This window comes from Sorex fumeus, unplaced genomic scaffold (genome assembly GCF_029834395.1).
Source record: "Sorex fumeus unplaced genomic scaffold, SorFum_2.1 ptg000006l, whole genome shotgun sequence".
Lineage (NCBI taxonomy): Eukaryota > Metazoa > Chordata > Mammalia > Eulipotyphla > Soricidae > Sorex > Sorex fumeus.
This window is the reverse complement of record NW_026606063.1, coordinates 58,220,611-58,342,144: the sequence shown is the minus strand read 5'-3', so window position 1 is coordinate 58,342,144 and position 121,534 is coordinate 58,220,611. Positions and strand designations below refer to the sequence as shown.

At 44.5% G+C, this 121,534-nt stretch overlaps 3 protein-coding genes across 4 annotated transcripts; all 3 read left to right on the top strand.

The window, feature by feature from the left end:
• Positions 1-10,977: 10,977 nt before the first annotated feature.
• MTLN (mitoregulin) lies at positions 10,978-12,825 on the top strand. The gene is made up of 2 exons (XM_056128002.1): positions 10,978-11,276; positions 12,712-12,825. The coding sequence occupies exon 1, from the start codon at positions 10,996-10,998 to the stop codon at positions 11,164-11,166; it is 171 nt and encodes a 56-aa protein (XP_055983977.1). The 5' UTR covers positions 10,978-10,995; the 3' UTR covers positions 11,167-11,276; positions 12,712-12,825.
• Positions 12,826-16,919: 4,094 nt separating this feature from the next.
• NPHP1 (nephrocystin 1) lies at positions 16,920-74,447 on the top strand. 2 transcript variants are annotated; one of them, XM_056124383.1, is made up of 20 exons: positions 16,920-17,032; positions 19,025-19,098; positions 21,617-21,677; positions 24,400-24,524; positions 25,045-25,318; positions 26,350-26,451; positions 28,600-28,700; positions 29,012-29,054; positions 29,717-29,801; positions 31,400-31,494; positions 34,299-34,427; positions 44,650-44,724; positions 46,573-46,683; positions 48,228-48,310; positions 50,246-50,322; positions 52,361-52,460; positions 66,385-66,497; positions 68,344-68,417; positions 72,295-72,339; positions 74,154-74,447. In XM_056124383.1, exons 1-20 carry the CDS (start codon positions 16,964-16,966, stop codon positions 74,424-74,426), a joined length of 2,109 nt encoding a protein of 702 aa, XP_055980358.1. In that variant the 5' UTR covers positions 16,920-16,963; the 3' UTR covers positions 74,427-74,447. The 2 variants fall into 2 exon arrangements, with proteins under 2 accessions (XP_055980358.1, XP_055980349.1); XM_056124374.1 differs by having other exon boundaries at positions 29,714-29,801.
• An 11,784-nt stretch (positions 74,448-86,231) lies between these two features.
• On the top strand, positions 86,232-116,345 carry MALL (mal, T cell differentiation protein like). The gene is made up of 4 exons (XM_056128667.1): positions 86,232-86,350; positions 111,421-111,588; positions 113,990-114,112; positions 116,203-116,345. The coding sequence occupies exons 1-4, from the start codon at positions 86,246-86,248 to the stop codon at positions 116,263-116,265; spliced, it is 459 nt and encodes a 152-aa protein (XP_055984642.1). The 5' UTR covers positions 86,232-86,245; the 3' UTR covers positions 116,266-116,345.
• The last annotated feature ends 5,189 nt before the right edge of the window (positions 116,346-121,534 follow it).

Sequence of the window (121,534 nt, the reverse complement as noted above, 5' to 3'; positions counted from 1 at the left end):
CTTGTGTTCCATCCCCGGTGCCACAGGGGTGAAGCTGAGCACCTGTGAGAGCATAGGCTCCAGTGCCTCAATCCCCACCCCAGAGCACCCCGGGTGTGGCTTTTACCAAGGTTACAATAAAAAAAGGAGGAACCACAGAAGATCGAATGCTTGGATGCCTAGTGAGGACCAATTGTGACTTGCTCCTTCCTTAAAGGTCTCAGGAATTTACAAGGAACTAAACACACCCTTACCCAAACTGGGATGATCCTGGAGGAGAATGTGCCCCAATGGAGTCTTTGGAAAGAGACAGACTTGCCAAGGCCCGAGTTTCCTCTGTAGGAAACTCAGAACTTAGAATCTCACTGTGTCTTCCTGGTCATCTTACCTGTACATTGTGAGACAATAAATGGATGTTGTTTGAAGGCCCCATTATTGTAGTCTTTTGTTACACATAGAAAATAAATATAGACCACAGATCTGCATTTCAGTCTGAGAGTCTTGTTCTCTGGTTCACCAGACCATGAGCCCTGGTGCTTAGGAGGATGCGGGATGCTGTTTTTGCTTTGGCGCCTGTGCTCTGACAGATCCCATCAATTCAACATGGCATCTCCTGGCCTGTGTATTGCTTCCTTTCAAGCTCCCACACTCTTCATGAAAACACTACAAGGGGGCTCCAGTTCTTGTATTTGTAAAGTGTACCACACACACACATACACACACACACACACACACACACACACATACACACACACACTATGAGGTCACGTGTACCTGTTGGGGGAAGGAACAGGAGACCTTCGTCTTTGACCTGCACCAAATAGGCATCTGGTAGGGAAGTAAAACCATCAAGTGGAACCCAAGGGCCCATGACCACAGCATGTCTGAAATCATTATTTTTATCATATCAGCATGTGTGTCACAAAAAAGCAAAACAAAGTTATTTGTTCTTCAGAAAAGACTATTGAGGAGCATGGTGACAGACACTGGTGCAGATAAGACCTGACCTTGCAAAGTAGCCCAGAAGCAAAGACTCGCAAAAGGGATTATCTGGGCAAAGTTGGCAAGAACAGGGTGTCAGCCTTGAGCCTCACTTGACCTCCTAGTCACATAAGCCCTAGACACAGAAACTGTCACATATGTCACAAGTCATCCTAAACTGCAGCATCTAGCCTTGATTGGGATTGGACCAAGGCAAAGCAGAGTTGGAGAGGTGATAGGCCAATAATGCTAAACTTTCTGTGACTGGACCATCCTCCTAAGTCAAGACCCCCTATAAAATATGTGTGTATTAGACAATATAGTGAACAGCCATCAGCTGCTCCTGGAGGGTGTTTCTCCGCGCACCTGTTTTCCTTCGCCCCACATCTGCTTGGACCCAGTGTGCAACATGTCCAGGCACCATTGGGGTGGGGGGAACTGTTCCCCAACAGACTATTCTTATTTTTATCCTAATTGGTGACTTATGGAGTAGTCACTTTCATCCACATCTCTCTTCCCATGCACATTCTTAAGCACACACATGTGTGGCTGTATGTTGATGAAATTCCAATGAATTTTGCAGACACTCTGCCTCTTCCCTCCCGCCCACCCACACTCCATCCATCCAGAACTCCTCAGGTCTCCACTGCATCTCTCACAGATGCATCTCACACAGATGAGGATCCTGCTGAATTTGAGCCAGTCTGTACAGGGTGCTTTCCTAGCAACAGTGAGGGAAAAGTGTGATTTAAATGAGTTCAGTCTTATAAAAAAAATTTAAAAGAAGCTATGGGCTTGTTGGGGACCGGGAATCTCTCTCTCTCTCTCTCTCTCTCTCTCTCTCTCTCTCTCTCTCTCTCTCTCTCCTTCTCCTATGAATGTCAATGAGAACAAAAACTAAAGGAAACCAGGCCCTTTTCAGCCAGCCAGATGAGGATGCCATCCAGTTGCCAAAAAGAGATCTGCCTTTTGCACACGGTCATGGTCACGGTCCTCCTGTTATCCATAGATTTGCTTGAGTGGGTCCAGTAATGTCTCCATCGTGAGACTTGCTGTTACTGTGTTGGCCAGATACTCTCGGTAGCTTGCTGGGCTGTCCAAGAGGAGCGGAGGAATCAAACCCGGCTTGGCCCGGCCAGTTGCACGCAAGGCAAATGCCCTACCGCTGTGCTATCGCTCCAGCCCAGCCTTTCGTACATCCCTCTTTAAAACCATAGGGAGACTAACACCCAAGGATAATAGAGATAAAGACCAAGAGGATCACGCCATGGCCTGGAAGTCGGTCTCACATGCTGGGGGGAAAGGCAGCTGGAATAGAGAAGGGACCACTAAGTAAGTGATGCTTGGAGGTCTTGTTCAGGATTGGAGATGCGTGCTGAAAGTAGACTATAGAACAAACATAATGGCCATTTACTACCTGTATTGCAAACCATAACACCCAAAAGGAGAGAGAGAGAGTAAAAGGGAATGTGCCTGCTACAAAGGCGGGGGAGGGGGATGGGATCCGGGTACTGGGTGGGAGGGATACTGGGAACATTGGTGGTGGAGAATGGGCACTAGTGGAGGGATTGGTACTAGATCATTGTATGACTGAAACATAATCACAAAATTTTGTAAGTCTGTAACTGTATCTCACTGTGATTCATTTAAATATATCACTGTATCACTGTTGTCCCGCCTTTGAATTACTCGAGTGGGCACCAGTAATGTCTCTATTCCTCCCAGTCCTGAGATTTTAGCAGCCTCTTCTTACTCGTCTTTTCCCAACGATTGGAGGCTCTGTCAGGGTCAGGGTAATGAGACCTATTGTCGTAACTGTATTTGGCATATTGAATATGCCACGGGGAGCTTGCCAGTCTCTGCCCATGCATACGGGATACTCTTGGTAGCTTGCCGGGCTCTCTGAGAGGCATATATTTATCTATTTCTCTCTATGATTTGTTGCCTAACTGTCTGAACCCCATCAGATATGGTGTGATAGTTGTGGAAAATGGGTAGGAAATGTCTTATAATGTGTCGAACGGTCGCTTTGCGGCCGCGCAGTCTTGAGTGTGGCAGTGGTTCGGTAGTGGAGATTGGCTTCTGGGGCTGGATCCCTTGGGGTAAGGAGGGTTCTCGCCCACCCCACAGCCTGGCACGGAGTCCAGTAGCATATTTAAATATATATATAAAATAATAATTCCCTTTACACTGAGAATTATCTGAGCTCTATAACAGTATCTGAGAATAAATGAGGTAGATCATTATACCTGATAAATATATAAAATGGGGGGGGGGAGTCAGTAGTTATTCTGCACTGACTTTTATGCCTTTTACAGAAATTCCTAAAGGATGCTTATACCTGTATTTTCTGATAAATGAATGAAAGGCTTTTCTAGAAAGACATTCTGAAGTCAAGTGTGATCAATAGTTCTTTTTGATCACATAGCAGCAGGCAGAAACGAGAAAAAACTTTTCCTCTCATAGGTTTCATTTTAAACTGTATTTCCATTGTATTTTTTATATATTTGCTTATAGTGACAATACAGGGGCATGATATAGAGTCAAAAATAAGCCCTGAGCACCATGGGGTGTGGTCCCAAAACAAAACAAAAACCAAGAACAGGGAATATTACTTTTGTGAAGACATTATTTGGAGGGTAGATTTGGGCCATCCTAACCCTCAGGGAGTAATTTTTCCATAGCCTATTCTACCAAAAGAATGGAGAAACAAAAAATTTCAGAAAGGGGAGGAAACATGCAAACAGATTTGGAACATCTGATATCAGAAAGCAAGACTCTCTGGGACTACTCAAAGGATGTCAAAAGAACTTAGGTACCAAACTGGAAATGTTTTTAAGGTGGGGCATTTTCAGCATCAATCAGGATAGTAAAAGGATGGTTCATGCTAAAATTTGTGAATTCTGATATTTTTAAATATAGCTAAAGAATACTAAGAAACCAAATGATTCTGTGAGAAACTAGTGAAAAAAGGGGATAAATTAAACACATTTTCCACCTTTCTTAGTAATATCTACTCAGGGTAACTAAGAGTGGGACAAGAGTGATAGCAAAGAGTGTAGGGTGCTTGCCTTACACTTTATGGCAGCGGACCCAAATTTGATCTCCAGCACCCCATGTGGTCCCCCAAACCTGCTAGGTGTGATTCCTGGATATAGAACAAGGAGAAAGTACTGAATACTACCAGATGTGGTCCCAAAACCAAAAAAAAAAAAAAAGTGAATGGTGGTGAAGTAGGTGGGCCCCCATGGATGGCTTATGTGAGGCAAAGAGAGAGATAGTCACTTTCTCCCAATCCAATTCTGCCACCCTGGGATGGGTTGGAAAGGCTAGGACTGATAAAGTCTGTGAATGATCCCCTGTGGAGCACGGGTCAGAGCCCTGCCAACTTTACCAGGTGAATATCAAGCCACACCTGAGGTCTGCTTGGTTGGTCTTCTCAGCAAGGGTCCTCACCACCCAGTCCCTCTTGGGGAGCTGCAGACTCAAGCTGGAGTCAGGAACTGCTCTTTGCAGGAAAGAAAAGTCAGATTAGACCTTACTCAGGGTTTTCAGGTTTTTGTCCTATTTCACAGAAAGGAATTACAGGAGCAGGCAAGGAGTTAAGTAAAAATGGATTTTATTTGGAGGCTTTTAGGAGGGAGGAGGAAGGAAAGAAGAGAGAGAGAGAAAGAGAGAGAGAGTAATGCACTTAAGAGAATGCGGGCTCCTCCAGAGAGGAAGAGAGTCCCCGTACACATCTGAAGAGGGGAGATGTGGGCAACACATGTGCTCGGTACCATATGTCATCTGACATGTGGGCACAAGCAGCACATAGACTCAGGCAGCATATACCCATGCTTCCTTTGTTTAAGGTGGCTTTTTATAGGTTTGTGCCCCAAGATTCCCCACTCTAGGACTTCTAGCTATGTAAGAGTCCGCTACTGGGGTGATTGCCAAGGGGGTAAGTTGGGAGTGGTTAATGGCCCTCTTTGAAATTCCTTTCCTTGGCCTTTGTTCCTGCTGGAGCTTCTCTCAGGGTGGGGTCAGCCTTCTTTGGGTCTGTTGGTGCAGGTGAAGTTCTATCAGGCCTTGGTTCCTGTGTCTGCAAGGTGGACTTTTGCAGTCTCAGACTATTGGTTTTATTACTTCCTAGGAATTCCATTACCAGGGACACTTCCCTGTCTTTGCTGCTTACATAAGCATAAAATATTACTACTGAGAAATAAAGAAGGAATGCAGAACCAAAATGTAACCACTTATAATTTGTAATTAGTTAGTATATATAGCTAATTTATTTATGGCTGCTAACAATCAAATAGAGAGAAAGGAGAGAGTGAGAGGAAAAGAGAAAGAGAAAGAGAAACCCTTGCCCCTTTAAGGAAGAATATGTCACTATCATTGCCCATTGGAATACTTGCCCCAAACTGGACACTAAATGTGATCAAATCTCTAGATAAAATTATCAGGTTTCAGAGATACAAGGAACTAAAGAATGTGTCAAGTACCATTTGAGACTTGTAATTAATTACTCCAGTAATGAAAAACTCTACAGGAAAAAAAAATCATCTGATTTATTTTACAAATGAATCAAAGAGACAAAAATACCCTTGAACTTATTAAATATTTGATAATATCAAGGAATTATTAAAATCTTATATGTGATTAATAGTGATGTGATAATGACTTTAAAATAAGCAATTGTTTTATGGATAAAAATAACAGGACTGGGATTTTTATTCAGTGAATCCAGCAGAACAAGAAGCAAATAGACTATGGGTCGAGCAAAGTTGGCCATGAGTTGGTAAATGTTGACATGTGTAATGGGGCTCTTGCTTCTCTTTCAGCTTTTGTACAGCTGATTTTATAATGAAATGGTGCTACTGACTGGCAGTGGAAAGGGCCACCACAGTGCTCTAGGCACATCCTACCCATCATCCTGGCTCCACTCAGCAATCTTTGCCCTAGGTGGAGGGGAAGCTGGAGAGGAGGCGGGATACCAGGTCAGAAGCAGGTAGGTAAACCCATTTCAGTTAGCAGACACTGCAGCTCATTAAAGTCTCCAAGACAGTTGGTTGCTCTAATATCTCAGCAGACTTGATTCACCAGACCCAGATCCAAACACTGTTGGGATTTTCAAGATACTGGACATATATAGCTCAGCAATGGAGTGCAGGACATGCAGCTTTGGGTTCATCCCAAACCCATGTTTCAAGAGATCAACCAGATGCTATAAAAGCCCAAGTCTAGGGCACTTCTGAAAGCAGGATCCTGTTTGACTACCTGGTCCTGAACCCAGAAGAACACTTGGAGAAGAGAGGGTACAGACAGTGATGGCTCCATGGAAAGGATTCAGAAATAACAACCCCAGTCTCCACCTTTCCTCATTGCCTGATGGCTGTCCTTGCCAGCTAGACCCATGGAAGTCTAAGAGGAGAGTGTATGGAATATGATCACATAGATTTGCTATAATGGGGTTGATCAAAAGATGCAAAGACCTGATGGACCTATACCAGCACAATTTGCCTCAGCATCTACTTTTGTTTTTGCTAGGGTGTAAAAATAATTAATTCACTTTTGGGTCTTGATTATGCTTCTATTTGAAACTTGGAAAGCTGCTCACCCCCAGGTACCAGGGCAGAGACCCTCACATCGCTGCTGCAATTCCTGCTCTGTAGCTGGTGCTGAGGTTTTAGGGGTAATGACATTCACTTGGCCTTGGATGAACAGGGTCTTTTAGTCAGTAAGCTGACCCAGTCATTCTGTTCCATATTGTATTAGTATGTGTCTTGTTGCATCATCAAGGTCCAGTTCCACTCTTGCCTGAGAAGTTGATCCATCTAAGCACAGGATGATAGGTAAAGGGGCAGGAGAAATAGTATAGGAAGTAAGGACCTTGCACACAACTAACGTGGTTCGATCCCCAGCACCTTATATGATACACCAGCACTACCAGGAGTGACCCATGAACAGAGTCAGAAGTAAGCCATGAGCAAAACTGAACCAAAAAACAACACAGAATATAAGATGAGGAGAGAGAGAGAGCAAGCGTTATTGACAATAAACAGTTTCCTTACTTCCTAGCAAGCCATTTTGTCTGCACAGTCCCAATAAGCAGTTTACATATGAAAGGATTAGAGAAATGTATTTTTAGAAGGGGCCTGTAGCAGACTAGTGGGGACCCAAGTGGTCAGCCAATTCCCTGAGGATTTCTATCTCTAAATCTAAACAGACCTTTCAGGGGAAGGGTTCAGCCTGCATGTTGTTTTCCTGGTGAAAGGCTTTGAGGGAAGGATAAGCTAAAAAGAAAAACATTCCATTCATTCTCAACAACTTCTAACCAGAAGTGCTTGATGTGTTTTGAATTTTTGAATCAAGTTCTTATTTTGTTTTGGGCCAATTTCACTCTCTTCATTGGGTTGTTGTAGTTTTCCATAAACTTTTACCACAGAACATGGAAATATACTAAAAGGTATCCTCATGAACCCCCCAAGTTCCAGACATAGTTTTGCCTGATCATTCAGACCTCTCCCTCCATCCATGTAGCCATCGTGCTTTTTGCATGTTGGTGCAGTATATGAGAACAACCTATTCAGCTGGAATGGGAATGGTGTATAGCCGGGTGAAGGCGCAATTCCACTTACAGTTCACAGAAATCTAGTTATGAAATGATGTAGAATTTTCCTCTAAGCATCAGTACTTCTAGAACCAGAGATCAAGACTGTGTAGACATACAAAGTAAAAGTTACTCTTGTGGGGGCTGGAGTGATAGCACAGCGGGTAGGACGTTTGCCTTGCACGCGGCTGACCAGGGTTCAATTCTCAGCATCCCATATGGTCCCCCGAGCACCGCCAGGAGTAATTCCTGAGTGCAAAGTCAGGAGTAACCCCTGTGCATTGTCAGGTGTGACCCAAAAAACAACAAAAAAAAGTTACTCTTGTGAAGCACTGGACAGGATAGCGATGGGGCCACTCTTCTTGTTCCTGATCTATGCATTCGTGTAGTGCAAGAGTTGGCATGTTGGTTCAGCATATGAGAATATTGGCTATGGTTCCAGGCCTCTGTTATAATCTGTCAGCCTCACAGTCTTCCACCTGGCACTGTGACTGAGCTTTCAAAAGAGCACTTCACGGGGCTGGAGAGATAGCACAGCGGGTAGGGTGTTTGCCTTGCACGCGGCCGACCCGGGTTCGATTCCCAGCATCCCATATGGTCCCCTGAGCACCGCCAGGAGTAACTCCTGAGTGCAGAGCCAGGAGTAACCCCTGTGCATCGCCAGGTGTGACCCAAAAAGCAAAAAAATAAAAAAAGGCACTTCACTGTCCAGCAAGTATTTGTTTGGCAAAACCAGTAGCTTCCCAGGGGCTTGAGGTTCCTGTTCCAAACATCCTTTGTCAAACATAGTGTCACATGTATATTGTGAAGCTGTGGGTCGTGCTTTCCATGAATCTGCGAGTGGACATGCTGTAAGATGTGTTGTGGGATGCAAATCCACAGCCAGGTTCAATATTTTCATTATGATAGCATAGGTTACTGTTCTCTTCAAGATTGAAAGGATTGATGCAGTCCAGCTGTCAGCCTTCCCCACCTCAGCCCCAACCACCACAGGTGCTGTTCTAACAGCTCATTACTGATTTCTGCTGTAAGCACCCAATCATGGTAGTAGACATATTACTCTTGGTGAGGGAAGAGACATGTATGAAATCTATGCATAGCTTCTATCCACATCTACATGACCATGTCATATGGTTCTATTGAACAAATTAGAGGGAGGTAGAATTGGATGCCTAGATCCATATGATTGTTTGGTTGGATGCTTCCATTATCATTGCTGTCTGTATTGGGCTTTCCATGGCGGTCAATCCATGAACCAGATCTGTGATTTTTCCTTTTTTGCAAACCAGTTATAGGGAATTTACAGATTCCTATGAGCACTTAGGCATGGATGGAAAGAGATGCAGCAAATCAGGGAGAAAAATTTCAAAGGAAGTTTAAGCCATGAATGTATACATAAGTCTAAGTCTATGTGTGTCTTTCAGCCATGCCTGGGTCCTGTCTCTCATATACTTGTTAATTGATTAATTAATTAATTTTGGTTTTAGCCCATACCTGGAAATGATCAGGACTTCCTCCTGATTCAGAACTCAGGAATTACTTCTAGAAGTGCCAGATATTAAACCTGGGTCATTTGCATGCAAGACAAGCACCTTTTCCCCCTATATCTCAGGGAACCCCGTTTTTCATTCATTGCTTCATTTTATAATGGAAGGCAGTCACATGCTCTCTGCTTTCATTCACCAGAAAATGCTTATTTTTGCAATGAACAGTGCTTGGGGGGGGGGGGATCACATGGGTTGTTAGGGACTGAACCCAGGCAAGCACAGTATGGTGGGGAAGCCCTGTACTATCTCTCCTCCAACTGATGCAGCCCCCTTTCCTGCCCAACGCCCATTTTCAAAGTCTTGATATGCCATACTCGGGTGCTTAGATTCTATCAGGCACAAATAATAAGACAAAAACTGCTTTACAAATGGAGAATAATTGCACCAGAGGGAAGGAGAGATCATGCTCTAAATTCTGAGTTCACCAGAGGCTCTCTTTGACATCATCACAGGGACACAAACACTTTCCACACATTGGTTGGACTTGATGAAAAGCCCAAGTGCAGGACAGCTCACCACACAATTGACTACAAGTCTGGGTTATTTGATTGCAGCACACCCAAATGTTGCAAATCCAAAGAAATCTACTGTTCAAAGCAGTGTGAGGTATAGCAGCTTACTTCTCTCTTTAGGAGGGCTTTCCAGATATGTGTGAGACCACTGAACTAGTAGAAACTCACCATGCACCAGGAGTCACAACTTTCTCAGATAAGATTATCCAAGAGTTTATTATTATTGCTATTATTATTATTTGTTTGGGGGCCCCACCAAGTGGTGCTCAGGGCTTATTCCTTGTTCTGTACTCAGGGATCACTTTTGGCAGTGCTCAGAGAACCACATGGGATGCTGAGGATCAAATTCAGGTTGGCCACATGCAAGGCAAGTGTTCTATCCACTGTACTATTACTCTGGTCCCTATATGAGGAATTATAAGCCAGAGGATTCTCTATCACCTTCTAGTTTTTAGATGTCTTTGCATCTGCAGCTTTTACCATATCCTGCTTTGAACTGTCGAGAATTAACTACTATATTGGTTTATGGGTTATTAATACTGTCGAGTTTCCTCTGGATTATATCATTAGAAGAGAACTGGCATAGGCCACGGCAAGACAGGAAGGTATATTGTGCTGCCATACACATGCAAATTATTTTCTATTCCTTGCTGTTAGGAAATGAAAAAAGAAAACTTTTACTAAGTTAACAGACCAGGTGTGAGCAGAGTTCCACTGCATTTTGCAATAATCATACCACAATTGGAACCATAGTCATGACTGATATCACTCCCGTTTTAGTTTGTGATCATCCTCTATGATTCCACATAATCCACAAGGTTTTTGTGCTTGTCACACAAATAAGGTCTGTTTCAAATTCTGGAGACAAGCATAGCAGAATTCATGTGCCGATAATCCTCTGAGAAATATCAGGAAAATTCTTTTAAATAAGACAAACCACTCATCATTATCCCGAAGTAAGTGGTACTCAACCTGATTCATTTATTACACCACTAAGCGAGCATCTGCTGTGGCTTGCATTCCAAGGCTGAAAGTTTCTTTTTTTCCCTTTTTATTTATTTATTTATTTATTTAATAATGTAGGAGAACTGCTATTTATTCAAGCCTGACAGTTCCTAAGGCGCTTCCACTGAATTGACAAGGAAAGACGCGTCAACCAAAGTTAGCTTAAAATGCCAGGCAATATTTGATCAATGTCAAACAACTGACTGTTGTAGGGGCTCAGAGAAAGGAGCAGATGGGCATGTGTGACATGTCTTTTGGAAGGCCATCGGCAGGAAAATAAACCAGACAAATCTGTACTTGGCGGCCTCCGTAAACGCGCTGCGCGTTTTGACCCCGCCGCCGCGCCGTAGGTCGCGCTGCACGCCCGGAGGTCGCGATGGCGGATGTGTCCGAGAGGACGTTGCAGCTGACGGTGCTGGTGGCTTTCGCCTCCGGCGTGCTAGTGGGCTGGCAGGCGAACCGGCTGCGAAGGCGCTACCTGGACTGGAGGAAGCGGAGGCTGCAGGACAAGCTGGCGGTGATGCAGAAGAAGCTGGACCTGGCCTGAGCCCGCGCTGCCGGCTCTGCGCGTCCCCGGGCGGCCGCGTCCCCTCCCCGCCGCGGCGACTGGGGCCGGGTGTGCCCGCCGCGCCCCGCCCCGCCGCGCTCGCAGTGTCGGTGAGCGGAACCCGGACTGCGGGTCGGGCGGAGGTGTTGGGGCGGAGGGGCGTTTGGATTGCCCCCTGCTGGAGCCCAGTGGCTCCGGACCTCGGAGAAGAGGAAGTTCTGATCCCCAAATAAATTGCTCTTTGGAAATGGGGAATACTGGAAAGAACGAAAGGGGAACAAAACAGGCCGCAGAGACCCTCCAGCCACCCCTTCCACACCTTATACTTTTCATTAATATCCTTGGTGTCGCCGGTACAGGGCTTCTTCAACTTTTTCCATTCACTGCCTTCTTTTGTCCCAGAAGAACTGTTTTTTTCTTTTTGGGTCACACCCGGCAAAGCACAGGGGTTATTCCTGGCTCTGCACTCGGGAATTACTCCTGACGGTGCTCAGGGGACCATATGCGATGCTGGGAATCGAACCGGGTTGGCCGCATGCAAGACAAAGACCCTACCCACTGTACTGTTGCTCCACCTCCTGTCCCAGAAGTTTTTAACTAGATCCTAGGCATATAAAATAAGTGTACAAATCAAACACCCGCAAACAAATCATGTTTATTTTATTTGGGGGTGGGGTGGGGGTTATTTTCTTCATGTGTGTTCAGGAGTGACTCTAGGAGGTACTAGGGGACAGTATGCAATGCCGGGGATGGGACCTGAGTCCACAGCTTGCAAGGCTAGAGGCTTAAGCCATAGCTATGTCTCTGTTCCTAATCAATGCTAATTTAAATCTCTCTGTCCTCCTGTTGTTCATCGATTTGCTCGAGCGGGCCCAGTAACATCTCCATTGTGAGACTTCTTGTTACTGTGTTTGGCATATTGAATATTCTGACTCTAGGAGGTACTAGGGGACAGTATGCAATGCGGGGATGGGACCTGAGTCCACAGCTTGCAAGGCTAGCGGCTTAAGCCATAGCTATGTCTCTGTTCCTAATCAATGCTAATTTAAATCTCTCTGTCCTCCTGTTGTTCATTGATTTGCTCGAGCGGGCCCAGTAACATCTCCATTGTGAGACTTCTTGTTACTGTGTTTGGCATATTGAATATTCTCGGTAGCTTGCCAGGCCCTCTGAGAGGGGCGGAGGAATTGAACCCAGCTTGGCCAGCCTGGCTGCAGCAAGACAAACGCCCTACAGCTGTGCTATCACTCCAGCCCAGCTTATTTAAAAACATACTCAATTATGCAACCCTTTATGGGGTCCCACCTCAGTATATGAAACTATGCTCCACCAGGCAAAATTCTTAGGTTCCTGGCAACTTGGTTATGTAGAGTGATCAGAGACTTGGAAAAAGCCTTGCTTTTACATAAGTCTTGGATACATCATCAGAGCTGTGTGTCACAGATTTTCTATGTAACACCAGGTGCTTTAGTTCATAGTTTAAAGCCACACCGTTGAAGTTAATGATGTATTTCTAATTTTATTTTTCTTCTCTGTTTCCAACAGTGTTGAAGATGGATCTAGAGCCCTGAATGGAACTAATCTCTTCTTGTAAATTATGAGTAAATTTTATTTTTAAATAAAATATCGACATCTTTGAATCTTTCGTCAAAGGGAAAAAATGGTGCTTGCCTACCATTTTACTGCATCAAGAAACCTGGGCGTCTGAAAATTTGTTTTGAGTAGATATAATCTTTTTAAAGGGGTTTTTCCAAGCAGTGTTCAAGAGAAGTGGGGCCCTTCCCATTTTGGCTGAAGCGGTGGTTCAGTGCAAGGGCGAGAGGATGTACTTGGGGGACCACGTAGCATGGGTCTGGGGTCCCTACATGTGCCTTAATCCCAAACTTTCTGGCCCCAGATACGTTCTCTTTTCAGGAATCTATGCCAGTTCTTTGTACCAATTTCAAGACAGTTGGCCTATGCATCCCTTTGGTTAACTTTTTTTGAGGGGATCTGCTTAGGGAGGCAAACAACTGAAAATAACTGGTAAGAATGATATAAAAGATTAAAGACTTTGCCTTCTAAGAGTGACTATATCCCTTCAAGTATAGAGTATAAGTGATTTTTCTGTTTTTTGGCAAAGCCTTCATTTATGTGTCTTGGGATGTACATGTGAAGGAGAGACCTCCTGAATAGCACTTAGTGATCATTTCCAACTATGAGAATCAGTGGATGACCAAGTCTCCAGTTAGTATGCTTTTGCAAGACTGTTCGAGAACATGACCTCTGCTCATTCCTCTAAAGATTTATGGCTCATCAAATTTAATAGCTTCATAAAAATGAGAAAATTCAGAGATGTTTCTCTAGGAAGCTTTATTTCCCCATCTTTACTGGGGCTGCTGTGTTACCTTACTTTCAGCTTAATTTTTATTCTAAGATGATATTACTCAGGGACTAAAACTAGTTCTTAGAGCTCTGTTTCAACTGGGCTGCCTTTTGCTCAAGTATGCCAGTCACCATTCTTCATAGAGACTTAGAATTGAGGTGCTGTGAGAGATCAGTTTCCTAAGCCCGCTCCCCCAGTGGCTAGAATCTGCTTCTGTAAGCAGGTGAACTACTTCTGTGTCTGTTCCTGGTAACCCTGGTCTCTCCAATGTTGGTTCCTTTCTGATTGCTTATTTGCAGCGCCTGACACACTCATCTACTTCCCTGTCTGTCATCCCTGTCCCGCTGGGCATTTGCAACTTATTCCTGAGTGCTCTCTAGGTTTTTAGGTAGTATTTGCCAACACACAGCACTCATGATATTCCCCTAGCTTTTGGCCTGATGCCTTTTTCCACTCTGCCCATGTGTTCTTGGCTCTATCATGCGCAGTTCCTTTCATAATTGCCTTTCACATTCTCCTAGCTCATTACCCTTGTCCTCCTTCAACAGTTTTGGTTTTATTATCCCTGAAACCTTTGACTCACAGGGAGATGTTACTTTTTGTATCAGCAAAAACTTACAGCTGAGGTTGGGAGTCCTGGTCACATGGTTAACCTGGAAATGATACCAGGGGTTCAGCATCCCTCTCCTGTTTGTCCCTGTTGTTGTCATCACAACAGTTACCTGTGTAGGAACACTTTTACTTCCTTATCATGCCTTTCTCCCCCTATGTTCCATCTCTCAGATGCCTTTGATCTTGTCACAGGCTTGGATCTCATCACATTGTGCTAGGTTTCCCTTCTTTCTTTTCAACTGGTAAACCTCCCTTGTAGGAAACTGCATCCTCCACACCTCATCTCTGCACATTGTCCACTCCAGAACATTGGTTTCCCACAATGAAACTGATTTCATCACTCATCTCAGACTTCCCTGGTTGGCTTGGTTTCCATGTCCACTTATGCCTTCTCTGAGTCACCAAATTGATGAGAAAGACCCTTAACCTTCTTCACTTGGCTAGATCAGATAAGTTCTAACAGCAGCTGAACCCATCTGGGTTCTGTAAAGTGTGTAGCGTTCCTGCACACACCTTCACCTCCCAGTCTACATCTCTTATCCCTAGTTTGTAGATCTTTCTCAACCAGAAAAACTGCCAGATGGAAATTCTCTCATTTCTCAGCACCGGAGAGAGTGAAGGTTTTCCACGGAGCTGCATGTTATAATCATCTGAAGGCTGTGGGGGAGGGCTTTATAAATACTGATCCTTGCAGCTGACCAGAAATTCTTGATTTTTGTAGATTGGGGTGTAGGCAGTGATCTTGATGTTCTCTAAAAATGGAATATAAAGAAATGGAATATAAAGAAACAATAACAAATGGTCAAACTCATTGAAATTGAAGATTTATTTATAGAACTGAGTTGATGTGGTAGTGGGGTAGGAGGCTGTTGCTTGCAGGGCCCTTGGGACACTGGTGGAGTGAAGTGGGATCTGGTGATGAGTGTGATGTTGGAATGAAGTATGTATGAGAAGCATAATAATATTGTTAATTCCAGCACCTCAATAAAACTATCAGAAACTTGATAGATTTATCAGTGCACTTTTTAGTCTGCTTACCTCTTCAAGGTCATTTTGAAGTAGATTAACCCACTAATATATTTTTGTAGCATTTAGTGCTTATTTGTTACTTTTTTGGGTGGATAAATACCCAGTTGTGCTCAGGTCTTACTCCTGGGTCTGTACTCAAGTATCATTCCTGACAGGATCAGGGGACCTACCAGTATTGAACCCCATAAACTACAAAGCAAGTGCCCTACCTGCTGTGCCTACTCTAGCCCCTACTGTTAATATTTTTTAATGGAAATACTATGATTATTTTAAGTTTCATGAGCCCTAATGGGGAATAATTAATTAAAAACCTTAGCCACAAAATAAACAGTGTACCAAATGCTGCCAAAGATTTGAAGAATAAAGCCCATACATTTCTGTAAGGGTGTAAGTTAGTACAACTTGGGGGAAATAAATAGGTAGCTGAACCTCTTGAGTGAAGAGTTGGCCAAGATGCCAAGACAGTTGCATAGCACTATTTCCAAAGAGGCTAACAAGTTTTGTTCTTAGAGTTTAGGATAGTGCTTACTATGGGGAGTAGGGTGGGGGGGTAGGGACTAGAAAGAAAGGCTCTTGCCTTTTCTAGATAAATTAAATTTATTAATCCATTAATACATTTCATAAGCACTTAATATTCATTTGTTACTGGGTGAGGAGAGACGCAGCTGTGCTCAGGGCTTGTTCCTGACTCTGCTCAGGAATCACTCCTGGCTGGTTTAGGGGACGGTATGTGGTGCTGGAATCAAACCCTGTAGGCTGCGTGCTGGGCAAGCTGATCAGGTTCGCTGACCATCTATATCTTGATAAGGGTGAGGTGATGATATGGTGTTTTCAGTGAGGAGTTGGGGACGCTAGTCACTTTCCCCTCTGTGTTGTTTTACCTTGAAGGGAAAATACCATCAGTCATTGAGACCGTGCAATCAGAATAATGTGTTTGACTTTAGCATGGTTCATCATTTGAAAAGTGAGCTCAGGTCCTCATTCATACTTGGTGGAAAGAGGTTTGGGAAGTTAGATTTATAGGATGCAGTCCTGCTTAGGGAAAACCTGACCCAACATCCCTGAGAGTAGTTGCCAGATATGGATCTGTTCAGTCAAGCTGTAGAACAGACAGAATTACCGTCCTCATAGAATTTAGGAAGGCAGGGGTTGGAGCAATAGCATAGCGGGTAGGGCGTTTGCCTTGCACGCTGCGGACTCGGGTACGATTCCCAGCATCCCATATGGTCCCCCGAGCACTGCCAGGATTAATTTCTGAGTGCAGAGCCAGGAGTGATTCCTGTGCATCGCGGGATGTGACCCAAAAAAAATTTAGGAAGGGAGCGTGCAAGAAGGAAAGGAATCAGCTAAACGCTGGCAGAGCATTTTAAACGCCTTCTGAAACGGCTTATGTAATAAACATTTGTATTTGTATCTAGGAGCTCATTCAAGAGTTTAAGGGAGTTTCAAGGGAGTTTACTGTATTACGAATCCTTGCTTAATCCATTCTTGGGTTGGGAGAAAGCGCGCAGTTCAAGGCCCAGAAACCAACAACACTCTATAGTTTCAGACGCCAGGGCCGTGTCCCCGGTCCCACTACTCCTCGGGAACTGGCCGGGTAAAGACGCCTAGACGGGTTCGCCCAGGCGGGGCCGAGGGTCCAAGAACCGCGGAGACAGCAGGGTCCACCACTCGCCCGCACCCACCCGCCAGAGCCGGGCTGGGCGACGGCGCGCGGCGATGACGTCACGTTCAGGAGCCACGGCTTTGGTTTCCCCGGCAACCGGCTGCCTCTGCGCGGGGAAGCGGGAGATGCTGACCAGGCGGCCCCGAGATCCCCTCCGAGCTGTGCAGCGCCGCACCCAGGAACTGAAGCAACAGGTATGGTCTGGCTGTTGAGTGGTGGGGTCTGAGCTATTTGAAGCGCCCAGGGCCCTGGCGGCGGGCAAGATCGGGGCGCATTTTAATCACGGGACCCGACTCCTAACCCACTTTCTAGAGGCTTAATCCACCCCCAGCCTCAGTAATCCAGCAGCCAAGCAGGGTTTGAACCTCCCAAACTCTTACTCCAACCCTGGTAATCCAGCCCCAAACAGGATTTGAACCCCTCAAACTCCTACTCCAGCTGCTAACCACATGCAAGGCAAGTACCCTACTCGCTGTACCATCATTCCAGCCCGTTAAAGAGATTTTATTAGGGAACACAGCTGTGATAAGACATCAAGTAATAAAAATAATATAACAATGAATATATAGTATGTTGATAAACGTTGTACTCTATATGTGTACAGAAAACATAGATGGACATACTGAGATGATTATTTTCTCTTCATGCTACCGGTGACTTATTGGATATGCCAAAGACAGTAAGAACAAGTCTCACAATGTTACTGTGCCCGCTCGAGCAAATCGATGAACAAAGGGGGACAGTGCTACAGTGCAGTGCAGTTATATTTTCATCGTTGTGAGCATCAAATATATACCACCTTAAAAATAAGAAAAAAGGAAAAGTATGCCTTGTCTCTTTTCTGATATTCAGAGTTCACATTGTTATTTTCTTGCAATCTGTTTCGTTTTTTGTCACACTTGGCAGTGCTCAGGGCTTACTCTTTGCCCTGTGCTCAGGGATCACTCCTGGAGGTGCTGAGGGTAGGGAGGAGAAGGGGAACCTGGACCAGCTGCACATATGTCATGCGGCTTACCCGCTGTACCTGCTCTCTGGCCTTTTCTTGCAATTTTTAAGTTTTCATTAACTGTGTTACCAAGTATTATTTTCTGTAAATAAAATTATTTTGCGATCTTTAAAAAAAATTTTTGGAACCACGTCCATAAGGGCTTAGGCTTATATCCTGACTTTACATTCAGGAATCACTCATGGCAGGCTCAGGGGACCATTATAAGAGGCCAGGATCAAGCCCAAGTCAGCCACCTGCAAAGCAAGCACCCTACCCACTATACTGTCACTCTGGTTTCCAAAAATAATTTTTTTTTTTTTTGCTTTTTAGGTCACAACCGGCAATGCACAGGGGTTACTCTTGGCTCTGCACTCAGGAATTACCCTTGGCAGTGCTCAGGGGACCATATGGGATGCTAGGAATTGAACCCGGGTTCCCGGGTTGGCCACATGCAAGGCAAACGCCCTACCCGCTATGCTATCGCTCCAGCCCCCCAAAATAATTTTAAAGATTGTAAAACTTGGAACAGTCAGATAGTTTCTGAATGGTCAATCCGTTTGAGACTTATTTAAAAGCAAAATATTTGATGGCTATATATATATGAATATATACACGTATATACATACACATATGCTTATTAAGTGACAAATATTAAACTAGGCATACCATGGATGCTTTATTTAGAGGGAAATATATTAATAATTACAGTTTATTTTAAAATACATAAAATGATTGAGGGATAGATTGACATGTTTAATAAGGGTGGTGGTCACTGTCACTGTCCTCCCATTGTTCATCGATTTGCTCGAGCGGGCCCAGTAACGTCTCCATTGTGACAATTGTTACTGTGTTTGGCATATCGAGTATGTCACGGGTAGCTTGCCAGGCTTTGCCATGAGGGCAAGATACTCTCAGTAGCTTGCCAGGCTCTCCAAGAGGGGCGGAGGAATCGAACTCGGGTCAGCCATGTTGGCTGTTTGCAAGGCAAATGCCCTACCGCTGTGCTATCACTCCAGCCCACGGGTGGTGGTAAAATGTAGAATTGTGGTGGTAGATAAATGAGCTTCCCTGTACAATTCAACTTCATTGTACTCTGGAAAGCATATTATAAAATATTGTAAAAAATAACCAAAACTTTCTTTCCTGAAGTTATGATATTTTGCAATAAGATCATTTAAACTTTCTCTATTTGTTGTAGGTTGAGAGTTTGCTTTCTGAGAGCCAAGTGACAGAAATTACAGAAACCAGTAAAAAGCGAGATATTTACCAAAGGTAAAGTATATTTACTTATTTGAACTTTTTAGAAATTGTGCCAACTTTAATGAGTATTATTTACAGCATAGAAATTATTTTAGGATTTCTTTTTTTTCATATTAGTACAGTTTACAAAAAGATAAGATAATGGCTGGTTCTAGAGAGACAGTACAGTGAGTAAGGTTTGCCTTGCACATGGCTGAGCTGGAATAACAAACACCTGAGTGTCACTGGGTATGGCCCCCAAACCAAAAAAGAATCCCCCTAAGCCCAAAGACATAAATATGGAGAGGTAAATCAAATTACACTATTGATATTTTTGATTAGGATTAAGATATTATATTTCAGGTGTTTTAAAGATAGCATTCAGAAGACCATGAAATTCACATTTTAAAAAAATATTTATAATAATTTAGAAAATATTATTTCTCATTATCCTTGTTTCTTTGTTTGGGGGACGTTCTGAACAGTGCTTAGTAATAGCACAGCAGGTAGGGCATTTGCCTTGCACACGGCTGACCTGGATTCGATTCCTTCATCCCTTTCGGAGAGCCTGGCACGCTACCGGGAGTATCCCGCCAGCATGGTAGAGCCTAGCAAGCTCCCCGTGGCATATCTGATATGCCAAAAACAGTAACAACAAGACTTACAATGGAGACATTTCTGGTGCCCACTTGAGCAAATTGATGAACAACGGGAGGACAGTGTGACAGTGCTGCAGTGCTACATATGGTCCCTGAGTCCCACCAGGAATGATTTCTGAGCTCAGAGCTCAGAGCCAGAAGAAAGCACTAAGCACTGTTCGGAATGCCTCTCAAACAAACAAGGATAATGAGAAATAATATAGCGGTAACAGCAAATAAGATAATTCAAAATGTAGGGCAAAGAGATACAGGTAAGTATAGCATGTACCTTGTATGTGACTCTGATTTGCCCTTGGCACTACATGCAGTCCTTGAGTATCAACAGGAGCATTTCCTGAGTTTAGAGCCAGGAATAAGTCCTAAGCACCATTGGTTGTGGTCCAAACTCCTTACCTCAAAAAATCACATAGATGGGCCCAGAGAGATAGAATAGCAGGTTGGGAGCTTGCCTAGTATGAGGCTGACCCGGGTTCGAGTCCCAGAACCCTACATGGCCCCCTGAGTACTACTAGGAGTGATTCCTGAGCACAGAGCCAGGAATAACACCTGAGTGTCACTGAGTATGGCCCCCAAACCAAAAAGAACCCCCCTAAACCCAAAGACATAGATATGAAGAAGTAAATCAAATTATACTATTAATATTTTTGTATTAGGATTAAGATATTGTATTTCAGGTATTTTAAAGATAAAGCATTCAAAAGACCATGAAATTCACATTATTTATTAAAAAATATTTAGAATAATTTAGAAATGTCTTAAGTCAGGCATTCAAAACTACTTAAAACTAAAGTAAAAATGTAAATGAATTGTAAAATGTCAAAAAGGGTTTTATTAATTTGTTATTAGGATTGATTGGTTAAGGGGTTTGTTCAAAGTAGATAAATTGATAATAATATGAAAGTGAAGGTGATATACTTGCTTAATTATTTCTAATAGTTAACATTAATAGGTTGAATTTAAAGTTTCAAAAAAGGCTACATTTAAAATTTTAATTTTAGTAAATTAACAATCATTTTAAAACCCAAGTAACTATAATGTTCTCTGTGTATAAAAGATCATCCATCCCCATATAGCATTTTATTTATTTAGTTATTTTGGTTTAGTGGGCTATACTCAAGTGCTCAGGGCTTATTCCTGGTTCTGCGCTCAAGAATCAGTCCTAGTGCGGCTTGGAACCCCAGTGATCATGTATAAAATAACGCCTTCTATGCTGTTCTTCCCTGCTGTCCTATCTTTCTTGCTCCTCATTTTTGCACTTTTCATTTAAGTGTCTAAGACTTGAGCTAAATTATTTGAGCCGTGTATGGAATGATGAACACTGTGCCCAGTTGGAAAGGACAAGTTCACATGGGGACGGTGATGTGGTAGAAAGGGAGCTCGGAACCCCAGCTGCCTTTTGCTCTTCACCGTCACTGAAGTGCTACCTGCGCCTTGCAGAACTTTGCTGTCTTGAGCTGAAGTGGGGATTGTTAGGTGGCTCAAAAGAGGGCATGCATGTAAGTGCCTGAGTATTGTGTGTGATGCACAGTGACTTAGCTGTTAACTACCGTTATCAGTTGTATCATGACTAAATTCTAATTTTCTGGGATTTTAAAGCAGGAGAAACATTTCTACCTTGGTGTTCTTCCTATTTCAGAGCTAGGAAACTGAAGCCCCAAGACACCCCAGCCTTTTGAGCGTTTTGATTATTCTGTCTGGGTACCTTAGAATTGGTTGTAAAGATCACACCTAAGCTGGTGTGGAAAGTGTTTGCATGTGAATATTCACCATCATCTATGTAGTTCCTAATCCTCTTGCCTACTTACAGAATGAGATATAAACTTATAAGGTAACATTCTGCTTCTGACAATAGGGAAAAAAATTAACATTTTTCTTTTTCTTTTAAAATTTAGATGTATCCAGTTAAAGCAAGCAATAGATGAAAATAAAAATACTCTCCAAAAATTAAGCAAAGTAAGTGCCACAGTTAATCATATAACAGAAGACCTGTCTTTCTTTTTTTTTCTTTTTTTTTCTTTTTTTATTAGTGAAACACCATGAGGTACAGTTATAGGCTTACAAATTTTGTGCTTGGGTTTCAGTTATACAATGATCAAGTGCCCATCCCTCCACCAGTGCCCATCATCCATCACCACGGGTCCCAGCATCCGCCCCCCACCCCCCATCCCCCCGTCCCATCCTGCCTCTGTGGCAGGGTATTCCCCCTTGTTCTCTCTCTCTTCTTTTGGGTACTGTGTTTTGCAAGAGAGGCTTTGAGTGGCAATCATGTTTGGTCTATAGACTACTTTTAGCATGCTTCTCCCACCCTGGGAGGGTCCTCACAACACCCTTCATTTGGTACTCTCTTCTCTATCTGAGCTTCCTTTTCACCTAGAACGTGGGGCTGGCCTTCCATTCATGGAGCAAAATTCCTGGTACTAATCTCAGCCATTCCTGGGTGTTAATCTCCCTTTTTGTTGCTTTATGTTCCCCAGATGAATGCAATCTTTCTGTGTCTATCCCGCTCTTTCTGACTCATTTCGCTTAACATGATACTTTCCATGTAGTACCACTTGTATGTAAATTTCATAACTTCATCTTTTCTAACAGCTACATAGTACTCCATTGTGTAAATGTACCAAAGTTTCTTTAACCAGTCATCTGTTCTTGGGCACTCAGGTTTTTTCCAGATTCTGGCTATTGTAAAGAGTGCTGCAATGAACAAACAATTGCTGATGTCACTTCGACTATACCTTTTTGCCTCTCTGGGATATATTCCCAGGAGTGCTATAGCTGGGTCAAATGGCAGATCAAATTCTAATTTTTTGAGAGTCGTCCATACTGTTTTCCAAAAGGGTTGGACCAGCCGGCATTCCCACCAGCAGTGAAGGAGGGTCCCTTTCTCGCCACATCCACGCCAGCACCGGTTGCTTTTGTTCTTGTGGATGTGGGCCAGTCTCTGTGGTGTGAAATGATATCTCATTGTGGTTTTGATCTGCATCTCTCTGATTATTAGTGATGTAGAGCATTTTCTCATGTGCCTTTTTGCCATTCGAATTTCTTCTTTGCGAAAGTTTCTGTTCATTTCCTCACCCCATTTTTTGATGGGGTTGGGTGATTTCTTCTTGTGGAGTTTAACCAGTACCTTGTATATCCTTGATATCAACCCCTTAAGACCTGTCTTTAGACAAGATTTTTCCTTAGGTGGAAATTGGTGGCCGTGGGTGTGTTCTGGGCTGTGCCTCTGTCATGAGTTCTCCCTGGGCCAGAGCTGATCTGGCCAACATGCCCCATGGCTAGGCCTGTGCTTTGGAGCAGAGAAGAGAGGCCTCATATTCAGGTTCAGCTGGGATGAACAGACCCAGAACTGGGAGCTCAGAAAGTCCAAGCAGCAACTATCTTTATTTTTGAATTGTACAGCTTTATGCTTTATAATTTAGAATTGTTTTCTTTGTTGTAAGAAGAAATAATAAAATTCAATCCTTACTGTAAGTTGTGAAGAAAAGCTTCTCATGTCCCCTGACGGTTCAAATCCCAGTGACCTTGCAGAAGTGTCAGGAACCGGATTTCCCCTGGTTGTCTCTTCCCCCCACCCCCACCTTCTTTTCAAATCTGAACTTGAGCTAGGTGTCCAGAGACTCAGAATATTTTCTGTGAAAATATCTTTGTCAGCTTGTCAGACCCCCTGAACACACCTGAATTAAGTGGCCACTGATATCTCTTCTGAGTTTCTGTTTTTGGGGAGAGAGCATGGTAGTTGGGACCACGTCCAGCCTTATTCCTGGCTATGTGCTCAGAGATCACTCCTGGTGGTACTCAAGAACCATCTTTAGTTCCAGGGATCAAACTGAGGTCAACCACATGTGAGGCAAGTACCTTACCCATTGTACAATGTTTCTGGCCCCATCTTTTCTAAATTTCCCCAGTGTCTCAAGTGATACAAAGAAAGCTGCTTTAATTTCTTCCACTTGTGACCCCTTTCTATCAATAAGTTTTTATGTGACATTGTGTATAAATGTGTGTAAAATAAGTATACAAAGAAAACATTAAAATAAATTATACAATTATCTTAAAATCATTTTTTTTCTTTTTGGGTCATACCCAGAAAAGCTCAGGGTTTACTTCTGGCTCTGCACTCAGGAATTACTCCTGGCAGTGCTTGGGGGACCATATGGGATACTGAGGATCAAACCCAGGGTGGACACGTCCAAGGCAAACACTCTACCCGCAGTATTGTTGCTCCAGCCCCTTAAAATAAAATTTTAAAAGGCTATACAACCCTATATGATGTTGTGACCCATAGTTTAAGACAACTTTTGAAATTTGGAGGCAGACTGACCTTCAATTAGAAAACATAATGTCATTGTTCCATAGATGAGGAAACCAAGGTCCCTAAGTGACCTTCTCATGTCTAATAAGTGACACAACCTGGGTGCGATGCCTATCTTTGACACCAATGCCAGCCTTCTCCCTATTGACTAGAGATGGTCTGTAACAACAAGGAAACTAGGAAAAGCAATAATACAATGTAATTTTTCATCGGACTTGCACTCAAGCATAGTAATCTACCGTTCTCTAAACTCCTCTCTAACATAGATATTTGCTTTATCATCTAATACTTCTGGAGGATTACTTCTTAATAAGTAGGACATTGAAATAAATCTTTCCATGAAAACAGCCTTCTCTTCTCTTGTAGGCCGATGAACCTGCACCCGTTGGAAACTATAATCAGAAAAAAGAGGAGGAGCACAGTCTTTTGGATGATCTTACTTGCAAGCTGCAGGAACTTGCTGTGTCCCTAAATACAGAAAACAGAACTGAGTATGTGTCTTTCCTTCTTACTTTCCAGTATTATGTTACCAATAGTTTCAGTGTTTGACTCAATATAGACATGTACCGGTACAGATATAAACAGTTGGCAATAGCAATATAATTAATCCATATTTGCTTATTGTTAGCCCTAGAATATAAAAAGCAGCAGACATATAAAGCAGCAGAAGTTTTGCCCTCTGCCTTTGGTTATTTATAATGCAGTTGGAGAAGCAAAACAGAGATCTAAAAGCCAAATAAACAAATATTAGAAAATAGGGATGATGCCTATAATGGCAGTTTTAATGATATGAGCAGATTATTTCAAATCTTATATGAAATAGTTGATGCAATGATATGAAAATTATATGAGCTATCATGATATTTGGACGATTATATGAAAGAGTGGCTTCAAATGTGGTTTCTGTATATGTAAGCTATGTTCATACTTGATTTGTTCCATACATTCCCAGGAATCCTTATCATAGAGAATAATAAGAATAGTATAATGAAATAGAATTATTATTGTTAGAGTTGAACATACTGAAAAAGAGGAAGATGATGATTCTTCTGAAGATGAAGAAGAAGAAGAAGAAGAGGAGGAAGAAGAGGAAGAAGAAGAAAAAGAAGAGGTTGATGATGATGATGAAGATGATGATGAAGAAGAAGAAAGTGAAGAAAGCAGGGATGAAGAAAAAATAGAAGAGGAAGAGAACGAAGAAAGTAAATCTCACCAGCAGTCAATAAAAGAATACATTGCTATTGGAGATTTTACTGCTCAACAAGCTGAGGATCTTACATTTAAGGTAGGTGGAATAAAGACCTAGGGATGTTTGCATACCTAACAGAGCAATTAAACTCTATTTGTATTATATGTTCCTGGTAGTAAGGTCGAAAGACTAAATCTGTTGACTGGTTAAAGAAACTTTGGTACGTCTACATAATGGAATACTATGCAGCTGTTTAGGAGAGATGAAGTCATGAAATTTGCTTATAAATGGATAGACATGGAGAGTATCATGTTAAGTGAAATGAGTCAGAAAAAGAGGGACAGACATAGAAGGACTGCAGTCATTTGTGGAGTATAAAACAACATAACATGAGGCTGACACCTAAGGATAGTAGATGCATGGGACAGGAAGATTGCTCCATAGCTAGAAGCCTGCCTCTTGAGCAGAGGGGAGAAGGCAGCTGGAATTGAGAAGGGATCACTAAGAAAATGATGGCTTGTGGAACCGATTGGGATGGGAGATGTGTGCTGAAAGTGGATAATGGACCAAACGTGATAACCTTTCAGCATCTGCATTGCAAACCATAATGACCAAAAGTAGAGAGAGAGAGTATGGGGAATAGTGTCTGCCATGGAGGCAGGGGGAGGGTGGGAAAGGGGGGGGTATACTGGGGATATTGGTGTTGGGGAATGTGCACTGGTGGAGGGATGGGTGTTTGATCATTGTGTTATTATGACCCAAACATGAAAGCTTGTAACTATTTCACAGTGATTCAAAAAAATTTTAAGAAAATTAAATAAAATAAAAAAGAAGAAAGACTAAATCCATTGTAAATAGTTGTGATTTTTTAGGCAGAAGTTACATAATCATTTCCATCCATAAGATGATATTGTAGAATTAAGTGTGGGGCCCCTGAAAATGATGGCTGAAGGGTAGCCCTTTTGAATCTATAATTTGGATGAGTGTTAAACTTCCAAATGATACCTTCAGATTCAGGGGGAAAAAATGAACCATTTACCAAGAATCTATTCCAAAGCATTAAGTAATGAAATAACAGGCCTGACTGTTGATTTTCATTAACTTTTTAAACTTGATTTTACATTTAGAAAGGGGAAATTCTCCATATAACTGAAAAACACCCTGATGGTTGGTGGAGAGCCAAGAATGCCAAAGGAAGTATAGGTCTTGTTCCTAGAACCTACTTGAAGGTTAGTCTTTGTTTCCTTTTCTCTTTCAATAATTGTTTTTTTTTCCCTCATAAAATGTTTATCTACATTCTTTGTTCTATTAACTACTGACAGATTTGAGACATGGAATTTAATTTTAGAGGAAGAGGGCATGGAGAAAACCTCACAGAGAATTGTGAAGCATTTTTTCACAGTGAAGATGCTTTCTGGATTAATGCTGCTCATGAAAGTTCAAAGACATTTTTGGTTTGTTGTAAAAAACAGCCGCAGTAACTTTGTGTTGATTTCCACAAATATATGATCACTTATTAAAACGTTAGCATATTATCTATATTTGTTTGTAGTAAATTCTTCATATTTCAAAAATACAGCAAGGTCTTTAGACTAGGTGTCTTTATCAGTGCTGTCCACAGAAGAAATATAAAGTTAATCACAGAATTTAGAAATTTGTAGTATTCACGCTGAGATCTTTTAATTGAATTTAATATTTTATTTTAGGCACCATAATTTATAGTCCTGTTCCAACACCACTGCCTTCATTGGAGATTCTGTTTCTCTCCACATTGTCTTATTTCTCCCTTACTGTTCATACCCCTCCACCCCCAGCCAAGATCTTTTTTTGGACACCACTTTTGGCACCAGTGGGTAGGGCGTTTGACTTGAACGTGGCCGACCCAGCCGACCTGAATTTGATTCCTCCATCTTCGATTCCTCTGCCCCTCTCGGAGAGCCCGACAAGCTACCGAGAGTATCTCACCCGCAGAACAAAGCCTGGCAAGCTACCCGTGAAGTATTCGATATGCCAAAAGCAGTAACAACAAGTCTCACAATGTTGCCAGCTTGAACAAATTGATGAACAACTGGAGAACAGTAACAGTGACTTTTGGCACCAAGTGTATGGTTTTTATCCAACAGATAAATGTTTCTTTCCAATAGCAACTAGATATCTAGACTCTCAAATCAAATCTTACACTAATTTAAAGTTATCCAGACCCCACAAATTAAGTGGTCAGGCCCAAAAGACTGCCCCAGTTCAGATACTGGTCATCAGTCCCTGGGGTCACCTGTGCTACTAAGAGACTGATTTTAAACTTGGAGGATCCCATGTACCCTCCTTAGGTTTGATAATTTTCTAGAAGGCATCATAGAATTCATGAAATAATTTTTGTGTATTAGCTTATAATATCAAGGATGCAAACTAAGAACAGCCAGATTGGAAAGATTTAAAGGGTCAAGGTGATGGATGTGACGGGAGAAGGGCTGAGATCTTTCTTGGCTTCTGTAGTGCTGTCTCAGCACTCTAAAGATGGTCACCAGCCTGGACAATGTCTCAACTGCCTTTTTTTTTGAGTTTATTGTATAGAGGTGTCCTTATGTCTGCACAGCTGATCAGATCAGTGGCCATTGTAGATTAAGTTCAGTCTACAGCGTTTCTCCACACTCTCCAGGTGAGGCTGGGGCCCTGAAAGTTCCAGTCTTTCAGGGGCGGGTTCTGGGTGCCAGCCTTTTCTTGAGGCTATCTGGTACTCTCACTTCATTATCATAAGCTCTTATGAATGGCAGTGACATTACAATCTCTGAGGAAATTCCAAATAGTGTAGTAACTGTGTCCAAAACTATAAAGGCAAAATAAATACTTTTTTTATTCTTCCTCACCCACTAAAAATTAAAATAAAAACATTTTAATAATATATTTCATATTATCCAAATATATAAAATAGGAACATTTTAACATATAATGAATATTAAAAATTCCTTCTTTTCTCATGCTAAGTACTTCAAATTTCAGCGTATATTTTACACTGCAAAGCACAACTCAGTTTGGACAAATTACATTTCATATGTTTGATGAGAGGTACTATCCAGCCCCGGTCCAAATATTCTGTTTCAATAAATGCTATAGTATTCAAGTATTCTATAGAATAGGTATTTAGGTGGTTATTGACCTAAAGAACTATATATATGACAAATATGATAATATGATTATATGGTAGCTAACATAATGACTATGATAATTGTACTATATGTGAAATTGAAATTAGCTTGTACTATGAGTTATAAAAGATCGCTTTAAGTAATGGTTTTAACAAAATTAAGACTTTCTGAGAATATCTTTGTGAGCTTATCTTTGTATCAGGTAGAGCATTTCACATTATAATATTTTTTCAGCCCTATAATGAAGAAGAAGAGCAAGAATCAAGTGAAGAAGGCAGTGAAGAAGACGTCAAGGTGGGGAATGATTCAGCAGAGGGAGCTGAAATGAAACAAAGGTAAACAGATGTGGGGGAAACAAATGTGGGGAAGAATTAGGCTGAGGGGACTTTTTCCTTATTTTTACTGTTATGAACAACTCGGAAATTGCTTGAAATGGGAGCAACTTGCATCTGACATCTGTGCTTCTAATAGTATTTGCTTAAAGAACATTATTTAAGATCATGATTATTTTAGTGCATGTTATTCTATTATAATTTCATCTATTATGTGTTCAGAACTTAAACTTGCATGGATTCTTCCCTTATTAATGAAGTTGCCAAATTGAGGAAATAGACCATGCAGTCTTCTTGCCATTTTGTCTCCCCAGTACTGATTCTCACTGGAGTGCTGTTCGAAAAGCTGTCTCAGAGGTAGGTATTTCTTGTCTTGTTAATGATAGATCATTTTGTTTTTGAATAGTTCTGATCGAATTCTGAAACACTATAAAATGCTGGAGATATTGGAAGTTAACTTTGGGACATGAGGCAGTCATATAGAGATCTTAAAGCATATTTTTCTGGCCTAGTCAATCTCTGTTCTGGGTGACATTAGATCTTTTCTGTAGGAGAAATAAATTTGAGGACTTTGAAATCTCTTGTTGAACTTTCATTTCAGTGAAACTCATTTGGGTAAAATTCAATTTTAGTTACTATTTGAAAAATTCTCAAAAGCTCAAAGAAATAAATTATTTATGGTCTTTATCATTTAAAAATTGTGAAAAAACCATAAAACTCTACTTACCATAAGTAAACATAAACACTTTAGTTGATAAATATTATTCTAGACTTTACTCTGCCTTTAATTTATATGGACCTGCAGAGTGAGTTTGTGTGTGTGTATGTGTGTGTGTGTTTTCACTTGAACATACACCAAAACAACCATGCATTCTATAGTGCACATTGATTTGGATGTTAACTCCTCAGTCACATAACAGTGCATTGTGGGGTAGTGGGACTGGAGCTGGGCTTTGGTGGGGGCGTGTTGAAAGCAGCTGCTCTGTTGTGAGCATTTTTGTGTTCACGTTCCTCAGCAGATACATACCATTGACACGTTAACCACAATGGGAGCCATACCTTCAGGGTTCAGGCCTTCCACACTCTTCCAGCTTCTGGAAGAAGGTAAGTGTTATCAGTCACATTAATTCTTATTTTTTTCTGACAGCCAGAAAAAGCTGTAGAAGATGTTGAATTACACACCTCTCGGGGGTGGGGGTGGGGGTGGGGCGCATCTTTCACTTGGTCCTTCCTATGACCTGGAAGGAAGGCTTGTGAGCATGGGGCGGTCAGTCTGTTTCCCTGTACTATGGGTCCCCTCCTCTCTCCTCTGTGATAGAAGCCCGACTCTCTCGGTGACCACCCCCCCCTTCAGAAACTAACCCTTCCAGCTCTCTTCATTCCAGCTTGTCTTCCTTTCTCTGCTTGTCTTCACAGCAAGCCTTTCCCAAAGAATTATCTGTATTTGCCATGTCTGTTTTTGTTTGATTTTAATTTTACTTATTCTTAGATTTCTCTTCTACTTTCATCCGTAAGCTTGTTTGGTGGTGGTGGTGATGGTGGTGGTGGTGGTGGTGGTGGTGGGGTGCTCTTCTCGTTATCCCAAGTTGTTTAGTTATCTGTGATGCTTTGAGGTTGCCCAGGTTGGAAAAGTGGCAGCCCTCAATGAATGCCCGGCTGGTCCTCCTTCAGGACCTCTGGGCTAATTTCTCCTTCCCAGAGATGCCTTCCTGAGTCCTGGCACTTACCCTGCTGCCTTTCTCCTGAGTATCCTTTATTGGTTTATTTTGCTTGTTCTCATGTCTACTTCTTTCTTTCTCCTTCTCATTTTTTTTTGTGCTGGTTGTAGTGTCTGGGGCAGCGACGGGGTGTGGGGGTGGGGAGGAAGCATTGCACACTTGTCATGTGCCCCTACAACACACTTGATTGCAGTGCGCTGGGGGTTGCTCTTGTGGTGCAACCACGATCACGAGCACACAGTGTTAGGGATCACACCCAGCATGTGGGGATGTTTTGAGAATCTAATTCTGGGCCTCACACCAGCAAGGCTGGGGCTCTGCCACTCAGCCATGTCCCTGCAGCCCCTGTTTATTTCTTATGTAGTTTCCCCCATCCAGCTATTGACTAATGAGAGCAAGAGAACGCATTCTCTGATTCTCATTTCTATTTCCAGCTCCTAGTAGGAGCTGAGTAGGAACACAAAATTATTTCTCAGATGAGTAAATGATGTACTAAATAGTGTACATAAAGCATGTAAAAGCAATATAAATGGTTTTTGTTAAGGAAAAAAAGAATGATTTTATAGTCTCTAAAATCTTCAATAAGTATGCAGCTTTTCTGTTTTATACAAAAAATATTGGACTGAATTATCTTCATTATGGGATATTTGATTGTTCTAAAAGTCTAAGATTTTTACCCTTTTTAAAATGATTTATTAGGGGAGAAAGAAAAAGAGAGGAGGGCATATTCCTGGAAAGAAAGAAACGAGCAGCCTTTAAGATGTTTTCTTTCATAAAGCTTCTTTAAGACCAACTTTTCTGTACTTCTAGCTTTAATTTCCTAGTTATTTTGATGTAAGAAATCTGTCTCTTAGGAAGCAAGTTTCTAGTCTGCAACTAAGTATTTTGTAGGTGTCTGTTACACAAGTTTATAGCATAAAATCATAGATTTTAGTTTTTTATTTGATTTATTTCTTAGAAAGCAAATGAAGAATTATTTTTCAGGGAATCAGTTTCAAGCAAGTTACTTCCTCCAACCAGAGCTCACTCCTTCACAGCTGGCCTTCAAAGATCTTTTGTGGGATGCTAAAACAGGCACTGTAAGTATAGTTACTGTCAGTGAAATGATACCTTTTCCAGATTGTCATGATTATGAGTATATGTAAAGTCTCTACAATGAAATGTTAATTGATTAATGCATTACAAAGTCAAAAAGCCTTTCTATATTATAATTTTGAAATAAATAAATACTTTCATAGTTGGGATAAAACTTGGATTTTTTGTTTGTTTTTTTTTGTCACACCTAGTCAGTGATTAGTCCTGGCTCTGTGCTCAGGAATTATTCCTGGCTGGGCTTGGGAGACCATAGGAATGCTGGAGATTGAATGTGGGTTGGACATGTGCAAGGCAAGTGCCCTCCACTCTGCACTGTTACTTTGGTCTCAAAACTTGAATAGTTTTTACCTTAACTTCATTTTGTTTCTATTCCCCATTGTTCTTTTCTTCTACTGTCTCAAGAAATCACCTAGATATCTATCTTAACCATTCTTTTCCTCATTTCCTAATTGGGAATAATAAGGGATTAGAGAATTATAGTATAGATAGAGATTAAGGCACTTGCCTTGCACGTAGCTGATGTGGCACCATGTATCGCCCCAAGCACTGTCAGAAGTGATCCCTGAACACAGTCAGGAATAAGCTCTGAGCATAGGTGGGTATGGCCCCCAAACCAAAATGAATGAATGAGTGAATTAATGGGAATAATAATAATACTTTCAACATAAAGTGTGAATTACATTCACTATGGAAACAGCTTAGAACGGTTCCTGTGCATGGTAAGAACTTAGTAAACATTAGGCTGTATCATGATTGTTATTGTTAACGATAGAAGTATTTTATTTAAGTAGGTATAAGGAAGTGGACAGTACTTGATGATTACACACTTTGGGGGAGAGCTTCAAATAAAGGATTTCTGTAATAGCCACAATTTAAAGTAGAAGATCCTCTTTATCTTTAATTCCTTGCACATTTATTTTTGCAAATGTAGCTCACATTAGAGCAAATCACTGCCTCTTTGTTTCTCCTCTTCCACTCCCTTCCTGCCCTGTCATAGCTTCAAAGGAAGAATGAGAGAGAATCAAGTGTGTTAAATTTTGTGGGAAGGAGTAGCATAGAATTTTAGTGCCTTTTTACCTGAGCATTGCCTGGAATTCTTTTTTTCTTTTTTTTTTTTAAAGTGTAGCCTGGAGTGATAGCACAGGGATAGGGCCTTTGCCTTGCATGCAGCCAGCCCTGCCGAGCCGGGTTCGATTCCTCCGCCCCTCTCTGAGAGCCTGGCAAGCTACCGAGAGTATTCAATATGCCAGACACAGTAACAAGAAGTCTCACAATGGAGATGTTACTGGGCCCGCTCGAGCAAATTGCTGAACAACGGGAGGACAGTGTTTTAAGTGTAGGAGTACTGCTATTTATTCAGCCACTGATTAAGCTGACTGAAGCAGGTATGAACTCCACATTACTTTTCTTTTTTAATTTTTAAGTTGTATTTTCATAAAGTTGTTCACAATACGGGCTGGAACAATAGCACAGCGGGTAGGGCGTTTGCCTTGCATGCGGCCAAACTGGGTTCAATTCCCAGCATCCCATATGGTCCCCTGAGCACCGCCAGGAGTAATTCCTGAGTGCATGAGCCAGGAGTAACCCCTGTGCATTGCCGGGTGTGACCCAAAAACAAACAAAAAAAGTTGCTCACAATAATTGTTTACATTCAACACTTCAACACCAGTCCCACCACCATTACATTTTCCCAACATCATTATTTTGAATTTTCCCACCACCACCCAAGACTGCTCCATAGGCAGATGCTAAATAATTTATTTTGTATTGCTTATTATGAATAGTAGCAGAAGTACGGCCACAAAAGCAGCCATGCGATCCTGGAATTCTAAAATATTTTAAATATTTGGGGTCCAAAGTCATCTCTGCAGTGTGCTGCTCTTTTCAGAGATTCATTTGTGAATCTCTAGATCATCACCGTTAGTGCAATTAAATGGTGCCTGGAGGCAGTTCTTGAGTATGACTACCAGGAAACCAGAAGGGTAGGAGATGGGGAGGTCACCCGTCCCTGACTCCATGTAGCCTGGAGTTTTCAGTCACTGGTCCTGAGTACCTGGGTTTTTCAGTGAATTCATTATCATGTGTGAGGAGATCAGGACAAGCCTGTGAAGATCAGTGGTGATCATGATGGTGATTGGGTTCTGGAGGTTTGTTGCTGTCAGGGTTCATTTGGGGCAGGTGGAGGGACACACCTCTATCCCTAGAGGTGCCCTGGTGAAATCAGCCTGGCGCAGGGTGGGAGACATCTCTGCAGTGTCCTGCTCTCTTCCAAGATCATTTGCCAGTCTCTGAATCATCACCTTTAACGTGTTTAAATGGTCTGATTTTGATCTCTTTTGAAATTTAATTTATGAGTCTCTGAAGCAAGGCTGATAAATAAGCTTGTATAGCTGAGCCAGAGGTGGTTTGTGGGTGTGCCTCCCACATGCCTAAGTTGCTGGGGTCTGGCCAGAGGCACAGTAGCAATTTTGGGGTATCAGGAAGCCTGAAAGCACTATCAGGCTGCTGTGGCACTTGCCTCACAGGTTTGCTGCTGTGTGGCACTGTACCCCCTGGAAAATTCTTAGTGTGAAATATTTTTGTGGAGTCAGCATGTAGTGTGTGTTGTGCTTGATCTGTTTATGATACTATTACCTGAAGAAATGGTATTATGAACTTATGTATAAAATGTTTCTTTTATTATTTTTATTTTATGTACACTTTCTTACTCTATAAAAGCTGCATCAAAATTGAGTCTGTTTTGCCATTCATAAAAATAGATGTTTTCTAGAACAGATTTTTCTCTCAGATTAGGTCAAGACCAAGTCGTGTTTCATTGATCCTGACCCTGTGGAGCTGTAAAATGATCCCCTTTCCTGGGACGAGCATCCAGGTTCTTAGTCGGCACATTCGCCTCTGTCTGTTTGATGGTACTAAGGTGAGTTGACTGGGGAGTTTATCAGTATACACCTGAATGGAAAAGCATTTTATTTTATTTTTAATTATTTTTTTATTAAGACCCTCTGATTTATAGTTATTCATAATTGAGTTTCAAGCATAAAATAGTCCAACACCAATCCCAACACCAGTGTCAACTATCCTCTACCCATGTACTCAAGATCCCTCCCACCTCCCAGCCTGTCTCCTTGACAGGCACATTTTTAAGTTTAGTGGTTGGTGTTTGGATCACTTGTTCAGTGCTGTTGACTTTGTGGTTTAGATATATAGATGTACCACACCTCGACACCATCAAGGTGCACAAGGCAAAGCCTGGCAAGCTACCCGTGACGTATTCGATATGCCAAACACAGTAACAGCAAGTCTCACAATGGAGATGTTACTGGGCCTGCTGGAGCAAAATCGATGAACTATGGAAGACAGTGCTATAGTGCAGTGCTACCTGTTTAACAATATCCAAATCAAATTATGGAGCCTTACCATCACCTTAGAAAGTTTCCATGTATCCCCTTCAGTTTTTTTCTTCCCTGATCACTGAAGAATATATTTTATTTATTATCAAGGAATTTAGTTATATGTTCAAATATATTTTATTTATTATCAAAGAATTTAAATTTTAAAAATACAAATAAATTCTTTTGCATTTTTAAATACGAAAAAAATTAATGTATTTGTGAGATCCAACTTAAAACATTGCTTAGATTGTGGTAGCTTTAAAAAAATTAGTTTGGGGCCGGAGCGATAGCAGAATGGTTAGGGCATTTGCCTTGCATGCAACTGACCCGGGTTTGATCCCTGGCATCCCATATGGTCCCCCAAGCACCGCCAGGAGTAATTCCTGAGTGCAGAGCCAGGAATAACCCCTGAGCATCGCTGGGTGTGACCCAAAAAGCAAAAAAAATAAAAAAATAAAAATAAAAAATTAGTTTGATCCACACAATTTGGTTGGGTGGAACAGAGTTGGGATGTAGAGGTGTTGGGGCCTGTCAGTGAGGGAGAGAGTTACATAGATGATGGGTGTGGTATTGGAATTACGTACATGAGAAAACAGTATTAATAGGTATTAATAGCACTATAAACTATAGAATCTCAGTAAAAAATTTTTTTAATTTAAAAAGGAAAACAAGAATATAATGTTGTTAGATACCAAGTAGAAAGAGCTCTACCTTTTTAATTTTTTTTAATGAAATACCATGCACTCTGAAATATTAATCATGATTTTATTCTTTTCGTTCTGTATATGAGAAAACTCAATATTAACTTTTATTAATTTCTGACATTATTATAGGCTGGAGCGATAGCACAGCAGGTAGGGCATTTGCTTGCAAGCGGCCAACATGGCCAACCCGAGTTTGATTTCTCTGCCCCTCTTGGAGTGCCTGGCAAGCTACCGAGAGTATCTGGCTGGCACTGCAAAGCCTGGCAAGCTCCCCTTGACATATTCGATATAACAAACATAGTAACAACATGTCTCACAATGGAGACTTTACTGGGCCCTCTCCAGCAAATCATGAACAATGGGAGGACAGTGACAGTAACAGTGACCATGAGATACAGTTGCAGACTTACGCACTTTTGTGATTATGTTTCAATCATCACAATCACAATCATCCTGTTGTTCTTGTTCCTTGATTGCCTCGAGCAGGCACCAGTAACGTCCTAGCCTTGAGATTCTAAAAAGTGCCACATTCAAGGCTCTTTCAGGGTTAGGAGAACGAGACTGGTTACTGGTATTTGGCATATTGGGTACGCCACGGGGAGTTTGCCAGACTCTGCCGTGTGGGCAGGTTTCAATCATACCTAACTTTTTAAAAATTGCTATTCTGTATATAATAGTACATCATATAGGGTGCTTGCTTGCATATGGCCAACCCAAGTTCAACCTCCAGCACCCCATATGGTTCCCTGAGCCCACCAGGAGTGATCCCTGAACACAGAGTTAAGAGTAATCTCTGAAGACCACCAGGTGTGCCTCCCCGAAATTATAGTTTTAATTACATGTGTCAGATAAGAGGTTTAAAATCTGTGGTATAATGTAATATAATTCAAGAGCTTATGAAAGGCAGAATGAGCAAGACTGAAATAAAGAATGGTCATGGTCACAGTCCTCCTGTTGTTCATCGATTTGCTTGAGTGGGCCCAGTAACGTCTCCATTGGAGACTTTGTTGTTACTGTGTTTGGCATATTGAATACGTCACGGGTAGCTTGCCAGGCTCTGCCGTGCAGGCGAGATACTCTCTGTAGCTTGCCGGGCTCTCCGAGAGGGGCGGAGGAATCGAACTTGGGTTGGCCATGTTGGCTGTGTGCAAGGCAAACGCCCTACCCGCTGTGCTAGAATGTAATGAAATTAAAAACATGAACAAAGGAAATAAAAGTTTATTCTTTGAAAAAAATTAGTAAAATTTAGAGATGCCTAGTAATAAGAAATTTTTAGAAGATATAAAACAAATGATTAATATCTGAAATGAATATGGAAATGTCAGCAGAGATCTCACAGACATTAAAAAGTAAAGTAAGTAAAGTAAAGGGCCTCCCGTTGATCATTGATTTGCTCGAGCGGGCCCAGTAACGTCTCCATTGGAGACTTTGTTGTTACTGTGTCTGGCTAGTCCGAAAGTAGTGAGTGGTCGCAAGGTCAACCTAAAGTCAACCTGCAGCAAGACATTAAAAACAGTAAGGGAATATTGTATATATCTTTATTTCAGGAGATTTGGCAATATGAATGAATACATTCCTTAAAAATCATAATTTACTAAAATGAACAGAAGATGAATTAGAAGTCTTGAGTAACCTATACAAGTTAAACTGAATAAAAATTTTTTCTAACAAAGAAAATTCTAGGACCATGTGGGTTCACTGGTTGATTCCTCGAAATACTTAAGGAAGAAATAACACCAATAGTGTATAAACTATTTCAAAGATTAGATAAGAGGAAATGCTTCCCAAGAAAAACATGTAAAATATGACAACATTTTGAGGAAGAATAATTACAGAATCAGTTTCTCTTGTGAATACTAAAATTAAAATCCTAAACAAAACGTTAGCAACTTTAACCTATCAATATTTGAAAAAATGTAGAATATCATGACTAATTATCATTTAGTCTAGGAATTCAAGTATAACTGTATATTGTATAACCAATATTAAACATCTATATGTATATCATTATATTTGTAATCTTTACAGAACTTTTGGAGAAACATTTCAATAGAAAAGTAAAAAGCATGGACACATTTCAACATTTTATTTAACATTTTTTCTCATATGAAGAGAAATATTTGGTCTTCTTTTGTTTTTAAAAAATATTTTATTGAGGTTCTGTGATGTGCAACACCTTTATTGGTGGTTTCCTATGCATGTGATTCCCACATCACACCCATCACCTGTGTGCCTCCTTCCCTACTTTTTGACTTTCCCTGGTTTTATTTTTTTTATTTCCTTTTATTATAGCTATATTAAAAGATAGAACTTAGGAGAACCTATGATGGCAGTTGTTTCACAGTATATCTGAATCAAAGCTTCATGCTATATATCATAAATTTATGTGTTAGTATGAGCTAGCTATTTCTCAGTAAGACTGAGAAAACGACCTTTACAAACTAGAAACATTAGGGAATTTCTCAAATTGGTAAAGGGCAGCAAGGGAAAATTAAAGCTAGTATCATATGTAATGGCAAAATTCTTAACTTTTCCCCTTCCTAAAATCTAGAATGTTTAAGAAATGAAACTATATAGTTCAATATTTTGATGGTCAAAGGTGTTCCTAGGCACTTAATAAAGAAAATCTAAATGAAACCAAGAGGCATATGATACTCAACATATGCTAAATCAGGGCTGGAGTGATAGCACAGCAGGTAGGGCATTTGCCTTGCATGCGGCCTACCCAGGTTCGATTCCCAGCATCCCATATGGTCCCCTGAGCACCGCCAGGGGTAATTCCTGAGTGCAGAGCCAGGAGTAACCCCTGTGCATTGCCAGGTGTTACCCAAAAAGCAAAAACAAAAAACAAAAAAAACCCATGCTGAATCATCTGAGAAATGCACATTAAAATTACAGTGAGATATGCTATGCAGGCCCACCCTAAATATAATAATATAGGCAAGTTTAAAATGAAAGGGTAGAAAAAAGGTGTCATTCACAAAATATTAATATCAGGCAAAGTAAGCTTCCAAAGATGGAAAATTTTGAGAAACAGAGAATTATATTACATAGCAAAAAAATACAGAAATGTCAAATCAGTAACCCGAGCTCTTTTCTGAGGCCGTAATCTGAGGAGTGAACAGGCTCTAGCCAAGCCAGGAGGCAGAATGCAAGTATAGACAGAGGTCCCACTGGATAGCAACATGAGAGTGGAAGAGCACTGTGGCTGGGTGGAGGGAGCCCGTGCAAGTGTGGGATACGAAATCTGAGACACAGGAGTACAGTGGAAGATGTCATGAACCATGATGTAAAGGCGTTTGGTCTCACACACAGGGAAAGCCATGGGAGGAACTGACATAGTTTAGTTTTATATTATGGAACGATAACCCTAAATGGCTTAAATCATTTGAGAGATTTGGCTACAATATGGTGGTCAAAAGGTCAAAAATCTCACTTTCAAAAAAATAAAGCCTGGAGCCAGCTTGCCTAGGTTCAACTCCAGCTCCGTCATTTACCACGTGTAGGAGGCTGATTGACTAGACCTTGCTTTATCTTACCTAACTGGCACATATTCTTAGGTCTGTTGGAAAGATTAAATGAGTTAATATAAATAATCACGTAGAACAATACAGAATTAACAGAAGTTCAGAGCATTATATGAGAAATCATTCTGAAAAGCTAGATTCTAGATGTGGAGTTGGAGATAAAAGCTGTGGCTGACAGGGTATTTCTTTTTTCTTTTCTTTTTTTTAAATTTATTGAATCACCGTGAGAACAGTCACAAAGCCTTTCAGTTCAAGTCTTGGTTGGTCATACAATGATCAAACACCCGTCCCTTCACCAGTGCACATTATCCACCACCAAGAACCCCAGTATATCCCCCTTCCCACCCACCCCCTGCCTGTGTGGCAGATTTCCACTTTACTCTCTCTCTACATTGATCACATTCAATATTATGACAAAAGACCCAACATTTTATTTGGAATTTTCCCCAACATTCAGACCTGCCACAAGACATATTAGAAAATTTGTTTTCTATTGTTAATTATGAAGAGCATATGATATCGTGTGATTGTAATAGTGGTCACGCGATTTTGGATTTCTGATATTTTAGTAATAAACCTAGAGGGATTACTGCCAAAAGCCCCTAGGTTCCGAGATTGGTATGTGTGCCTCTGGGTTCATGGTCAGTCAGAAGCCGGAGAAGGCGTGTGAGGGTGGCAACCCAAAGCATTGTCATGGTGGGGAGCAGGGCCGATTTCACCCCCCATCCCATGAAGCCCCTCATGCCTCGTCAATGCTGTCTCATACCTGGCTGTTCATTAGGCTCTAAAAGATGCAGGCCACCATGTCGCCGCTGCAAAGTGGAACAGGCAGAGGGTCAGACACCGTTCCCCTCCCAGGGCGGCATAGCACCATAATTAAATGGGTATTTCTAAGGTAAATGTGAACACAATTTGGTGATAGATTGGCTGTGGGACAACTGGGTGTCACGTATGATATGAGACTTCTGACTTCCACATCCAGATGGTTGATGGTGACATTTGATGAGTCAGGGAACACTGAAAAGGGATCTAGTTGGGAGGAGTTTGTGGATCTAGTTTTGTTCACGGTGAGTGCGCTTCTAACTTCTGGCTGGAGGAAATAACCTTTCTTTCACCTGATATTTAAATAAATAAACTTGGGCTGGAGCAATAGCACAGCGGGTAGGGCATTTGCCTTGCACGCGGCCAACCAGGCTGACCCAAGTTCAATTCCTCTACCCTTCTGGAGAGCCTGGCAAGCTACCAAGAGTATCTGCCGCATGGTAAAGCCTGGCAAGCTACCCTTGAGGTATTCGATATGCCAAACACAGTAACAACAAGTCTCACACTGGAGACGTTACTGGGCCCGCTTGAGCAAATCGATGAACAATGGGAGGACAGTGCTACAGTGCTACAGAACTTGGGTTAAAATAGTGGTTCCTCCCTTGTACCCTCTGTACAAAAGCAGTGTCATCAATGAGCCACTAGGTGTCATTACTGACCAAGACAATGTTTGCCTGCTTTTCCTCATTTGTGCACATTTTGCTATGCCTCATCCCATTCTCACAGATGAGAATATCAAATAAAGATGGAAACTCTAATTGTAATGATGCATCAGGGCTATCAGAGTTTTCTCATATAAAATATAAGATCTGAACCTAATTTATATCTCATTTCCAAACTGGGAAGTTATAGATCACTTAATGGTCACTAAATAATTCATGTTAGTTACTCATGTTAGAAGCGTTTCAATGTCTCTAAAGATATAAACACTGTTAAACTTCTATGTACAGTAAGAAACACCTCACACAAAATCTTAGTCATTACTTCATTCATCAAATAGAATTTAAAAAACTCGAAAAAATAGATGCCATTTCCCTCCTTTCCACTCTTTTTGTGGTTTGTCCTTTCCTTCTTTTACCCTGGCCTTTTTTTCCTTTTACCAAGAATACTGGTGTATAATCTGTTAGAAGTCATAATTTCAAAAGATAGTAAAACATGAAATCACATTGGTAATAGATGGATGTGTTATTAGTTGAATTTCTAGCCAGCCTTACTTCAAATTTAAAAATAAATTTAATAAGAAATTTAATTTGGTTAATTTTTTGGCGGGGTCACGCCCAGTGGTACTCAGGACCTATTCTTGGCTCTGCACTCAGGGATCACCCCTGATGGAACTCAGGGAACCTTATGGGATGCCAGGGATTGAACCCAGGCCAGTTGCATGCAAGGCAAGCACCCTACTATCACACTAGACCCCTAAAAATGAATTTTTATCATAACATTATTCAGTATAAACAGAAGTAGAGAAAATATGGAATTATCAAGAATTTACTAAGTGAATTGATCTATACCCTGTTTTTCTGAATTTTTCTTTAAATAAGAAAGTGATTAAAATGGACATTTTATTGCAGTCATACATGTCTGCATTTATACTTATATATGTACAAAAATATGCATTTTCTTACATAACCACTTACTTCTCATAGCCATCTTTACAGCCTAGGAAGAATTTTAGCCTTTAGGAGTTCTTTTCTGTTTTCACATAATACCTACCCTATGTTCAGATTTCCCTGTTATTTCAAAATTTTCTCTTTATCATTGGAGTATTTGGATGAAGAGCCATACACTGCCTGTGGTGTGTTTGCTTGGTGTGTACTGTAGTCTCCTGGGCTAGCAGTGCCTCTTTTACTGAGCTGAACTTACAAAAGAATAAAAAGTCTGCACATCTATGTGAGGTTGGAGAAATTGCACAGGGGCTAAGGCATATCCCTGGCAGCCCTGAGCACTGCAAGGATGCTCACAGGTTCCAGATGATTCCCATCCCAGCACACCAGGTGTGGCCCAGTGATGCCCAGTGCTGCAGAGTCTACGCAATATCATCCTTTAACCTTCACATTGAACTACTAGCCGCACTGGTCTAGAATTGCAGGGACTGGATCCTGAGCTCCTGAGTACCACATCAAGTATCTCCCGCATCACCCCCTACCCCGACCACCACCCCCCCCAAGAGAAAGCTCTTGGTAGAAATTGATTCTGTATTCTAAAATTTTATTGAAATCACTTGCTATTTCTAATGCCTTTAAACACTGTAGCACTGTCCTCCTGCTGTTCATTAATTTGCTCTAGCAGGCACCAGTAACGTCTCCATTGTGAGACTTGTTGTTACTGTTTTTGGCATATCAAATATGCCATGGGGAGCTTCTCAGGCTCTGCCATGCGGGCAGGATACTTTCAGTAGCTTGCCGGTCTCTCCAAGAGGGACGAACGAATCGAACCCAGGTGGGCCACGTGCAAGGCAAACACCCTACCTGCTGTGCTATCACTCCAGCCTAGAAAATAAATTTCCAACTAACTAAATTGTATCCTTAACATGCTTCCTTCCCAATCTACCCCACTCTTCCCCACCCCCCCCCCCCACCCCGCCCGAGGCCCATGGAGGGCAGCAATCTTTCTGAATATTGAACTGGGGCCATCACAGTTTTTAAGCTCGTACATCCCATGGACAAAGTGACGGGGCAGTACCAAAGAGATCCCCTGGTGTCAAGGACAGTGGTGGCCTGGCTAAGATGGTGGGGGTATGGTATTAATGCACAGTAAATCAATGCTCCATATTAACATACAGAAAGTTTCCAAGTGGCTCTGATCAGCATCCTAGGTGGCTGGATTCTGGCACTGGCTGATCAAGGCAACGGTTGCCCATCCTCACTTGTACAAAGGCAAGAGAAGGGAAAGGAGAGGAGGAGGAATGATCTGGACATCATCCAGTCCCTTCCACTTACTCTCTTCCCATCCGTTCCCCACTCCCTCAAGTCCTTCCAACTGCGATCCAGCCCCATCTGCTACTTCTGCTCACAACCCTCAATTCAAGTCCGTACCATTGCTCTCTGCAAAAACCATCACAAACTGGCCTTCCTGCCTTTTATTTCTCCTCTAGATCATTCTCCCTAACAGCAGATAGGGAGGTTTTTGTTTGCTTGTTTTATCTCACAGAGAAGAGTGTGACACCCTAGCCCGCCATCCATGGCTCCCCGACAGGGAGGCACTAAGTCAAACCCCTCCCTGAAGACCACGTGCAAGCCAGTCACCCACTCCTCTCCATGTCCAGTGTTCACTGCTCCAGCTGCACTTGCCTCCTGGGAGTTCTGGAACTGCACCTATAACTCCTCTTGTCATGAGGGGCTCCCCCTGTCTGGACCAGTCCTGCCAAGTTCTCACAGTATTTATATTCTTTATGGACTCTCTTTTTTTTTTTTTTTGGCTTTTGGAGGCATACCCAGTGATGCTCAGGAGTTACTCCTGGCTTTATACTCAGGAATTACTCCTGGTGGTGCTCAGGGGACCATATGGGATGCTGAGGAGCGACCCTGGTCCCCCGTGTGCAAGGCAAATGCCTTACCCACTGTACTGTTTATGGTGCCAGGGATTGAATCAGAATTTGCCACTTTTAAGGCAAGTGCCTCACCTGCTTTGTTATCTCTCCAACCCACTGAAATTTTAAGTAGACAAAAGATCAGAACACAAGGGAATCAGAGCAATAGTACCGTGGGTATAACTTACTGTTTGGTATGTTTGTAATACTTACATGTTTTAACTAAGTCTCATGATGGAAACATTACTGGGCCCACTTGAGAAAATCGATGAACAATGGGAGTACAGTGACAGTGACATGTTTTAAAAGTTAAACAAAAATAATATGTTTTTTTATTATGTCTTCTTGATGTCTTCTTGATCATAAACTATTTTGCTTAAAAAAACATTACTGAAATTTTATTCACTAGTATTTGGTAGTTTTGCACTACAGTTTGTAAGTGAATAGACCTGTGGTTTTCTTTTTTGTTTGTTATCTTTATCAGGATTAAGTAATATTAGAATATTGAATAGAATGTTGGAAATTGAAATATTGTTTTCTTCATTCCATTCTACTGTTAGTAAATTTTATATTTCTAAAATTTAAGTGGTTACCTTTAAGATTTTAGCTCACTTGCTTAACTATAAACTGTCACTGTCACTGTCCTCCCATTGTTCATGGATTTGCTCGAGCGGGCCCAGTAACGTCCTCATTGGAGACTTTGTTGTTACTGTGTTTGGCAAATCGGATACTGACTTATGGGCCTAAGCATCTTGAGACACTGGTTCTGTATTTGAACTGTGAGCATTGTCTGTCTTAGGACAGAGTAATAGACTATATATAAATATCTCATATTGGTCACCTTTCTCACATAGATAAAATTTGAACCCAAATTTTCATTTACCTTGCTGATAAATATTTCTCAAATATTAAGTATTTAATTTAATTGAGTTTATTATGAGCACAAAGATCTGGGTCTGAGTTCATTTTAGAAGGTCTTTCATTATTTTGTCAGTAAATTGCTGACATGTTTTTAATTAAATTTATATATATTTGATTTAGAAAGAAAATTACAGAAATGTACAAAATAAAAAGTGAAAAATCTCACCTAGTGTCACCCTGTTGACTATTTGGGATGTAGAGGTTGTATTGGTTCAAGGAGTTCGAGTGGAAAATCTCATTTCAGGTCCTGAGCAACATTCATACGGTCAGAGCCACATGGCAGCCCAAAAAGCCCAAAACGTGGACTTTTTCTCCCCAGGTAAGTCAGTTGTGAGAAAAAAGATTATAAGATGAACTTTTTCCTCCTGTTGAGTACTATGATGAGGTAGTCAGAGTATTCTCTTTAAGTGCCATTCATGTTTAGTGCAGAATGGATGAACTGTATAGGCATCTTTAGAGTCTTGAATGTTCATTGAGAACTTTGATAAAAAGTTATCCATATTTATGACTCACCATAGTTATAATTCCTATGAATCATCCCATTTGGTGTATTTCAGAGTTCAGTCTAGAAAAAGACCTTTGATGAAAGAGAAATTGAAGAATAAAAATAAGGAAGTTGTTCAAACATGAAATATCCAATTATGCTAATGGGAACAATGTTATTTATCAGATCACATCGGACATAGTGCTAGGGGACTGGTTGGTGCATTACGCCCAAGAACTGTTAAGATTCGAACAAAAAAAAGACCAGAATGTGGTTAGGTGGTCCCATGTCACTGAGTCAGTATTCCATAGGTGCCAGTAAAAACAAGGACGTCTTGGTCTTTTCATTATAAAGTTTTAATAGTTGTTGTTCTTGCCTTCTTTCTATGGCTTGCATTTTTAGTATTTACTTCCTGCCCACAATAATTCCTTTGTGTTATTGAAAGCTAAGAACCCATCATTACCCTTCCTTTTACTGCATCAGAAGATATTGCAGCAAGATGGAGGTTGGTGAGAGGGCAGAGTGGGCATTGGAGGCCCAGCCCCTCCCTGTGTGCTAAACGTCTCTGCACTCCTGAAGCCCCCAGGAGCTTCGAGCTGTCTGCTGCTTGTATTTTGACACAACACTTAACAATTCTGATGTAACATCTCTATGTGTGTGAAGGGCTGAGATTCAAATTCCCTAATGTTTTCTTAGACATAAAACAAACTATTTGAAGGACAGATAATTAGCATGTGTTATTTTATTGAATGAAATGAGGCATCTGTTAGGTGCAAGGCATTTTCCCTAAGTAATGTGGGCATTTCAGTGTCGTTAGGGAGGAAACACACACATGTATGACAACATTATCCTCGGCCCATGATACACCATTCATGTACAAATTAAAAGTAAAACTATAGGTTTCCTTAGAAGATGTCAATTTTGGCTGGGCTGTCTAGACTTTGAATCCTATTTTAAAAAGTAGTTTTTACTCCTTTTATATTCTACAGTTTCATGTATATTATGGGATTACTTCTTGAAATAGCATTGTATAAACTTCAGCAGACTGACTTATTGGCCTGAGCATCTTGAGACACTGGTTCTGTATCTGAACTATAGCAGGCCCCTCTAAGTCTGCTCTCAGGGGTTCCTAGAATAGTGCTCTGAGGTGTGTAGTGAGCGTGCCTCTCACACGGGTGGAATGTAATGGTTACAGGACTCCAAGGGCTGTGCGTGCCCCAAGAAGGGAGAAATTGATTCTAGTCCTTAGGCTCCATCAAGAAACTAGACCTTGAAGGTTGGATAAGATTTTATAGGCAAGAAAGAGGGCATAGTGGCCTAGGGAGAGAGAAGGGAGTAAACAAAAAGGAAAGCAAAAGAAATTTGACAAGGCACTCTCAGTAAAATTGAGCAAATGTGTATATAGACTTTCATTTTTGTTCTGTTTATAAATAGTATCTGAGTCCAACACTTGTTTCACATTAAGCTCTATTGTAAGCAAAGAGTAAGTGAAGGTAAAGCTATTTCTCTTCAGCACAAATGTTAAGGTTGAAAATATCAAATAAGTGGTAGGGATGAAGAAAGCTGTCTGCTTTTTGTTTCCTTAAAAGCACATTTATCTAGGAAGCATTGACAGGTAGATACAGCTGAAACTTCCCTCCCATTTGGAATTTTTGGGTGACTTTTGGTTCTCTCTTGTTTCAGGTTACTGGCATTTTGCCCTGTTTGCTTGATGGTGATTGTTTTGTCAGGTCTAATTCTTCATCTCCGGATCTTGGAATATTATTTGAACTCGGAATTTCTTATATTCGTAATGTATGTCATTTGAAAGACAAAAGTTTTCTGACATATCAGTTAAAAGAGAAGTAAAGTACTGAGCACTATTTGCAAGTAAAATAATCAAGCATTTTACATGTAACTGAATTTTAATTCCTTGAAAAATGAGAAGGGCCGTGTTTCTAATTTTCTGTGTAGTGAATGTTTAGAATGAAACATTCATTAGTGTTTAGAATGAAAGTGCATTGATTTTATTTTATAGCTAAAAGAACCATCACTCTTTTATAGAATAAAGATTTTAAAGAGACAGGACTAGCAGAAAGTGATTAAAAAATTAAAAAATCTGTATGGCATCCCATAGAGATGGGATTTACCTCTTTCCCAAAGTGTCAAAATACATTTAACCTTGTAAGCAGGGTTCTAATTAAGAGAAGCTGGAGTGATAATTTTTATAAAGTGAGCATCAGAGAGATGGATTGGTTTTTGTGTATAGGTGATGGAACCAGTGGGTGGCATCTGTGATGGTAATGAAATGTTTCCACATTCTAATAAAACCTTGAGAAAATGTATGCATATTTGGCTGTGAAGAAAGCCAAAGAACCACTTATTATGACAGTAATGGAATTACACTGTGTTATCGTTTCCTTTCTTTCTTTCTTTTTCTTTCTTTTTCTTTTCTGAATGTAGAGAGAGGCTCCAAGCAGTGTTCAGGGAATCTGGGCCCTCACCCCGGTCCCGTCCACTTAGCAGATCATGCCAGGCTGTTGAGTGCTGGGCCTGGCAGCGCAGCACTGCTCAGGGGTAGCTGTGCCAGAGCCCACTGGGGTGAACCCTAAGAGGTCCGTGGGGCATGCAGAACTGGGGGTTGAGCTTGGGGCCCTGTACAGGCAAAACTTATACTGCTGATCACAGTTCCAGGATATATCTTTTTTCTTTTAGCTTTTTTTTTTGCTGGGTGGGGGGTAGGAGATACCCAATGGGGTTCAGGGGCTGCTCCTGGCTCAGTATTAAGATGTCATTCCTGGCAGTGTCCAGGAGACCATGTGGTGCCAGGGGTAGAACCTATGCTCAGCTCTTTGAACCATTTCCCTGGCCCCATTTTCATTTCTTTAAGGAGTGTGACTGTGTAAAACAGATCCAGAAACCTCTGGAAGTTGTTGTGGCAGTAAAGTACTGAGCCAAAAGGCCTCTGAATGTTTTATTTGAACGTGCTATTTCTTGGTGAAACAAAGCCTCATAATTGATATTGATGGACTTGAGATCATTCCACAAGATATTTATATTCAATAAACAATAGTAGTAGTAATAAACATAGCATCAGACGTTAGGGCTATTCAGAAACATTTTAACAGAATTATTTTTATTTTAAGTACTTAAAGACTGTAATTTGTACATTAATTTGATAGCCCCTTCATTTGACCTGTTAGTATAAATGAGTTTCATTTAATTTTCTTGTTACAATGTTGTAGTTCTAAAGGTGAATAAAAACGGACAAGAATTTTGTTCCTTTGGAAAGATTTGGTAACTACTTATAAACTTGACTGGCTCAAGTATTAAGTTTTGTGTACCTTTCTATTTCCTAGTCAACTGGTGAAAGAGGAGAACTGAGTTGTGGCTGGGTGTTTCTTAAACTTTTTGATGACAGTGGAATTCCTATCCCAGCAAAGTAAGTTAGCTGCATATTTCTTCTTAATAAGTGATTGTATAGAAATTGAGTTTTTCAGATTCTTGATACTTCATGTTTGGAGAACATAGGTTCTGTTTGCAGTTCAGTAACTTGAAGACAGAGTTGTTGTGGTTTGTGTTGATTTACTACTTTGGGACAGTGTATAAAAACAGCATGCCATCTTATCCAAAAAAGGAAGAAATGAGACATACTGAATTTATTATTATTATTAAATTTTTTGGTTTTGGAGCCATACCCAACTACTCAGGGGTTACTCTTGTCTCTGTGCTCAGGGATCACTCCTGGTGGTATTCAGGGGATCATGTGTGATGCTGAGGATCAAACCCAGGTTGGCTACACACAAGGCAAGCTCCCTACCTGCCGTGCTCTCACTCCGGCCCCTGCACAATTACTTAAAAAGATATTTATGCTGGCTTGCTGCTAAGAACATCCCTTCAGTAGTTCTTTCTTAAAATTTATTTTTCTGGTATGAGCACATTTCGCAACACCAAAACGGCCTGATTCTCTCCCAAGAATTGGAAAGCCAAGTCCAGTCTTCCACATCTGTGCCTCTGCCTTTATTGTGTAGACAATACATTGAAATTGTAATGGTAGCTCTTGTTAACATCTTTAACTTTTAAGATCAAAGGGCAGACTAATAATAAATATTTGCAGTATATAAATAATAGATTACTACTGCTAATATTAAAAGAGTCCTCAAAAACTAATAAGGAAATTAGCAAACTTTTGGAATAGGTGCACACAAACAATCCAAGTCTGGGAAATATATAAGAATCACAGAGGAGCTGCGAAGGACAGTGAATAACTGGTGATTCATCCCAGGTTCAGTGAAAACCCTCTGGTTCTCATCAGGCTCTGTCCTTGGTACTGTGAGCAGGCTCCATAATGTCACCGAGCTTCCATTTCTCTTGTCTCTTTTGTTGTTGTTGTTGTTGTTGTTTTGGTTTTGGGGGTTCAAAAAATACCCATACCCAAACCAAGCTCAAGGCTTACCCCTATTCCCTGACTCTGTGGAACATATGGGTATGTGGGATCAAACCCTGGTTGGCTGCATGAAAGTCAAGCGCCTTCCCCCCATGCCATTTCCCCGGCCCCTCCCTCATCTTTAGAATGGAGTATTACAGTTACTGCCACAAAGGTTTATGGTGAGATTAGCTCAGTTAATGTTCCATGCCACCTTGGCCTCCTCTGACCCCATGGGCATGGGTGTGGCCTCCTTCCTGGGGCAGAGGTCAAAGTCCTAACTGCGCTCTGCTGGGTGAAGTCACCAGCAGAAGTGGGTGGGTGCTCAGGCGCCACTACCACACAATGGATGGAGTCACCAGGATGCTTATGCTTCTCATTTCTAATAATGTTCTGAATTTTGAGTAGTATTTAAGTGGTAATAAAATATATTTATCTGCTCTTGTCTTTCTAAAAGTAAAATTGCAGCTCCTTTTTAAATGAGGTGTGCCTCTATGTATCGACAGAGAAACATTTCCAAGGTCCATTATATAAAAAAGCAAGTTGTAGGATAGTAGATAGACTGTAACTGCACCTTCTCTTCACAACCAAAGTGGCTCTCTTTTGGGCCCTACTTTCATATTTTAAGGAACAATATCAATTCAATTCATAATAGCCCTATTTAAAATTATTAAGCACTTTTAAAAATACTTGAAATGTATAAAAACATAGCATATTCACATGTGCTTTAACATGTCATTAAGTCAAAACTAAGGTGTGGAAAATCAATTTTTTATAGTTCATAAATAAGAAAAGTTTTATTAACTAGTCTCTTAGCTCACAAAGGAATCAACAGTTTTCATCATAGAAAGCCTCGTTTGTGATTATCTGTGCTAAAGTGTTTATCACTCCTATTCTCGTGTTACCAAATGCCCGTGATATGTCTCATAATGATATTTTGTGCTTTTGTAGAACCTATGAACTCTTCTTGAATGGTGGCACCCCTTATGAAAAAGGTGTAGAAGTTGACCCCTCACTATCCAGAAGAGGTGATGTACTTATGTATTGCTTTTCTTCTTTTCCTTAAAAAGTAAATGGAAGGTCAGAGAAAGAGCTGCTTTGAAGTACATGATTTGCGTACTGGAGCCCTGGCACCACATGGTCCCCTGAGCACCACTGTTAGCACTCCTCGATATGCCCTCCCTCTCCACCCCTCCCCCCCAATAAACAATTAAAGAAGGACTGAGGAGATGGTGCTGCTTGGGGTTACATGCCAGGAATATTCAAGATTCTCAGTTCAGTCTCTGGCACCAAACGTTGCCTAGAGTGGCCCTGTTGCCACACTGGGTGGGACCTCTGTATAAAGGGATTAAACGAGGTTCATCGGAGAAAACAGTACTTTGAAGTACACAGAACACTCTTCTCTTGATGTCTCATTTTAAAAAAAATACATCATTTGGGGGCTGGAGTGATAGTACAGTGGGTAGGGCGTTTGCCTTGCATGCAGCCGACCCGGGTTTGATTCCCAGCATCCCATATGGTCCCCCGAGCACCACCAGGAGTAATTACTGAGTGCAGAGCCAGGAATAACCCCTGAGCATTGTAAGACCCGAAAAGAAAAAAAAATCACTTGATACTAAAAGCCTTTTTTCCTTTGATTTTTGCTATTGTTGTGGGACCACATGTGGGACTACTAGGTGCAGGACCACATCGCAAGTCCATCTTTTGGGGAGGTAAAGGACCTCCCAAGTAGTGTGCAGGAGACCTGGGGTGCCTTTCCTGGTAATATACAGCCAAGCAAGCCGGATGATTCAATGCTGGTGCTGAGGGTATGTTGCTTGCTGGGGCTACCCTGGCAGTGTTTGGGGCCTCCGGGCCTTCACCCATCAATGCTCTAGGGGCCACGTGGTTCTGGTTAATGGAACCAGGGCTGCCTGGCATGCATTCTAGGCTCTGTACTATCACCCCAGCTCCCATTATTAAAATGTAGTCTTTTAAGTCAAGGTGCTATTTTCTTGGTAGCACGTGCTCCTCTTGTATAAAAAAGCAAGAAATGGGAGGTCTCTGCATTGCTTTCCTTCCCGTGAGCAGGAGGCTGATGCTTCTGACTTTCCCAAAAAGAAGAGAAGAAGCTAATTCGGAGAATGCCTGCTGCCGGGTCAAAGGGTGTGGACATCTGAAACACAAATCCATGCCAAATTGCCTTCCAGAAACACAGAGAATCTTTTTTCTTTTCTTTTCTTTCCTTTTCTTTTTTCTGTTTTAGGGCCACACCCTGTGGTGCTCAGGGGTTCTCCTGGCTCTGCACTCAGGAATTACTCCTGGAGGTGCTTGCATGGGGCGGGGGGGGGGGGGGGGCACATATGAAATGCTTGGGATGCAATCTGGGTCAGCTACAAACAAAGCAAGTGCCCTATCCATTCTACTTCACTCTGATCCATGTCTTTTAATATGGCTACCCACCAGGTCCTACACTAGGTAATGGGTAAAGGAGAGAGTACAGTGGTCAGAGTGCCTGCTGGCCTAGAGGACATTCCATCACTCTTGGATGTCCCTCTCCCGTGTTTGATGCTGTAGGAGACATAGCAGTGCTGCTGTACCCGTGATGTCAGTTCCACTCCTCGGGACCGAGGAGTTTGAGGGAAGCCAGACATCCCTTCCTGCTCCCCGGGAGTCCTTGCAATCTGGCCTCAGTGATCTGGCTGAGGCACCTCCTTTGGTGACTGCTTGCAGGACTGCGAAGAGCAGTAAGATCATACTCTCCCAGCAGGTGTGCGAGCGATATGTGCCTTCTTACAGCTCAGCACCCTGGATCCTCAGCACTGCTTTATTGCATACTCCCTGTCCTAAACATGGCAGGTTTTGTTTTGGTTTTGCTTGGGGAGAGAGGGTCACTTCTGGCTGTGCTCAAGGCTTCCTCCTGGCTCTGCACTCAGGGATGACTCCTGGTGGGCTCAGGGGACCATATGGAGTGCTGAGTGTGGAACCCAGGTGGGCTACTTGCAAGACAAGCACCTACCCACTGTACTATTGCCCTAGTTCCTAAGCACAGCAAGTTTTGACATTTATCTTATTTTATATTTAAAGCATATGGGAATGTTTTCCACCAGATGATGACAATGAGAAGACAACCCCAACTACTTGTCAAATTGAGGTCGCTGAACAAAAGATCAAGGAACTTACTAAGGTTGGTGGCTACTGCGTGCTGGGGAGAGCAAGCCCTTCAGCATTGGTGTTTAGCTCTGTCTGCCTCTGCTTGATCATCTGTAACTGGCTGTTCTTTTCACATTAAGCTGTCAGTCAAAAATCAATAAGGAAATTGAATAGCAGTGACTTTTAGCTTAGCATATTCTTCTGTTTACTAGACTTGATCAAAAATCATTTAGAAATAGTTTTGTTTTAAGAACTATACCCACGGCAGTGCTCAGGGTACCCCCAGAGCTAGTCTAGATGGTACTCAGGGGAGGGAACCGAGAGGTACCCAAGATCCACGCTGCGTCTCACGCATGCAGGGTACAGGTGCTCCACCACCGAGCCATATCCTTGCACCTGCTGGAAGTGGCAGAAAACCTTTGGATTAAGTGAGTTTGCTGGTCTATGACCCTGTCTTCAAAGAATTTTTTTAAATGTCAAGCTCTACATACCATAAAATTTACCCCTTTCAATTCATAGTTGTTTGACTTTGGGCAGATCTTTACTACTACCATGGCATCAAGACAGTATTCTCCTCATTGTAAGCAATTATCTCCTGCCCCTTGGTGGTCAGCACTACAGTCTGGTCTTTGGCAACAGCTCAATGGTTTCTTTCTTTGTAGTTTTTGCCTTTTCTGGACTGTCATAGAAATGGCATCATATTGCATATAACTTGTGGAGTCCAGCATCTTAAAATGAATTCAAGATGCCTTTGTTCCATAGTATGCTAGTAATTTGTTCATCTTGTTTGGCTACATTTGGTGGCTATACCATAATGTGAACATATGGATCATATAGACATATGACAGTTATGAGTGAAGTTGCTTTAGATACTTGCATGTGAGTAATTTGGATGTGATACAGATGAGGCAGAAGCAGCAGTGGCAGGTCTCTGTTAGTTCACGATTCTCAGGTGAAGAATGAAAGAAAGAATGAAGAATGAAAACACTGAGTAATAAAGATGCTCAGACTCAGAGTTGGAAAGTAGGAACATTTATTGGAAAGTAGAAGAGGAAAGAAAAGAAGCTCCCCAAGTGGAGAGGACCTTGGAGTTTTGTGTGTGCCCTTTTAAAGGTTCCTTGCTTTCCTTATCAGTTGACAAGGGTTTACAAAAGATGCCAGAAAATTGCAGGGATGTCTAGCTAGTCGATCTGTCTGGACATAATTGCCTATTAACTTTTTTTTTCTTTTTAAGTCACACCCAGCGATGCACAGGGTTCACTCCTGGCTCATGCACTCAGGAATTACTCCTGGTGGTGCTCGGGGGACCATATGGGATGCTGGGAATCGAACCCGGGTCAGCCACGTGCAAGGCAAATGCCCTATCTGCTGTGCTATTGCTCCAGCCCCAATAGCCTATTATCTTAGTTTCCTTATCAGCGGAGACTTCAGGGCAGAATTTTATGTTCCTGGGAAACCCCAGGAATGTCTCCAGGAAGACAGGACCTTGGGGGTGGAATGTGTGTCAAATGGTTAAGGGAGAGATAGAATATCTTGAGAGAGAAAACTAGCTTCCTCTCTCACTGGTAAGGGGAAACTGAGGTTTCCTCTTTCAGATGGGGCATATATCTTTATTTCCTATGGGTATAAATACTTAGATAGGTCAAATGGTGTTTAACTTTATCAGAAACTGCCAAAGTGATTTCTAAAATGACTCTACCAGGTTATTCTCCCATCAAAAGTGTGTGGAAGTTCTAATTATTCTATATTCTTTTCTTAGAATTGTTTAAAACATTTTGGGCCACACCCTATGATGCTCAGGGCTCACTTCTGCCTCTGGACTCAAGGATCACTCCTGGAGGTGCTTGGTTGACCATAACTAGGGATCAAACCCAGATCACCTGTGTGCAAGGCAGTGTACTGTACTATCTTCCAGCCCTTAATTCCATATTCTTGGTATTCTCAACTTTTGCCTCTTGACCATTTTAATAAATAATAATAGTGATAGCACAGCGGGTAGGGCATTCGCCTACAAGCGGCCAACATGGCCGACCCAAGTTCGATTCCTCCGCCCCTCTCGGAGAGCCCGGCAAGCTACCGAGAGTATTCGATATGCCAGACACAGTAACAACAAAGTCTCCAGTGGAGACGTTACTGGGCCCGCTCGAGCAAATCGATGATCAACGTGAGGGCCTTTACCTTTACCTTTACCAATATCACTGTATCACTGTCATCCCATTGTTCATCGATTTGCTTGAGCGGGCGCCAGTAACATCTCCATTCATCCCTGTCTTCATCCCTGTCATGTTCAGGGTCAGGGGAATGAGGACCGTCATTGTTGCTGTTTTTGGCATATCAAGTACACCACAGGTAGCTTGCCAGGCTCTGCCATGCAATAAATAATAGTACCTCATGGTAATTTTAATTTTAATTTTTTTTATGATGCTTTTACACTGGTAGAATCCCAGTTTGGTCAGTTGCTAACTCAGCAATTTCTTGGACAAACCTCATTGAATCATCTCTCTCAGGGTCTTAGTGTTAACATCTTTAAAATGGGCATAATCAGGGACTGAAAAGACAGTACAGTGGGTAAGACATTTGTCTTGCATGTGAACAACCTGGGTTCGTTCTGTAGCAATCCATATGGCCCCTCAAGCCCAGCCAAGCGTGGGCCCTGAGAGCAGAGCCTGGAGTAAGTCCTGAGCACTACCGAGTGTGGCCCCAAAACCAAAATAAGTAAAATGGGAATAATAATATCAGCCCTATAAAGCTACATATAATGAAGTTTAATGCATATAAAAAACAAAAGCTGATGTTTATAATTCATGGAACACAGTAAAATATAATGTTAGCTATTATGTAATGGATCTGTGTAAATATAGTGTCAGGAAGATGGTGTTAGGTGTGACAAAATATATTCAAATAAAGATGTGCTATACAGGGGCCAGAGATAGTATAAGGATTAAGATACTTCCCTTGTATGTAGCTGACCCAGATTTTATTCCCAGCATTACATGGTCCCAGTAGTAAATTCTGAGCACAAAGTTAGGAGTATCTCCTGAACATCACCCAGTATGTCCCCCAAACCCCAATTCCCTTCCCTGCGAAAATGGACTGTGTAATAGCAGTAATACTGGGAGAAGTTGAGATAAATTTTGAAGGACCAGAGAGATGTGCTCACATGAAGATGTAGAGGGAAAGAACTTTCCACAGAAGGTCCTTCATGGTCATGGATGGCAGTGGTGGACCCCAAGCAGGCTTGGGAACAGAGACTGATGCAGCCGGACAGCCCTAAGGGCTCACTCTCTACTCCTACATCATTAAGAAGTGAGGAAGGAAGCAAAATACCTGCACGCTCCACTGAATGGTTGCTTTTCTCACTCTTGGTTGTGCTTTAAGTTAAATATCCTTTTCAAAATCTCCAGTGAAATATATTTCATTAATAGTTGAATCTATCAATAGACATTAGTAAAGTGTTCATGAGCATTTATTCTCTTGGCTTCCCCTTACCCCCATCAGTGTTCATGGAGCTTATAAATTCCCTTTTGCCACTGGTCTTTCCTTGGAAAATAATTTTCAAGATTAAAAAAAAAAGGAGTACAGAAGCAGCCTTTGTAAAAGAAGCATCCTGTTTAGTTTCTCCAGCCTCCCGCTACTCAGTTCCTTGGTGAAGTCTCACGGAGGCCAGTTCTCCATGTCTTTCAAGCACAGCTCTTAACAGTGCTTTGGCCCACACACAGGTTTGCAGGTACATTTTGCGATCTGGGCAGCTGTGCTGAGTGTGCAGAGCTCAGGTAGGCGGGCCCAACACAGATGCAGGAAATCTCCTAGATGAATTCTCTCGTAAAAAAATCTTCCTGTTTATTTTTATTATATTTTGGCATTATGATTACAATCTTGTTATTGTTTATGGTTTTGATGTACAAAGTTATCTCATCACCACCGAAGTACCCGTGACTTTCCACAACTGCCCTTTTGTCACCGCTAGTTGGATCTTCACACCCCTCCGCTCCCCTCGATGGCTCCCCACCACTGTTTGTGAATCAGTTCTATAGCCCAAGGCCAAGGGTTTATCATTATTCATCAGTGTCTATTCCCTTGCTTTGTTTTTCTCTATTGCACAGATAAGTGAGACCCTTTGTTATCAGTCTTTCTCCCTCTGACTTATTTTGCTTAACATGATCTCCAGTTCCATGCACATGACAGCAAGATGTATTTCATCATTTCTTACAACTTATAGCACTCCATTGTGTATGTGTGCCACAGTTTCTCTATCCATTCATATACTTCTGGAAACTTGGGTTGTTTTAAAATCCTGGCGATTATACTAAGCTCTGCTAGAACATAAGTGTACATATATCTTTATGTGTTATTTTATTTTGTTTTAAGGATAGATGTCAAGAAGTGGGTTCATTGATCATATGAGAATCCTATTTTTACTTTTCTTTAAAATTTATTTTGGGGGCACACCCAGTGATGCTTAAGGATTACTTCTGGCTCTGCGTTCAGGAATTCTTCTGGAAGTGCTAAGGGGAACCATATGGGATGCCAGGGATTGAACTCCAGTCAGCCATGTGCAAGGCAAGCACCCTACCCACTGTACCACATCTCTGGCCCCCTGTTCTTACCTTTTTGAAAAATCTCCATATGTTTTGTCACTTCAGTGAGAATGGCATATAACAAGATGACTGGAAACTGTTTTAGTGGGGATGCAGGGAAAGAGGAACCCATTCTCTATGTTGGTAAAAAAACATCTGCTAGAAAAACAGTTTGGAGATTCCTCTACGTGATGAATTCTTTTTTTTTTTTTTAATTTTAATTGAATCACCATGAGATACAGATACAAAGCTTTCATGTTGAGTTTCAGTCTTACAATGATCAGTGTGATGGATTCTTAAAGAATCTTTGTGGCCCAAATCTCAGGGATGAGACTCCTGCTTAATCCCAGAACTTGAGCTACACCCAGAAATGTGTATTTAACCGGAGCAAAGATCTTCCTGCTGTGCACTTCTCTGGAGCTCAGCCTAGCACCTGTCATCCCTGTGCCCCTCCCCACCCCCACTCACCTTGTCATGCTGTGTGCCCTTCTCTCCCCTGAGAATGCCGAGACTTGAGCTCTGACTTGCAGTGCCTGCTCCACTTGGCATGAAGTGTACTCCCTAGGTGATGGTGACTGTGACAGTGTGGTTATGTAGTTCCAGACTCAGGCTGACACTCACAGAAACCAGGCAATGAAGCCAGAAGCCCAGGCTTTGTTGCAGAATCATGAGCCGGCATTTGAGGGCTGTGCCACTGGTTCAAGGTGAAGAGCTAAGCACCAGCATGAGTACCTTTAGCGGCACTGCTCAGAGCCTGTGTGCCCTGCAAGGCAGGCGGGGAATAAAGTAGGGAAGGGAGACTGACCCGTCTCAGTGTCCTGCTCCAGCTCACGTCTCTCCCCTCACCTACCACCTTCCGTGTGTGGAAGAAGCAAAGAATGGTTTTGTGGCCTTTCTGCTCTGCTCCTTCAAAAGTACATCCCATCTCTACACATCCTCACTGGCTCATGCTTAAGAACTTAACCTTTGCTTAGCCACAATTCTCTCCCCAAAAGGAGGAAAGGACAGAGGTTCTTTCTATTATGCCAAGTGGCACACAACAGTGGGGATATAGGGCCTAGGCTTGGAAATCTGGTTAGATATTCTGTCAGTGCCATTTTCACCCAGTTGCTTTGCTACTTGGGTTCATACCACCTTTTCAGCCAACTGGCGGTCTTACATGAGCATGCCCATCAGAGCCAGGGAGACCTGTGAAAATGTACACTATCAGTGTAGACTCATCCTCTTTGCCAAGTGACAGCCCTTTCTGTGCCATAGATATTGTTTCATGCAGTTGGTTGTGGTGATGGTGACTATCAAAAGAGGGAGCAGATAGAGTCCTCCAGCTTCAGGAAGATTTGCCTTTATAACTTTAGAGCTGGGATGGAGTGATAGCACAGCAGGTAGGACGTTTGCCTTGCATGTGGCCGACCCGAGTTCGTTTCCTCCACCCCTCTCAGAAAGCCCTGCAAACTACCAAGAGTATCTTGCCTGTATGGCAGAGCCTGGCAAGCTACCAGTGGTGTATTCGATATTCCAAACACAGTAACAACAAGCCACACGATTTGTTGTGAGACGTTACTGGTGCCTGCTCGAGCAAATTGTTGAACAATGGGAGAACAGTGCTGGGCAGTGCAGTGCTGGAACTTTAGAGCTATTTTCCAAGGACTTAACTTGATGGATTTGGCCAGAGGCATTTAAAAACCCAGCTGATGGAAAGCCCTGAATTTAGAGCCAGATTCCCAGTTCTCGAATTATAGTCATCAAGAAAAACTGGTCTATAGTCATAGTAGGTTGTATATGTATGTTTATAAATTTCCTGGACTGGAGCAATAGCACAGCGGGTAAGGCGTTTGCCTTGCACGCAGCCAACATGGCCGACCCGAGTTCAATTCCTCCACGCCTCTTGGAGAGCCCGGCAAGCTACCGAGAGTATCTTGCCCGCACGGCAGAGCCTGGCAAGCTACCCGTGAGTACTCGATATGCCAAACACAGTAGCAACAAGTCTCATGATAGAGATGTTACTGGGCCCACTCGAGCAAATTGATGAACAACGGGAGGACCGTGACCGTGATAAATTTCCTATAATTTTTTCCCTTCCCCACCCATTTCCTCTGTTACTTCTACTGTACTGTTGCTCCAAATAAGTGTTAGTAGTATTACCTTTCTGTGCTCATTATTATGTTTGTTGCTCTTCTGCCACCAGATGCTGGTCTATCTAGATCAGAAAGAAGTAGATTTTTACTGTTTTGAATCAGCCAAACTTTAGTAGCTCAGAGCTTTTCTGTCATGTTGGGGTTTGGGGAAACTTGGAGGATTTCCCTAAAGAAAACTGATAAAAAGCAAGGAATATTGCTTCCTGTTGTGGAAAAAAGAAAATCAATCATCCAAACTGACAAAGGACCAAAGCCCCTGGTGTAGGCTGGAAGTGATGCCTACTAGACAGAAAAGTAGGTGGATATGTGAGAGAAAGAGAAGGTAAAATGGAAAGGAAGGAAAGTTCCACCCCTTCCTCTCACAAAATCAATAGCTGCTTTTCAGCATGAGATAAGAGGTTGGATATACCACTGAAATGATGTTCATTCTAGGCCACAGACCAAAGGGCAGGATGTAGAACAGTCTTAGGTAAACACAGCATGAACACTAAGAATGCATCAAGATGACTTTAAGACAGCTCTATGATCCCTGTAACCAGTCTGTGAAGTTCAGGACAGATATATCTGAGATCGGAATTTCAGCATAATCGGAGAAAGGTGATAACTGATTTTGTGTGCCAAATACTGTATATGAATATAAGTGTGATAAGAGAATCCACTTTAAAGTTTCTGGAGGTTTCTAGAAATGCAAGGGTTAGGGAGAAATCAAAAATACCTATCTGCAGTCCACGAAACCAGTTACCAGCAAGATTTATTTTCTTGGTTCCATATTGGGACCCCAAGTCTATTCCCTCTCTGGCCGTTTCTTCTAAAATTCTCCTGCAAAGTAAAATGAAGGATTAATTTATAAAAGTTGAAGTCTCTTAACTTTTGGTAGCTTTTCTTAGCGTAATGACAGAGATATTTCTTTCAAGGACTTTGAGTTTTTCCATATGCTCATTCTTCATGCTTGTGACAAAGTTTGTTTCTAAAAATAACATATAAAATGTATAAGTAGATGAATTCAAGAAAATTTATTTTAAGATTAAAAGAAATTTTAATTTATGCTCAATATATTACCAGTTCAATATTTAGTGTATCATGTATCAAGATTTTAATGTACTAATTTATTTAAAGATAATTCACTTGGGCAAGGTGGGGTTTGGGCCATATCTGGTAGTACTCAGGGCTTACTCTTGATGGTTCTCGGGGGACCATATTGGGCGCTGCAGTTGAACTTCGGCTAGCCTTGTGCAAAGCAAATGCCTCCCCACCGCATTCCTTGACTTTAAGATATGCTCTAAAGATATAATAATCAAACCCTAATAGTTGTAGGAAAGATGACACTCAGGCCAATGAAGTAGAATTGAGAGCCCAGAAATAAATCTTCAGATATATTGACAGTTAATCCATGACAAAGAATTAACTGGGTACATGAAGTGGAGTAAGAAAAGCTTCTTTAACAAATGGTGCTGAGAAAACTGGATGTCTACATGCAAAGAACTGAAACAGACTATTTTATACCATACCAAAAAAGCATTAAAAATGATTAAAGACCTTGAGATTCAACCAGAATTCATAAAATACATTGAAAAAAACTTAAGCAGAACTCTCTAGGATATGAACCTCATAGTTGACCTGACTTCATTGGCAAATAAAACAAAACAAAAAAATATACAAATGGGACTATATCAAACTAAAAAAGTTTTGCACGGTGAAAGTAATGGACTTAAATTAAAAAGACACCATAGTTAAAGGGAGGAAATATTTGCACATAGAAAGTATCTCATTTGGATATCAGATAAAGGACTAATAGGTGAGATATAAAAGGGGGATGGGGTGGGAAAGGAACCCTTATTGTCGGTGGGAATGTTTCTGGTTCAACCTCTAGAGAAAACAATGTGGACACTTCTCCAGTAAGAGCTTCCATGTGACCCAGCAGTTCCACTTCTTGGTATCCACTTCTAAAGTATAAAGACATTAACACCTCTGTTCATTGCAGCGCAAAGTACAATAGCCAGAATATAAATAAATGTAGAACAGGATGTAGAACAGTCTTAGGTAAACACAGCACGAACACTGAGAATGCATTAAGATGGCTTTAAGATAGCTCTATGGTCCCTGTAACCAGTCTGTGAAATCCAAAACAGATATATATGAGATCAGAATTTCATCATAATTGGAGAAAGGTGATTCCTGATTTTGCATATACAAAATATCCCACCAAAATGACAGATGAATGAAGAAGTTATGGCTTATATACACACACACAGGAATATGCAGGTGAAAGAAAAGATGAAGTCTTGCAGTTTACTGCAACTTGGATGGAATTATAGGATAACATGTTAAGCAAAATAATCAGAGGGGGGACAAATACCAGAGTTTTTAATAATATGTGGCATATAGAGAAAGAAAACAAGGGAATAGGCAATACAAATGGTTAAATCCTTACCAAGCACTGGGGGGAGAGGGTTGTGGGAAGAAAGACTGGACAAAAAGTAACTTGGTGGTGGAGGGTGGAGGGTACTTTGGTGATGGTCATGTGCAATAACTTTGTGCATCAAAACTGTAAATGTTAGCCCTGAGACTGGAGTGATAGTAGAGTGGGTTGAACATTTGCCTGGTATGCAGCCAACCCGATTTCAATCCCTGGCATCCCGTATGGTCCCCTGAGCACCACCAGGAGTGAATCTTGAGCACAGAGCCAGGAATAACCCTCAAGCATTTGTTTTGTGGCACAAAAACAAAAAAAGATAAATCCATAAACCTTATTTTTTAAAAAGAGAAAAAAAAGCAATTATAAAAGGGAAATACAAACCTGGAGAGCCTGAGAATACTCAAGATTCTTAGCTGGCATGACAGTTTTTTTTTTTAAGTTAATTCTGTTACTGTCATATTAACTAAACTACAATAAATATTAAAATAAGCTTTTAAAGAATATGTGGTTTGGTCACTGTTTCTTTTGAGGTGCAGAATCCTACAGAATGGGAAAGGATATTTGCCAAGTACACATCCGATAAGGGGTTAATATCAGGATATACAAAGTACTGGTTGAACTCCACAAAAAGAAAACATCCAACCCCATCAAAAAATGGTGCAATGAAATGAACAGAAACTTTCTCAAAGAAGAAATCCGAATGGGTAAAAGGCACATGAGAAAATGCTCCACATCATTAATCATCAGGGAGATGCAGATCAAAACCACAATGAGATATCACTTCACACCACAGAGACTGCCCCATATCCACAAGAACAAAAGCAACCGATGCTGGCGCGGATGTGGCGAGAAAGAGACACTCCTTCACTGTTGGTGGGAATGCTGACTGGTTCAGCCCTCTTGGAAAACAGTGTGGATGATTCTCAAAAAATTAGAAATTGAGCTCCCATTTGATCCAGCAATACCACTCCTGGGAATATATCCCAGAGAGGCAAAAAAGTATAGTCGAAGTGACATCTGCTATTGTTTGTTCATTGCAGCACTCTTTACAATAGCCAGAATCTGGAAAAAACCTGAGTGCCTGAGAACAGATGACTGGTTAAAGAAACTTTGGTACATTTACACAATGGAGTACTATGTAGCTGTGAGAAAAGACGAAGTCACGAAATTTACATACAAGTGGTACTACATGGAAAGTATCCTGTTAAGCGAAATGACTCAGAAAGAAAGGGATAGACATAGAAAGATTGCATTCATCTGGGGAACATAAAGTAACAAAATAGGAGACTAACACCCAAGAATGGCCGAGATTAGTACCAGGAATTTTACTCCATGGCTTGGAGGCCAGCCACACATGCTAGGGGAAAAGGCAGCTCAGATAGAGAAGGGAAAACCAAATAAAGGTTTTGGGAGGATCCTCCCAGGATGGGAAAAGCATGCTGAAAGTAGACTATAGACAAAACATGATTGTCACCCATTGCCTCTTTTGCAAACCACAACACCCAATAAGAGAGAGAGAACAAAAGGGAATGCCCTACCACAGAGGCAGGGGGGATGGGGGTGGGAGGGATACTGGGATCCGTGGTGTTGGGAAATGGGCACTGGTGGAGGGATGGGTATTTGATCATTGTATAATTGAAACCCAAGCACAAAAGTGTGTAAGTCTGCAACTGTACCTCATGATGTTCTCACTATTAAAAATTTTTAAAAAAAAAGAATATGTGGTTTTGGGGCTGAAGCCATGCACAGTGGATAGGGCATTTGCTTTGCACACAGCCGACCCAGGTTCAATTCCCAGCATCCCATATGGTCCCCCGAGCACTGCCAGGAGTAATTCCTTAGTGCAGAGCCAGGAGTAACCCCTATGCATCACCATGTGTGACCCCCCCCCCAAAATGTGTTTTCTTCTCCATGTTTGTGAACTTTATTGTTTTTTAGTTTTTCTTCTGATATTGATTTGTAGGTTGTTGGGTTTTTTTTCCATTATGATGAAAAGATATTTTGTAAGATTAGTCTTTCAAACTTATGAAGACTTGTATTGTCACCTAACACCTGATCTATCCTGAAGATGTGCACTTGAGAAAAATGTGTGCTCTCCTATAGCTCGGCAGAGGGTCCTGTGTGTTTTTTATTTAGAACTGTCTGACCACTTTACGGTGTCCTTCAACCCCCCTGTTTCCTTACTAACCTCCCTCTGGTTGTTCTGTTCCTTACTATATCAAAGTCTTCAGTTATTGTACATATCTACTTGTCTTTAGTTTTTTTAGTCAGTGCTTAATATATTTATGAGGTGTAATGTTTAGTACATAGATATTTATAGTTGTTATGTCATCTTTTTAATTGATCCATTGTCACTGTCACTGTCCTCCCGTTGTTCATCGATTTGCTCGAGCGGGCCCAGTAACATTTCCACTTTGAGACTTGTTGTTACTGTGTTTGGCATATTGAATACATCACGGGGAACTTGCCAGGCTCTGCCCTGCGGGCGAGATACTCTCAGTAGCTTGCCGGGCTCTCCGAGAGGGGCGGAGGAATCGAACTCGGGTCGGCCATGTTGGCTGCGTGCAAGGCAAACGCCTTACCCGCTGTGCTATCGCTCCAGCCCAATTGATCCATTATTATATAATATCTTTTTTTCTTAACATATTTTTGTTCAATATTTATTTTTTCTGATGTTAATATAGGAATACATTTATCTATTCTTTTGTTTTCAACATGAGTGCCTTAACTCGAAAGTAAATCGTTTTCAGATATAAAGTAATTGGATCCTGCTTGTTTTTTGGTGGGGGGGAATTTGCGACAAACCTAGCGGTACTCAGGCTTTCTCCTGACTCTGCACTCAAGGATCACTCATGGAGTGCTGGGATTGACCCAGGTCGGCCATGTACAAGGCTAGTGCCTTATTCACTGTACTATCATTCTCATCTCTGTGTCCAGCTTTTTAAGCCATTCATTCTCTCAATGTGTCTTCTGACTGGGGAATTGCATCCATTTACATTTAAAGGGAGTAGCTAGTGAAAGGCTTTCTCTTGTTTATTTCTCTTGTTTTCTCATATTGTTTTCTATGTGTCTAATAACTTTTTGTCCCTCATTTCTTCCTTTACTACATTCCATTATGGGCTGGAGCGATAGCACAGTGGTAGGGCGTTTGCCTTGCACGCAGCCAACATGGCTGACCCGAGTTCGATTCTTCCGCCCCTCTCGGAGAGCCCGGCAAGCTACCGAGAGGATCTTGCCCGCACGGCAGAGCCTGACAAGCTCCCCGTGACGTATTCGATATGCCAAACACAGTAACAACAAAGTCTCCAATGGAGACGTTTCTGGGCCCGCTCGAGCAAATCGACAAACAACGGGAGGGCCTTTACCTTTTTTACCTTTTACTACTTTCCATTGAGTTAAGTTGACCTTTTTCCTTTCTTTACTGCTTTCCATTGTTTACTTGTTTACTTGATTTATTTTCCTTTGGCAACACACTTTGATTCCAGTTTCATTTTCTATTGTATATATCTTGTTTTATTTTTGTAGCATTTTTCTTTGGAGTACAAGCAATATCCTAAATTAATAGCAATGTAATTAAACTGGTGCTAACGTCAATGTTGAATTTTGTGTCTTTTGAGCCTTCACCGGGTCCCAGCCACTTTATTCACTGTATCACTGTCATCCCGTTGTTCATCGATTTACTCGAGCAGGCACCAGTAATGTCTCCATTCGTCCCTGTCACGTGCTAGTGTAGCCTGATGGCATACTGGGGGCTCTTTCAGGGTCAGGGGAATGAGGACCATCATTGTTACTGTTTTTGGCATATTGAGTATGCCACGGGTAGCTTGCCAGGCTCTTTTGAGCCACTATATTAGCAGACCATATTCACCACATTTTTTATCTTTCTAGCAATCGTCCAAAATGTAGGTAACTATCTGCCCTTTACAAATTAGGAGAAAGAACTGCAAAGAGAATAGTTGACCCACAATCACAAAGCTAAGAAAGAAAGTCAGAACACTGTGCCTTTCTGCCACCCCTCCTGGTCTCAGCACCATGAGCAATGTGAACTCCCATCTCCTCTGCATTCAGCACGTCAGATGTGGTGGCCACATCGCTTTGTGAAAACTTGTAGCTGGTTAGTTTCTGTGTTTCCAGAACAGTTAGAAATTGATGGCTTTTTAAAAAAATTTAACAGTTAATGTGAGTATACATGCTAAAATGGAATTACAGGAATGTGAACAAAGAGTTCAGACTTGAAAATATACCCATAGGGAGAAGGCAGCTGGCATAGAAAAGGGATGACTAAGTCAATGATGGTTGGGGGGAATTGCTCGGGATGGGAGGACATGTACTGAAAGTAGATGGCCTCTATTATCTGTATTGCAAACCATAATGCCTTAAGTAGAGAGAGAGTACGAGTAAATCGTCTGCCATAGAGGCAGAGGGAGGGGTGAGGTGAGGGAGAGATACTGGGGACATTGGTGGTGGAAAATGTACACTGGTGGAGGAATGGGTGTTCGATCATTGTATGACTGAAACTCAAACATGGAAGCTTTGTAACTGTAGCTCACGGTGATTAATTTTTTTAAAAAATTAAACATTAAAAAAATTTTAAAGCCTAACTATTTAAAAAAAAAAAGAAGAAAATATACCCATAAAATTATATTATCTGAACTCAAGATCAGATAATGTGACCAACTTGGAATGGAAATTTACCTTAATGTTGTTAAACATTTTATTCCAATTAGCAGAACAAAAGCTTGAACCATTTATTAAAATCATAAGTGTGCATTTTTTAAACATAGTTTGTATTGCAGAGGTAATAATCAGTAATTTTTTCTTCTTTAATAGTCTGCTGCCAGAAACATTAATTGGAAATATGTGCTCCATTCATTTGCTCATATTCTATCGCCAAATTCTTGGAGATGTACTACTGAAAGAAAGGATGAGCATGCAGAATGCTGGTAAGGTCCTTGCAGTTGCCGATGTACAGTGACGCTTCGCTGTTTGCATTAAGTGTAGCCCACGGCAAACTATATCCTCTGAGGTTAAGTTGGGAATAAGATATTAAGCAAAGTAGCAATGGCAGTAATGACTTTAGATTAAAAGCGTTGTGTTGCATATCTATCCTGTGAGAATTCAGCTTCTATTTCGTTTGTACAATATACATATATTCATATTTTTAATTTCTGGAAACTTGCATCTTAACACTCACATACGAAGTTTCCTAATGTTTCTGAAAAGTCTAGTCTTTTTTCCATATGCTTAGTGTACATATCACTTTATCAGGAGGAGACCAAAATCATCCAAAATAACAGGTTCCTAATAGCCAAAGTTTGAATATCAATGGATTAGTTGAAAGTTCTAATTTAGATATGGGGTGCTCAGTATTTCTATATGATATTATTATTTTCGCAAGCTTTTGTAGGCTTGAATATTTTGTCCATTTGTTGACCAGGCTCTGTGTTGCTCAGAGTCTACTCCCAGCTCCTTGCAAGGTGCTGGGGACTGAACCTGTGCATCTTGCAGGTAAAGCATACACTCAGCCCACTGAGCTCTCCCTCCAACCCAGGAAGCTTGATATCTTTTTCAAGTAAAAATTTTAAAATCAGGAAGTGAATGCATAGCTAAAATTGCAGGGAGGTCTATGTTCTTGGAATTAAATTCCCAAAAGTTGTGATTGGGAGGGGTACATTTTTAAAAAATTCATTGTTATGAGTGCTTGCCAGGACTGTGCTAGACCTACGGATGAAGGGATAAGCCTAGTCATCTCCTAGAGAAGCAACCAGCCTCAAAGTAACATGGACAGTTCTTTTCAAGTTCTGAAATAATGTCAGCTGAAGGAAGACACAACAGGAACATACAATGGGAAGAACTAAATTTATGTGTAGAGTATGAAGGAAGAATTCTCTGCCTATTTGTATTATTTATGGTAAGACCTCAAGAGGAGTTACAGAGGGAGGAGGACCCTTCCTGAATGCAGGGATGTGTTTGTCTTAAGTCCAAAGGCAAGAAAACATGGCTGTGTTGGAGGGACTGATGTTGAAAGCAATCCATCAAGTCAGGAGCCTCATGAGATAGAGGAAGAGTTCAGTGATTAGAAAGAAATCTCCTCCAAGGATTTGCCACTTGGATAGGCCAATGGAAAGGGACCTCAAAATCTGGAACACAGACATTTTTCAAGAAGTAATTATAACTCTAAAGGAAAGGCAAGCCTTTAAGAGTCATTTATGTTTTAAATTGCTTTCAATGACTTGAAATACTTTATAAATGACATAATGTCTTAAAGAATGAAAAGCTTATTCATTTTCCTATAGATAAGAAGCTTACTCAGAACTTTTGGCTTCATCTGCACCTGGCCATCATGATAAACCCAATAAGGTCTAGAGAAAGGATTTCCCCCCCACTCTGCTAGGGAATGAGATTATAGAACCTACCTCTCTCACCATTTCAAAAGTGCCCATCTGGGGTCTGGAATCAGGCCTGAGCAGGGTTGTGAAAAAGACCTGGTGATCAGAACAAAAGTTTCTAGTCTTATTCTCTGTTCAGAACCCCTTTCCTCCCACCCTGAGCACTCTATCTCTTGGTACAGACTCGTTTCAGAATCTCCGGGGAGTATCGACTTAGGGGCAGAGGGGACGTTGAGGGGACAGCTCTGACCTCTCTTAGAGGCTACAGTGGATAGAATGCATTGTCAATAAATCATGTAGCACAATCATATTAATTATGCATAAGTTATTCTATGCCTACTGGCATGAAATGTTTTGGTTAAAGTCTGCATAAAGTTCTTCGTGTTCTTCTGTATTTCAGATCTAATCAGTAATCCTGTGTTAGCCACCTTCCCTAAGCTCCTGGAGCAGCCTGACATCATGGACGCGCTCAGGGTAGGTAGTGTGCACCAGGGTGGGAGGCTTGTGGGCTCAGAAGTGGTAAAACTAGCACAGGAGTCACATCTGCTCACACTGCTTTCTGGGAGGGTTGTCGCCTTCTTCAGATGATGTTTCCCAGTCTGTATTTATTGTCTAGCTAATTTGGTCTTACCTTTCCCTTCCTAATTAGCAGCACATATAGTTCCCCAAGCACTGCTAGGAGTGATCCCTGAGTACAGACCCAGAATTAAGCCCTGAGCACTACCAAAGGGGTGGGCCCCTCCCCTTATCCTCTTCCCCGCAAAAATAAAAGGAAGAAGACAGGTTATACTTATATCTTAACTATACTTAATGTAGTATGGTGGTCTTAGCCAGAGCAATTGAAAAATAAGCTAGATTAGGGATCCAAGTTAGGAAAGAAGTGAATATTACTCATAGATGATAAAATGGTAACAGAGAGAGGAACCTAAAGACTCCACTGAAAAGCTATGAGAAAGAATTGAATACAGAAGAGTGGCTGCTTACAAAGTTAGTCTACAAGAATCGATCGCATTTCTATGTGCACATTTTAAATGAAGGGAATGTTTAGAAAACAATCCCATTTGTAATTGTTCTAACAGATTAATATTTAGGAATAAATTTGGCAAAGAAGGTGAATGACCTGTGTAATGACAATTGTAGAGCGCTGTCAAAAAGCCATGAGAAAAGATGGAATTTTGCAGTTTGCTGCCAATTGGAAGGAATTTCAGAGTCTCATGTGAAGCAAAGTGAGTCAGAAACAAAGTAAAAGATAAATATATGCTGAGCTCCCTCTTAGGTGGAGAATAAAGAATGAATGTAAGGGATGAGACAGCATTTCTCAGCCAGGGACATCCGGCCCCTGGAGAGCCAGGGTACTCCAAGGGGGCACAGGTACATAGGAACCCCGGCAGGAGACCAGGATCCAGCTGGTAGGTCAGGGAGCTGCAGGACAGAAACAAGGTCAGAAGGGGACACAGTGGGGAGATGTGTGAGCAAAACTGGACTAGACAATCCCCAAGAAACTCCAAGACAGAGAATCTGGAACTAAGAGATCTAAAAGATCTGAGGAGGTAAAAGGGGAAGGGACCGTAGAGCACTGGGGGAGGGATCAGTGTGAGGTTCTGCAGGTATAAAAAGTGACTTCAAAAGTATTGTAAACTGTGATAGGTGGAAGTGATCACTCTGGACAAAAACTGTGCCCTGAAAATAGGTAAAGGGATATACATGATGACCTTTCACTATGGTATTGCAAACCATAGTGCCCAAAAGGTAGGAAACTTGGGTGAATGGGGGTGAGGGGAAGAGAGAGAGAGAAAGAGAGAGAGAGAGAAGAAAAGTATCTGCCCTAGAGGCAGGCTGTGGAGTGGAGGCAGTGGCAGGAGGGAAACTGGAGATGTAGTAGTGGGAAATATACACTGGTGAAGGGATGGATGTTGGAACATTGTATGACTGAAACCCAGTAGTGAACAACTTCGTAATTGTGTATCTCACCGTGATTCAATTTTTAAAAAATGTCTTATAAACTATGAGACCTCAATTTAAAATAAAAATTAAGAACTAAAAAAGACAAAAAAATATTTTAATGTGTTTATGAAACTACTTATAGACAGATTTTTAAATCTTGGGAGCTGGAGTGATAGTTCAGCGAGTAGGGCCTTGCTCACGGCCTACCCAGGCTCAATTCCTAGCATCCCGTATGGTCCTCTGAAAACCGCCAGGAGTAATTCCTGAGTGCAGAGCCAGGCATAACCTCTGAGTATTGTTGGGTGCGACCCCAAGAGCCAAAATGCCAAATAAATAAATAAACAAAAACAAAATATTTACTTGCAAAGCTATACTTCAATTTATCATATATTAACGGTCGGTATCTTTGTTGATATTTGTCAGTTTTCTGTTTGCATTCTATCCTTCCTTACACTTAGGTGGTAGTTTCTTATTCAGGCACTGTGTTTCTCCTGGCTGTACTCAGATCACTGGGCCCGACAGTTCAGTTCTAGGGACTGGCAATGTGACAGTGCTTGGGCCAGCAGTGTGGGAGCCATCGGCCCCCCCTTGCAGTGCTCAGAAACCTCCAGAGCTATGCCCAGCTGTGCTCAGGACGCCACGTGGTGCCAGAGAATGAATTCCAGGCTATGCGTGTCAAGCCATGCTCCTCTCATGCCTCTGTCTCTCACAGTCCATGTGACACAATCTGGGCTCTCCTGAGCAGTGCTGAGCAGGCCTGGGGACCACTTCTGGGGACACGCCACCAACCGGACCCGAGGGTCAAAGGCTGGGGCCTGCCACTGTGGTCTTCTTAGGCCATACAGTGTTTTGTTGATTTTATTGTGATTTGGGTTTTTTGTTTGTTTGTTTGGGTTTGGTTTGAGGACAACCCCCAGCAGTGCTCAGAGCTTACTCCTGGCTCTGTGCTCAGGAATCACTCCCAGCGAGGCTCTAAGGGATCATAGATGGTGCCAGGGATCATACACGGGTCAGCCATGTGCAAGGCAAGCATCCTACCTCTGGTCCCATGATTTTACTGTTAAATAAAATCTTTTTTTTTTTCATTAGTGAAACTCCATGAGGTACAGTTGTAGATTTACAATTTTTTGTGCTTGGGTTTCGATTATACAATGATCAAATACCCATCCCTCCACCAGTGCCCATTTTCCACCACCATGGATAATATCCCTCCCACCCCCATCCCTCCCATCCCACCCTGCCTCTGTGGCAGGGCGATCCCTTGTATTCTCTCTCTCCTTTTGGGTGTTGTGGTCTGCAAAAGAGGCTTTGAGTGGCAAACATGTTCAGTCCATAGTCTACTTTCAACATGCATCTCCCCTCCTGGGAGGATCCTCCAAACACCCTTTATTTGGTGCTCCCTTCTCTATCTGAGCTGCCCTTTCCCCTAGAATGCCCGGCTGGCCTCTAAGCTATGGAGTAATCCTCCTGGTGCTGATCTCAGCTATTCTTGGGTATTAATCTCATATTTTGTTACTTTATATCCCCCAGATGAATGCAATCTTTCTATGTCTATCCCTCTCTTTCTGACTCATTTCGCTTAGCATGATACTTTCCATGTTGTACCACTTGTATGTAAATTTCATGACTTCATCTTTTCTAACAGCTACATAGTACTCCATTGTGTAGATGTACCAAAGTTTCTTTAACCAGTCATCTGTTCTTGGGCATTCAGGTTTCTTCCAGTTTCTGGCTATTGTAAAGAGTGCTGCAATGAACAAACAAGTGCAGATGTCACTTCGACTACACATTTTTGCCTTTCTGGGGTATATTCCCAGGAGTGGAATTGCTGGGTCAAATGGGAGCTCAAGTCTTTTTAAGATTCTTCTTAAAATTCTTCTGGGTGTCTTTTTTCTTTTTAAAGCTTTTTTTTAAAAAAAAGATTAATTACCATAAGATACACAGTTTGAAATTGTTCAGGATTGGGTTTTCCTGCCACCAATGTTCCCAGTTTCCTTTCTGCCCACACCTTGCCTCCTCGCCCCGCTTCCTACCGCTACTGCTCTATTGTAGATACTTTTCTTCTCTGTCTTTCTGTCTGTCTGTCTGTCTGTCTGTCTGTCTCTCTCTCTCTCTCTCCCTCTCCCTCTCCCTCTCCCTCTCTCACTCTCACTCACACACTTGTGCTCTCACGCTGGCTCTTATTTTTCATTTAGGCATTCTGGTTTTCAGTATTGGGTTTTCACTGATAACAACCCACACATTGAGTCTGGTTCTGGCCCTAGCATTCATACCTATTCTCTTCTTTCATATAGCTTCTTACAGTGCTTAAATCTGGTCCCTAAGTGTAACAACAGTAAACTTATGGAAGTGTGGATAGAAACTTAGGGACGTTGAGAATAATTTACTATTTCTCTTTGTTTTATAGAGCTCGTGGGCAGAGAAGGAAATCACACTGAAACGGTCAGAGAAGGTAAAACGACTTGCCACACTGAGCTTCTTTACTGCCGAGCATTTTCTGGTGCTTCTGATATCCCCCTGTCAGCTGGTGCAGCCAGTCCTAATCCCATCCACAATGACGAAGTATCACTGTGCTTGATGTCCACATGCCTAGCTGGGGGTGTGTGTTCATTTCTTACTGTGAGAGAGAATCTTGGGACAGGAGAGAGAGTGCAGTGGGGAGGGTACTTGCCTTGTTCGCAGCCGACCCAGCACAACATAAGGTCCCCGAGCCTTGCCAGGAGTGATCCTTGAGCACAGTGAGAACTAAGTCCCCAAAATCGTTGTGTGTAACCTCCCAACACCCTCCCCCCAAAAAATGAGAGGTGGGGGCAGGGCAAGGAACCAGGCTCATTTCATTCGCTGTTTTATTTTATTGAGGGAACTTTTTTTCTTTTTCTTTTTTTGCTGTTTTTGGGTCACACCCGGTGATGCACAGGAATTACTCCGGTTCATGCACTCAGGAATTACTCCTAGCAGTGCTCGGGGGACCATATGGGATGCTGGGAATCGAACCTAGGCCAGCTGCGTGCAAGGCAAACGCCATACCCGCTGTGCTATTGTTCCAGCCCCTGAGGGAACTTTCTAATCCAAAGTCTTCTGCTTAACTAACAAAAGTCCCATATTAAAAAAATTTTTCCTTTAGCTCTCAAAGGGCATATTAAGTTAAAGAAGGGAAGTTGGCTGATTTGTAGGCTCAAAAGTTTGGGGTCACACTCAGATTCCCATGGAAGCCTGACCAGACAGAGCTTTGCCCTTTTCAGTGAATTGTAGTTTGGTCTGCTCCAGTCCAGATGGGGGGGTCTTTTTCCCGCTCAGGTTGTTTTCTGTCATGACCACGCAGCATGCTCGGCTGGCCAGTACGCACGCAGTGCGGCTACTTCTAGGTCTCTGTCTCCCACTGCCTTGCTGCTGACTCCCCCCGCAGCCTCGGGCTGGTGGCTCACTGAGAGGGTCCGCGCTGCACTTGGCCTGGTTCTCTGTGGCAGCCTGGCGGCGTCCTTGGGCGTCCTCCTCACTGGAGTTCCAAGGAACACCTGCTGCCCCTCTCGTCTGATTGCTCTCCGGGTGCTGCAGTCAGCTGTGTGCAGTGGAGTGGGCCTGGCTGACTGTGTATTGCACTTGAGGGCTGTTTACCTGGAGCCTCTATCCCCAGAATTAAACTCCCCACTTTGGGTCCCCTTGATGGAATGAGACACCCCACAGAGGAGCCTAAGAGATCCTCTGTTCGAAGGAGCCGTAGGATCCCACAGGAGAGCAGCTTGTCTAGTTCTCAGGGACTCGTGCATGTTTTTCCTTCCAGGTTGTGCTTTCCTGCCGCATCCCAGTTCCCAGCCTAGTGCTTATCAGATACGCGTGCTGCTCCCCCTGTACCCAGAGTTCCTAGCATTCACTGCTTTCAAAGCAGTGATGCAGGGCTGGGCCCAGGTTCAAGCATGGAGTCCAGGCCTTGCATATGAGGCCCTGAATCTGAGCCCAGCACCGCGGGCCTGGCGCCGCCTCCCACCACTCAGCACGGCCCTGGCCCCCAGGTGTCACTAGGAGAGATCTCTACACTTAAAAATAATAACAATTTTTTTTAAATCCCTCAACTCTGAGTCATACCTGGCCGTGCTCGGGGCTTATTCCTGACTCTGTGCTCAAGGATCACTCCTGGCAGGGCTTGGGGGGCCTTATGTGGTGCTGGGGATCAACCACCTGCTGTGCCATTTCTCTAGCCCCTCAGCTCTTTCCCGCAGCCCTGCTGCAGCTCCCTTGGTAATTCTTTGTGGTGGTGTGCTTTCCCAGAGAGACAAGGAGTTCCTGAAGGCAGCGTTTGTCCTGGTTTACCACGACTGTGTGCTCCCGCTTCTCCATTCCACACTCCTGCCCCCGTTCCGGTGGGCTGAGGAGGAGACTGAGGTGGCGCGCTGGAAAGTGATTGCTGACTTCCTCAAGCGAAATCAAGAAAACCAGGGTGCCCTCCAAGCTCTGCTGTCACCAGATGGGACCCATGAGCCCTTTGACATGTCCGAACAGACCTATGACTTCTTGGGCGAAATAAGAAAGAACATAGCCTAATGGAGGAGGCCTGCCAGGACCTGAGCCAAATGGCAGAGCTGCAGGTGACGTCACCCAGGATTAGGTCCAACTCCTCTTCGTGCGGATCACATTCTATAGAAAATTACAATTGTTCCACTATTTGAAGGCCATGGAACCCTAAAATAAAGTTTATAAGGAATACTTTATACCTAAACATAGAGACTTTTTTTTTCCAAAAAACAACACTAACAACTTTGATCAAGAAAGTAAATCCACAGTCCCCAGAATGGAAGATATTTACAACTCAAATCCAAGAAGTCTAGTACCCAGAATATATTAGCATGTGATTATTGATAATAAATTTTATGTTTGAAATGAAGGGAATATCAGAGTAACCTATTTGAAAAGGTTATTATTAATCTACTACTTGAAGTTTTTCCTAATTATCGCTTCTCGGCCTTTTGGCTAAGATCAAGTGAAGTTTTTCCTAATTATATATAAAAGAAAATGTTATTTTTCTCTTTAAAAATCTATGTAAGAGCTCATTCAAAAATAATAATAATGAGCAGACTTTCAGGGTTTGGGGCGTTGTCTTATCCCTATGTTGAAGGACAAAGGTTCTGTTATATTTCAAACTGTGACTTCTGGGAAGTGGTCTCAGGGCATCTGTATCATATTATTTTTATCAAAGAACATTGTTGATACAGTAGACATTGCAGCATGCCTGCTGGTGTGTGTGTGTGTGTGTGTGTGTGTGTGTGTGTGTGTGCTCAATTACTTGGATTACTCCTCACACCTACCATAGGAGGAGAATATCCTTATGTCCTCTATTACTGCTGAAGAAACGAGCCAGGCAGATAAGATTGCCTAAGCTTGCCACAGGTGGTGGTAGGGAGTGGGTGGCTAGGACAGAGAAGGGACCACTATGACAATGAGAGTTGGAAACGATCACTCTGAACAAGAATTGAGTGCTGAAAGGAGGTAAAGGGACAAACATGATTTCAGTACCTGTATTGCAGACCATAATGCCCAAAAGGGGAGGTGCGGGGGTGGGGGGGCAGATGGGAGAGAGGAAGGGAGGAAGAGAGAGAGAGAGAGAGAAAGAGAGAGAGAGAGAGAGAATGAGGCGGGAGAGGGGGGCAGGAGGGAAACCAGGGACATTATCCAGGGAAATGTATATGGGTGAAAGTACCAGTGATGGAGCATTGTATCATGTTCAACTTTGTAACTGCGTATCTCACAGTGATTCGATTAAAAAAATCTATATGAAAGATTGACCTAGTAAATGGCTCAGCACTTGCCTTGCACACAGCAATCCTGGTTCAATTCCACACACCCCCTGATGAGCACTGCTAAGAGTTAACCCTAAGCACAGAGCCAGGAGTTAGCCCTGAGCACTGCCAGGTGTAGTCTAAACACACCCAAAATGGAAAGAATTGCATGTTAAAATACAACATGAGAAGGCTCACTGAAGAAAAACATAATTTGAAAAGGACTTAACCTAGATTAGGGCTTCTGAAACTTTTTCCACTTGCAATCATATTTGCCCAAGAAGTTTTTATGGAACACAGATTTATAGGTACACAAATAGGTACACACTCAAACATATTCTGTAAACACAGAGAAATTAATTTTTAATTTATTTTGTGATTTGTGGGGGCACGCTCAGCAATGCTCAGGCTACTCTCAGCTCTCTGCTCAGACAGGGTCAACCCCAGCTGTGCTCAGTGGACCATGCAGTACTGGGAATGGAACCCAAACCTCCTTTGTGCAAAGCATGCACTCAGCCATAGATCCATCTCTGGTTCCAAGAAGTTAATTTCAGAACAATTTTGAAGAGTTTTTGCAAGCCTCACATCAGTTATATAACCCCAGATGCTTCACAGCCCACAGTTCAAGAAGCTAGAACCTAGACCTTCAGTACCAATTGAGGCTACCTCGGGGCGGGATGATGTTCATTATGTTGTGAAACTCCCGGACAACATCTTAGGTCCCCTCACTTAAACCTGGGCCTTCATGGCTAAGCGGGCACAATGAGGAGGGTTCCCAGCCACAGCGCCTTGAGAGAACTCCCAGAGTTCCGCCCTACATGTTGCCTACATGTTGCCCTCTGCTCTCGGCTGCTCCCAGAAGTAAATGTCCAACACCTCCACTGTGAGGAGGCCACCTGTTCCCAGGAGTGTCTCCCTTACTCTAGGATCAAAGCTCACCCAGTCACCCCACCTGACACAGTGAGAAAGGGTTTCAACCTTCCAGAACAGAGGTATGAGAATTCCATCACTTGTTGCATCCTTGTGGCCCCTGCAACGCCTTTTGAGGGGCATCAATCTGGCAACCATGAAGTCATTTTCCTGCAGAATCTTCCATTGCTAAGTTTCACCTTCCTAGTTTAAAAAAAAAAATTCAGCTTGTTAGCCCTATAAGCCAGGGGTGTGGCATTTTGAATGAAAGAAAATAATGTCGTGAATTCCTTTCCAAGGAAGGGGCAGAGTTTTCTTTCCAGTGTGTTTTCCCAGCTTTTGTTTCTATGTTCAGAAATGTGTCATCATTGACGAATGCCAACAGCTTTGCAGTTTCTGACCCAAGAGAAAAAAACGAAGAACACAGAGTAAACAGTTTGAGTAGCGCTGAAGTCAAAAAGGTGAGGTGACACAAGGCAGTTAGTCTCAGAGAAAGAGACAGCCGTTGCTGCGGAGAGGCTGTGGAGAAGCCACATCTCCCTTCAGTGGGACCTTTCCTTTAAACAATGGAACCTCGCTGGCTGTCAGAATGCTACTTTTTAGCTTCCAAAACAGGAAGAGGTTGTCAGGGAGCCAAAAGCATCCTGGAAATGAGTCCGGGGGCCAGCGTGGAGTGTGACTTGGCAATGCGCAGACTTGGCTGTGAGAATGAGGGTTGGGAGTAGGAGAGCAGCAGTGAGCGACCAGAGGCCTCCGCAGAGGGTCCTGGGAATCAATCAGGTGGGCCCCCCGACATCAGAGGTGGGCATGAGGCCAGGGCGGGCTCTCTATTGCACCCCTAGACCACAGGCCCGCCCTCATGGCTGAGTGCCCTGCCCAGCAGGTCTGCCACAGGTGAGGAATGCTTCCACTCCCCGTGCTCCTCCCTGTGTGTTATGAGATGGCAAAGGCAAAAGACGTGTGTTTCAGACCAGGTCCTGTCTCTGGTGGTGTTATGGTCTAATGCGTTAACACAGAACAACTCACAAGGAAGCAGTTAAAAACATAGTATCACCCACAAACTGAGCAGGTTCAACTTGCCAACCTGGTAGCATCTAGGCAGCCCATGAGTTTAACAAGGGAGGGAGCCCCCACCCGCCGGTGTCCATGTGTGCATGTCAGAGTACCCTGTGTGTGAACTGGCTTCACTTCCTTGCGTGAGGTTTCAGTGGGGAGGTTTCCTGGGGGTATAGAGTGATAGAACTAGGAATCATCTCATGGCTTGGTGCTGTTTGGAACTTCCCATCCATTCTTTCACTCAGGGAGCAGGTTCATTAAGCTTGTACTATACCCCAGGCTCAGAGGACACACTGGGGGGGTCACCCTGATACGTGCCCTGGGAGGTAGATGGCTGGTAGTCACGATGAAAGACCCATGACAAAGGTTGCAGGTGACCAGAGTATCTCTGGTTTTGTGTCTTAGTTGTCATTTCCTGGAAACCCCAGCACACTGAGGCCTAGGTGTGACCAACACTGTAACTGGCACGAAATAAGGGCGGGGCAGGTCTTCCTTCCTCCCTGAGCCTGCCCTCTCCCAGGTCCAGTCTCCGACACTTGGCTGTTATCACTCTCTGAAACTCAGGAGCACATCGGACCCACAACCTAGTATTGCTGGCTATCTGAACTCCCGGAGGTGGGACTGCAGTCAACAGATGGGTGGGGACAGGGAGGGACAGGCGGAGAGAGAGAATGGTCAGGAAGGGCCGTGCCACCTGAAACAGGAAGCTGAAGCTGGTGGGGCTCAGTGGCTCCAGGCTGGCTGACATGGGGCAAGGGCAGTCAGGTCTGTGAGCTGCAGTGTGAAACGAAACTATCCATGGAGGCGGTTTCCACCCTGGCATCCTTCTGCATGGCTTCTGTGTAGTCAGTTTCTGGAGGCAGACTGGACCTTCACCTGCTTGTTTGGGGCTGACTTTACTAGCAGCAATCAATCCGTGCAGAACTTTGTCCTTTCCAAGAGGCCACTTTAGGGGTATCATGATACGGAATCTGTGCTTTATGGGGCCTTCTCCAAGGCAGATATTCTGGAGGACCCAAATTGCGTCCATTGAGTCTTTCCTATTTCCTGGCAGTTAGCTGACCTTTGACCTTTAAGCATTCTGCCCATACCCCACAGTCACTGGAACTGGCTCTTGGCCACCTGAGTGTTAGGCTGTATTAACTTCCCAGGCCTGGGCCCTTGTCTGTGTGGGTTCCAGCTTTCCTGTGCGTGAGTTGATGTTCCTATGATTTGTACAGACAGTAGCTACAATCCAACCATCCGTACTAATGTCAGGGGTGAACTGGGTCATTGTCACAGTCATCTGCTGCTTTTGCTGCCCCACAACTTTATACTTTTCTCCCAAAGTTCCTCATTCTTATACCAATCCCAGTTCCAGGAGCAGGTTCTGATTTGGCTCAGGCTAATCAGTATGGTCTGGGGATGGTGTGGAAATGGGGAAATACTGGGAGATTTCTCTTCTGATTTAACTCTTCCTCCCTTGCTCATTGTGGTGGGAAATGTAAGGTGGGTGTGGGTGGCACTGCAATTCTTGGCACTTGCTTTCCAAAAGGGAGAGCTTAGAGCTGTGTGGCTGTGGGCATGAGCATAGCACAGAGAAATGGAGAACAACTTTAACTATAGTGATAGACTGGAGTGCCAGGGATCTACTCCTGGAGAACAGTGTTTTGGTCACTGGATCAAGCCTTACCTGAAGCCAACATTTTCTCTAAACTTCTCACATACCTGAAGTCAGAAGTCAGACCTTCCTTCCTTCAAAGACTGTTGCCATGGTTGCCATGGGAAGAATCCCAATGACTACAGTGGGCTGTCTCCCCCACCTCCAGTTATCCCCAAGCATCTCCAATCTTGTCCCAACCTGCCCCCTAATCCATAGGGAAAATTGCATAAAGCAGTGTAGTGCTGAGGCGAGAATTTGAGGAAGAGTTCAAAAAGCCGCCACATTGGGGCTGGAACAATAGCACAGTGAGTAGGGCGTTTGCCTTGCACACAACCAACCCGGGTTCGATTCCCACATCCCATAAGGTCCCCTGAGCACCACCAGGGGTAATTCCTGAGTGCAGAGACAGGAGTACCTCCTGTGCATCGCCAGGTGTGTGACCTAAAAAGCAAAAAAAAAAAAAAGCAGCCACAACAGTTTTCTGCAAAATCTTTATGACAGGGTCTTGCTTGAGTCAGAAGTGTTTATAGAAGGCCTCCCATGTACTAGGCAATATTCAAAACAAACCAGGATCCTGCTTTTTGATGCCAACATCCCAGGGAGGGGCAGGGGGTGGAGACAAACAAGGGGCAAATGAGAAGATAAGCCAAAAGAGTATTAGGGAGTGATGAGTGCTAGTTAGAGACACAAACAGGCTGGTGTGCTCTCAGGTCTGCTCAAGTGGAAAGATACATTCCATCCCTCCTGTCACTGAAAGCAGCCCATAGCCGGGGCATAGGCACCACAGAATCAGACAGCAAACAGGCTGGAGATGATCTGATGATTTGAGAACGAAACCCGGACTAACAGTTCTGCCCAAGCGCTGGTGAGTTTCCCGCCCACTTCCTCTGGTATCTCTGGGCCTGGACTCAGCAAGAAAGTAGGGGCTGTAGAGTGCAGGAGAGAGACAGAATCCATCTCCAGAGAAGCTTTTTATTTCTGGCCTGAGGTCGGGAAAGTGCACCTTCAGGGTAGAAGAAGAAGAAAGCCCCTGTTCCTTTGTGTACCTTTCCCTATTCTTTCTTGTGTCCCTGCCATGTAAATATAGCCATAGTGGTTGCAGAGACAGTGGCCCCTACACAGGGGACTGGAACTCTGAAGGAATGTAGCATGCCCCTCTCTCTCTCTCTCTCTCTCTCTCTCTCTCTCTCTCTCTCTCTCTCTCTCCTCTCATCCACCTATTCTTATGTATATATACATACACATAATATTATATATATATAATATCATTTACCTTGATCTCAATCTTTCTATCTCTATCTTGCTTTTGGACACAGCAGAGCAGGGCAACTAGAATTTGATTCTTTAGCTTAGGTCTAAGATGATTGTGGAGGGGCAGGGGCTTCTGGGAACTGGAAACAAGAGATCATGGGCAGGATGGAGCCAAAGAAATTGATCCTATGAAATAGCATATGAATTCCTGAGCTCATACCAAAGCTGACCCTATACAGCCTATCAAAGAACTTTAGAGTAGAATACATGCAGGAGATTGCAATCACACTGGGGTCTTACAACTGAACTGGCACTGCGGTGGCTGTGAACTTGCAACCCAAATTGAACCAACCAGGCTGCCTGCTGAAACAAAGCAGAAGCCTACCCTTCCCACAGGATTTAAAGGAGACCTCCATCATCCCCTAACATGACGTTCTAAAGGTCCAGGATGCAATCCACAATGAGTTGATATTTGAAGACATTGGAAAAATCTTGACATGTCTGGAGGGGAAAAGATAAGAAAAGAACAAGATGCAACATTTGAGATGACATAGTTGTTGGAAATGAGACATGAAAGCAGTGATTATAATTAAACTCATAGAAGTCATTCCTTTGAAATTAATGAATTAATGGAAAGATCTCCAGTCTCACTAGAGAAACAGATTGCACTAAAATGAATGGAAATGAAGTTTTAGAAACGAAAAAACACCCAAAATGAAGAGATTTGTTGTGTGGATTCAACAACAGGTTATAGAAGACAGATTTACTAGATTGTTCAAAAGAGCAATAAAAAACAATGCAAGTTATGCAACTGACCAACAGAGAAAAATAGATTGAAAAAATAACCCGAGTTATCAGGCACCTTAGAATAATACAAAATAATCTTGTCATAAAAATATCAATAGGAGGGGAGAAAGAGTACAGTATAGGAAAAAATTCTATGCAGCTGTAAGGGAAGATGAAATCTTGCAGTTTGCTGCAATTTGGATGGAACTGGAGGGCATCATGCTATCTGTTAAGTCCTAAGGAGGATATACCTGACATGTAGAGCCAGAAAAGTCCTTGGGGAAAAGAAGATGGGAGGCATCACTTTTCAACTTCAAAGAATACTACAGAGTGGTCGTAATCAAAAAAGTTTGGTACTAAAATAAAGATAGGCACTCAGATCAATAGAACAGAATTGAAAATCCAGACTCGGTTATATGCTAAGTTAGTCTTCAATAAAGGATCAAAAATATCAAGTGGATCAAGGAGAGCCTCTTCAATAAGTGGTGCTGAACTCAGACCTCTTTCTAGCACCATGCACAAGTCAAATCAAAATGGATTAAAGACCTTGATATCAGACCTTAATCCATAAAGTACATAGAGGAAAACATAGGTGTAACTCTCCATGACACTGAAATAAAGAGGCATCTTTAAGGATGAAGGGTCACTTATCAAACAAATAGAAGCAAATATAAATAAATAGGACTACATTAAACTTCTGTATCTCAAAGAAAACGGTGACCAGAATACAAAGACAGCCCACAGACTGAGAGAAATTATTTGCCCACCACTCATTTGATAAATATCCAAGACATATAAACACTGATAGAAGTTTACAAGAAAAAGAAATTAAAAAATTGGGAGAAGAGATGAGCAGAAACCTCCACAAAGAAGAAATACTATTGGTCAAAAAGTACATTAAAAATGTTCCATATTACTTATCATCAAAGATACTGGTTCTCAGAAAAAAGAAAATAACAAATCAAAAGGAAACTGGTGTTGGTAGGTATATGGAGAAAAACGGATCTCATTCACTGTTAGCAGCAATATCGACTGGTCCGGCCTTTTTTGGAAGACATTATGGACATTCCTCAAAAAGCTTGAAATTGTGCTTCCAAACGACCCAGCAATTCCATTCCTGGGAATTTACTCTAAGGATTCAAGAAACACTGCAGAAAAGACATCTGCACTCTTAACGTCTATTGCAGCACTATTCACAATAGCCACAATCTGGAAATGACCTAAGTACCCAAGAACAGATGACAATCAAAATGCAATGATAAATATACACAATTGAATACTACTTGGCTATGATAGAAGATGAAGTCAGGCAGTTTACTGACACATGGATGGATCTGGATGTATCATGCCAAGTCAAATGAATCACAGGGAGATGGACAGATACAGAATAATGTCCCTCATATGTGAGATAGAAAGAAACACAGTAGGGAAATAACTAATGACCCAAGGCAATAGAAATAAGAGCAGCAGAACTGGTCCTTGGTAAAAATCTTTACACTGTAGCAGTAGGGGGCTAGGCCAGGGAAGGGACCACCATGATGACAATGATAGAGGGAAGTGGTTACTCTGGACAAAGACTGGGTGCTGAAGGGATGTAAAGGGATGTATATGATACACCATCAGTAACAGTATTGTAAACCACGTTGCCTAAGAGGGAAAAAGTGCCTGCCATAGAGATAGGCTTTGGTTGAAGGGACACTTGGTGGAGGGAAGTGGACACTAGTGAAAGGTCAGAACATTGCGCACCTAAAACCCAATCATGAATAACTTTGGAACTCACAGTGATTAAATGAAAATAAATAAAACAGTAGAGACAATTTGGAAAATTGCTTAAAATCAGAATGAAAATATTCTTAGTGGAGGTGCTGTCTCTCCACAGAAAGAAAAGAGAGTGAGAAGAGAAGTGCTTTCAGGAGCAGAATTAGAGATACAAGGACTTAATGAGCATCTGTCATAAATGGTTCTAAGTGTGTATTTGTATTTGTGCTTTAATTTGGATTGCACCTTAGGTAACATGGTTACAATGTATTTTTTAATTTCAGGATTAAAATATAGATCTCAAAATGTACATGAGGACCAGGAGTTGAGCATTTGCCTAGCATAGGTGAGGTCCTGGGTTCATTATCCACATGGACAAATACATATTTTAAATATAAATACAGTATATATTTTTACTATATAGTATATATAATTTTAAAATATTTTGACTCCTTAACTTTTTAATTCTTCTTTTTTTTTTTTTTTTTTTTTTTTTTTGCTTTTTGGGTCACACCCGGTGATGCACAGGGTTTACTCCTGGTTCGTGCACTCAGGAATTACTCCTGGTGGTGCTTGGGGAACCATATGGGTTACTGGGAATTGAACCCGGTTTGGCAGTGTGCAAGGTAAATGCCCTACCCGCTGTGCTATCACTCCAGCCCCATAATTCTTCATTCTTTTTAAAATTTTAAGCATACTACTTTACAAAACTGTTCATAGTAGGGCATAACACAATACAGCACCACACCCTCTTCCAAAGTGTCCACTTCCCTCCACCATTATCCCAGTGTCCCCCCACCCTAATCTCTTCAATCTTCAATCTCCACACCCCTTTCACCTAAGTGGTAAACTTCCTACCAAAAACTCGTTTTCAGTTTCTGTTGCCTTTGGGTCTTTGTTATTCCCCTACTTTGTTTCTTTCTCTCCTGCAAAAGAAAGAGATCATTCTGTGTCTGTACCTCCTTCTGATTAACTTCACACTGCACGAGAAAGACTCTGGATCCCTCCATGTAGTATGTATCAAACGGCTCTCATTGAACCCATCCGAATAGCCAATGAGGAACAAAGGCACTGATCACACTAACCGTTAGGTCCATGCACCGCTTGAGTGCCTTCTAGGACCAGTAGGTTTGCAATGAAGTCAGGAAAGACCTTCTTCTAGATTCCCATGGCCTCCCTGGCCACACTCACAGCCCCAAACTTGCACAAACCCAAAGCATGGGTTCTTAGTGTTCCTTCTGAGACCTCAGGCCAGTGGCACTGTGACAATCCTGCATTTTCTTACAAAATATAGAATGTACTGAAGATGTTCACATACAAAGTAAACATGGTTAATGTAAATGTTTCAAATATGCCCCCCAACTTAGTAACCTAATTTTCTCATATCTTCATTTCTGTTTTGGTTTGGTTTGTTTCCAGGCCGTGCTCATTGGTGTTCAGGGCTTACCTCTGGCTCTGTGCTCAGGGATCACTTCAGGCAGGGCTTGGGGGACCCTATATGGTACCAGTGATTGAACTTGGGTCAGCCACATATAAGACAAGTGTTTTACCCACTTGCACTATCTTTCAGGCCCCTGCATCATCATTTTTTAATATGTTACTTGCTTCGGAAGACAGAAATGGCTCAGGTCTTATAAGATATAAGGGATTCTGGGTTCTAGCATAAACTGGAGTTTCAGGAGAAAAGAAAGAGCCTGGAAAAGGCATCTTGTCATTCTGCGCGCTCTCTCTCTCTGTCTCTCTCTCTTTCTTTCTCTGTGTCTCTCTGTCTCTCTCTCCCCCTGTCTCTTTCTCTTTGTCTCTGTCTCTCACTGTCTCTCTCTCTCTGTCTCTGTCTGTCTGTCTGTCTGTCTCTCTCTCTCTCTCTCTCTCTCTCTTCCTCTCTGCCACTCCCATCAAGTCATGGGGTGGAATGTCCTGTATCCCACAAGGAGACCCAGTGGTAGCCTGTTGGAAAGGTGGCAAGAGGTGGGCCCACACAGTGTGGGATTAGAGCTTCACTCCCCCTGCAGATTTCCAGGCTGGTTTGAGGTTCTCTCCCTGAGCCCTTCTGCTCTTGCTTTGCTCTGATTCCTTGGCTTCCCTCTCCCTGTCTCTCCTCAGCCCAGACGGAGTCGCAGCATGGGGCCACTCCCGCCGCCTCCCCCCTCCCCCCCCCCCCCCCGCCCCCATCTCTCTGTGGGTCTTGGAACTCAGAAGCAGACTCTTGTTGGACAGCTGGTTACCACATCTCCCCTGGCCAGGGAGTGGCTCCCAACTAGAGGCCATTAAGGTAGGGAGAAAGGCCTGCATCCCCAGCTGACTCTGGGCCAGCCTGGCCTTGCTGCTGGGTGGTCGGTTGGTGCTGAGGCAGCAAGGGCCGCCCTCCCTGGATGGGCTTCAGCAAGGAAGGAGCTGCTGGCTCTGGGTCCCCACCTAGCAGGAAGGAACTGCCTGGCCCAGCCCCTGTCTTCCTAGGGCTGGAGTGAGGGGGTGGGGGTGGGGGTGGGCTGCAAGGGAGGAAGGGGGCGCTGGTTTGCCACAGCCCCCCATCCAACTCCTGGGGGGGATTTCTCCAAGGGCTGTGGAGAGGGGGCATGGAGAGGGGTGCCAAGGGAGAAGGCAGCACCCAGTCCCTGGAGCGGCAAGTCAGGGCTACCTCGCCCTCTGGTTTGAGGCTGGTGGTGACTCTATAGGTGAAGGAAGAAGGGGCCAGACCATGTGCGACTTAGAGTGGCCAGGGACCAGCTCTGGGACCCTGATTTCACTCAGCAGAGGTTGTTCTCCTTGGGACACGGGGAGAAGGCCCCTCGGTGGGCTGGGAGCCGCTGTTGGGACCCAGCGCTCCAAGAACCAAATCTCCAAGTTGTGCAGAGGAATGCGGGGACGCTGGCCCCAGGTCTGGGCGGCCAGGGCTGCGGGCCCGAGGGTCCGACGCTGGCGGATTTCAGAACTCAGGAAGGAGCCCCTGGAAGGACCCGCTCTGTGCTCCCCGGCGGGAGCAGGGCTCGGTCCACGGCCACCGGCCTTGCTGATGCGCGCCGCACACTTCCCGAGGATACTTTTGGCAGGAGCAGTGGAAGGACCTGCTCGGCTGGAACTTTTTCATCCCTCCCAGGCGACGTCCGATGGGTGTGTCGGGCGGGAGGTTATATGCGCGGGCGGCGGGCGCGGTCGCGGAGCCGGGGCGCCTGCAGGGGGAGAGCATGGCCTCGCGCGAGCCACCCGCCACCACCTACCCGCAGCCCGAGGTGCCCACGGGGCTCGCGGTCTTCCTCACCATCCCCTACGCCTTCTTCCTGCCCGAGCTGGTGAGTGCGGCCGCGGCTACCTGCGGAGAGGGGGCGGGGAGGGGTGTTGAACAGTGCTCCCCACTTTCCGCCCCCGGGGAGGTGGAGCAGAGACGGGGCTGCTGAGGTCCCGGGTCTGGGAGCTGCGCGCACAGCCGGGGGAGGCCCCTCTGCGTGTCCTGGCCGCCGCTGCCCATTGGGGCTGGGGTCCCCCACGATCGTCGTCGCAAGGTGACCGAGGGGTCGGAAAGCTCTTCAACACGTTCCTCTTACGCTTTTCTTTCCCGTGGTGCCTTTTTGCGCTTGCTTCTCTGAAGTATAAGGGGGTAGTGGGGAAGGGGCGGGGAGGAGGTGGGCACTGAATTCCCTTCTGAGTTGCTGTTCCAGAATTCTCTGGGCTCTAGTATTTGTTGCTTTGACCTTTGGCTTCTGTGGACTCGCCACCAGGAGGTAGCTGGTGACAACACTGCCATAAGACAGTCCAATGGGTGCAGCCTCCGGGTGCAACAGTGCCGGTCTCTGCCTTACCTTTTGGGGTACCCTTCCTCTGGACTGTGGCTTTAACCCGGATCCTGCTCTGTGGGGTTCCTGCAGAGCTCTTTATTGCAGAGTCCTTGGTTTTGTGGTTGTTCTCGTATTTTTTTTTTGGGGGGGGGGGGCACACCTGGTGCTGCTCAAGGATCCCTCCCGGTGGGGCTGAGGGTACCCTGCAGGGTGCCGAGGATGGAGCTGATGTCGGGACTATGCCAAGAAAGCGCCCTACGTGCTGTCCTGTCTCTTGGTGTCTTGGTGTCAGAGAGTCTTGCCAAGTCCTCTCTGAATCAGCTCTCCCCAGCCCTGCTTGCTGTTGTGGGCCAGTCCGGTGAGCCTTTGAGAGCCAGGGAGAGTTTCCAGCCCCTACTGAAATACCTTGCTTGTGGGCTGTGTTTTCTTACCAGCTTTCAATTGGGCAGTGTTTCCTCAGGCAAGAGGAAGGGACGGAAAGTAAGTCCAAGTTTCAGGGACCAGAGCAAATAAATAGCAAGAACAGCGGGAAGGGCACTTGCCTTGCATGCAACTGATCCGGGTTTGATCCCCAGCACCACATCTATCCTCCTGAGCACCACCAGGAGTGATCCCCAAGCACAGAGCCAGGAGTAAGCCCTGAGCACCTCTGGGTGTGGCCCAAAAGTCAAAAATTAAAATGTATAAATAAATAAATAAAGCGATTTTGACTTTCACTTGGACCTAGCAGGGCATGCCTTCCCCTCCCTACCTGGAATGCTGGGCCAATTGACAATTGACCCTGGACTTTTGACAGACAGACTAAAGGGCACCCATGGAGGCCATGAGAAAAGGAAATAGTCAGGGAGTGCCCAGCTCTGGGTGTCTGAGGCTGAACTCCACCCAACTGACAGGTTTCTGTCAGGCCTTTCCCCAGGCACTATGTGGGCATCTTGCCAGGCTCATGATGTTCTGTCACTCTGGTGAGCCTTCTGGTCTGGCCCGGGTATGTCCCGCAGCTCAGAAGAACAGGGTGAATTGTCAGGATCTCTGTGGATCCCACCACTTTTCTCTCTGTGTCTCTCTGTGTCTGTCTCTCTCTGTCTCTTTCTCTCTCTCTCTCTCTCTCTCTCTCTCTCTCAAAAGTAGTTCATTATACTCAGTTGGGCCCGATACCCCCATGGTACTTGGGGCGGCTAGGGCTGCACCTAGAGATATTTGGGAGTCAGAGGGGTGCTGGTGATCAAGAGGTGTGTGCCGTGATCCCTGTACTATGTCTTGGGGCCCGCTACCACTTTTCAGGAGGCACTTACTTGACATGGGTCATGTAAACCTGCTCCCTGGAGCGTCTCATGGGTGATTTTACCTAGTCAGGCCCTGCTTGAGGGGGGAGACTGCGCAGGGCTAGGGCACTAGCAAGAGGGGCCATGAAGGTATGTCGTCAGGAAGAGGTTCAGGTTGTGTGCGTGGTTACAGTTTGGCCTTCTGAGACCAATCTGGGTAGGGTTTCAGGAGAGGGGAAAGTCTATTGTTCAGGAGACAGGAAGTGTTTGGTCCTGGAGTTCTGGGGTCAGGAAAGACCCAGGGCCAAGGGGCCGTCTTGTGCCCCACTGCAGGGTGCTGACTGTTCCCTCTGAACAACAGATAAGGACTGTTCAACTGGGTTGAAACCATTTGAGGGTGTGGAGTATCACGCTTGGTTCAGTTGTTTTTCTGTTTCATTTTCTTTGGAAATAGTTTTTTATTTCTAGCAAAACTGCATGAAAGTATAGTGAATTCCTATTCTCTTTCTTCAGTATCCTGCAGCATTCCGCCATCTGTGGCTGAACCAAAACTGGTTTAAGCACGACTGCCCGCCTTATTTGAATTCTACTGGTCTGTACGTTAGTGTCCTTTTTCTAGTCCAGGGTTGTCACTATCCCATCGCTTTATGTCCTTCATCTTAAAATCTTCAACCTGAGGCAGTTTCTCACCCTCTGTCTTGAAGCTTTTGAAGAGTACTGATCTGTTACACTTGACTACATCCCTCCTGTGTGAACTGCTCTGATTAGTTCCTCACTTGACTTTTTAATTTTTTTGAAGGTCACGATTTTTTAAGTTAATTACTATAGCCTGGGTAACATGGTTACAGCAGTGCTAACACTCATTGTTTTGATGTTACACAGTGCCTTGCCCAGCACCATGGTGCCCCAAATTCTCTCCCACTGCCTCTTCTTCCCCACTCAGTCCCCAGTGCCCCCTGCTTGATAATCTGTTTCACATATTCACTTAACATGACCCCCTCCAGTTCCAAACACGTTACAGTGAACTGCAAGATTCCATATTTTCTTATAGCTGTAGAGTACTCCAGTGTGTGTATATATGCGGCTCCTCTGTCATCAAACTTTTGAATTATTTCCATACCCTGGTATTGTATTTAGTGCTGCATTATATACATTGCCCACACAGCAAAGCCTGGCAAGCTTCCCGTGATGTATTTAACATGCCAGACGCAGTAACAAGTCTCACAATGAAGACGTTACTGGGCCCGCTCGAGCAAATCGATGAACAATGGGAGGACAGTGATACAGTGCTATATACATCAGATGTACATGTCTTTTGAATTAATGTCGTTGTGTTTGGGACGTAGATGCCAAGAGGAGGAATTGCTGGGTCATATGAGAGTTCTGTTTTTATTCTTTTGAGAAATCTCCCTACTGTGTTCCATAGAGGCTAAAACATGACATTCTCACCAAAAGTGAAAGAAACAGTGAGGTTTCTTTTTCGCCTATATTCTTATAAACACTGGGATACCTGCCACTGTCACTGTTGTGAGATGTTATCTCTCAGTTTTAATTTGCATTTCCTGTTAATAGGTGACTTGAACACCTTTTCATATCCCTACTTGCCATCCTGATGTCTTCTTCATGGAAGTGTCTGTTCATCCCCTCTCCCTATTACTTGTGGGATTTTTTGTTGTTGATCAACTTTGTGAGTGCTTTATATGTCTTAGATTTTAGCCCTGTATCTGACCTATTGTGTGCAAATATTTTCTCCCATTCAATAGGATGTTTTTCTTTTAGTCCAACTTTGTTTTGCCATAAAAGCGCTTTTTAATTTCATGTAGCCCCATTTGTTAGTTTTTGCATTGGTTGTCTTTACCAATGAAGTAATAATCATTGAAGACATCTCTGAGGTCCGTATCCTGAAAAGTTCTATATTCCTCAATGTGTTTTATGAAATATGATCTAACCTCAACATCTTTTTTGTTTCTTTGTTTGTGTCTGTTTGTTTGTTTATTTATTTATTTTTCATTTTATTAAATCACCGTGAGATCATTACAAGTTTTCATGTTTGGGTTACAATCACACAATGATCAAACAAACATCCCTCCACCAGTACACATTTCCCACCACCAATATCCCCTTTCCCCACCCTCCCCCTGCTTCCATGGCAGACAGTGTTCCCCATAATCTCTCTCTACTTTTGGGCATTATGGTTTGCAATACAGACACTAAGAGGTCATCATGTTTGGCCCATTATCTACTTTCAGCACACATCTCCCATCCCAATCAATTCCTTCAGCCATCATTTTCTTAGTGAGCCCTTCTCTATTCCATCTGCCTTCTCCCCTCTGCTCATGAGGCAGGCTTCCAGCTATGGAGTAATCCTCCTGGCGCTTGTATCAATTGTCCTTGGGTGTCAGCTTCATGTTATGTTATTCTATACTTCACAAATGAGTGCAGTCTTTCTATGTCTGACCCTCTCTTTCTGACCCATTTCACTTAGCACAATACTCTCCAAGTCTATCCATTTATAAGAAAATTTCATGACTTCATCTCTACTAACTGCTGCGTAGTATTCCATTGTGTAGATGTACCAAAGTTTCTTTAACCTAATCTCAACATCTTTAATCCATTTTTAATTAAATTTTGTGTATGGTGTGAGATAATAAATCCGCCCTCATTTTTGGCTTACAAGTAATCCTTATTCATTGTTGGAAACTTAGAAAATAAGCAAAGAAACGAAATTCAGAGGTGGAATTCAGAGACAGAATTTGTAGGTAAAATTTAGAGCTGGAAACATCATTTCTGCATCTATTCTTACCTGGCCATGTGGACCTCTCCAGTGACGTCCTTGTGCCTGCATTCTCTTTCCTGTGAGTAGCCAGCACAGACTCTTGGTTGGAAGATGCCGTGTATTGTGTATCGTGTATCGGAAGCGTGTATTGGAAGTGAAGGACAGGAAGGTAAACAGGAGAGGGGGGAAGAATGTCAAGGCGGCTTAGTTGAGAAGCAGACATCCTGGCTGGAGGAGAGGGCAGCCTTATTGGGGCACCTGTTTTTCCCTGGCCTTCGTTGCCCTCCAGTGGATTCTCAGTCTGAGGGCCCTGACTTAAGAGACAGTCAGTGCTCTACTGTGTGAGCTCTGAGAGAATGCTAAACCCAGGAGCTCAGAGAAAAGTAAAGGGACAGAGAAAGTGAACGCTGTGACTGTACATATGCAAAATGTGGGCCAGCCTAGGCTGGCATCATGGTGTCTGCAGGCTCTGAGCACCCCCCTCACCCGTACCTGTGTGAAGTCTGGAGAGCAGCAGGTCCTGGGTCAAGGACCTTCCCGTGGGAACAAGGGCCCCAAACTATGAGGAGCTCAGAGTTACACAAGGGCCCCAAAGAGGCCAGGCTTGTCCCAAGTTCCCTGGGCCAGGCGCCAGCCCTGAGCCTCAGGCTCCTTGGCATCCAGGATGCCGCCAGACCAGGATGTGCAGATGCCAGGGAGAGCTGTGTGCTGCCTACAGCTCTGCTCTCACAGTTCTGGGCTCTTTTCCCGAGTCTTTCTCATTCCTCATTGGAGCACAGATTTGAAAATGATCTTTTGCAATAATTATGTTGCAAAATAACTTGTTATGTCAGAATGATTATATTTGTATGGTTGCAAAGAGAGTTTGGGGCCACCTCCCGTACCCTCATTCAACTTCCCCATACTGGCCCCTTGCCTAGCTCCATGCAGTTGTACCTCCCAGGGAATCCACATGGGAATATGCATTGACCTGCTGTTAGGATTAAGACCTGTTTCTCCACTACCTTCACCATACCACACACAAACACACACACACATGCACATGCACACACACATGAACATAAGCACAGATACACACATGCAGACACAACGCACGCATGCACACACAAAAACACACACACAAACACACACACATGCACACACACACACTGTACTCCCTGGAAACCTCTAATTCCATCTAACTTTCTCAGTGAGAAAGGGAAATAGATGAATGAACTTGTCTTCAGGATTGAACTGCTTCCTCTTTAAAACATACCTGTGAGTTGTCCAGATTGTATGTGTACATCAGGTGTCCCTCCTGGTGCTGTATCCAGAGCAGGGGAGGGGAGGGACCCCAATTTGCTGGCCTCCAGAGATGATTCAGCTCTGGTCTGAACAGAACTGCAGTGAACTTTCAGCAGAGGCTTTTGCATGGACATACTTTCCCCTCTCCCCCTCTCCAGGGCAAAGCCAGAGGTTGACTACCGGGCACACAGTAGGAGCAGGCTTGGAATAACGATAGTGGGGGAGGGGGGGGGAAACGCTTGCTGTTTTCCAGGCCTGATGAATTGCTTTTCTTCCTTCTCACCAGCAGTGAGTTAAATCTTTTGAGATTCTAAAGTTAACATTTGTGTTGTGAATTCAGATGTCTTTCTTGGAGAGAATATGAAGTTGAAAATGTTCGGTGCAAGGTGAGGGACTGATTCACAATTGAGTCAATGACACGGCTAATCTCCACTTGCCTTGGTCGTGAGTCACAGTCCCACGGAGATGGAGACCAGGGAGGCCTGATTCCAGGGTGAGTCAATGCCTCCACAATGCCTCCACGTTTCTACAAGCTCAGAAGTCCCAGTGACTGTGATGAACAAGTCCGTGGACGCCTTTTCAGTAGGTGGCCAGTTAGGTGTCTGACCAGTTATAAAGAAATGCTGTGGCTTCTGGAGAGCGACTGGTTCTCAGAGAGACCATTTGTTGTCTGATGTTTCCTGCTTCTTAACTCACCCTGGAAGTCAGAGGAGGAAATTTGACAATGCACCACAGTGTGCCATGATATGCCCTGGTGTGACACAATGCAGTTCACAACTCCTTCCCACTCTCACAGCAGGGAAAACTCCCTGGCCCCCACTAGAGTTCCTGAATTCCTCTTCAGCGCCTTCATCTCTGCCTTTATGGACATGTGCCCGTCCTGGCAGAGGGCCCCTCAGGAGCTATTAAGAGCAGAGAAGGAATTTCAGTAGGGTGGCAGGGGCGGGGGGGAAGGAAGGGACAGGGGCTCTCCTGAGGTGCTCCTTCTCCTTTTTCCAGCATTTCCTACCCAGGTGTGTGTCCCAGGTGTATGTCTTTCCTCTGCTTCCCTGCCAATCCTCCAGACTCTGGGGCCACAAATGTTCCCTCTGTGTACCAGCTTGACTTCATCTTTAGGGTGTCTTCCATTCACTCCCAACTCACCACCACTTAGCCTTGTCCTGGCTCCTGCAGGAGGGCAGAGCCAACCAACTCAAGAGCCTGGTATCTCTGTCCTGTTGTAATAGAACCCAGGGATGCCTGTGCAAGCAATGCTGGCAAGGAGAACAGGGGATGGGGAAAGGGTGGGCTGGGAAGAAGACAGGAGGGGCAGGCAGGTATCAGAGGCAGGCCCTTGCCTCCACGGGTACTGACATTCTGTTCTCGCAGTATACCAGGGGATCAGCTGGGACACCCGGCCCTTGCTTTGGTCAGAGGGGACAGGAAGGGGAAGCATGCCTAGTGTGTGCAGATAGTACAGGAGTTAAGGCACTTCTCTTGCATGTGACCCAACCCTGGAACCACACAGAACACCACAATGGGTGACCCTGAGCACAGAGCTGGGAGTAGCCCCCAAGTACAGTTGCAACCCAGTCACACCTCCCCTAAAAGAGATGGGTGGAGCCCAATGTCTGACTCTTCTGTTTAATGCTGTGGGGCCTGGACTGATTGACCTCAACAATGGTGAGAGGAGCAGTTGGGATGGCAAAGACAGCACCAGCAGAAAGCGCTGCTTGAGAAGTGCCCAACCATGCTGCCTTGAATTTGTCTTGAATTGCTTACCAAAGACAATGGGATCTCTTTCTTTAAATTTAATTTTATTTTTATAAAGTCGTTCACAATAATTTATTACATTCAATATTCTCACACCAATCTCACCGCCAATACACCTTCTCACCACCAGTATTTTGAATTTTCCCAACCACCACCAAGCCTGCCCCAGTAGCAGGCCCTAAATAATTAATTTTGTATTGCATGTTATAAATCGATTTGCTCGAGCGGGCCCAGTAACGTCTTCATCATGAGTGTTTGGCATATCGAATCGATGTTATAAATAATTCGCTAAAAATAAGCAACAAACTTTTCCTTAGAAGAAAGTGTATGACGATTGTTGTATCTCACCCTGGAGCTCTTAAGCTGTTGTATAAGGGATAACTAACATGTTGCTACAGGTTGAGCCTTTGTGTGCTGATATTTTCTTAATTGAGATCGGTTGCCTTCTACTTTAAATCCTATCCCATCCAGTGTGTTACTCCTTGCCAGGAGTATAGACTATGGTATAGACTATGAAATGTCACACGACTACATTTGCAGCTGCACACTCCAAGAATTATAACATTTTAAATAAGGTGATACAACTGGAGTTCATTTTTTTAACTGGACCGGGGCAAACCAGAGAGGGCAGATGAGTTCTCCTCCCCTCCCTAACAGAACCCTGGAAGGGTTCAAAAATCTCCAGAACTCAATTGCTGCCATGTCCATGGCTGATCTCTACTGGCTCAGATGAGACTGATCCATGAGTGAATCTGCTGAAAAATTCAGGTATAACAGATTTGTGACTGAAATCTCCAGGCTCGCACAGCGTTGGGTATGGATGACCTCCCCCATCTCCCTGTGCTTCCGGGAGCCTGGCAGTTATGCCCAGGAACTGCCTCTGGCACCATATAAGCTCATCAAAGGCCATGATCCAGAGACTCACAGATAAATCCAGAGCAACACAAATGACACACCATAGAGTTACCTCAGGACCCCAAAGTCACCATCCAGTTAAAAAATTAATTAAGTTAGTCCTGGCTGTATACCCGTATTTTAAATTTTAGAATTCCCAGAGTGAATGCAGCCATGTGACATCTCATAGTCCACCACTGATGCACACCACATTTGATGGGGTGTAAAGTAGAAGGCAACAAATTTCAGGGAGAAAAAAATATATATATACACACAAACATATTTATGAATGTATATAAGCACACAAGGCTCAACTTTTAACATGTTAGTAATCTCTTATACAAGGGCTTACTGGCTCCAGGTGAAATACAACAATCTTCAAACACTTTCATCTAAAGGAAACTTTTTGGATCATCTTTAGTGGATTATTCATAACAGGGAATACAAAGAATTATTTACGTCCTGTTTTGGGGGCTGGGTTTGGGGATTGGGGGTGAAGGCATTTGAAATTGAAGGTGGTTGATAGGTGTAATAGGTGATAGGTGAAAGGTGGTTGATAGGTGTAATGGTGGTGGGATTGGTGTTGGAATATTAAATCATGGCATCACAGTCCTCCCATTGTTCATCGATTTGCTTGAGTGGGCCCAGTAATGTCTCCATCATGAGACTTGTTGTTACTGTGTCTAGCATATCAAATACGTCATGGGTAGCTTGCCAGGCTTTGCTGTGAGGGCGAGATACTCTCAGTAGCTTGTTGGGCTCTCTGAGAGGGGTGGAGGAATCAAACTCGGGTCGGCCAGGACAACCTCATGCATGGCAAACGCCCTATCCACTGTGCTATTGCTCCAGCCATTGTGAACAACTTTAAAGTAAAAGTAAAGTAAAAGCCCTCCCGTTGATCATCGATTTGCTCGAGTGGGCCCAGTAACGTCTCCATTGGAGACTTTGTTGTTACTGTGTTTGGCATATCGAATACGTCACGGGGAGCTTGCCAGGCTCTGGTGTGCGGGCGAGATACTCTCGGTAGCTTGCCGGGCTCTCTGGATGGTGACTTTGGCAGTCTGGCGGCATCTCTGCAGCTTTTTGATCTCTTCAGAGATTTAGTTGTGAGTCTCTGGATCATGGTGGGTTAATGAGTTTATATGGAGCCAGAGGCAGTTCATGGGCATCTCTGGCTGGCTGCTGGGAGGAAGGGGTTGAGGGGAGAGCGCCCATCCTGACTCCGTAAGAGCCTGGAGATTTTGGTCAACAGTGGGATCTCTGGTGAGCAAATTCCCATCATAAAACGAATGAGTGTTTACTTTTCCTTAAGAATAAGATAATGAAAAAGGGATGAAGGTATGCTGTGGTTTTATTTTTGCTTTTTCGGCGATTTGTTTGTTTGTTTGTCTGTTTGTTTTTCAATCCAGAAAGCCCAGGGCATCTTCCTGCCATGCAGAGCTGGAAGGGGGTTGGGGGTGGGGTCTAACTCAGGAACATTCTAGGCAAATGCTCAGCCACTTGAGCTACCTCCCCAGCACAAACCCTATCTTAAATGAGTGACACCCAAATATGAGGAGGACCTAGAGGTGGGAAATGGGGTAAAAACTATGGCTGCACAGTGGCAACCCTCCAGAAGCTCCTGGAGCAAGAGTGGTTGCCAGGATTTGCTTCCCACAGGGGGTCTAGATGTGGTTATGTTTCTGAAAGACATAGTATTCTGGAAAGGTTTGGATGAAGGGGTGAGTGTTTTGTTTGCTCAGATAGAGCCAGAGGCGGGGACTAAGGGGAGGAAAGACTTAAGGTCTGACTAAAACTATGTGTTTGCTGAGCACCCTTTTTGTGCCAAGTGGATATGACTTCCACCTTGCGGAGTTAGAACCTAATCCAAGGGCAGTGGCCAGTGGTGCTGTGCATACGAGTGCAGGGAGACAGCAATGATGGCCTGGGGGCACACTCACTGTCACACTTCTCAGTGAACTCATTTTCTGGACATACAGTCTGTGACAACTCTGCATCCTGCAGGACTAGGACACTGTCTGTCCAACAAAACTTCATACCTTGGCGTCTCATTTAAGCTAGGTACACCTTTGGGGAATTTTTAGACATCATGCCATGGCACCTTCCCATAGAGAGAGTCAACATGACTATGATGGCACAGGGAAGCCTAACGCTCCACGTGGCTTGCCTTCAGGACTACTGGCTCTCCGTACTGGCTCTCCCACAGTACTTGCATCCGAACCCACCATAGCACCGATAGCACCCAGTTGAGCCTGTGCAGGGAAGTTTTGAGGCTGCTGCAGAAACATTCCAGGAGCAGGTGCTGAAGCTACCCGTGGGGTATCAGCATACAGCTGAGTCAGGGTGTCCCCAGCGCAAATCTGCCCCGCTGGCAGTCACCACCCCAGAGAAGGGTACAGGGACTGCAGGTTAGGGGCAAGCTGATGCTGCCCTGGAAGTAGCCATGATCGCATCTGGGCAAGCCAGCAGGAAGTGCCCACGTGTCACCTCCAGCACCAGGCAGTCTCTGGGTCCTGCTGAGCTGAGTTGAGTTGAGTCAGTTGAGCTGAGCCTGCAGCATCCCAGCCCCATAATGGAGAAGGGACTGCGGCTGAGGAACTCAGAATGAGCAGACATCCTCCATGTCCACGCCTGCCTTGCCCTTATCTGGGTCCCTTTTTTTAAATTTTTATTAGTGAAACACCATGAGGTACAGTTGTAGACTTACAAATTGTTGTGCTTGGGTTTCAGTTATACAATAATCAAATACCCATCCCTCCACCAGTGCCCATTTCCCACCACCACGAATCCCAGTATTCCTCCCACCCACCCCCATCACCCCATCCCACCCCACTCCTGTGGCAGGGCATTCCCTTTTGTTCTCTCTCTCCTTTTGGGTGCTGTGGTTTGCAAAAGAAGCATTGAGTGGAAATCATGTTCTGTCTATAGTTTACTTTCAGCTTGCATCTCCCATCCTGGGAGGATCCTCCAAACACTCTTTACTTGATGCTCCCTTCTCTATCTGAGCTGCCTTTTCCCCTAGCATGTGTGGCTGGCCTCCAAGTCATGGACTGATCCTCCTAGTACTTATCTGGGTCCTTTTGTCTCCCTGCCCTGTCCCCCTCACACTGTTGGTCAAGCTACAAGCTACCTTCCCCAGGCGGACAGGATTGGCGAGGATCCTCAGGGGCAGGAAATGTGGGCTCTTGGGCAGAGACTGGAGGGGAGGGCGGGCACTGTGCCCCTCTGGATCTTTGGGAGCCCCAGATGAGCGGTCCCACTGATAAGCACCCTGCCTGCAGCCCCCACTCTCTGAGGTCGTGTCCTGGGAGAACGTTTTTCCCAGAGAGAGGCAGCTCCACGGGAGGGGGGTGGGCGATTTTCTAGAGCGTGGTCCAGATGGGCACAAAGAGGAAGCAGGTCAGAGTTGGGGAAGGGGGTGGTGAAGGAGCCCCCACGCTGGCTCCCTCACCATCCCCCTCTCTTCTCTGGACAGTCATTTCTGTCCCTCTGCTGTCACTCTCTTGGTCAGAGTAGCTGCTACAGGGGCTCCTTAGTTCCTGGTGCTGGTCCTGAGCCTCCACCTCTTGCCTCAAGCTGCCCCTGGAAGGTTTCAAGAAGGCTCCAGAGTGGGGTCTCTGTGGGTTCCTCAACCGACAGCCCCTCACCTTGGTTAGGAGTCCCGGAGCTTTGCTTCTCTGCCTCTCTAAGGCCCCAGTACCCCCCAACCCATGGCCATCTGCCCCGGAGATGCTGGACGGCCATGGTGGGAGGAGAGTTCTCTGACAGCTCACGTGTGTTGTCACACACGCAGGCTGAGGGCCAGGGTGGGGGGGGGGGGAGAGCAGAGAGACCCCTGCTCTTGAGAAAGATACTGATGTGGAGGCCCTCGGACCCTTAGCAGACAGGCTGGTCCACCTCCGGCTACAGTGGCAGCCCCCAAGGTGTCCCCAAAGGTTCCCTCCAAGGGAATCAGGCTCTTAGAGAGGAAGCTGACAGGCAGCCAGCGGAGCAGAAGCTGCCGCTTCACACTGCTGCTCTGGGCCAGGTTCTGAGCATGCAGGGGGTGTGCAGACCACAGGGCAGAGCCTGCATGCACGGGCTCAGGACAGGGGAGGAGGCAGCAAAGAGAGACAATGAAACAGAGAAGGGTCACAAGGGAGTCCATGGGGGAAGGGAGGGCTCTCTGGGGCTTAGCAGTCAGGGTAGTCTTCCTGGAAGAGGGGGCCCTCCCTGGTTTTTTGCCCTCAAGAACACATGGTCCCTGATGATTTAGTGCCAGTGGGTGCCCAGGAAAGCAGGGGCATAGACATCCCTGAAGCTGAACTCTTGGACTCATGTGATGTTCTGGGCCAGGTGACAGAGCCTGGTGGGGAGTGGATGCATCTGCCTGCTTCTCTGGACCCCCTAACTTTTCTGAGGGAATCAGGAAAAAGAAATTGCCCCAAAAATGTTTAGTGTTTTCTTTTTTCCCCTTTGAGGCTAGAAGAAAAGGCCCTTTAGACCTTAGATGGATAAGAGTGTTTTTATTATGCTCTTTTATGCCACATCGTAAATCGTGGCTACTTAGTCACCTAGACACCCAGTCAGTGAGGGGGACAGGGTCTGAATGGATGGGTGTGTCCCGGGGAGGAAGAGGATGGCGGGAGGGGAGGAAGAGACAGGACTGGCTGTGACTCACGCATCCTGCCCCTCCCGCTGGGCACACCCTGGCTAGGTCAGACGTTCCCAGCCCAAACCAGCCGCCAGCCCTGTGCTGAGGTGCGCGGAGTGTGCTGGTGGGCACTGAGGGATCTGCTCTACCGATCTGGGCCTGGAGTGCTGGTGGTGGAGGCAGCTCTGGCCAGACGGGCCCTCACTGCCCTTGGGGAGCCTCCGCAGAGAAGAATCTCATGCTGTGCGCCAGGAGGGGAGGCTCAGGGTTGGCTCGGGTTCGAGGCTGAATGATAGAAGGAGGAACTGCTCCATCAGACTAGTTGTTTGAGGCCAGGATTCCAGCCCCAGCTTCGCATGGCACCGTGGGTCACTTTATTTATGTATTTATGTATGTACTTATTTATTTACAACCTTTTATAAGGTTGTTCATGATAATTTGTTACATTCAGTATTCCAACACTAACCCCCACCACCATTACACCTTACCACAATGATTATTTCAAGTTTTCCCACCACCACTCAAGCCTGTCCCAAAGGCAGATTCTAAATAATTTACTTCATATGGCTTGTTATGAGTAATTCATTTAAAATGATCCAAAAAGATTTCCTTAGAGGAGAGTGTGTGAAGATTGTTGTATCTCACCTTGGAGTCATGTCTGTGTTTGGGTACCATTCGCGTCATCCCCTGCCCTCCCCTCAAACCTCAGAGCTCCCTCCTGCCACCAGGACCAGTGCCAGCCTGGTAAAATTGAGGGCCATCCCGATTCAGGTTTCCTTAGGCAGGGAAGCATTAAGCCCTTGTATAAGAGATAACTCATTAAGCCCTTGTATAAGAGATAACTCACACAGGTTGAGCCTTGTGTATTATATACATACATGTATTATATACATACATATATATATATATATAACGTATATATGTTGTATTTTTTTAAACTGAGATGAGTTGCCTTCTACTTTACACCCCATCAAATGTGGTATGCTACTCTTCGTACATCAGTGGTACAGAGTATGAGATGTTGTGCGACTGCTACAGGAATTCTAAAATTTTAAATATGATGATACAACTGGAACTAAATTTTTAACTGGATGGTGACTTTGGGGCCCAGAGGCATTTCTACAGATTGTTGCTCTCTCCCGAGATTTGTGAGTCTCTGGATCATGGCTGTGGATGAGCTTAGGTGGTGTCCCAGGCAGTTCCTGAGCGTCACTCCCAGTCTCCCAGAAGAACAGGGAGATGGGAGGAGGGTGCCCATTCCCTACTCCATGCGAGCCTGGAGATTTTAGTCACAAAACCCGCAGACCTAAGGTTTTCAGGAGATTCATTCTCATGGATGACGAGCTTGTCTGGAGATAGGCCTTGAGCATCACTGTGATTGGGTTCTGGAGGTTTTTTGCTGCCAGGGCTCTGTTGGAGTGAGTGGTGAGCTTATCTGTCCCCCTCTGGGCTGCCCTTGATGCTGGGGGTCACTTTGAGGAATCACTTATCATAACCTTTCCTCCTCTGAACCGGGGAGATAACAGGGCGTCCCAGAAACCTCACAGGGCTACAAGGTAAAGAGTCTCTGAACAGTCTCCACAGAGTGGGGTGCAGGGTGCCCTGGGGATGCCCCCTCAAGAGACCAGCGTCCCCTTCTGGCTTCCTGGGGTGAGGTCAAGAGCTCAGCCCTGCCCCTGGCATGGCTCTGGCATAACCCTTCATATCTTGCTGCTGTGGCTCAGAAACAGGAGAGCCGGGTCCCTGGTTCCATGATGCAGACTCTCCAGGACTCTCTCGTGGCCTCTCCAGCAGTATTTCCTTCCTTTCCCCTTAGGAACACATGCTTCCCACAGCTATAAAGGACCTGAGCAGCCAGGCTGGGAGCTGGGGTTGGGGGGGGGGGGGTGCTGGGGCAGTCTGACTGTGTGTGACGGGAAGGAGGGGCTGTGGAAAGAGGGCACTGAGCCACCGAGGCCCTTGGCTGCAGGCAGGAAGGAAACTGGTTTCCACGGTTGATGGTGAGCCACACAAGAAAAATCGACTCATGGCGACCAGTGTGTGTGTGTGTGTGTGTGTGTGTGTGTGTGTGTGTGTGTGTGTGCTTAACTGAAACAAAAGATCAAGGAAACAGCATTTCCCTTTCCGCTAGGTAGGAAGTGCCACTGTAGCTTCTATTCTCGACCGCTTCGTTTTTTTAATACCCAGATGACCGACCCAGTGTTGGACCTTCCTCTGCAGGAATGGAAACCGCATGCTGGGGGCATAGGGAAGCTGCACAGAGCCTGGAGATGGGAGGTGGAGTGGGCTCAGGACTTGGTTAGCCTCAGTTGTGGCCATACTTTGCTCGGAGTTAGGGGGTCAGGGCCAGAGGCCACCTGAGCTCACCTACACTCCAGGGGGTCCATGGTGGAGTGTGACAGTCACTAACCTGTCTCGGGCTGGCCAGAGCAGAGGGAAATGAGACTCTCAAGCAAAAAGTCTGCAGCTCACAGCTCCATGTCTGTGTTTGGGTACCATTCGCGTCATCCCCTGCCCTCCCCTCAAACCTCAGAGCTCCCTCCTGCCACCAGGACCAGTGCCAGCCTGGTAAAATTGGGGGCCATCCCGATTCAGGTTTCCTTAGGCAGGGAAGCATTTTCCCAGGTGTCCCCTTGGGCCCCAGTGACCAGGACTCCAGTGTCCCCAGGTAGGCGGGAAGCAGCCTCATAGCCAAGTCCTTCCTACACCTCCCACCTGCGCCTATGTCCTACTAGAGAGAATATCCCAGAGAAATAGGATCAAAGCAGGTTTGTACCAAGTGGCTGGTGTGGTCTGGATGGGGACGGCTGGGCCAGCTCCTAGCCCTAGACTGTGGTGAGATGTCTTGTCCACTTGGTGGAAGGTGTTGGTGGCATGGAAAGGGCCATCAGTGAACATTACTCAGCGATTCCATGTTTGTAGTTTGTCTGTGCTCAAGAGTGACCCCTGGTGGTGGTCCAGGGATCATCTGTGATGACAGGGAATTGAACTGGGGTTATCACACATGAGGCAAGTGCCTTCCCTCCTGTCTCTCTGGCCCCGAACTTGGAGCATCGGCGTGATCATTTCCATGCATGCCCAGAGCAGCACAGCGGGCGCCCCTAACAGGCAAACTCCAGGCACCTCTCTTGTCAGTGAACAGGAGTTCCTGACTTGGTCCATTTAGTGTGCCTTTCACATCTGGGTGTTTTTACTTATTCTTCTAGTTTGAGAGTCACAGCCAGAGGTGCTCAGGAGCTACCTTTCCACTCCCCCACCCCCTGCGGTGCTCGGGGTCACTTCTCATGGTGCTTAGAGGGCCACGTGGTGCCAGAAATCAAACCCAGTCTTCTCACATGCAAAGCATGCACTCCAAGTCTTTGAACTACACCCCTCCCACCCTTTGCCTCCGAAGTTTGTTTAATGATCTTACTGTTTAAATGACCTCAGGTACTGTGCTACGGGGCTATCTCTGAGGGTTGTTGTGGTGTGTCTAGGGGCCGGGGAGGCATATTTGATAAGCTTACAGGTAGTGGTGCTGTAGCTGTGGGTCAATGTTCATGGATCAGCAGTGTGTACGGGTTTGGGATTTTAAGCAGAGACTCACATCAAGTTGTGGCAATGACTCAGCCATAGAGTGTTTTGAGTACAACCACGTATGTGCAAAGAAGCAAAGGTGAAATGTAAAAATGCATTCTTTAAAAAAGATTGTGACTTGATCAACTGATGAGTGTATCTGGGCCTGAGGGGATCTGATCCAACACGTCCCCTGGAAACCACAATTCACTGTTCATTCTACCCAGTGTTGCCTTGTGAAACTCCCACAAGTTGTAAGAATCAACTTATTAGGTCATTTGCAAAGTGGAAAGATATAATTTATAAAAATAGAATATAAAAATGCATGTTTTACATCCCATATAAAATAATATGTATGCATAGTAACAAGACCTGAAAAAGAAATATAACATAATAAAAAAATCCCCTGATGTTATTTGCTTTTAATCTGTGGGTTCATAAACAGTAACAGCTAAACTTCCTTCCACGTGGTGTTGGTGTGAGCCAGTAAATTAGTTCTGGGTCACAGTGTTTGAGCCCAGAGCACCACAGCCTGGAGGGTCTCCTGCCTCTCACATGAACTCTTATGTGTTTGAGGAGCTGGGATTCTTGGGTCATTTTGCACCAGAACTCACTCCCCAGGAGGCTCTGAGCATTTACTTTTAAATATGTGCACTGAACAGATCAAGGCACACATTAATAAAGAATTCTCAGCAGCACTATTCAGAATAACTAGAAGTAGAAGCAGCCCCAGTATCCAAGGCTGGACAGATGTCAAACCCAATGTGATAAGTACAAACAATGGCATATTGAAATTCAAACAGAGGCTGCAGCATGGTTGGGCCTTGAGGATGTTATGTTATGTGATATAAGCCACAAAAGAATGGATACTCCTCATGATTCCACTCACGGGAGAGGCAATGGGAGTTACTGGCCTGTTTTTGTTTGTTTTTCGGCCACACCTGGCCTACTCCTGGCTCTGTGCTCAGCAATCCAGGCAGGACTTGGGCTCAAACCTGGTCAGTCAGGTGCAAGGCAAGTGGCTTTCTGACTGTCCTTTCTCTCCAGCCCCAGGAAGTTACTGTTGATGGGTAGTTTTAGTTGTACCAGATGAAAACATGCTAGTGCTCAAGACGTGAACCAGCAGCAAGAGCGCTCTCAGGGCCACTAATCCGGACAGTTCAAGGTCCTGTAAGTGGGAATGTTTGTCCTATATATTTCACCAGACAGAATTTTTGTTTTTTAATAATTGGGGAGTTTGGGGGCTGGAGCGATAGCACAGCAGCTAGGGCATCTATCTGCCTTATACACAGCTGACCTGGGTTCTATTCCCAGCACCCCATCTGGTCCCCTGAGCACCGCCAGGAGTGATTCCTGAGTGCAGAGCCAGAAGGAACCCCTGAGCATCGCCGGGTGTGACCCAAAAAGCAAAAATAAATAAATAAATAAATAAATAAATAAATGGAGGTGTTTTACAAAGGACAAGCCTGGGTGTCATAGCTGCAAAGTGTTCACGACTGAGGGACAATAGTTTTCTTCCCCTGGAAAGAGCCTAGTGTCTGGGGTCTTCAGGGCATCTCAGCATCCCCCGGGCTCTGGTAGCACGTGACCTTCCTTCTGGCCACCGCCAGTGGCACCTGTTCACTTGGCGCTCTCTGTCTGCCCTGGGCCTTGCCACCTGGTCTGGATCCCCTACCCCTGCCCCACCCTTGATGTCTAAGGTTTCTGAATTCTCACAATCAGCCTGCCTGGACCTGAGTGCCAGGGCAGGGAAGGAAAGGCAGGGCCGTCACGGACATTAAGACAAGAAGTAAGAAAAGCAACACAGTGTCGGCACTGAGTGGGACCGGCCACTCTGAACTCCTGCCCAACTATGCAGAAAAACCTGCCATGGAGTATCACCCACAGTGCCCCTCCCTGCTCCCCAGCGCCCCGTCCTGCCTCGCCCAAGCATTCACTTCCCGGGCATGCCAAAGCTCTGGGCCATGAAAACCTGAGACCTGCCTTCTGGAGGAGGGGTCCTACTTATTCCCCTCCCATGGGGTCATCACTGTTCCAGTTCCCTGCACCAACCCATCACCTGCCCCGACAAACGGAGGTCACACAGATGCTCACTTCTATGTCTGGATGCGTGGCTCCTCCACACAAGGAAAGAGGATCTTTTCACTGGCTGGTCCTGCTCAATGGTCTGCAGAAAGCCTCCCTCTCCAACATAGCATACATCCCCTTTCTCTCTAAAGTTGAGTGGCATTGGCTTTCGCCAGTCCCAGGGGCCATGCAGTGCTCCCGTGACTGCCCAGAGAGTGAATCAAGGATGCGCTTTGACATGTTGTTTGGTTTTCGCCAAGTCACAGAAGGAGTGCTTGTCTCTGTTATTTAATCTAGAGATGGAGTTGACTTCAAGCCAGGGGCTGCAGGTGGGCTGAGAGGGTCTGTAAGCCCCCAAAGCTCTTCAGTCCCAGAATGTTCTCACTTCCCCAGCTGACTGGTCTCCCAACTCCCTCAAAAGGGACTGTCTTAGGCCGGAAGAATTCCTCCTTCAGGCCCTTCTTGGGGAACTCTCCCCCACCCCCATCTCTGTGTCTCTTCACAAGACTACCACCAACAGTAATTGTGAGTACTTGATACTCACTGCACACTACAGAGACGTGTCTGGTTCTCAGAGGACCCCAGGGATAGAGGGGGCCCTGAGATCTCCACCTGCTCCATTTGGGGCCCAGCTGAGCAGATGAGCCATAGTAGGACTCAGACAGCACACACAGGTGCTGGGGCACTGATGTGTGGAAGCAGATATGGGCTATGGGCTGGACTGGCTGCATCACCAGGGCCTCTGAAACACTCAGCTTCCTTCGCCAGTTCAGTGAAAGTCTCTGGGCGGAGCCTGGATCGTGGGCTTTCCACTGAGCTTGCAGAGCTACCAGAACTCAGAAAAACTGCCCTGAAAAGGAGCTGTGATTTCCCACACATTTCAGAAGCTCTTGACCCCTGTGTCATGTGTTTGTGAATTCTTTGCTAAGCAGTTTTCAGAATAATAAATATTGGGGCCATAGAACTAAGCCTCCTTCAAAGTGACCAAAGGGCTTTTTTACCCCCCTCTCAAGTAGACTTTTCTCCTCCTGGATTTCAGCCCCACCTGTGTGCTCTGTTCTTGCAACTACTGCTGGGAATTGAAGCTCAGACTGATTCACAATGGGCCAACAGGAGCTTTAGACTCAGAGTCTGTGTCGATGGAGCCCAGGCCCAGGCTGGACTCAGTCATTCCCCAAACAGCCTCCTGGGTGCTGTGAGCTCAGATTTTTTTCATTTGTTTATCTGTTTGGCGGGGGCCACACCCCATAGTGTTTGGGCTCTACTCTTGGGAATTACTCCTGGTGGGGCTCGGGGTATCATACATGGTGCTGGGACCCCATCTCCACGTGCAAGGCAAGCATCTCATCTTCCAGCTGCTGCACTATGTCCCAGTCCTTCTGTTGGCCCAATGTTTTTACACACCAGTTCTGCAGCCAGCTTTAAAAAAGTAAGGGAGTTATTTTCCACATTCTAGAGCAGTGCCTACACGTAGTATTAGGCCTCATCCTGCCTTATAAAAGATCCTTTCAGGTTTCAATCCAGCCTTGGAATAAAAACAGAGGAGTAGTATGTGTTTGTTCTGAGAAAATCCTGCCAACTTGAGCTAGAAATGCCTCTGATTGAAACAGAGAACTACAGTAGAGCAGTGATCCACTCGAGGTCTGCCCCAAACCTCTAAAAACACTTCTGCTCTTGGAAAATATAGAACAAAGACTAATGAAAATGACTCGCAAGGTAAATAGAAGGGGTTTGGGGCTTGGTTTATTTTAAGCTGCCCTGGTTATATAGAATCCACCTAGACTCAAAGAGATGGAAAGGAGATAACTCTTGGACTTAGCAGACCTGGATCTTGTCCTTAGCCCCAGTCCCTTCTGCTGTTCGGAAGGTGGAGGGCGTAGGAAGAGAGTGTGAATAACATTCCTCCTTGTAACCTTGGCTGGGCAACACTGAAGCTGTGTCAGAAAGCCTCCACACAGTGTATGCAATGTCCCAATGATCTCAGAGACCCTTTGCTCTAGGAGTGCAAAATCAGGAGTGTTCCTCTCACACCCGACATGGCCCCAGGCTTCTGTCCTCTCCCTGAGTCTAGCCCTGCCTCAGGCCACGGAGAGAATGGCCTGGGAACATTGAAATCAGGTGCAGATGGTGGAATCTGGACGGGGGGGGGCATCTCTGAAAGAGGATGAAGGAGGTGAGGACCCCTTTCCAGGAACAGGATGGTGTAGTGGGACAAAGACACTCTAGTATGCCCTGATCTGGCACAAGGGAGTTGACAGTGGCGTCCAGCAGGGCTAAGGGGGCAATGCTGTCCTGAGAAAGCCAAAGGGAGGAAGAATGGCCATGCAGACCAAATGAGGGAGGGGGAGTGGACCCACACTGTAAATTACACCACTGATGTGGGGTTGTACAGAGCCGAGCCATAGGGTTGTGCAGACCCAGTGGGGTTGTACAGAGCCATGGGATAGAATGGCCTTTGGCCCCTACCACCACCTCCTTGCTCTGAACCCTGGGGCAGGGCACAAGGAACTCAGTAGTTTAAGGCACAGCCCTTCTCACAGAGGTCCAGTGTGATCCAAAACTGCTGGTGCAGTCACTGAGTCCTGAGTGCCCTTCCAACTAACAGCTGGCATTGTTTAGGAAGCTGAGGAGTGGCAGTATTGTGTGCACTTCCCATGGCTTGACAGGTTGGCAGGAGTCCTACTTTGGAGCACTGGCACCACATTAAGTCTCGTAGTCCTGTGAGTGGGTGGGTTGGTGGGTGGGGCTGAACATGCAAGATTTCAGTCCTGGAGAGTCCATAGGGAGGACCTCTTATCCTCCTCGACCCCTGTTCAGATCGAGCTAGCCCAGACTCAGTCCCTGGCAGTACTGACCCAGGCGACAACTCCCACAGTTCACCCGGAGCCTGACTGTCAGGCCGGGGGAAGGTGCCCCCGAGCAGGGCTTCGAGGCAGCTGGGGATCTGGAGGAGTTGCCCAGGCTTCTGAGTTCACCATCAGCCTTCTGGTCTACCCTGACTCCTCCCCTCTGCTCTCTTTCTTCCCTTGAGTCCATGCATTTCCTTCATTCCAAAAGTGCTTCCTTTCTCTCAGGCAGTGTAGAGACCCCTTAAGGGATGGGGTGCCATGCCTCTGATTGACCTGTAAGATGAGAACTGCCAGTCCTCGAAAGACAGGTACATGTGATGAAAGCAGAAACTGAAACTTGGATATCTTTCAACAGCACTGGACAAAACCAGTGGAGCTGTTTAATCCTGAAGTTCTCTACTAACATGATTGAGAGCAAAGCTACCCTGAAGACCTACCCTTCAGCAAACCCTCCCCCAGGACAAGTCACTAAACATCAAAGAAAATGTTCATGGATACTATGAGGACTGAAATAATGCAATTATACGTTGATTATAAGATAAATGCCAAGCACTATTAATAAAAACAGCATATGATAACACCCAAACATCTGTATCACTGCCAGCAAACTCCAGAACACCAAAGGCAGAGAAAAGACATTTAAAGCAGCTAGATACCCAGACATGCTGACAAAGGGGAAGTACCTCACCTGGTTGTTGGCCACTCAACAGGAACAACAAAAGTCACTTCAATAGGATAATATGGAAAGCTCTAGAACACAGTGCTGAAAGTTACTGCTGAGGAAAAAGAAAGACATTTTCTGATAAACTAACTACATCTAACTGATTTACTAGAGAAACCACTAGTAGTTGCATTTTAGAAAGAAAATAAACTCAGAAGAAAGCTAGAAAATGCTTATGATTCAGCATAGGAAAGAATTTCTTAAACTTAACAAGAAAAACACTAGCTATATAAAGGGAAATATTGAACTATCTCATTGCTTTAAATTCTAGAACACAGTTCATCAATCTGGCCCCAGGAAATGAAAAGTCTTCAAGTAATACCATTTATAATAGTTCCCCCAAAATGAAATATTTAGCTATGTTTATAAAAAAGGTATCAATTTCAGCCTATCTATATTTAGCATACTTATTTGCTAAAATATTGATAAAAATAAAATCAAGCATATCTTAATAATTGGAGATTTTTAAAAAAAGGCTAACCTGGCTGAAAAGGAAACCAGTTTCATGGTTTGGAAGATTCAACATGGGTAAGAGGTTTTAATCTCCCCCAATTTGACCTATAGATTTACCAGAGCCCAAAAGCAACAGAGATGTATTGTAGATATTGACAAGCTGATCCATGAAAAGGAAGCAGAACTTGGAAAGGGGATGAACAGTGTCCTGAGAGAGGCAGATACAGGAGCCTCCTGCACGGACACCTCTTTAGATTACAATTGTGTAGAAAGTCTAACATCTGTTTATATGACTCCTTCAAACCATAAAGCCTGTTACCACCCAGGCCCACCCCCAAATATCCAGGGGTCTTACGATCTCCAATAAGTTGTTCTTCACAAAATTACTTTATGACTTTATGGGCCAGATGGCTAGCACAGGGGTTAAAGGACATTGGAGTCAGGCGCAGATGGTGGAATCTGGAAAGGGCATTCTGAAGGAGGATGAAGGAGGTGGGGAACCCCTTTCCAGGTACAGGAGGATATGGTGGGAAAAAGACACCCTAGTATGCCCTGGTCTGGCACAAGGGAGCTGATAGTGGCATCCAGTGGAACAACCCTGGTTCCATCCTTGGCACCACATATGGTTCCCTGAATACTGCCACGAGTGATTCATGAGCACAGAGTTAGAAGGAAGCCTTGAGCACTGCTAGGTATGGCCCAAAATTCCCCCCAAGAAACCAATGTAATTTTATAACTACCAAAGGTAAGCATTGGTATTCACAGTGTGAGATACAGAACATTCTCTGTCTCTCTGGATGCCTCTGTTCCCATGCCTACAACCTATCTGTGTCAGAAGGAGCACTTGTAGGAGGTTTGAGGGGGATCTTGGAGGACTAGGGGCTAGCAGTGAATTAAGATTTGGTATGTATTGGAAGCAAAGCAAACAGTGCCAGGACTGGGGGCACAGGGCAAGGGAGGTGCCTCAGGTATGATCCTCATTAAGGATCTCATCAGGGGGCCCTGAAATGAAGGGGTCCTCTACAGAGGAAAACATAGAGACAGCCCACCAGGCAGTTGTGGAATGGGGTGCAGGGCCACAGATAAAAATGGGTCAGAAGTAGCACTAGGCACATCAGCCATTAACACCCCAGATCAAAGAGCAGGGAGCAGAGGCGCCAGGAGGCCTGTACAAGAGTTGCTGAGAAAACTGAGTCAACTTGCCCCAAACCACCTATGCTCACATTGCCACACCACTAATTGGACCCACTGCTGGGTCATTGTTCCATTCCTGAACTCAGCCAACAGGGGCAAGTCCAGCATCAAAGCCAATGGGGGCAGAGACCAACTAGGCCAGAAGATTTGATTTCTCCACCAAAGGGACTCTAAATGGCCCTGTAGCTGCCAGCTAAGAAACCTGGCTGCTTTGTCCTGGAGGTGCTGATCCATGCCACAGGTTAGGTTGGCACAGTGAGTGGTGTCGAGGCCAGGAGAATGGTCACAGTGCAAGTGGCTATCAGGAGCACATGGCATCATGGTGCCTGCTTGACGGGGTCAGGCGTGGTTCACTAAGGACTCCAAGTCCTTTTTGCTTTATTTACTTACTTGTTTATTTGTGTTGGCTTTGGTGGGGGTGGGGGGTTCATTCCCAATGGTGCTCAGGGGCATCGGGAGTCCCTCACAGTGTTGCTCAGGAGAATTACGCAAATATGGGGGTCAAACATGCAACACATGTGCTTCTCTCTCCAGGGTTCTTATAGACACTGACAATGGGCCAGGGATGTTCTCATGGTGGCACATGTGCTTCATGTTCGTGGGATCCTGGGTTTGATTCTCATTACCACACAACAAGAAAAGCACAACATCAACAACAACCTATGCTTGCTGTTCACTCCTCCCTCCCTCCTACTCCCATAACCAAAAGGGATAGAGAGAGTCACAACTCTTCCCAGCCTGCATAGTGGGTTCATGTGGTCAGAGCTATAGACATCTCAAAAAAGATCCAAAATCTGCATCTTTCATAAGAAATATCTGGCTGTAAATGCTGACAACTTATTTAGGAGTGTTTTACAAACTTTATATCCTAACACTGTTTGGGCGGGGGGGACGGACATAGTTACAGGTCAAATATGGCCAAGTTCTTCCATTATTCTTTCTCTGTGTTTCCCTTGGGTTTTCTGGGAGGACCTGTGTTGACTGTGTGTCAGGGACTCCTTCCCCCATTTCCCTTCTGGATTCCCACCCAACTTCACCTGAATTGTGTGAAGCAGAGACACCGAGGAGAAGAGAGACACCTGCAGAGAGAACATATCCACACCGGCCGCTAATGCTCCTTCCCTTCTTGTCTGGTTTTCTCTTGCAGATATTTGGCTTCTGGGTCTGGATCTTTGTGGCCGCTACCCAAGTTGCCAACCCATTGCTGCAAGGATGGGTGATGTATGTGTCCCTCACCTCCTTCATAATCTCACTGATGTTCCTGCTGTCTTACTTGTTGGGATTTTACAGGATATTCGACTCCTGGAAAGTCCTGGTGAGCACCACAAGCATAACCCCAACTCCCCACACTGGGTGTGGGGAGACCCCGGGCCCTTTGGTCTGGGATGATGAACCAGAGGCCTTTCCCAGGTCCAGCAACCTGTGGAGGTGATATTGGAAGGTGGGGAGGATGATATTGAGTTGTTGGTTTGTTTTGAAATAGATAGTTTTGTTTAGAAAGCAGTTTTATTTGACTTCAGTGTAAAAACACACTTCTTCCTCGCTTCTCTGCCTGGGGGGAATCAGTTGTGTTGTACTCCATGGCCTTTCTTGTAAAGAAGTTACACAGTCTGCATATACCCGTATGAGGCCCCTCCTGACAAGTGCCCCCAGCCTGCATCCAGTCCTGGAGTAACAGAGAGATGCCAGTGGGGCACAAGGGCCCGATAACAGGTCCTTTCCCAACCAGCTCCTTCATTCCTCCACAGCCTCTCTTTTACATAGCATGTGAAGGCTCAGTCACACTGCACCAGAAACCAGGGTGTAGATTCTTTTCTTTAATACTGTGCCTTTCTGTAGTGCTATCACATCATCTTGATCATTTGTGACAGTTTGAAACTTTCAAAAATAATTGGAAATTAATACGATGGACCATCATGGAATCTTTATACCAGAATTGTCAAGATTTTTTACTACATTTCCTTCATTGGTCCTTTTTTTTTTTGGTGGGGGAACCCACTGGAAATTCTTGGTAAACCAGGCTGGTGGTTCAATGCAAGGGCCTAAGGATGAGGTATTGTTTGGACTCTGTGGTGCCAGGGATTACCCAGACCATCCTGGCAGGGCTGGGACCTTCCAGGGTTGCACCCGGGCATTCTCAAGAGATCCAGTGGTGCTGGAGATGGAACCTTGGTTGGGTGTATGTAGGCAGCACTTTAACCACATACTGTCTCCTAATACCAGCTCTTTTTTTTGTCAGTGAAGAATTTTAAAGCAACCCCATAGTGTTATTGCCATTTTATACACTCTATGCTCCAGAAAGCATACAAATATTTACATTCTCTCTCTCTCTCTCTCTCTCTCTCTCTCTCTCTCTCTCTCTCTCTCACACACACACACACACACACACACACGCACACTCACAAACACACACCTGAGTGATTCTCAGGTTTCATTTCAGACTCAAATGTATCCCCAGTATCTGAACGATCTGGCACTTGGCCCACTTGAATCAGTGCCATGCATTGCACTGGGAGGTGACAGTTCTTGGGTTCCCTGAATCTGGCATGACTTTCCCTGCCAGAAACTGACTAAGACCTGTCAGCTGTCCTGGGGCTGTTCCCCATTTTGGATTTGTCTTCTGACTTCTTACGTGCTCTTCTAGTTGCTGGATTTTCCTGGAAACTAGAAGTTAGCATGGAAGATTTACAGAAAATGAATTAGGCCTTTATGGCAAGAATGCCTGAAAGTGGCTCCAAGTCACCTCACACATGACTGGAACAGCCTTCTTCCCACCAACTTTGTCTCTAACGCTTCCTTTCAACTCCTGGTTCATCTGCCCCAGCTGGATACTTCATTAAAGGATGAAGAATGCCAGTTTGCCTATTCTGACATTCCTGTTACCTTGATTATTGCTTATTACAACAAGAATCCTCCAGACTTGATAATCTTTTAAATGACTATATGACATGATTTTCTCTGTTTTGTTTGGTATATCCCCCAAACCTGGTGGTGCTTAGTGGGCCATGTGGTGTCAGAGTTGGACCACAGGTCTCTACATGCCGGGCAGCCCTTTGTGCCATCTCTCTGACCCCTACATGTAATTCTTGCTGAGTTTAACACTGCATAGAGATGCAAACGCTAAAATAAAATTAGATCTGCTTGACCCTGCCAACTCCACCATGTGTTAGCTGAGCCTCAGTTTCCTCATCTGTCAACCAGGGGCTGTAGTGATTGCAGCCTTATGAAATTAAATGTAGAAGTGAAATGAAATGATGTGTGCATGTTATTAGGACAGTGACCAGTACAGAGAAGGTCTCTAGAGCACTCTGGTTTAAAGAAAGATTCAGAACTCATGAGGCGAGGCCTCAAGTCCTGGCTCTGCTATTCATTTATTGACCTTGACTTGAGTTTCCACTTCCTCAGTGCTCAGTAGCACCTACTCCATCGTTGACAAGGTAAAATAAGAATAATGAGGGAAAAAGGTTTAGTGTGAAGGTTGGCACAGAGGGACAATCACCCTTGCTGGCCAGACTTGGCCAGCAAGTATTTTTACTATTGATTCATCCACTCTTGTCTGTTGCTTCTGCACTAGAATCACTGGTAACAAAAGGAACCAGCAGGCTGGGGAGCAGGTTGTGTCTTTTCTCCTCTTCCCAGATGTTTGGTTAGAGGGGAGAGTGCTCTGCTCTTTGGCACCCACGTCACAAGATTGTGGCCTCTCTCTGCCTTTCCAGAATAGCTTGTACCAGGGCACCACCAGCATCCTGTACATGAGTGCAGCCGTCTTACAAGCGCACGCCACCATCGTCTCTGAGGCGGAAAATATCAGTCATTACTACCTGAACACGGCTGCTACGGTGAGAGCTCCGAGGAATGTGCACGGCTCCCGGCAACGCGCCAGTGGGGGCTAAAATCTGTCTCTTGCGGAACAGATGCCACGGACTGAAAAAGGCTAGGAACAAGGGAGGAGGGGTGTGTGTGTGTGTGTGTGTGTGTGTGTGTGTGTGTGTGTGTGTGTGTGTGTGTATACGCATGCGCACATGCATGTGGGGAGGAGAGCTCAGGCATGTGCCTGTGTGTGTCTGTGCTTGTATCTGACCATGTGTCTGTGTGTATGTGTATCACCACAGGCCGGAGAGAAATTAAGAGCACACCAAGTGTGTGTGTCTGTGTGTGTGAGGGGGGGGGGGAGGGAGGGAGAGAGGGGGAGAGAGAGAGGAAAGGAGAGAGAGCGCATGCACAGGTGAACACAGCTAGCTGCTCAAGTGCATGTCCAAGTGCAGGGGTTATCTCTTGTCATCTGATTTTTCCACCCAACCTCACTCTCTCTTCCTTCTACTAAACGCCAGCAGAATTAACCCCTGTGCCCCCAAACACACATCAGAGAACAGCTGTAAACACCTCTCCATGGTTCCCACTGCTTGCAGAATCTCTGCAGAACAGACCGTCCGGGGTTTTTATTTCAGGTGGACAGGGCAGCCTGTTGGCTATGGGAACCCTCAGCAAGGGGGTATAGCCAAATTGCAGGACCACCTAGACTTACGTCCCTTAGGACCCTCAATGCCAGTTTAGCCTCCCCTTTTCATCTCTCTCAAGTGCCTCTTTCTTTCCCCAGGTGCACTGACACCCCTCCCCCAAGGCAGGGAGCAGAATGCACATGGGTAGAAGATTGCCTTCCACGATTTCCCCCCACCCTGATCCCTACAAGAGCCCCCCTTTCCATCAGCCCTGAAAACTGCCAGAGAAAGACACTAATGTCTGAACGGGGTCTCAGCCAGTCCTGAAAACTGCCGGAGAAAAACTAATGTCTGAGCAAGGTCTCAGCCCGATCCAGTGTGGCAAGAGAGCTGGCACCCTGGCTTAATCTGGGCTCTGACACAGGCACCAGCTGACCGGAATCAGGTCATGGAGAGTTGTGTCCAGTGTTAGAGGGGGCTGCCAAGCTAGCACTGGGTACCACTTCGCACCAGGGGAACCAGAGGTGTTTCAGCTGCCTATAATCTGTCTCTGGCTTTGCCTCTTCATTTATCTCCCTGGAACTCAAAACTTCAGCAGTGGGCCCTGTACCCGCCATGATCAGGTACAAACCTGCCTTCCCCTGCTCAACTCAATTTGGTCGGCAAGGCCTTTTCTGGCCTCCTCCCCCATTCTCTTTCCTCCTAGCACTCTTCCCAGCTAACCTACTTCCTTCCCGCTTTATCCTGTTGACTTCCTGCTTCCCCACGGACCTGCTCATGCCACAAGACCAGGAATGTTTTCATGTGTTGTCCACTGGTGTAGGCACTTCTTAGTCTTCTCCAAGTCTTGTGGGTATCTAAAGGGGCATGCGTTGAATGAATACATGAAGCAGAGGGTGATGAACATGGGACCATGGGGGTAGGGGAAGTGGTGGGCTGGAGGCGTGTGAAGCTGGAGACATTCAGGGTGGTTTTCCATGTGTGGTGGGAATGACATGACCTCAGTTTCCTCCTGGGGGAAGATCAGAGAGGTGGCGGAATGGGCAGGAGTAGGGGAACCCTGAGGTCTTCTTGCGACGAGGGAAAAGTTGAACCTAGTAAAGGTTCTGCAGCCAGTCCAAGCTGTGCCCGCTGAGTCTCTGGGCTGCTGAGAGCTGGGGAGGGCTCTGGGGATCCGCGATCTGCTGGAGTGCAGAGTTCTGGGCTAGTGAGCAAGTCAAGGAGAAGAAAGTCTTCAATGAAAGAGGTGGGGAATGTCTAGGTGAGAGGACAGTATGGAAAGAAAGAGAGAGAGAGAGCCCAGAGGTGGGGACAGGCCCTCTCTAGAGCCAGAGGGGACAGTTCTGCAGAGGAGATGGACAGGGTGGACATGGGGAGCATGGGCTCAGGTGGCCTTGTTAGCAGTGGCTAACACAGAGCCTCCCAGACAGCAGGGGGCAGCACTGGGTGCCAGCCACGTCTAACACAGACCTTCTCCCATCTTCTTCCAGTTCTTTGCCTTTATAACCACCCTCCTCTACATCCTCCACTCCTTCAGCCTCTACTACTACTGAGAGGAGAGAGGCTTTTTCACCGCCTGGATTATTGGGTCCCCAAAGTAGCTTTCAATACTCACCCTCCGGATGATCAAAAACAAGAAACAGAAGGCCACCCACTTAATGAACAGAGCCACTGTGAAGACGGAGCAATGGTATCCTGCTCTGGCATATCTTCTTGGTTCCTGATGAAGAGGAGAATGTGGTTCTTTCCTTCTGCAGTCGCCTGTCTCTTGGCATTGTCTGGTGGTGAACATTGCTCCCCTGGAAAGCTCTCACCGAAGTGTTTGCTGTGGCGAATTCCGGACCCCCCACCTCGGGTGCCTGGTAGGAGGTTCTACCTCAGCAGCAAGGTTGCCCATGGTCTGTGTCCAGAAACATTCAGTCAAACTTGTTTGAAAATTGAAATGGTGCTGTCACTGTATTCAGACCCCGAGACCACAGACCTTACTCCCTACCCCTTGTTCCACAGTTCTGCCTCTGTTTGTAGTGGCCCCTCCTTATCCCTAAACCAGCTCCCCATCCTCCAGCCCCTTCTCCAGCCCCCCTCGACCAGCCACTATACTGCCCTGCCCTTCCTCTTAACCTTCCCTTTCCTCCCTCCTTTCAGATGCAAGGGAAACTGGTATAAAATCAAATTTAAGGGTCACTTTCTGAGGAAAATAAAGAGCTGGCTCTACAAAAGCGCTATCCCGTGAGATTGAGGGTGGGAGGCTCAGGGGAGGAATGGATTGGTCCCTTGTCCCAGAGCCTGGCTACACCAGCCAATGCCAGGCCGCCACTACCCCACCGGCTCATTCCTCAGAAAAGAATATTGATGATAGAAACAAGATATCAAGAACAAGGATGGTTCTCTGAGCTCCTACCACACCAGGTAGGACATATCAGAAGACACAAGGAGGGCCCCAGGAACCCCTTCTGTATCACCATCTTCTTGCATGTCTGGACGACTGTCACCTGAGTGGGACTTAGGTCTGCTCAGGCAGTGGAGGGCTTCTGTACATGCAGAAGCTGGTGCACTGGACCTTCTCAAAGACAGGTTGGCATTGACCACACAGAAATGTAAGTTTGATTGCAATTTCCAAGTCAATGATTTCCAGAAAGAAGCTGGGCTTGTTGGTGTGTGTCCACCTGTATAGCGGAAGTTACAGTCCTTATCCCCATCTGCACAGTGGTGGTCATGACAGTGCGAGGAGGATCCAGACCCTTAAACACACTGCCTGCTGGAGCTTGAAATGCAATAAATTATTCTGTGAAAGGGACTTGTCTTCTGTTGTTCATATCAACTTTTGGCTGTTCCTGCAAGGTAAGAGCAGTGCACCCAGTGAAGGAGAACTCTGGCTTCACTTTTGCTGGCCGGTCCTTTTCTAACCAGTCATTCCAACCTCTTGAAAAGTCTTGAATTTCTCTCTCCTTTTATTGCTGGGAGCTGCTGGGATGGTCACAGTTCAGTTTTTTACCCAGAGGCCACATCCCAACAAAAAACATTTGTCTAGTCAAAGTATGGAGTTACCACTTTTATGATGCTGCTGTTATAGAGGAATTGGGAAATGCTAGATCCACAAGACCTTGGATCCCTCACTTGTATGTGAGATCTGATGGTCTGGGTCCACAAACCCTCATTTGCAATGGCATATGCAACCTCATTTGCATCGGTCAGTTTCACGAACCCTCATTTGCATAGTTACTTCCTGTAACCAATCAGACCGAAAGATCGGGATGAATAACCTATATAAGCTTAGGTCAGGTCATGGTCTGGTTATGGTGAGCTGCAGTGTGGAGAAGCTGTTGGAGCTGCAAAGCTGTTGACACTGGAGCGCCTGGTGGTTAGCACTTACTCAACACTCACAAGAACCCAAAGGAAGCCCAGTAGCAGAACACTGGACCAGCCCTCTTTTCAGCGGCCAAGAAAGCAGTTAAACAGGAAGCACCTTTAGATGCAAATAAGATCCAGCCCCCTACCTAGGGGAGGTGGGAGGTGGGACTGCTGTGCTTGTAGTCACAGGGGAAGTTGAGGGTTTGAATTTGGGGGTGGGGATATCAATTCCAGTTTGGACAGCTGGATTGCAAGTTCCAGAAACCAAATTCATGCAATTTAAGTTGGGGTCTCAAGGGCAGGACGTGTAGATGCTGCCCTTTTCTCCACTACACCGTCACCCCCTGATCACTGTGACATACCCCCGCCTTGAGAACAGAGCTTTGACTTCACCTGCGGCTGGCCCACATTACTGGTGGGAACACCTAAAGCACCCCGCCAGGCTCCTCAGAGGCCCCCACTGTGGTTGAGGTTCTGGCTTTACTAGCTCTTTGGGTTTCCTTCTCTACACCCCACTTTCATCCAGCACTCCCCAGATACTTCCTGGCACCCAAGTCCTTGACTCAGGGTCAACCAGGGGGAAGGGTGTTGGAGTGTTGCTCAGACTAAGATATTGGTGGTCACCTGGCAGTGAGTACTGGGCACTGGGTTTGTTGGGTGGTGGAACGGAGGATGCCCTCGCCTACAGGTGTGTCTCTTCCTCTCTGCTCATTTGCTTCTCCCTTTGTTTCCTCCCCACTCTCTGTCCCCCCCCCCCCCCTTGTCAGTGCTGGGGATTTCCTGTCTGCCACAGACACTCTCCTCTACCTGCAGAGGCCACTAACTTCTCACCCCCCTCCCTAGCCATTCTCAAAGCTCCTCTTGGCTTCTCTAAAAGTTAGTGCTGAGTCCGAGCTTCCTGCTCTAGAAAATAACCATGAGAGTCCCAGACACCCCTCCTCAAGGACAGATTTATCCCTCCTCCCTCCCTCCCTGCTGGAGTCTCAGCTCTCTGAGGGCAGAACTGGCCTTGTGTGTTTTCAGTTCCTGCTGTTGAGCACAGGGAAGCTGGCGGAAGGGATTTGCTCCTATCAGCTGCGTCCACTTGCTCTCATGCTGGGTAGTGGGTGGCATGGGTGGCACGTCTCTTTTTTCACAGGGCCTTTACTTTCTTGCTGTTTTCAGCAGGAGTTGGTGGGGGAGTTTGGAGCTTGCCTGCAGGGTCTTCAGAACCAAGACTATAAGGGAGGCTCCTCACCAGCTCATGGCGCAGGTGAAGTGGGCAGCTGTGGAGTCAGGGTGCTGGTCAGGTTCTTGTTAGTGTTTCATTGCAGAAGGTCCATGCTGCCTAGAATCTCGGGATCACAGGCCAGGCGCCAGGTGGCTCCTAGTCGTGAGGAACCGGCTCACTGGTATGTGTTTTCCTTAGACTGATATTCATTCCCTCACCCCAGGGTCTGGGGATCAAACCCAGGGCCTCTCACATGGACGCCAGCCTCTGAAGATGATTTTTAACCCAATTTAGATTTTGGAGTACACTCAGAGTCACTTATTACCAACATGGTGCTAGGGGTGGGGGAGGTGGAAAGGGCAGGGCTGTGCCCATCCAGAGTCTCTCAGTGAGGGTGAAGGTGGGGGGGTGGTTCAGTGCTCCGGCCTCTAGGTCTCAGGGTCACCAGGGCCTCCTCCAATAGTATTAGGGGACCAGATGCTACTGGGGTCCAACAAGCTAGCCACATGCTCCACTTGAGCTGTCTCCCTGGCCCCTGCCGGTAGTTTTAAAGCTTAGTATTGTTTTACATATTATTTGAATGCACAAAGCTCCTGTTTTTGTTGTTGTCCTCTTAAGTGTCTCTTTTAATTTAATCAATTAATTTTTTGGTGGGGGAGATATTTCCCAAATGATTTTCAAGGGGTTCCACCCATATTTGCGAACCAACCAGGCTGGTGCTTCAGTGCAAGGGCCGGAGGCTGTGGTGCTGCTGGGGCCCTGCTGGCTCCTCTCTAGTTCTGGAGCCTCCAGAGCTACATCTGGTGATGCTCAGGGGACCAGGTGGTGCCAGGTGTCAAACCCGAGTCAGTCTCACGGTAGGCAGTCTTCCTAGGCACAGTACTATCTCCTGGCCCCTGTCATCTCTTTTTCAAATGAACCACTTATTTTGGAATTTTTAACTACCAGTGAATTTTAAGGAGAGGGAGATTTGAAGTCTCACAGATACTTAGGAAAGGAAGGCAGGGGGTCGTGGAGACAGAAATTAGACGGGGTGTAGCTACAAACTAAGGAATATCAGTGGTTGCTGGATCACCAAGATCTAGCAAATGTCTTCCCTAGATCCTTGGAAGGAACAAGCCATTGTCAATACTTTGGTTTCAGGTGAGCTCAGGTCCATAGCTCAGTTCCCAGCTTTTGTTGCCTTGGATATTTGTTGTTCCTTTTCTAGGGTAAAGGATCATTCTCTGTCCATCCTCTCCCTCTGATTTACTTTGCTCAGAACAATGCTCTTCAGATCCATCCACATAGCAGCACATTGCATAATTTCATCTTTTCCTATAGACAAATAGTATTCCATAATGTATAAATAACCTTTTCCTTATCCATCTGTTATCATCTGTTTATCATACGTTCTTGGGTACGTGGGTTGTTTCCAGTATTTGACTTCTTCTTTCTTTCTTTTTTTGGGGGAAAGGGTTATTTGTTTGTTTGGGGGCCACACCCAGTAATGGTCAGGGTTTACTTCTGGCTCTGTGCTCAGCGAGCACTCCTGGTGGTGCTGGGGGGACACATGGGATGTTGTGGATCAAACCTGGGTTGACAGCATAAAAAGCAAATGCCCTACCTCATCAGTCCCAGAATGTTTTAGTGAGCAATAATTGTGCCTCTGATAAACCTCCTTGGCTGTAATATGCCACTATACCCAGTTCATTCTCACATTTCTGATCTATAAATTGACATGCATGGATGTTCTTGTACTATAGTTTGCAGGTGACATTGCATCAAAAAAGAGAGATGTCAGAGGTGGGCTCCAAGGTGAAGTTATACTCAGGTACTATTGGGCCAAGGTATAATGCCACAAAGGCATGACCGTGTCAAGGTGTACCCACATCAGACACACAGGTGTGTGCCTGCTATTGACAGGTGAAGCTAAGATGCGGTTACATCCAGGTTCATTGAAGCCATGTTATCTCAAGGTACAGTTTGGGGGAGCTGTGAGGTACAGGGAAAAACTATGGAAGCTCACTAGTATTATCATTCCTAATATTATTGACTTCTCTACAGATCACCAATCTATACGTATCGAGGATTTTGAGAACCCAGTAGGATCCCCCTGAGGTAAAGTCGTCCCTTTCTGCTATTAAGAACCCAGAACTCTTTTTCCTTCAGAGTGACAATTTTGGAAAAGAGCAGGGTGTACCATTAATGGGGATGTGGAGATTTTTTCAAATTTAAAATCTAATCTTATTCCTAAAGTTCAAATTAGCTAATGAGTAGCA

Bases quoted from the DNA above. Each gene is read 5' to 3' on its own strand.
- MALL (XM_056128667.1), top strand. From the start codon at position 86,246: ATGGCCTCGCGCGAGCCACCCGCCACCACCTACCCGCAGCCCGAGGTG. The intron at 86,351-111,420 runs GTGAGTGCGGCC...TTTCTCTTGCAG, and splicing joins CCTTCTTCCTGCCCGAGCTG to ATATTTGGCTTCTGGGTCTG. The intron at 114,113-116,202 runs GTGAGAGCTCCG...ATCTTCTTCCAG, and splicing joins ACCTGAACACGGCTGCTACG to TTCTTTGCCTTTATAACCAC.
- MTLN (XM_056128002.1), top strand. From the start codon at position 10,996: ATGGCGGATGTGTCCGAGAGGACGTTGCAGCTGACGGTGCTGGTGGCT.
- NPHP1 (XM_056124374.1), top strand. From the start codon at position 16,964: ATGCTGACCAGGCGGCCCCGAGATCCCCTCCGAGCTGTGCAGCGCCGC. The intron at 19,099-21,616 runs GTAAAGTATATT...TTTAAAATTTAG, and splicing joins AAGCGAGATATTTACCAAAG to ATGTATCCAGTTAAAGCAAG. The intron at 48,311-50,245 runs GTAAGTTAGCTG...GTGCTTTTGTAG, and splicing joins GGAATTCCTATCCCAGCAAA to AACCTATGAACTCTTCTTGA.